Here is a 124,244-nt window from a genome sequence, read left to right on the forward strand (position 1 = left end):
TTGCAAGCCATGCCTTCACCTCAAGACCCCACTTCCAGCCGGCATTCTCTCCGTTGTACACTCCTCAAGTCAAAGTCGGAGACGTTTTCCGCCAGCCACAGCCCGCGGATACTATGTGCAGGCTAACAATACTTGCAGATACGACGACCCTGATTATATTTTCGAAGAGCTCTGGCAAGAACCTCGGGAAATGTACGGCAACAGCAGCACAATCCTTTACTTGACAAGTTCCGCCCTGCCAATCTCACGATGGACAACTGTGTCAACAGACGAAAAGCTCCTCAATCATCTGCTCTTGCTCTTCTGGACTTAGGACACGCTCGTTAATCGTGTCATCGATCGGACGTTTTTCGAAGATGCCCTCAAGTACATGGACCCATCAGATCAGGTGGGCCTGCGTTTCTGCTCACCCTTTCTAGTCAATGCGCTTCTTGCCCTTGCATGTGTAAGCACTTCCCACTAGAAGCAGTGTGATTTGATGCTGAGTTTTTAATCAGCTGTACACAACACAAAACGCAACCTTCTGCACTCCTAATAATCCCGTCACTAGAGATGCCGTCTTCGCGAGGGAAGCAGAACGACTTCTTGTCATTAAGCAAAAGATTCCTTCTTTGCCTATAGCACAAGGTCTCGCTGCACTATATGTCTACGAGGGAAATCTAGGCAAGCTTCCAATGTTTCTGCGTTACAGAGACTACTTCTATCACGCGCACAAGACGCTTCAGTAGGATATCTGGCTATACTATGGCAATGCGTCCATAGACCGTCACCAAGACATCAGGCTCAAGCAAGTTGCATCTCGCATACAGTAGGGCTTCTACGTATATGAATAGTACGGCTTGATGTGGCAAGCTCTAGTCGTTAGAATGCTAAAACGTTCTCTAGGAAGTCTATACACTCATATTGTCGCCACAAACAGATTAGAAAACCACGTATACCTAAGTTGTGGCAGGACAAACAAACGTCGCTCTATCCAAGTAGAAATACAGCAGATTATTGGTGGTTTGCGTATCCGCTGTCCCTCAACGCACAGGAATCGATGAAGGTTGAGATCTTTAACGCAGAATGCAGCCTCGCCGAGATTGTTGAAGAGATTCTTGACTTCCTAGACCCCTGCAAGGGAGAGGCCCTACCACATGAGAATACTACAAGAGCTCGAGACTTGTACCAAAGAGTCTTGGACTTGAAGTACTCCCTCCCAGAACGCCTCCGAGCAGAAGATGCAGTGCATCCTGCTGCTATACTGCTGCAGTAAGCTGGAATAATCCCCGCACAATGTTCTTGCAACGTCTCTCTGACTGAATCCGTGTAGAGCCAATTTTGACGTTGTCTTGATCAGCATTTTGAGTCCTTTCGATGCGATCAAAGAGAGCCTTTTCGGATCCCTCGATGCAAGATCAATCTCTTATTACCATGCGAATAGCATCATGTCCAAGCTTTGGACCTTTCGGGCTTTGTACACACTTCAACATGAGTTTTGGAATATCCAGCTCTGCTCGCTATGCGCTTTCCGCGTACTATTCGACCTTGACTTCGGTTCTTTGCAATTGGATACGTTCACCAAGGCTTGCCAAGGTCTGTATGAAATGACTGAGCGATTCCCGCTTGCTCGTAACGTCTTGGCTTCTCTCCAGTCAGCAATAGAACTACAAGGACTTCAACTACCGTCTTTTGCTACAAGGCATCTCTCAAACAAAACAGCAATAGTGGAGGAATCTATCATGAAATACACAGTCGTCCCTGTCAGTCTTTCCATAAGCACTGTTCATGAAGCAGGGTCAGCCAGGAAGCACGAACAATTAACGCTTTCGGCATTGCTTATGAAGCTCGACTTCAACGTTGGTCCAGACTAAGCGGGATTAGTGCCTCAGCTGGTGCAAGAAGATATAATTTAGAATTTTGGCCCGTGCTCAACTGCGTATAATACTAAACCGCAGTGTAAAGTACAGAGCGTAACATACTACAGGTATCGAATCTCGTAATTACTCTTTTGTCAACGCCTTCTCAAAGATGAGGGAATAGATCAGCAAGGTCGGTGGTTTTTGCGCGATATGCAAAATGGCACTGCAGGGACCGTTTGATGCCTTGATGCGCGCTTAAGCAAACGTGCGCGCGGGTGTCAATGTGTCAGGAACTATGATCTGCTTCTTTGACTTTGCCCTACAACAGCTCAGAAACTACGATCTCGCTCAGGTCAGGCAGAACTTGCCTCAATCCCTTTCTCCAAGGCCAGAAAAATTCATGAGCCCAAAGTTTCGATGGCCATCAGCTCATTCTGCCATCAACAATGGACCTATCCCAGTGAATTAAAGCCTGACCAAAAAAGAGCGAACCAGTTGCTCTATGTTGTAAGTAAGAGGAAATGTGATCCTGCTTATTATAGAGGGTGGTAAACGCGTTGTTAAAAGAGGTACCAGGTATTTCTAGCCCTAGAGGCAGGTTAATAGCAGAGCCTGCAGCTTCTGCTACCTGTAAACCTCCTTAATCTGTGTGTGGTAGGAATGCAAACATTGCCTAATAACCTATTCTAGTGTTATAGTTAAATATGCTAGTAAAGGACTGTTAAAAGTGGTTGTAGACACTAGTTGCAGAAGCGCTCTATAAGTTTAATCTTGCTAGAGGTAGTGCATCCTCTTGCAGGAAGTCTGAGATGTCTATGTCTATATCGGTTTGAGATGCTAGGTCCTATAGGATTCTAAACCCTAGGCTGTAAGCACGCTCTGCTACTCTATTATTTTTCTTTAAAACTCTTAGCTACTAGATTAACTTCCTAACTTTTAGTAGTATCTCTTTACTCTAGGGATTATATACCGCACTGCAGGAAAGCTCTAGTAGCAGCACTATAAGTGCCTGCATAAGGTAATAAGTTATAGACTACTAAGGACTAATTTAGTACAAGTAAGCTATACTTGCTTAGACAGGTAGGATATCTGCAAGGGTCTTTGCAGCACTGACGCAGCTACGGCCTATCTTGTTGTTAAAGTTTAAAGAGCCTTTAGTCTGCTCTAGAATCTGTTTGTTAAGTCTGCATAGATAGGGTTAAGTAATTAGGATGTTTGCTCTAATATAAACTATCTATAAAATAAGGTGTTTATATATAAAGCCTCTATTAATAGTTAGTTATATAAAGTTTAAACCTAGAGGAAGATTTATAGCCTATGTCTTAAGCTTATTATATAAACTAGCAATCCTTCCTTGCATATCCTTCTATAACTTACTTATTACTCTAGCAGAGTATAAGCTAATTATAGCACTCTGTCTAATTTTATTAATATTTACTAGGCACCTTAGGAGTAAACCTGCACTATAAAGCTTAGGAGATAGTAAATTAAACCTAGCAGCATTATTATTATAAATGTTACCTCCTCCTCTGTTATAATCGTTCTAGTAGGATGCTATGTTTTTATCTAATAACTATTCTATTAAAGCTAGTAGCAGTAAGGGCACTAAGTAATAATCCTTAGTAATAAGACACTATCTCCTAAGCATTATACCAAGGCTCCTTTTAAAGGTCTATAGGGCCTACTAGGTCTGCACTAGTCTTTCTTTTCTAATAATCCTAACTATTAGGTCTTTATTCTAAAGATGCAAACCTAGTGCAAGAGCATAACAGAGGGCAATACCTATAGCTACCTAGGCTCTAAAGGCATATAATTAGTAGGGAGCAATAGTAGATAGAGTAATTGTTACCTATTTATATTTCTAACAGTAGAGGTATAGAATATAAAAAGAGCAGTAATCTAGACTTGCATAAGATCTAGGAGGTAGACTAATAAAGGCTTGTCTAGATTTAGCAGATATGCACGAGATTAGTAGATAATATAATTGCGGCTATCTACCTGCTAGTGTGCTTTAGTAAGGTAGGAGAACCTTGCTCTAATAGCGAATATAAGATTTAGTATTACTAGCTACTTCTCTAGCATTTAATAAGGTATTATAGCTGTAAAGTAATTGCGAACCTAGTCTATAAAGACATCTTTTGCTAATATTAGGAATACGTCTTAAACAGTACTTATATAGCGGTCTAGTAGTCTCTGCATAACCTTAATGTTTAGCAGAGCGTATAGGTTAATACTATAGTTTACTTCTATGCCCTTGCTATCTAAGTAAAACGTAGAAGCGCTAATTAGTATAATAGGTCTATATTGCTGTTGTTCCCTAAAAGCCTCTATGCATTGTCTAGAGTTTTTAGGGCTATTTCTAGGCAGTCTATATAGACTGCTAGGGATTAGTAATGTTCTTTAATAGCGTTCTAACTCCTGCTGTAGATGCTAAAGCTACTGCACCTTAGAGCTCTAGCTAATATATCTAGTTGCTTGCAAGTCCTTGTTCCTTAATAAGTCCTTGTCTAAGATATTAGTCTTGTTATTTAAACTAACTTCGGCAAACGTTGTGGTTTCTCTGTATGTTTCGTCAGGATCCAGTAATTTATCTAGCTGTAACGTAGCTGCAGCTTCTGCAACATCCTCTATAACCTAATAGTTGTTAGCTTCTATAAGATTGTGTAGGCTAGATCAATTAGGAATAAATATACTTCTGCTAATAGGTTGTTAATCTGCTGCCTGTTTCTATCTGCAACAGAGTCTTGGAGTTGCCTGAGCAGCTGGGTTATGGCCTGATTCTGCATTATAGCACTGCTGGTGGTTAAAACCGGATGTTTGGCTCTGAAGCGGTATTAACAAACATCTTGAAACGGTCTTTGCGACCTGCCAGGTAGACGCAAGGTAGCTTAAGATTGTTATAGTTTCTATAAGTTGGCTGTTGTCCGTCGCAACGCACTTTGCGCAGTCGGCATCTTGTGCATGCTACTAACACCCTGTCTTGATTGACTTGGCGATTTCGGCGCGGCGGCTGGTGGTGACGGCGTGATCGATCCCGTGGAATTGGCACTTTGGTTGCAGCGTCCGGTCCGGATAAGTGCGACATCGGGAATGACATGATACTGTTGATGATGAACGTAGGTACTGTGACTGGCAATGGGAGGAGATCCTTAAAGACAAGTGAGAGCGTCCTAGTCGAGGACCCCCGCGCCTCTGTGGCGAGCGCGTGGTGCTGCTGAGGAAAGATAGCGCTAAGCCTGCTGCAGAGGTGCTTTACAGTCTGTTGTGCGATTGTTAAGAACTTTTGCTAGACTTCCTGTGGATTTTGGAGCTTGCAATTGGAGCATAGCCGTAGCTAGCAGATTTGCTATGCTGCCAGCTCCTGCACTCTTAAGCAACAGTATAGCCTTTATTTACTGCGCACTGTGCTATAAGGTTGCTTGGAGTTTAATTATTGCGTACGCTAGGCAATGAGGCTGGTTGTCTTTGCCCCGCTTGTTTGTGGGCTCTTTTAGCGTCAAAGGTCATTTACATGCAGACTTGTTAGTTAGGTATTATAGCAGATTCTGTTCTTAGATATGGAGCATCTCGACTTTGCGGATGCAGATATAACTGTCTAGACATACTCCGCGCGTCATCCTAGAAAATAGGGGAGCTAGGGAGCATTAATAGTGGTATTCCCTTTCGTTTATTCTAAGGTTCATTCAGTGATGAACTTGGAAGGATTGCGTCAGCTGTTGATCGTCCTCGGATCTGATTAGACACGGTCGGAGATCTCCTGACGAATCATGTATCACCTGTCACAACTTAGCGAGTGAATCAATTCTGCATTGTTAGCCTAGAGGAAATGGGGTATGCCTGTGTTCTATACTGCAATCTATCGACTGAAGATATAAGCACCGCTTTTTGCGAAGAAGCAAGCGACTGTCTTAATCAGGACCCTGTATGTATGCCCACACCGCATGCGATACCATAGCCACATAGGAACCTAGTGGGAAGCAACGAAATACAAGGGAACAAGAACATAAACATTAGAACCTAAATTAAGCCTTAAGGGTGCCAAGGCTGGCAACTATGAACAGAAGAAGCTAAACACTAGACGAAGACTGTAGGTACAGCGGACGCGACACACAAGGCAACGCGCTTCCACAAACGTGAAAGCATTGTTGTACATACAGGACATTAAGTATAGCATAAACGCAGGAACACTAGTCTTAGGAACAACAACGCGGACGCCTTCCTAGAGAACTCTACTTACTTTTTCCAGCGCCAGCCCTCTTAGAGCAGGACGCTTTCTTATTAGTTGCGGTGGGCTTAGCCGGAATGTGGCAGCACTGCGGGTGCATTGGCTGGAGTCGAATTTCCATACCCTTGCGCACAGGCTGCTGCAACACGGCCAATTTTCCGCAGCAGGCATTTGTTGGGAACTATTAATGCTGTTGTGTCATAACTACCTAAATATGGTCCACTTTTACACTTTCCCATGCTACCTTACTTTTTTAACCGTGGTCCTGCGCTCGCTTCCAGGCTAAAACTTCCACGCGCCGGGAGACACCCAAACTTCGAAGAGCCCTACCATCTACCCCACAACTCTTCTACCTGCTAGTCACTCTACCTCTCAAGTGCATGTCGGCCGCAGCGCTTAGAGTATCGGCCTTGGGCTTCTAACATCGACAATTCGACCAGACCTTAACATAGCCTCCAAGACTGCGTCCATACATTGTGTGTCAGATCATTGGGTTCCCTTTTCACAGGGGGCCCATGCATCTATGGCCGGAGTAAACACAAGCTCTCCTACGGACAACGTACTGCCCTTTGATAGTTAATTCGCACTTCAAACATACCTTGAGCAGTTCTGCCTAGTAGAACATGTTCTTCACAGCAAAGCTACCCTTAATCGCCCGTTCACAGACTTCAATACGCAGTATAGCCTCAGTATATCCCATGGGGGGTCAAATTTCGCTATGTATCCATCCCTGGCAGTATTCAGCACAAGCAATGCGTACACCACTGCGTACGACCCCACAACGATCTTACCGCTGGACACATGCTTCGATGCAGACCAATCGTCTCTCAGCTCGAACAGCAATTATTCGATTGACGGACAAGCGCACTATGTCAGTATATCGAATCCTGCGACGTTTATCGGAAAATCCAATTCCTCATCGCCCAACCGCCGCTACGACAGCCTACAGTCCAATTTTGCAGCACACTCACCGACGATGCCGCAAGCGCAAGTGGGCCGAAGACGATGCTCAGAATCTGCAGAACTGGGCTCTGCACGAGCTGTTTACCTTGAAAAGAATCGCAAAGCAGCAAGCAAATGCAGGAGCAAACAAAAAAGGCAGCAGGAAGAACTTGTGGAAACAGCAAGGGATATGGGACGTCGGAACAAGATACTCAAAGTCGAGGTTGAAAAACTGAATAGTGAAATGCAAGATCTGATGCAGCTTCTAGGTCAGCATGCACAGTGCTCTGATGCTCGGTTGAAACGGTATTTGCAGCGCAAAGCCGATCGAATAGCAACTGGGCGTCAGAAAGAGGGCTTGCCTTCGCCGTTCTCAAGCAGTCCACACTCTAGCACCAGCTCTATTAGCAGGGTTCATTGCCAGAAAGAAGAGTGAAAGCGATGGTAGTTAGAAGTGTGTACTATGAGCGAAGTCTACTTTATATCATTATAGTAGCGGCCTCAGTCATGATCTCTTACGTTAACACATGCAGTGGTGGTTACACGCTCTAACTACAACATCCTTTCTGCTTTAATCTGTAGATAGGATCAGCGTCCGTGCGGGCGAGACACTAGCGTCTTAGTACTACCGTGCCAAAGCGCGCCAGGACCTGAAGATCCTGGAAAATAGTGTCGTGTTGGTATTAGTATTGAATCTGACGTGCCTTGCCCCTACTGCTGTCTGATACTTTATAGTGTTATCTAGACTGCCCTTATAACCTCTCCTATTTCTTAATTATTCTTTCTAAAGTCCCTGTTGTGTAAGCGTAATAATGTTATTTTATAGAGGCAATGACTAGCACGATAAGGTTAGGCTGTGCTATAATTTAGTGCGGCGCCTTAACATGCGGCGCAGCAGTTAGCGGAGGTGCTATTAGGACACTTGCTAGAGCATAAGCTGCCGTACCTGCTTGCTGCTGTTGAGTGAGTGCATTAAGCTATCGCTGCGCACCAGACAGAACGAGGCTAGCCTGACCCTAGGAGCTGCGTGTTATAACAAGACGATCGATATAATTAGCTGTTGATGTCGGCAATCTGCTCTAGGAACTGCGTCGCCTGCCGCTGTATTCGCTTGCCGCCCGCCACGTTTTTGAGGCGTCCTAACGCGGCAACTGTTTGTCGACCTTAAAACGCAGCCGCATCTGCGTTTGCGGTTTAGAAGAGCGTTGTGCTCTGTTACAGATTGCATGAGATGCTTATCTATAGACTGTAGTTGTGGAAATATGTTCCTTACTACTAATTAGCAAAAAAAGCTATACTACTGATCTCCTCTATATTATGTAGAGTTAGTTAGCTAGGCATCCTATATTTTAAGACTGCTTATGTAACAGGAGTACACAGCAATTGCTTGCTTACTTTGTAATATTAACTATAAAGCTGCACCTTTTCTGCGTCTTAGCGCACTTATTAAATCGCGGCCCTCTGCTCCCTAACCTACTACCTCTATAGAGTACTCTATAGAGTAGAGATATATAACGCTATAGTTTATCCCCTAAATAATATTGTGCCTATAAGAGTGTCTTCTTGCAGTAGGAGAGAAGTAGTGTGATAGCAAGGCTAGACTAGTACTTAGGTGGGATTAGAGTGGCGGCTACCTATTCTACTAATTGTTATTAGCTAGGTTAGATAAAGAAACCTTTGCGGGGATATAGGTTCCTTAGCACTTGCGAACTGCTTATATCTTATATAATAGGAGTTTATATTAGGGTGGAGTCAATAACAAACTATAGGGTTCCTGGACAATATCTCTATAACTAATAAGCGAGCTTAAAAGATCTAGTAATAAGAAAACCCTACTATAGCTTTAAGCGTTAACTGCATTAATTAATTAGGGAAGAGAAAAATATTCTGCAGAACAGAGTATAAGGATATATCTTATATAAGCTGTACCTTGTCGTACTTAACAGCCTTTGCAATCTAGATCTATAGCGGGTTCTTAGCATTGCTATGATAGTACATCTTATAACCTACTTAGAAATCTAACGCTCTTTTGTTGTATCTAAAGGATCAGTGATATAATATAGATTGATAGGATTTAGATGCTGTTTTGTTAATAGTGAAAGCTAGAGTACTGCAATGACCATGTGAAGATATTTTGCTGCCGCATTATCCAGACCCTACAATGATTAACGCAATATGCTTAGCCTTTTTAATGCAGAAATTAAGGAGAGCCTAAGAGTCTTTAGCTTTTAAGAATAATAGTCATTTACTGCTGGCTAGATGACACTAGGCATGGGCAGGAACAGTGTGCATAGCTATTCCTTTGTTCGTTTGTAAAACTGTTATTTGACAGAGTAGTGCCATTCAGGGGTATTAACGGGACTGGGTGCAGCAGCAAGCGTCTCCATGCCATCGATGATCAAGAAAATGAAAGGCCGCTTTGAAAGCCAGATGGGATTCCAAGAAGCCGATCGCCGATCGCCAACTGACGCGTTGCATGCGAAAGCTGAGGAATTCGATCCCTGGCGCTGTCCCTATTGTTGAATTCCCATGTGTGCCCGCTTAAGCTCCTGCCGCCTGACCACTTCCTTCTTCTTCACGGTCCCCTCCTCGCGCTCTGTTTAATCCTTTAATTTTCCCTTTTGCGCAATTTTAGTCGATTCCTCAGATTGTAGCTTGATCTCACCTGGTCTTATCTACCACACGTTGCCTCTGGATAGCTATCGCACAAAGGTGGAGTTGTCTTTCAATATGGCCATTGTACATCGTCGTTGTTGCCCTTTACTGAGGGTTCAGGCCATTACAAACAGATCACTTCGCTCCATAGTATTAGACCTTTCACTACAATGGGATCTCAGCTCCTGCAGTCCTTCGATTGTGCCAACGCCGTCTACGCAGCCTTCAGCGACGCATCGAAATACCAGAACAGATGGGCTGCTTGCAGCAGCAACTCAGCTCCAATGGATATCACGACTGCCTTCACCATCTCTCCGTCTCTTCTGACCCATTCGACGACACATTTCGGCCAGGCCACCCCACCTGAAGAGCGCTCACCTGCAGACTCGCCCCGTGAGGCCAGGGAGGGCTCCATCCCTGCAGAAGACATCGTGAATGAGTCGCTATGGCCCTTAGCTGAGCAAGCCTACCTAATATCGCCTCCACAAAACACCCAGCAAATGCGATCGCTACCTGAGAACGAAAAACCGCGCCTGAAGCGCCGGAGCATCAGCAGGCAAGCTCCTCCCACAGAAACACAGGCCAGCGTACCAACACGAGAGCGTGAGGATGCAACTGCCATCCCCCAGCCTCTTAATCGTAAGCGTGGGCGACCAAAATCGCGGCCTAAGATGATGGAAGCCTATACTGCGGAAGATCTCCTCTTCCAGGTCTCGTCTAGCCGCCAGTCAAATCTCGAGAAGAATCGGGTTGCCGCGCACAAGTGCAGACGGCGCAAGAAGGATTATATGGATAGCCTGGAAGGTCGGGCGCGGGAGTTCTCCGGCAAGAACAAAGTATTGAAGGAGAACGTTGCTCTGCTTCGAGAAGAGGTCCTCCGTTTGAAACATGGAGTTTTACAGCATGCCGGCTGCGGCTTCTGGGCAGTTGACGAGTATCTTGCTCAATGCGCTGGACATCTACTTGGTATGAAAGACCCCCATGGGTCACGCGCAAACTTGATGCATCACCAGCCAATCCGTCCACGGAAAAATAGCAACGAGTTTGCTCTTAGCCCAGGCAGCGTGAGTTTAGCTCATGATGCAGACGATTTTGGTGGCCTCGAAGTACTACTCAAGGACTACGGCGGTGAACTGGACATTCAACAATGATTCGCTCGCTTGCTCCACTTGGACTCTGCTTGCGCCAATATCTCGCCTTATCCAAGAGTCCATGCTGCAGCCGAAGGCCTATATAGTCCTGCTTTGCGTACATTACAGCACCAGATACAACTATTAAAGTGCGATATCAGGAGATCTTGCTACCACTGCAATCAGCCAGGATCTTACCTTTTATGGCAATTACAGCTCAAATGGACACTCGCTGATGTACCCCTCTCAATATCAATAGCATTGGTGAGCTGCTGGATGGGAGGAACAGGGGAAAATTACGGCCCATCCATCTCTTTCATTTCTAGCATGGAACACACTATTTATGCCTGCACCGCTCAGGTGTTCTGTAGTTACCATGCCTTCCATTAGGGTCAGTTGTTGAATGCTCACGTACCGCGATGGACCTTTTCTCCTATCTTGCGGATATTTATACATGGATATGTATCCCATGCGGCACAGGGGTCAAATTAAAACACTTCCTAGGCCACGGCCCCTCCTGTAGGCTAGCTCGAAAAGGACGAGGATCTTAGAGTAGCTGAAGAAAGTGGCAGATTAGAGTCGTTCCGTGACGCGTGGAATCAATGGAAAGCAGACAACATGTAGGAATATCTTCAGCAGAGTTTTCCTCAGCTCTACGAAAGCGCATAGGCCGACGTTTATGCATGTATCTATTCCCTGACATCTTAATGCTTAAAAATCGACCTATCTATCTTTATAACGCCCTTGCTTAATGTTAAGGACCTTTGCATAGGCGGGATGTTATGGCACTAGTTCGCAGATGCTTTTGCGGACTAGAGCAAAAAGAGTAAATAGTCTGTTCTAAGCATTATAATAAACATTTAATATTACGCTAGACTTTATAGAGTAGCTATATTAATATATCCAAGTTATAATAAGCTATTGTGTTCTTGATCCCTAGTAATATGCACGTGACTTTAGCGTTCCTAGATCTAGGGAAGGGAAATTGCCTTGCTATTTACTAGTATAACTTACATCCTAATTCAAGGCATACTTATATACTGCCTACCTTCTAAAAGCCTAGGTTAAGGGGCGCGTAGCTACTCTCTAACTAGAACTATTTAATAAATTATTCCTCTAATATCTATTATCTTAACATAACGCGTAGTATAATTAGGAGAAGATTTTAGCTTAAGGAGATACTACTACTTAACTTATAAAGAATTTGTTTATAACTAACTCTTATAGCTGCTAAAATTAGATTATAGCAAGATACTTAGAAATAATCTTAACTACTTTCTTATAGTTCTTAAGACTATTCTTAGTAAGTTTAATCTTAGTAGGGAAGGAAGCTAAGTTTAGGTAAAGTCTTTTAATATCTGCATGCAGATTATTTCCCTAGTCTATTACTTTAATAATAGTAAGAAAACTGCCTAGGAATCTGCTATTAAAGATTACTATATATATAGGATTCTATTCTATAGCCTATTTATATCTAAGTAGGTACTTAAAAGCACTACTTACTAGCTATATTGCACATTAATATAGATTGCTATAATTTATTAACTTGCTAGTTTGCTAGCAGAAAACTATAAAGATATAAGGTGTCTATAGGTATAGAAATTATACGTGTTAACAAGAGTATAGTAGATCTAGTCTTCTAAAATTATAACGCTTAAGCTTACTAGCTAACCTATTATGCTCTTGCTAGGTTACTAAAAGCAACGCAGTTAGTTAGTACATCCTATATATAGTTAGTATTATATTATTTTCTAGCTTGCTTATATAATAGCTAATGCCCTGTTATTATAGGTCTAAAGTAGGGTAAGAATGCTATATACTTGCTAGGATAATAATAGAGCTAGCCTATACAATCTCGTTATTGCTAATATAGACACTAGCTTAGGTAATGCATCTATTACTAATATAGATGTTTTTACCTATAAAAACTTTATAAGTAGTAACTATATGCTCGCCTCCTTCTAGTAACCTTATATTAGTAGGTTCCTTAAGCATTAAGATAATTATATAAGCATTAATTATTATATTTCTTCTAATTATAATCCTGCTAGAGTCTAGCAGTTAATAACTAGGTCTAATAATAATATTATCTCTAATAGAAAGGTTATAGCTATAGTTATAGTAAAATAGCGTAGACACATTAATACTATAACCTAAGTAACCTATAACCTAGCATTTGCTAGCATAAGAATAAACCTACTTAGCTGCAAGAATTTATTTAAAGAGCTATTAATGCTTATTAGGATTCTTCTACGCAGCTGTATTAAAGTATAAAGATACCTATAAGGAAAACTTATGCTTATAAGTAAGCTGTGCAGTGCTTAGCAAGAATAGTTCCCCTAATAGCATCTTATCCTTCTTGCCTTTCTAAGGCAAGGATAGTTATATATAGTAAGATAATAATAATACTTATAGTGCAGCTAGAACAGAAGCTATTAATAGCAGGAAATAAGATATATAATAATTATTAATAGTATAGGCTTTATAAGGTAGAGCTAGGGGTTCTAGCTATATATACTTAATAAGCTATATTATTACTAGTAGAAAATTAAATACTTTCTAGCTCTCTCTCTACTATGTTTAAGGTTTTATATTAGAACTATATAGTTGCAATAGATCTAGTGCTTAATATGCATGCTATTATAGTCTAATATAGGTTTTATACTAAAGGCTTAGTCTTCTAATAGTAAAAGTTAACACGCGTTCTAAAATATTAATAATTTAAACCTTATAATAGCTTGCAGCCCTGCTTATTAGTGCAGATAGGCTAGTCTTAAGCTATTATAATCCTACTTAATGCCTTAGGTTCTGCATAGATCTTCTAACTTAGTTTATACTATAGGTTATATATAATATTATAGACTAGACACTAAGTAATATAGGTAGTAACTTTTATAGAGGATATTTGCTAGTGCAGCAGTAGTACTAGCAGAGCATATACAGTATTATTTTTCTTTAACTATATAATCTCCTTAGTATAACCTATATATACTAAATTGCCTTATTAGTAGTTATTATACCCTAGTTTAGCCTTATTATATTTCTTCTTCTACTTTTAGTAAGTTCTACTATCTGTCCTAGTTTATATAATAAATTATTATCTTTTTATAGCCTATATCTAGTTAGAACGCTAATTAGTCCTAGCCTTACTAGAGGCGCTTCTATTATATTTAGGAGCAGTGCCCTTATGCCCTAAGGACACGTTTATAGATAGAAATTCTAGCGTACTAGGCTTATATCTATAGTTTTTATTATAGTCCTAAAGATTAGCACTTAAATAATGCTTAGTTATTTCCTGCTTAATAAAGGATGCTGTTAGGGATCTTTTAGCTAGTATAGCCTCTTTCCCTAAGAATCTGCATAAGTATCTAGTCTATGCTAAGTATAATCCTTTTCTCTTAGATAGAATCTTAAGAGGCCTGTCTCTAGCTAATATAGCAGGATTAGTAGAGTTACTAAATAGGCAGGAACTAGGCTCTTATAGAATATGCTTCTAAGCTTCTACGCACTAAAGCCTAGTTAAGTTATATAGCTAGAGTAAAGACAATCCTCTATTAATAGTAGTAAAGGTAGACACAGAGTGCTTCTTTAATACGTCTCTTACTAGCTATAGACTATAGTTATTTGCTAGCATGCGCAGCACAGCAGATATAGTAGGCAGGGATAGGATAAGAAGGAGCCTTATAGAAATAACTAGGACCTTTTTATAAAGCTCTTACCTAATAATATTTAACTAAGGTAGCGGTGTTCTAATAAATAGTAATGCAAAAAAAGGGTATTCTGCAACCCCTGCACCTAACTATGCAACATTTCTATTATAGAAAATAAGTAAGAAGTCTTAACTATAACTATTTTAACTAGGGATTTTAAAGTAGGTCTAGAGGGGCAAATAATGTTAAATAAATCTAAATAGGGCGCGTTAGTTATAGAAGCATAGTAGTTTAGGTAGGCCTCTGCATAGGCTATTAAGATGCAGAGTTATTAGGCTATAGCCTGTTATTATCTCCCTTTTACCTCTATGTTTTATTATTATATTACTCTACTCCTTATATCTTAAGAGTAGTAATAAACTATTAATATCTATAATAGGGCTACATTAGGACTTAGGATAGTAGATATGTTAGATAAGCTATTATTATATAATATATACTAGTTGCGTTATTAGCTATTAAGACTTCCTGCAGAGCTAAGAGACAGTATCTATACCTAGGTCCTAGCTTCTACCTGCATTACATATAGAGAGATGCCTAGGATAAGTTAGAAGATTAAGCTAATAACTAATAAAAGCTATTTATACCCCCTTAGACTTTTGCATATATGCTAATAGATAAATAAAGAGATAGGTCTATATTAGATAAGGTAGGCTCTTTTAGACTTTAAGTTGCCTAAAGCACTGCTAGATACTCTAACAAGATTGCTAATAGCTTGCGTTGCAGCTCTTTACTATTTCTAGGTTAGTAGCTAACCTATTATGCTATTATTACTATATAATAATATCTATTATAGACTTGCTTAGGTTATAAAGCTAGTACTATATCTTTAACTTAATATACTTACTATACTTAGAGGTTATATAAATAGCATTATAGGAGGACTAGTATAAGTTAATTACCTTATAATTAAAAAGATAATTATATATAGCACTAGCTAGAAGGAGCTTTATTATATTACCCCTAACTTATTAGTGCTAAGCTTCCTAAAAAAGGAGAGCTTTAGATAAATATACCTGCATAGACCTTAACTAGCTACTTAGAACTTAGTACTTTCTTAATATAATAGGCTAAACTTAGGAGGTTTAGTAATAATATATTAATTAGGAGCAAATATAGAGCATTTGCAGCTTCTATATTATAAGTAAAATATTTTCTACTAAGTTATATCCTTATAATATCTTAAAGACTATAGGCTCTTAGAGGATATATTTCTTGCTATAATAACTAAAAGAGAAAAAGCAATAACTATTATTATTAAGCAAGGTTAGACTGCAGATATTATAAGAGAGGTAGTTAACCCGCCCTATAAGTATAAATATAATATATAGGCTTTATTATTAAATATAATATAGTTCTAAATTTATAAAAATAATATAGAGGGTAGAGCTAGCAATTATAAAGCAGATTTTAAAGATTTATATAAAGAGAACGCCTATAAGATAGACTTAGATACTTTAAGCAATCTGTTATCTATAGAGGGGAGGGTCTAGTTATAGAATAGGGATATATATCTAACCTAGATACTATATACCTAAACTATACTAATAGGGTATAATTAGGTTGCCTCTAGGGGCAAAAATAGTAGTTATATTAGTATATAGTTATATAGATAACGCATATATAGCTGTTTTTTAGAAGTTTAAATAAGGTTCTATTAGTATGTTAGCATAGATACTTTATAGAAGTTTAATTAATATTTTAGTAAGCATTAGCTAGTAGATAATTATCTACTATTAACTGCATTATACTATAAACTGCTACTCTTAATATTGCTGCGTGCATATCTTATTTCCTAACACTACCTATAACACTATATTATATATTTGCTTTTTTCTTTTTACCTTAGAAGGTTCTTCTCTATTTAGTATAGTAGATAATAGCTGCCTTTAAGAGGATATATAAGTATAAAATCCTAAGAAGTTATACTATTCCTAACTAACGCATTAATATTCTGCTCTGCGCGCCTTAATAGCGCCTAGGGCCTTCTCTAATCCTCTTGTATAGATAAGCCCTATAATCTATAACGTGTGTATAGTCTATTAATTTATAGTCTTTTTATCTACTCTATAATCCTATTTAAACCTACTGCATTTTAAATAAACTTAGGAAATAGCAATTATAATATATTAGTAGAAGGTAATATTTAGGTATATCTTAAGGTGCTTCTTAGCTTTATTTTTTAAGACCTAAGTTAAACGCATACTATCCTAGCTCCTATTGCCTTTTAGCTATAGAAACGCAGATATAGAATCTCTTTAACACTATACTAGCAGATTAAGCTTCCTCTAGAAGGGCAAGATAAACTATAGGTAGTAGATAATAAGCTTGCTAACTTCTTTTAGTAGGTATTAATAGATAATCTTTGTTAAACTAACGATGTTATATCCTTTATAGTACGCTGTTACTGTGCTAATTAGGCTGTTTTTAATAAAAATGCTGCAATAGTGCCTATTTACTATGTTGCAGTAGTATAAGCTTAGGAGTTTAGTCCTATAAGCTAGCTGTCCTGTAGTAAGATATATTAAAAGGAGTAGTTACTCTAAGAAGGAGTTAATCTTTGCAACGTACTCCTTTGCTAAAGAAGGTTTCTAAACAACTTTAGCATCTTTCTTCTATACCTCTATAAACTTAGTGCGCAGCTTATTAGCGTTTAAGACATAATTAAGCATCTACTGCTTGCTATTTAGTAAAATAGTCTGATTATAGGGATCTCTAATAAAGCTCTAACCTTTGCTGTTACGCGTTAGATCGTCCTTAAGATTACATAGTTCAAAAGCAGGAATGATATCTTCTTGTTGTTTGTTGCCATGCAACAGGAAAAGCTGGTCTAACTCTGCTTGCGCCAAGTGGACTGCATAATCGTGTTGGACGACCGCCTGTAAAGCACGCCTCAACAGTGACAGCTACCCTACAGCAGTGGCCGTGTATCTTAGCTAGTTTGAAGTAGCTTCTACTAGAACTACACAATACAGTCGCGGCTATGAGCTTCCTTGAAGATCTTACAAAGCTAATCGCATAGATGTACAGAGCGCTCTTCTGAACATTCTTGTGACGGATGCTTTTGTTTACGACTCTACAGTCTCATTTCCTCTTGTGCGTGTTGAGATGGTTCGGCGCAATCAACAATGGCGCGCTCGGACTGCTGACACTTGTTACCGCCGGTAGCGTCGGGCGGATTTAACTTGTCAGCTGGTTGCAGATTGTCACAACGTCACTAAGTCAGCCCGAGACTAATCTCATTGATTGCAACAACAAGCTTAACCCCAGCATGCAAGAGACGACATTACAATTGGAAAGAGATTGCCCAAGCCATTACTGTTTAATCTTTAGTTATTTGATGGACATGGGGTCGCCAGCATTACACGGGCGCTCGCATAACCTGGCGAACGCAGTACTGAGACATCGTCATTTTGAAAAGTAATTTTGCCCAGGGCTTGGCTTAGGACTATGCGAGAGGACGTTCCACTTTTAACAGCGATAGTGTGGAGTTTCTTGAAATGCAACTGCGTAAACCATGGCTGTGCAAAGTACTGTTGCAGCGCTGCATACGTATAACTTGAGCAACATGTCTTTCCTTACAAGATCACCAACACCAGCAGTCGTTCATAACCAAATCCGTGCAGAGACGTACTGCAAGCAATTTTCAGCGATATAACGACCATGATCGGACGCAATATCGCCGCGATCGGCGGTACTGTCATCGCCACTGCAATGACAGTAGCAGCTCAAAACATGTCCTTCGGAGCCAACAACTTTTATGTCAGCAGCAACGTCACGGTGGAACCTATCACTTTCCCAAATCAATTCCAGATGAACCTCGCTGGCAACCTTTTCCTCCCCAGCAACCTCGATCGCAGCGTGAATGCATCTGCTATCGTCGTTGGTCCTCCCTTTGGCGCGGTGAAGGAGCAAAGCGCAAACCTCTACGCCGCAAAGCTGGCTGAGCAAGGCTTTGTTACGATTTCTATCGATCCTGCGTACTGGGGCGCAAGTGACGGCGAGCCACGGAATGCGGTGCTACCGGACATGTATGCAGAGTCGTTTAGCGCAGCGGTCGACTATCTCACCCTACAGGACTACGTCGACCGTGAACACATCGGTGTTCTTGGTATCTGCGGGAGCGGTTCCTGGTCAATCACTGCCGCGAAGATTGACACTCGCATAAAGGCTCTCGCGACAGTGAGCATGTACGACATGGGCGCTGCTTACCGCGACGGTATGCAGAACGCGGTCAGCTTCCAGCAACGCCAGGCCGCAATTGTTGCTGCATCGCAGCAGCGACAGACCGATGTCGACGGTGGCGAGACTGGTTACACTGGCGGAACCCCGCAAAGGATTACAGCGAACTCAACCGAAATTGACAGAGAATTCTTCGACTTCTACCGCACTTCCCGTGGCGAGTTCACTCCTGAAGGCTCCGCACCCACTCTTACAACGTACCCAACCCTCTCATCCGCGATGAGGCTCATAAACTACTACCCGTTGGAGGGTCTGGATATCCTCCACCCGCGTCCCGTCTTGTTCATTGCAGGCACTGAGGCACACTCGCGCGAGTTTGCTGAGGATGCCTATCACCTGGCAGCTCATCCCAAGGAATTGTTTTGGATCGAGGGAGCCGGCCACGTTGACCTCTACGACCGCACAGAGCTGATTCCGTTCGGAAAGCTCACCGACTTTTTCCAATCAAGCCTCGCCGCGGCCAACGCCACTATCAACTCCCTCCGCTGAACCGGTGGTCCCTCAGCTTCAGTTCAGCGTCCAATCATTGCACGGCTTGATTCTGGGTGAATTCACGGTGGGAAAGCAATCATGGTCTCAGGAAGCGGGGCCTGCCTTATCTTCCTGGTCTGCCGCACTACTCCAGTGACAGTCGCACCTGGAAACAATCCATCTCCTGCAGTTTTTAAAGCTATAATGAATCATGGCGTTCAACCACTGTATCAAAAACGTTCCGATGAGGTATGATTGAGGTTGCTGTGAAGTTACTGAATATCCTATCACACGGATCTCGAATGGATTGCTCTGCCGAATTCCACTTCCTGAATTGCAGTTCAGCCATCCGTATCCGGAAATTTACCTTGTCTCCTGCATGAAACCACGTTTGTAGACCCTGTAAGCTCATCCAAGCCTCTAAAACGCTACCCGATCTAGTATTTCGCAAGCTAGATGTGCCAACACCGCCATCGAAACTATCAGCTAGGACACTCCGAATCGCGGTGCCATACACTCAACGAGCTCAGGCGTCCTGGAACGCACGAAAGGCACCATGACCTTGGCATAGCTAGTAGTCATCGTACTTGCGGGATCAGGGGGTTGCACATGGCCGCGTGAACCTGATCTCGCCGCATTAAGTGCAAACCCAATCCTGCCCCAGTATCTGTTTAGAATGTTGACGTGTTTCAAGGAGATGATAGCGCACCACCCCCCGCGCTGGTTTGACACCTACACAGTCGCTGTTGCGGCTGGCACACATGGACGCACTTTGCGAGCGAGCTACTTCACATGACACGTCCACCATAGGCACCGGTAGCCATCTAGCGACGGCGCGACAATGCAAGTCACGGTGTCAGAGCCTAGATACCCCTTCAGCACAACAGTCACTATAAACACACAGCAGTCACTGATGAGCTTCCTGTTTGGGCCGTCAACATGCGACAATTTCTGCAACATCTCACATTTACAAGCCTACAGAACCGGATCACTTCTCGTGCGAATTGCATCGCAATCATGTGGAATGCTACCATCAGCGCCACAGAACACCTCTAGATCATTAGATAGCCTCGTCGATTGTCGCCTCTCCTGTGTCGAAGGCGTGATGTTCCTTCGACACGCCTGACAAGGTATGAGTAGATTCGCGCGAGAGCTCTTATCTTTAGTGAGCTTGGTGGCACGCACGAGCGGTGCACCGGCTTTGTGGAACGGCATCGCTACTAAACATTGCTGTTGCTGAGCGCGATGGCAGATCACGCCACACAACACAGCCGCATATTAACCTACTAGACAGCATACAACACTAAAGAACCTTGGCGGTCGGGAATACATCCCAGAATCTGAAGGCACGAGGCAAGCTGACGACAGCTAAAAGCTAGAGAGTGGTTCAAGGTATTGCGATCGCAAAGCACGATGCGAATGCACTTTTACGATATGTTGTACATGTGCTCAAGCTCATGGTCATACTCATTAAGCTCACCCATTGAGGTGAGCCAGTTGCGCTGACAGCGGGAGGAAGCGCGTAACCCACCTATCAGAGCAAGGAGCTCAGGAAACGGCAGACGCAAAACTTCGAACCGTAGCTCTTATAGGCGGCAAGTGACGCGCCGTCAGCCTCTCAACATATCCGATAAGGTCAGTCTCCTGCCAGTCGATGAGTTTGCGACTGTTTGGTGTCCTAATCTCTCGGGGCACCTGCACGCGCCGGTGCGTGCGAGCGACACAACGTAGAATGCGCAACACATTGTTTCTTGAGCAATGGGGGTACACAAAAGTTCTTTGTCTGGCTCCAATTTGAGAATTCCTTCAAGCGCATCTTTACTTCCTGGCATGGTTAGTTGAGTTGTTACGCGTTGAAAACATTGTTGATGCGATGCGCAGGGCGTTCTGATGTCCGTGCACAATGTCTCCGCCTTTTCCTGCAACCTGCTGACAGTACTAGGTCATTGTTCATAAATGGACGCGTCCAGCCATCGGTTGCGAACAGTGCGCTCAACTTGAGAGATTTTGTGCACCTTGTCTTGCTATACCTTTGCGCAGCCGAATTGTGACGTATTGAGTCTGGCCGTAGTTATTGAATAATTGCGAATAACCAACCCGTCTATCGGGGCCTATGGACTGGCGACCTTGATGTCATGCCATCCCTGCCTAGGTCACTCTAGGTTGAGCGCTAGTTTCTGGATCATCGTTTGGGTGCTATGAGTCGATGCCCTCCATCGGTCTTTGTCTTCATGTCGAGGTAGACCTAGTCTTAGTGCATTGTATAGAATTTTTTTCCTTCAGATCAGAGAATGGCAACATCTCGACTCCATCGCAATAAATAATAGCGGCTTTGTCTCCAAGTTTGCCTCCTCGGAAACAAGCAAGCAGGCGACCTCGCGGCGGACCCACAATCAGAATACCACATTCCCAAAACGAAACCTATCTTTGATAGTCTCACTCAATGGACTCTGAGTTACCTTCCGGCATAGGCGTAAGGACGTGGATGCAAGTCTTCCGCGCCTAGCTTGCCATTCTCAACACCTGGGGCTTTGTGAACGCTTTTGGAGCATTTCAGACGTACTACACGAGCGTGTTACCGGAGTCACCGTCGACGATATCATGAGTTGGTAGTACACAATCGTGCCTGATGTTGGCTTCTTTCGGTCAACCACTATGGTGGGCATCTCTCTCCAACTTCTTGGTATCTTTACGATGAGTGTCACCAAGAATTACTGGCAACTCCTCCTTACGCAGGGTATGTGTACAGGCTTAGGGGGCGATATTTTCTTCCTGCCGGTCACGGGGCTCGTAAGCACATACTTCACAAAAACGAGAGGCTTAGCATTGGCAATTGTTACAACAGGAACGTCCGCAGATGGTCTCATCTACCCGGTCATAATGCAGCAACTGATAGAAAAGGTCGGTTTTGGTTGGACGGTCAGGGTGCTTGGCTTCATGAACACAGTCAGTCTAGCTGTTGTGATTGCTTTCATAAGGCCCAAGTCTAACCCAGTGTCGCGAGGGCCGCTTCTCGCAGAGCTGCATTCAGGGATTCACTGTATATGCTGCATGCACTCGGTCTGTGCTTGCTGATGCCTTCAGTTTACTTTGTGTTCTACTATGTAAATTCTTCTCCGCTCTTTGTCATGCATTCTTGATTGATTTGTGCTCAGGTAGCATCCTTCGCGAGGGATGACATCGGTGGGCGACGCCACACCGGCAAACTACTTTGGCAAAACCCGCTCGTAAATGTCATCGAGATGTGGAATCCGCGCCACACCACTTGGGGAGATAGTCTGTTTTGTTTGTTTCTTTGACCCCTACTCGATTTCAGCTGTGATGCCCCTATATCTATGCCCGATTGACAGGCTTGTCGAAAAGCCGACGCGGTGCGGACATTGATCCACTCCGCACCATTTTATTTCAAGGAACCAGCTACTTCTAACGGCCTGCCGCTTCCCTCCAACCACTATCTAATACCCCCAGGCCCGCCTAGATAACGGTTCTACTGTTTTACGCGGTTGCAATGGTATAGGACCTAATCACATCAAATCAATCAAATCAGCTGAAACCGTGTAGGAATCACCAGTAAGCCAGCCGATCCATGATCCTTCTCAATCCGCATTATGCACTATCCACACGGGCCATGTCTGCATGCCGCGCAACATCCAATAGATCAAGCTGTCAGCAGTGTGCATAACCCCGACATTCAACCGCTAGGCTCTGTGTGTAATGTGTTGTTGTCATTTCCCTCAAATTGCGCAGTCCAAATGAAGCTCTTTGGGCAGCCTCAAAGCCTCGTCTAGCTGTCACTGGCCGTGCATCGGTGCGGAACTCGACCCTGTTGCGGGAGATCAGCCGCTGAAGGTGACGTGGATGCGTGCGAGTGCGTGGTGCAAATACTTAATGGTAGGTGCCAAGTAGTGAAGAAGATATCGCATTTTTAAGGGTCGATTGGAGCTACCCAGCTGCCCTGAACGGCTCTACCAGCTGCTGGATATATAATGCAAGGCGGTAGTACTTATCCATTGGCGCATATTGTCGCTAGGAGGGTCACCTACTTGCGGTTATCATCGTGGAGACTCTGCCTGAACTGCTTTGATTGATATAGGGCCTTGTCAAAGATTTGTTGATTCCTCCCAGCGACTTCAATCGCGAAGCCCTTCTAATCCATATTGTAGGTATTCTCAGGCAGTACGTTGAACTCAGCCATTTTGGTGTGCAGTAGTTTAAAGTATACCTTGTATTTCTTATGTGAATCGGCGTAGTGACGGCTAGCTTCCATAGGCGTTGCCCACGCGGAGTGTAGTAGGTTTGGGTAGCGACGGAGAAGGCGTGTAATTCTGCTCTCAGATGCACGGTAGCAGACGAGTCTCTGAGAGAAGGTTCAACGCGGATATTACCCTGAAGTAAAAGCGGCGCAATTCCGCAAGAAATAAGTAACCGCCCCAGAATCACACAAGCACCGGCAATCTCTCCGCACGAACCACGAACATTACACTGAACACACAGGAAATCGGTGTATAGCCCTGACGATCGTTAAAGATCAATTAATAGCAAGCCTCAAATCTCCCAAGATGGTTTGTCTGGAACATGCTGAGGGCATAGCTTACGAGGACAGCTTGAGGAAGACAGATTGCACGATTTCAGCATGCCCTCCAAGCATGAGCACGACCAAGACGATTCAGCTGAACGGGTTCGCTTGATGCCTCGGCAGCGCCTACGTTTCAACTATCATGAACATCACCATCATTTGAAGGATGCCAGCATCCAGGCACCTCGCGAGAGCGACATTCGCGAGAGCGAGATTCGCGAATGCAACCCCGTGTTGCGTAGTCTCTTCGGTCACACCATGGCATAATAGTAAAGCCTGTCAGGCCGAGCCGGTAATGAGATGATCAACCAATATATGCAGCTTCACAGCTATGGAGATATAAAAGATGCATTCGAGCCCACAACACAGCTCATTAATTAAATAGTTTTCCGTACTTCTCATTATCCACTGGGAATCATGCGCTCTACCTTTTTCAACCTCGCTCTCCTAGCTGGAGTGTCTCTAGCCCACCCTCACAGATATGCGGCTAATGGTACTTATGAGCAAGAGACTCGCAGCATGGACGAGATCTACCAAGCAGCGTTGGCTGAGGGCGGCGTTGTTACCCTCTGGCACGGTGGTGACGAGCCTGGGCAGCAGGACTTCTTAAAGCAAATGTTCGAAACTCGCTTTCCCAATATGACTCTCAACGTTACCGTCGACGTGTCCAAGTACCACGACGGCAACCTTGACCTCCAGCTCGCAGCTGGCAACGTCTACATTGACAGCATCATCCTCCAGACCCTGCATGACTATCCACGCTGGAAGAAGGAGGGCGCTTTATTGAACTACGCTCCAGTCAACTTTGACAGTATCTATCCTGTCTTCAAGGATGAAGATGCCGCCTACGCTGGTCTCTTTCTCATCTCCTGGTCTATCCAAGCCAACACCAACAAGATCGACACGGTGCCGACTTCGTACCAGGACTTCACCAAGCCTGAGTTCAAGGACAAGATTGTGCTCACCTACCCCAACGATGACGATGCTGTGCTGTGGCAGTTTGACCTCCTGTAAGTCTTACCCTCCGTCCTTGTACATTGCTTGACTGACTCATCCACAGACTCAAGGACCCCAACTTCGGCTATGAATGGTTCGAAGCCCTCCTCGCCAACAATCCTCGCTGGGTCAGGGGCACCGCCACTCCCCCAGCGCTCATGAATTCGGCCAACAGCAGTAGCGCAGCTACTTTCACAACATTCCATCCCTTCGGTCAAAACCGCACAGACTACAGCGCCGTCCACCCTACTGTAGGCAACTTCACCTCCTGGGCACAGACCGGCGCTATCTTGAAAGACGCACCGCACCCTGAGGGCGCCAAACTGCTACACAACTACCTCCTAAGCGACGAGTATCAGCAGAACCAGTGGAGCACAAGGAGTGATATTGCGCCGCCGCCCGGTGCAGAGAGGCCGCTTGAGGAGACTAACTCGTATGCGCCCGACTTCATTACGTGGATGGCTGATCGCGAGAACGTGGAGAGGCTGAGGTTCTACTTTGAGGATAAGATCGGTACTCCGCAGGGTCTGAGCCCGCTTGAGGATGACTTGTAAGCGAATATAAACGGTAGTTCTAGATAGACGCTAGCGCGATGTACATAAGGGTGGCGTGCATTCATACAACGAGTGTTTTTGAATTCTTGGGTGCTTGAAACTCTTGGCGCACTACCGGTACCGTGTCCGTGCGCGCAATGCGCGGATTCGCGCAATGCGCCGAACCCACCTAATAGGTACCTGTAATAATGAGGCTGCACAACCACGTACAATAGCTATTACTATATAATAATGTAGTAGAGTGTTCTGTAGATATATATAAAGAGATTTTGCTATATAACTTAATTATATAGAGTTGCAGTGCGGCCGCTACGGGTCTTATGGGTACGAGGAGGTGGAGGAGGCGTTGCAGGCTTAGGTGCCCTACGAGCACCTACACCACGACGCGCAGGCTTCTTCTTAGCTGCTGCAGCTTTTGAGGGCCTGCCTCTGCCTCTTTGGGATAATTGTATGGCTTTTTGAGAGTTCTGAAGCTTTTTATCACGCTCCTTTATAGCTTTCTGTTCGGCTTCTTCTGCAGCCTTCTGAGCCTTGGCCTGCTCACGCTCTTCCTTCTCTCTTGCTCGCCGCACACGCTTCTCCTCTGCAATCTTCTCCTTGTATAGCTTATTAGCCTTCCTAAGCTCAGCCATCTCAGCTTTTCTAAGCTCCTCTGCGCGCTGCTCTTGTTGTTTAGTCTTCTCACGCTGACGAGCTTCCTCTACCTTCCGAGGCGACCAGAAAACTGCTCCACCTTGTGCCCACTTCTTCTGTTGCAGATTAAGAGTCCTGCTCTTGTTCTTGTGCTTCTTCTGGGTCTTTAGGACCTCCTTTAGGCCTGCTATCTCGTGGTGGAGTAGTGAGTTCTGAATTGAAATGTGGTGGAGTGAACGGCTGATCTTCCTCAGCTCCTTACTACCTTCATCCTTAGCTACCTTACGCAGTAAGGTCTCAATTTTGAGCCAATCCTTGCCAGAATAGACTGAATTAGAGCTTGAATTGCTATCAGAAGCTTCTGGGGAGTCCTTGGCAAAGCGTTGGAGTATAACGTTAGGTTGGAGGGGTACTATACCCGTTGCCTCAAAAGACTTAAGTATTAGCCCCTGAGTGAATGTACTCATCCAGGCCTTCCAGAATAGGTGGAAGAAGTCACTCTTCTTGATCACCGATAGTCCCTGGCCATTGTGAAGGTGTGTTGTGAGCTCCTTTGAGTACGCAGTTGAGAGAGGCTTAAACATTACTACATCTAACGGCTGCAGTGTGTGCGTTGAGTGAGGAGGAAGGATAGCTAGGAGTATCCTATTCTGATCACAATAGTCAATAAAATCCATTGTTACATGGGATCCATGGCCGTCAAGGATTAGGAGGCGCCAGTTCCTCCGTGCCTTGGTCTTGGTGAAGCGATCAAACACCTGCTGAAGCCAGGCAAGGCCTATATCGTTGTTGGTCCAGCCAGTAGGGGATGAGGAAACAAATACTGAGTGTACCCCTGGCTCTATCTCCTCCACCCAGCTCGATTGCAGGGTACTGTTGGCGGAGTCGTAGAGGAGACCTGGCGGCAGTGCCGTCCCATCACCGCACACACAAGCCAGTAGCGTCACCCATGCCCTATTACCATCTTGGAGTGATGCCTTGACCTCCCCCTTCTCCCACATCCGTCTACTGAAGACGTGTTTCGTCCTGGTGGTGACCCCTATCATAAAGCCCTTCTCATCCATATTGTATGTGTGGCAGCTGTCAACCTTATATTCGGCGATCTTGCGTTGTAGTAGGTTGAAGTAGAGCTCATACTTTTGATATGAATCGGCGTTGTGGCGATTGGCGTCCATACCCGTTGAGTATTTGGAGATGAGATGGATAGCGTAGGTGTTGATGAACCGGGTAACCCAGCTCTCGCTCACGCGATCCTTGGCCACAGAAGACGCAAAATTTTGTATCATCTCCCTTGTAGGAGGTATAGAACGAGCAGTGAGCTCTCTTATATAAGTTACAAGCTCCTCCTCTTGTTGGGGGGTGAGCTTCTGTTGTGCAATAATCTTCTCCTGATGCGGGCGCGTCTCACCCCTCCATGTGCGCGTCAACGTTGACCGCACAACACCATGCTTTTGTGCTATTTTGGTCCACGGAATCTCATCTTTAGATGCAAAAGTATCACACTCTAAGAGGGCTTCTTGTAATCCCATCGCGTTGTGTTGTTGTGGACGTGTGAGTATAGAGGTGTTTTGGTGGTTCGGCGCATCACGCGAATCCGCGCATCACGCGCACGGACACGGTACACCTACGTTATAGAAAGGAATATAAATTAAAATATAGATAATAAACCTTTTATATAGCAAAAAAAAAGTAGGTAGTAAGTAATAAAGGTATAGAAAATAGAATTAGAGCATATAAGATTAAAGGGTGGGTGGTGGGCCCTGACAGTCAATGCTTTTCGAATTAGACCCTAATTTATTTGTTTGCGGCCCGTGCGGCCCCTTCGGTTTGTAGGGCGGGGCGACCCTAATTCATTTACTGCTTCAACAATAGAATTAGACCCCAGCGCCACGCTGCCGGCTGGATGCGACCCGGCGAAGAGGTGCAACCGAACCCTGCGCGCATTTTGCACTTTTCAGGATCGCTGCACGACCACTGCGTGGATGGAAAAGTAGATGACGTTGCGGGTTGGAGGTGAGGTTGGTGGTTCGCGGGGCCGGCCCCTTCCCACTTGTAAGCGAGCGGCGCCCCCGCGCGCGTAGAGACTAACTATATACCATAACATACAACAAGCGCTAGCAACCACAACTCAATACAATACACCAACGCTCATGCTATATAGCTTTAAACAGCTCAGGCAGTGTTGTCTGGCGCAGAGACGCCGCTGGCGCGCTCTTGAAGCGAACCTGCGACTGCGCAATCTCAACGCGCCTGTCTGCTTCCTCTTCTTCCTCTTCTTCCTCGCTGTCGTCTTCGCTGTCCTTAATCTCCTCCACCTCGCAAGTCGTCTCTGGAGCCTTGACCTCGATGCTCAGCGTTTTCTTCCCCTTGATCTCGCCTCCCGCAATGCCCTCTGGGCCCAACCATTCATCGAATTGCTTAGCTGCGAGACAGACATCCGGACGCTCCTTCCTGACCAGCTCGATGAAGACGTCGACGCCCCAGGAGCGGATCTCGTGCTCGATCCAAGTCTTCGGTATGGCGTCGTCTGGCATGACCAAGAGCACGCCCCAGCCCAGGCCTTCAGCCACCCTGTACCACTTGAATGCTCTAGCGAGCCGCGCCCGAAAGAGATCCTGCTCTTTCTTAGAAGGGTTGGGGTTGGAGTTGACCAAGTGCAGGAGAGAGTCTATAGCCTCTGTTCGGCGGAGGCCCTTGCCGAATCGATTTGTCTTGTCGCTGCTGACGAGCTTGTCGCTGTGTTCGATCTGCGCTAGCTTGTCGGCCAACGCCTTGCCCAAGAGCGCCTGCGCCCACCTGTACTCGATGTGCACTGACTTCATCACCTCGTTGTAGACGTTGCACCGCTCCCACGCGGAGCAGAACGCTCGATCTGCGCTGCTCTGCTGTGAGGGATTGACCAACATTGCACGCAAACGCTGCAGCTGCGAAGAAGGGGCGTTGTACCGCGCAGCCACTCCGCCACTGAAGAGCGTTCCGCGCTTTCGCCAGACCTGGAGGAAGTGGGCAGCGTGCTCTTGAGACGACGAGCTCCCAAGAGCGCGCGCCTTGGCCACGAACTCGCGTGCCTTTAGGTAAGGCGTCTTGACGGCGTTGTAGAAGTTCAACTTCTTCTTGTTGCCGCTTACGGCTTCCTGCTTGAAAAGCCACGATATGACCTCCTTGTCCTTGGAGGATATGGACGCGTAGGCGCCACGTTCATCGTCGCCTGCTTGCTGGTCTGGCGCGACGAGGCCAAGATCCAGGCTGCGCTCTATCAGGGCAGCTTCGTGTTTCTTGATGCGTTCCCGCTCAGCGCGGCGGTTGTTGTTCGTGACTGTGGTGGTGGTGCGCGGCTCCTCTACTGGCCGCTCTCCGGGCTGCTCTCCTGGCTGCTCTTCCAGTTCGCTGAGTTGCTTGGATGGCTGAGGGCTGGCTGCCGGCGTCTCGACCGCTTCTGCGCGAGCGCGCTTGGGCGACAGCGCTGGTGCAGAGGGTGCTGGTCGTTTCTTGCGTTGGGTTAGAGGGGAGGCAGACGGCTTCTGCGCAGACGGCGGCTCCACTGTGCCATCTTCTGCGAGCGACTGGGCCGCGCAGACCAGACGGTCCCAGATACCGTTAGGCAGGACGTCGTTGGCGAGCGTCTCGCGCAGAAGCCAGATCGCCGACAAGACGGAGTGGGCAATGAAGACGGGCTTGCAGACGCTGGCATCGTCATGGGTGGGGATCAGCCATCCTGCGCTGTGCGGACGAGCATCTGGATCACGCTGCGAGCGTGAGATGGTTGCTTGGCAGAAGAAGAGCTTCTTGTAGTCCTCATTCGGCGGTTCATACCTATACTTGCTGCTGAAATTCGCTTCGCTGGCGAGAGGGAAGCTGCGAGCACCGCCGTCGAATCGCTCAGCAGCATTGTACAGCACCGTAGACCAGTGCATGCTAAAGAGGTGTGTGTTGCTTCAGCAGGCTGTAGGACAAAAGCAAGATAAAAGGTAGTGCTGGGGGCGGGGGCTGGTTTTTGACCGGGTCCCCTGAGGCGCGCGTTGGCCTAATGCACGAAATCGGGCCGCGCACAGATGTACAAACCACACCACACCAACTAGCGTTGGCGGAACTTGAAGAGCAATCAACCTAAAACAACGTCTTGATAAGAGCGCGTCGATCTGCAGCAGCAGTCAAAATAGAGAGGGTTGTCTCTCATAAACTATGAACCCTAATAGCGTTTCCTGTCTATATAAACACCAACACAATTACATGGAGTTGTTTGACAGCGTCTTTGCATACCTTCCTACTCACTATGTAGCCGTCTGCAAGACTCACTGTCAAGGTGTATTGTCGTCGCAGGTGTCCTCCCACCTACACAGCAGCCACCAGGAGCTGACTGTAGCAGCACGGAAGGCGATTGCGTCTGCAGCCAGAACGCTCATGGGATGGGCAGCGTCTGCAGACGAGGTTGTATATCCATTGTCTGAGGCATAGCTACTACCTCACTTGGCCCTGTATAAAGATGGATTCAAGTGTAAAGTAGAGCTATGTAAATACATCGTGCGCGCGCCGCAGGGCATAAAGGACCACTGCAGGAAGGAGCACGGGTGGGACAACCCACGCAGGAGAGGGCGGCCGCATCAGGGCGCACAACCACCACCAGGCAGCCAGATGTGGACGGAGGAAGTGTGGTGCCAGAAGTTCCAGCCCACCGGCCAGCTTGGACGGCTGTTCGAGGTCAGCCAGCCTGCAGATGAGGCCACGCAGGGCGTCGCCGTTGAAGAGGAAAACCTGCAACGCGCCCTCGAGACGTCGTTCACCTAGAGCAGCATAGCGGTAGAGAAGGCTCAGCACGACGCGCACGGCTAGATTGAGCCAGACAGCAACCGCTACGTTTGGCGCAAGTGGCTGAGAAGAAGCCGCTGGGCTCGCCATCTCGGTCATTTCGATCGCAGCTGGCTGCTGACGCAGCTCCAGAGGCCCAGCAAGACAGAGAAAGCGCTCGCGAGGGTGTGCTGGGCGGTCGAGATGGTCATCTACAAGGCCCAGCGAGCATCGTTGCCCGAGGTGGTTGGGTTCCCCGCTGTGCAGTACATCGAGCGCCGCGAGGTGGGAGCGCCAGACAGCGAGCATCCGTTCAACGCGCTCCAGACAGGGAAGACGATGATCAAGTACAGTCGCTGCTGGCTGTCTATCGTCTGCTATATCTGGCGGACGCACAAGCTGGCTGAGCCAGAGCCAGAGCCACAGGCTGCCAGCGCCGCAGACGACGACAACGACGACGACGACGACGACGATGTGCTCAGCCAGCGACTAGACGATGGTAGAGCAGGTACGCAGGAGACTTCAACAGCAAGAATAATCAGCGGGAGAAAGCCGCGGTATCTACTGACTGGCAAACAATTGCAGGCGCTGTGGCGGATCCAGCAGGTTGTGTGTGCGGAGCAGCCCAGCAGCAAGAATACAGACAACAACGATGACAATGAAAGCGAGCTGGACGATGCCACAGAGAAGAACCTAGAGCGCCTTGTTCTCGCCTTTCTACTTTCGCTGCTTGACCACCACGTCAAGGACGATTACTACAGGAGCGCCCTGGTTAGCGCAACCGCCGTGCTAGGCGTTGACCGCGACCGCGGGTGGAAGAGCCCCCTCGTGTACACAACGTCGCTGTCTGCTATTGTGACAGTGGCCAAGATGCTAGTGCTGTACAGCGCAGTGCAGGCGCGGAAGAAAGCGGTAGCAGATCTTATAGAGGCAGAGTCGTGGGCGCAGGAGGACGCAGAGGACATAGCGCGGAGCCACGTAGAGCTGGTGCAGGAGATGGTTAACCGCTTCATGACGCTAAGCACGCACGGAGGCCTGCCCACGCCCATGGACTGGGTGCTACGGCTGCGGGCGTATGGCAAGAAGATCAGGGGCGAGGTGACCGCGGAGGGCACTGTTCAGTGGGTGGGAGACACGATCCTGCACGGCTACACGCAGTACAGCATGCCCGCGCTGCGCTCGATGATCCACGGCCTGGTGGAGACGACGCGTAGGGAACTGGAGAGGGACTTGCTGCTTCTGGACGTCGACGAGCTCGGCGAGCTCGCTGAGGGAGCGACCCCGTTGCTGACGATCGAATGGGACAAGATCGTGGACAATCCCGCCGAGCTGCGGTCCGGGTTTAACTTCTTCCAGGACAAGCGCAACACGTTTGGCGGCGTAGACGGAAGCTGCTGGCTAGACCAACGGATTGTCAAGGAGAAGAAGCTGCGAGAGGCGTTTGTCGACGTGAAAGCCTTCGTGCCTGGTGGGAGCGGTGTGACGTGGGTGGAGAAGCGGGTGCAGAGATACGAAAAGGCGCTGCGGCTGTTCCGCGAGCACTTGCTGGTGCTCGTGCACATGACAGGTGGTGCGCCTGCCCGCGGTACAGAGCTGGTGACGGTCACGCACACCAACCTGCCCAACGCAGAGAGCCGCGGGCTGTTCGTCGAGGACGGGCTGATGGTGTACGTGACCATGTACCACAAAGGCATCGGGCAGACTGGCAATGCCAAGGTCATTCACCGCTACCTGCCGCGCGAAGTGGGCGAGCTGCTGTTCTACTACCTTTGGATGGTCCTCCCGTTCTGGCAGAAGCTGGAGCGCGCATCGAGCAGGCGCCACGTGCCAGCGCCCAGCGCCTTCCTATGGGAGCCGGTTAGAGAGGAGGCGTGGGCTGGCCCGCAGCGAAGGAAGAAGCAGCGGCTCGTCGACGAAGATGAGGAGGAGGACAGGGAGGGAGTTGGAGAAGAAGAGGAAGAAGAAGAGGGAGATGGGAGCAACAAAGACGAGCGCAGCACCCAGACAGGATCAGGCAGGAAGCGCAAGCGAGCAGCTGTGACGAAGCCGCAGCGGTGGGGTACAGACCAAGTGCGGCGAGCCATCGAGCGCGTTACGCTGCACTGGCTCCAGACCAAGCTCAACATTCAGATCTGGAGGCACAATACCAAGGCCACCTTCCGCCAGTACCTTCAAGACAAGGACATCCTGAAGGCGCTCAACTGGGCCGACAACGAGGGAGAAGAAGACGTGGAAGACGACCCGATTGATCTGGGATCCGGGCACGGGTCGAAGTTTGCTGGTCAGATCTACGGCAGGCCCATAGATGAGTCGCCTTTTAGCATCATGGCGCAGCGACAGGCACTCCGGCGGGTCAGCATCGCCTGGCATCGCTTTCTACAGTTCAGCTCGACGTTAAAGACGCCGCCCGCGAAGGGGACCCGGGCCGCTGAAGCTAGAAAGGCGGCGGTGGAGGAACAGTTCCGGCGCTGGAAGCAGATGCGGAGGGTGGACGTTCAGACGGCGCTCGAGCGGCTGCAGGGGAAGGGCAGCACGTTCAGAAGCGTGCAGCAGCCCGCCATAGAGGCCATCATGAAGCAGAAGAGCCCCGTGGTGGTGATCATGGGCACAGGCGGAGGCAAAAGCGCAACATTCATGCTGCCAGCGTCGTGCTCCACCGGCGTCACGATCGTGGTCGTCCCCGTGGTTGCGCTCAAGCAGAACATGATGGATCGCTGCAAAGCCGCTGGGATCGACTGCGTCCTGTGGGATAGCCAGCGGCCGCACGAGTGGGCTTCGATCGTGCTGGTGGTGCCCGAGTCCGTGGCCACGCTAGCATTCGAGCAGTTCATCAACCGGCAGCGATCCATGGGCCGGCTGGACCGCGTCGTCATCGACGAGTGCCACACCATACTGGACTCGGTCAAGGGCTGGCGGACCAAGGTGCTGAAGCTGCGCGAGCTGGTCAAGGCGGAAACGCAGCTCGTGTGCTTGACGGCGACGCTGAAACCCACGGAGGAGAGCGAGTTCATCCGGCTGATGGCGCTGCCGCCAAAGGAGCAGTGCGAGTGGTTTCGTGCACCAACGAGCCGGCCCAACCTTGCGTACAAGGTGCACTGGTACAACCATCGAGAAGAGAGCGAAGCCGACGTGCTGGCGGAGCTGGTGGAGGAGAAGAAGCAACAGTACCCGCTGCCCGGCCAGATCGTGGTGTACACCGACTCCAGAAAGAAGGCGCAGGGGTACGCTGCGATGTTGGGAGCTGTCTGCTACCACCGCGAGGTGGGCACGCCGGAGGAGAAGCTGGAGATCTTGCGCCAGCTCACAGAAGGGACAGAGCACGTGTTTGTGGCGACGAACGCGCTGGGGCTAGGGATCGACAGAGAGACCGTCAGGGCAGTCTTGTTCGCTGGGTCGAGGAACACGCAGAAAATGCGCGACGTGGTGCAGATGGGAGGACGTGCAGGCCGCGGCGGGCTTCCCAGCGAGGTCATTTTCATCAGAGGCGCCACGTACAGCCCGCAAGGCAAGCGATACGCTGGCGGCTGGGCCAAAGACACAGAGGAGGGTGTGCGCGAGCTCATCGAGGGTGACGGCTGCATGAGAGTCATCATAGACCGCGAGATGGACGGAAACCACACCAGAGAGGGCTGCGAGCCAGGAGAAGAGCCGTGCGGCCGGTGCCAGCTGCGGGTGCACAGCGCTGGAGCAGAGGTAGAAGCAGTCGTGGGCGACGAGGACGAGACAGAGAGGGCCGAGTTCAACGCCCAGCTGCAGGCGCGCAGGAACTTGAGCCAGCAGGAGAGGGAGCTGGCGTCGCGCGAGCAGCAGGAGGTGCAGAGGCTGGAGGAGATGCTCGAGTCTTGGAAGGCGTGCTGCCAGTGGTGCCGGGCGAAGGAACATGCGGATGCAGGCCAGCACCAGCTTGCCCACTGCAATCGACTGCAGGCGGATGAGGTGCGCGATGGAGTGAAGGAGGTTGCGAAGATGATCCGGGAGCAAGCGATCTGGGAGAATTTCAGCTGCTGCTTCCAGTGCGGTGTTCCCCAGTCGATTTGCGACAGCTTCGAGCCCCATCCAGATGGTGGCTGGCAGAAAAACTTGGCGATCGGCTGCCAGTTCGAGGCTGTGCTGCTCACGTCGATGATGTGCGTGTGGACGGCGTGGGGAAGCACGTTTGACGACTGGGTGCGGGTACAGATGCAGAGAGAGGGGATTAGGCGGAAAGAGGAGGTGGAATTCGACAAGGTACTTGTGTGGATGGGTAGCACGGTATGGTGGGGCGGCAACCATTTGTAAAACATGCACTACAACACGAACACTTAACGTTAAATTAGAGAACTTTAACTCTAAGTCTATATACTTTCAACACTCTGTTTCCAGATGCTGTAAGTAGATTATCCCAATTGCGTTCCGTTGTCGCGTTGTAGTGCTCAGAAGTTGGGGCAGTTTGAGCTGCACAGAAGGCGCTACGCCGTTTTGAATTTCGACGACAGCACTAAGCCCTATCTAGATTTCGAGGACACCGCTAAGCCTAATCCGCGATTTCGCCTGTCCAGAAGGTGTACGGGCCGATTGACCCCTTAAGCAACAGTATATGTTAATCTGCTGCACCGATCGTGCAGCTTGGAGAGCTAGATCTCTGCACCCCCTCCTTCCTGTCGCTGCTCTTTTCTGCCGTCACCAATACCTCAATCCTGCTTACAGTAGAGAGCACTTCTATTTGCGCGTGCTGCTGCTGAGCTCCTGATAGATACATCATTTTGCAGTCAGTTTGAGATGCCGGCAGCAGCTACCGACAACCCAAAAAAGCGAGGTCGGCCGCCCAAATATGCTTCAGCAGAAGAAAAGAAAGCTGCAAACACACAAAGAAGGCGCGCTCAGAGAAGAGGTAAAGCTGCAGGAACACAGGCGGTGCTGTCTCAGCAGCATCAAGTCAGAGGCCTAGAGCAATCTACGTTCTTTGTGCCACCTTCAGCACCGCTGGCTCCAGGCGGGCCATCTGCACTTGGTGGACTGCCAAATATTGCTCCAACTCGCCTTGAAGGTTTGGTACCGGATGACAGCAACGACATTGGAGAGTACCTTCCACCACTTAGCCGCTTTGGTAGCCCCTCGCTAGGTCCTACACCTACCGAGCCCGATGACGTTCTAGATCTCCTTATAGCTAACGGTGACACGCCTATAAGTGCTGGACAGTCAGTCGAAGCAGGGTTCGATGGCATTGCGACAATCGACGACGAGACTGAAGCTCTATATGCAGATGAGAGTATCATCACAGATAATATGGCTATCGAGAGTGAAGTTGATGAAGTTGAGGAAGTCGGCGAACTTGCAAATCGGTTGACGGACCAGCTGATTCGACATCAGGGATGCTGCCAGCATTGCCACCAGCGATCACAAGAGGAGCAAACCGAACACCATCCAACCTCTTATGGTCTTCAGCAATACCTAGATGAGATCGCAGAGGCTGTGGATTGTCCGGATATACTAGCATCGAAGACAATGTCGACTCATGGCTCCGACCTTGCTAGCCATATGGACGCAGCAACTAGGCGCCAACTTTACTGTGGGTTTGACAAGGATAACATCGTGCCAACCCCTATCTGTTTGGAAGCAGACGACTATGCAAATGCAGCCGCTGAGGTTACCTTCGATATTGATAGCGTCCTGGGCTTTCCCAATAGTCTAGCAGTTGCGAAGCAAGGAGTCCGTTGGAACTCGACGCAGATGACGGTCACAGACCTTCAATCCGGCCTACATCTGAAGACCCAACTCGCGCATTATATTGATGATCACGGCCATGCTCATTCAGTACGGAAGCCTTTGCATCAGCTACCACACTATACCTTCGGACGGCTGGTCGGTCTTGAGGACGTTTCTCTGTACATCTTTTTCCCATACCTTTACCGAGAAGAACAAAAGGTAAGCCGTCTGACGGACGGAGACTTCCGCACCTGGATGGATCAAATCCTGCTCCCGGTCATATACCGACACCACGATAGTTCGCTCGTACAGCACTATCCGTCTAGCTTTGATCACGCACGCTATAATTCCACGGCTCGAGGGGTGGAGGGTCGATCGCAGCGGTCGGATGCTACGCCAAGACAGCAGCTTCTCTTCCATTTCCTACCGCCAGACTCTCTCCAAGAAATTTGGGAGGATGTTCTTCAGGCCACTGAACGTCCCGGGCTGCAGCAGTTTCGTGGAGCGTTTCTGTTCCTTCAAGGTAAAAACCTCAAGTGTCTCACTAAAGACTTGACCTGGGAAACGATGACTGCACGCTTTGACAAGTATTGGGGAGAAGCCGTTGCAGAGAGTTATATGACTCCAGACGCCTACTTCGACGTGGGAAAAGAGGTGTGCCCAGCACTGAGGTCCTGCGTCGCAAGTGAGGCCGAGGAAGAAGACGGAGAGCGCGAGATCCTTGCTAAAACACTGTTGTGGAAGCGATGCTGCCTTGAGACATATGGCGAGTGGATGAAAAGCTGGCATGGTCAAGAAGAAGATGGCCACCACAATGTGTTTTATCCCTTCAGCATGCTACGCGACAGTGGGAGCTTAACGATCGAGACTCATCAGAGTTCGAAAAGTCGCGCAGGCGGGCTTCTCTATAGCCAGTTCTACTCCAGCATCAAGGAAGTTTTCGCTGCTGGTAACGTTTATCCGTTCACCAATGTGGCGATAGAGACATTAGCGCTCGATCCTAAACTACGAAAGACGTGGCAGCATGTTGGGGCAGGTCTCAGCCACAGCCCCGTCGCATTGATCCGGGCATACCTCTACACCAAACTTCGCTGTCACTACGCTACCACCGGATCAATGCAGAAGTCTTTTGGTACCAGAGAAGAACATCGCGTCTCCAGGAAGTTGTTCAGCAAGATCGACGCTCAATTCAAAAACCGAAATATACACACACAACACTTCCAGTTGATGCAAGAGCGCAATCGGTCACACTATACTATCTCAACCGCCACCATGTTACATTGGCTGCGATGGAATATCAACAAGTTCTGCGTTGGGTTCGAAATGGTCCACAGTCTCAACGATCATCATTTCGTCACGTGGGAACACACCAGGATCATGCTTATGTTTCTGCGGTGCCTCCAGTTCTCCTACGCCAGCGGGCTTATACAGCGGGCTGGCGGTCTTTGGCAGGATGTGCGCTTGGAAAGAAATGCCAACCGACCAGATGGGCTTCGACGATACGAAGGCTTAGGGTTTCGCGACAGCATCAAGCGACATGGTTATGCTTGGTTCATGGACAAAGTGGACTGGGAAACAATGACCTTTCGGCAACCGTTCGCTCAGTATATGATGTTCAACAACCCATCTATGCAAGCAGTCTATCATGCACGCTATAGCCAGATCCGGGACGTGCGCATTGATTTCATTCGGACGGACAAGACGCGCCAATGGATGGCGGAGTTTAGCGCTGTGCCGGTCTGCTTGGGCCTCCTGGAAGAACACCTCGAACAACTCTGTCTCTGCGCCTTCCGCAAAGATGTGTTTTCCTCCATCCGACATTTGCTACATAGGGACCAGGTCGAGGCGGCCTTGGCTGGCAAGATCCCCTTGTGTTGGCCGAGTATCAATCGAGTCCTGAAGAACCAACATCAGCCTCCTAAATTAGCTGCGGGTAACCGACTGGCAGTCAAGAGTGTTGAAGTTCTTTTTTCGTGGCTATGGGAGTGGAGAGACGATCAGTTCGAGCGTAAGGGCTGGAACGATAAGCCTTACAGGATGCTGTACCAACAGAGCTTTGGCATCATTGAACGGATACGAGGAAAACAGCAAGCTCGTGCTTGGAAGAAGAGCTTGAAGCGTACGTTCCTTCAAAGTCACTGGATGCTCCCGTATCCTCAGAGCCAGGGCTTCATGCGCAAATGCAGAGAGTCCGGCGAGGTGGTCTGGTGGCCTAGCTTTCACCTTGGTCTCAAAAGATACTACGATCAGTTAAGAAAGCATGGAGAGGTACTAGAGTCGTTTCCTGCATCCTACATAAAACACCATCCCGTCAATGGCTGGGGTCTAGCCCATGGATGGCCAGGATACATGCCATACGAAGTTAGACCCAAACAACACCTTCTGGAGCTATCGGAGACAGATCTCTATCTTCGATTGCTCGAACTGCAGCAGGACTACAATACTACGTCTAGACAAACGTCGAGTGCCACAATGAGGGACTCAGTCCAAGTCTACGTGATCAAAGACATCATTGAAGACCCAGCTTGGAAACGTAAACCTATGAAGAGCTGGGATGTAGGTCATTGCAGCGTTCAGCTTAACAAGGAGCTGGAGAAATATGAGATCCTACAACATTCCCGTCGAATTTTGCGCAAACGCAAGCGGGGTGTTAGTATAGACTCTGGGACAGAAAGCGGTAGCATCGCTGAAGTCGAACTAACTTCTGACGATGACTCCCTTGAGCAGCAGAAAAAGAAACAATACGAGGTTGTGAAACAGGTGGAAAAGCAAATGCGAGCTGGCATAGAAAAGGACCGCGAAAGGTGGGGTAAGCCCGACGTACACGAAGGTATACTTAAGATGCATGAGCCCAGATTGAGAAGGATAGGATAAGCTAGCCTTTTACAGAATACGAAAATGATAGGGTGACGGAGAGCATAGGGTGACGGAGAGTATAGGGATTGCAAAACCCCGGTTTCCACCCCCAATACCGCTCCGACCTCCCATTGTCGCAGCAATCTGCAGTCAGCCCTTCGTTTACCGCCAGCAAGACAGAGAGCAGCATTGCAAGCGAGCATTTTGAGCATGTGGTCGAGTACGCGTTGGCCGTGTGCAAAGCGTGCAGGCACGGCGTTTTGCCCAGCCAGATCAAGAGCCATGTGCAGCGCACGCACCCCGCCCAGCGCAAGCAAGCCAAAGCCATAGCAGAGGAAGTAGGCAACTGGGCCGGTTTGATCCAGTACGCCAGCGAGCTAGAGGTACCCAGCCAGGTCATCGAGCCCATCCATCCGTTGCCCGTGTACACAGACGGGATGTTGTGTCGATTGGACCCGGACCGTTGCCGCCAGATATTCCGAAGCGAACGCGTAATGAAGAACCATTGGCGGGATGCCCACGAGTGGTCGCCAGCAGAGAAAGGCGGACGCCCAACCCAGGTGCAGCAGAAGAAGATACGGGAGCGCGTCGACAGGTATTCCGAGAGAGTGCATTGCCAGCGGTTGTTGGTGCAGGGCCAGGGGTCGCAGTATTTCCAGGTCCAGCAGCCCACCGACGACGGACCAGAGGCGGTGCCCATCGGCGGCGACGCAGCGTGGGCGCAGGTGGGCGAGCAGATGGCCAAGGCGTGGGCCAGCATCGAGACGCGGCGGCAAAACACCATCCAGGAGGGCGAGCGAGACGAGGTGAACCCGTGGCTGGAGCGGACGCAGTGGTTGCCGTATCTGGTGGGCATGGAGCGGCCCGAGTTGTTGGCGTGCATCGACGAACCCGCGGCAGAGCCCGATCCCAGGCAGGAGCAGCAGGCCGAGCCCGTGGAGGCAGCCATGTGGGCGGCGATGGAGGGATTGGCGCGGTTCAGTCAAGCGTCCGTCATCCACCGCATCGGCGTGTTTGTGCGGCTGGAGGCCATCCGGACGGAGAAGCACCAGACGCGGTACCAGCCGTTGCAGCCGTACATGGACGAGCAGTCGATCGTCAAGCACGTGCGGCCGTGGCAGCAGATGGTCATGTTTTTCGCACGCACCCAGCGCGAGCACACGTGGAAGAGCCCCGCGTACCGGTTCACACGCCGGCAGCGAGACGCGTGGGAGGCGTTGGTGGAAGAGGCAGAGAGGATTGCAGAAGGGGGGGCAGACGACGAAGAGGAAGGGGAAGGGGAAGAGATGGACGTAGACGACGGCGAGGAGGGCATGGCAGACGACGTCGACGAGGGCATCGACGAGATGGAGACAGATAGAAACACAACCGCCGACGCCATCGTCGAGCCGACCAAGTTGTCGAGCATCCAGCGGGCGTGTTTGGAGTTTTGCATCGCGTTGATGAGCCAGAAGATCACCCGCAGGGAGTACGACAGCGCGTTGGTGTGCGCGTTGGCCGTGTTGGGCGTCAACGAGGACGGTTGGAAGGGCGCCGAGCAGTATCCGCCCGTTTTGTCGGCCGTCATCAAGGTGGCGCGGTTCATGGTCGTGCAGCAGGCGTTGGAGTTGTCAGGCGCGGCCAACGACGAGGAGGGAGACGAGCTGGACGATTTTGACAGCGACAGCGCGTACGAAAGCGACAGCAGCCCGCCCCGACGCCGGCGCAAAGGATGTTTGCAGTTCGTGCAGGAGATGATGGACCAGTTCATGGTGCGCGGCAGCCACAGCCCGATGCAGTGGATGCTGGATCTGCGGACGTACGGTTTGAAGATCCATTACAACACCACGTCGCGCGGGCACGTCGAGTGGGTTGGCCGGGACGAGTTGTTGTACAAGAGCTTGCAGTTCAGCATGGCGCAGTTCCGCGGCATGGTGCACGGATTGGCGACAGAGAGCCGGCGGTTGTTGATGGACGAGTTGTTGTTTGGCAACAGTAGGGCCGCCGAGCCCATCCCCAGCGTGCCGTGGGACCGTTTGCGCGACAACCCGACCGACGAGCGGCCCGGGTGGGATTTTTTGAAGGACCAGCGCACCCGCATGCCCGTCGATGGAGAGGGGTGGTTGTTCCAGCGGGTAGGGCAGGACGCCGCCATCCGGGACCGGTTCATGAAGCAGGGGGCCCGTTCGGGCATCAACACGCAGGAGGTGGAGCGGTACATGGATCGAGTGGTGGCGTTCCGGGAGAAGTTGATCGTGTTGATGCACATGGCGGGCGGACAGCCAGCGAGAGGCCCAGAGATCATGAGCATCCGGCACAGCAACACAGTCAAGGGCGGGCACCGCAACATATTCATTGAGGACAGCATAGTCGTGTTCGTGACGCGGTACCACAAGGGATACAGCGTGAGCGGCGACGTCAAGATCATCCACCGGTATTTGCCGCGCGAGGTGGGCGAGCTGTTGGTGTATTACATGTGGTTGGTGTTACCGCTCCAGCAGCGGTTGGAGGCGATGGTGTGGGAGAAGGAGGTGATATCGTCGCACATGTGGCCGGCAGACCCGAGCGGCCGCAAGTGGACGAGCGACCGGTTCCGCGAGACGTTGAAGCGCGAGAGCAGGATCGGATTAGGGTTGGAGCTGACGATTCCAGCGTATCGCGAGATCGCCATTGGCATCAGCCGGCGGTTTTTGCGCGGGTCCACCGCGTTTCGAGCAGACGAGGGAGACGAGAACGAGGAGTGGAACGAGGAGAACACGTGGTCAGCCATTGCGGACATGCAGGCAGGGCACACGGTGCACATCGCGGGGATGATATACGCACGAGGCATCATGGAACAGGCAGGGGCAGTAGCAGACAAGAGGCAGCAGTTCCGTATGTCGAGCACGGATTGGCACCGGTTTTTGGGGTTCCAAGCAGGCGTTGACGACGACGACGACGGGTGCAAGAAGCGCAAGCGGGCCCCGTTCGAGAGCGAGGCAGACGAGGCGAGGATCGATCGGTGGGGCCGGTTGAGGAAGATGGACACAGCCGCGCAGATGCAGCGGATGATGGGCAAGGCGGCCGAGTTTCGCGGCGTGCAGAAAGAGGCCATCGACGCCATCGTTGCCGGCAAGAGTCACGTCGTGGCAGTGATGCCGACCGGGGCAGGCAAAAGCATGTTGTTCATGTTACCAGCATGGGCCGAGCAGGGTGGTACGACGGTGGTCGTGGTGCCGTTGATCGCGTTGCGAGGAGACATGATGCGGCGATGCAGGAAGTTGGGCATATCGTGCGCCGAGTGGGACAGCCGCCGCCCGCCAGACGCAGCCGCAGTCGTGTTGGTGACGCCCGAGTCAGCGGTTGGGGAAGAGTTCGCGACGTTTTTGAACCGGTTGCGGGCAACGCGACAGCTGGACCGGATCGTGATCGACGAGTGTCACATTGTGTTAAACCGCCGGTACGATTTCCGCAAAGAGATGCAGAAGTTAGGCAAGTTGGCATCCACCAAGACACAGATGGTGATGTTGACAGCAACATTGCCGCCAAGCAAGGAAGACGAGTTGTTCCGGCGGATGTACGTCGAGCAAGATCAGGTCAATTTGTTCCGAGCCGAAACCGCAAGGACGAACGTGGCGTACCGCGTGATCAGGGTGGGCAAGGCGGCGAAGAAGAAGGAAGTGGAAGAGATAGTGTTGGGCATGGTGCAGCAGAAGTTGCGCAGGCACAAGACGGGCAAGGTCGTGGTGTACGGCAATTCGGTGCCGAAGGTCAAGGAGTTGGCAAAGAACTTAGGTTGTCACGCATACCATCACAAGGCCATAGGCAAAGCAAGCATGTTAGAAGAATTTGCCGCGGGCAAAAAGCGTACAATCGTAGCAACAAGCGCGTTGGGGATAGGCGTCAACATACCCGACATCCGGTGCATCATACACATCGATTAGCCGTTCACCATGTCGGATTACGCACAGGAAAGCGGGCGTGCAGGACGCAACGGGTTGCGCAGCAAGGCGATCATGATCGTGCAGGAAGGCGAGCAGCGGGCAGCCAAGGACAAGCAGGCGGAGGTGGAACAGCAGTTGGTGCGAGCGTACGTGGAAGGCATAGACGAGACAGCAACGTGCAGGCGGGTGGTGTTAGACGGGTATTTGGACAGGCAAGAGAAAGAGCGGGTAGTGTGCGAAGAGGGAGAGGAGAAGTGCGACGTGTGCAGAGGAGCAGACGGCGAGGAAGAAGACGCGGAAGAGATGGTGGACGAAGAGAGCGAGGGGGACGAGGGAGGCAGCAGCAACGCAGAGGGTACGGACACGGTTGAGGCAGAGCGAGAGGAGGCACAGCGGTTGTTTAAGCAGCAGCAGCAAGCACAACGCGGCCCGCGACAGACGTTGATACAGCAGCGGCAGCAAGAGTTTGCCGACGTGGAGTGGTTGCGCAGGCAGTTGGCGTGGTGGACGAAGCGGTGTGGCATATGCGAGGTAGCGGGCGATGGACAGAGCAAGCACGACGTGCGGCGGTGTTAGAGGCCGGAGAGCCGGCAGGCAAAGGAGATGATCAAGGCGGTGGAGGAGAAGATGCGGTTCGAGGAGTATTCGGGTTGTTTTTGGTGTGGGGTACCGCAGGAGGTATGCAATCGATGGGAAGACAACGGACGCGGACGGTATCAGAGGGCAGACGGAAGGGATTGTCAATACCGAGGGGTGTTAGTAGGAGGGTTGTTAGGGTTGGTGTACGGGGGCGAGGAGGGAATAGTAGAGCGATGGGCTGCGCGGCTATCAGCAAGAGGGTGAACAGTAATGGTCTTGCGGATTTCCCACGGGCCCGAGCGTTTTGAACGACCAGGGTACTTACGGTATGTGCTTAGGACTAGCGCGCCTTTGAAGCCGCATTAGATATGGCCATCACGACTGCAAAATTCTGCTTCAAAAACAGCCAACGTCAGTCCAACGTCAGTCCAACGTCAGTCAGTTCAGTCAGTCTGAAGGCCTTTGAACTGACTGGACTGACGTCCAGCGGCCTCAAGTACTGACTGACTGAGTTACCTGACTGATAGCAAGTCTGCTGCGGACAGTGCAATCAGACTGGGCATAACGCGCGTACATGTAAGCATGCAGTAGTAGCAGACTCTGAATGATATCTCGCGTTGCATTATGCTATACAAGGCTAAGGTAGGCTATTTTGCGACAGAATCGGGTGGTTTTGGTGGGGGCATGGCAAAAGTGGGTGGCCAACCCGGGTGGGCGGCCAAGCCGTGAGGTACGTTACTATGGCAAACGATATTACAAAGGCAGTAAGAGAAATTATCTAGTAATAGGCGACATGCCTGAATGCTGTCCCCGATTACTTCCATACCCAGCCTCACTGGGTATGCGACTTATGCCCGTGCTGCTCTGGCCGTCCATTTCGTAATACTGTCCTACTGGCATCGATGCCACATTTACCACCTGCCCAGTGGGCGAAACCGGCGCGCAAGACTCAGCATGCAATTCCTCCGGCCCACGAGAATCAGCATGCAATTCCAGCGGCTCGTTATTGTTCAGGATAGCAACCATCTTGTGCTCCTGCAGATATCCACGGCTATCATGATAGGGAGTAGCAGGAGACGCGAGTTCAGTTGGTTGCACGCCACTAATTTCCTGCACAACAGAAGATTTTTGGAGCGTGGCGTGCGCTTTGTGATTGACAACGTGGTTGATGGAGCCAGAGTCTGAGACGGGGTTGTTGTTGGCGAGTTCGTAGGATTGGCGGCGGGCGCGGCGTTTGCGAAGCCAGAAGAATATGAAAATGGCGACGAGGAAGAGAATGGCGGCTGCGCTGACAGCGATGCCGATGATGACGCCGTTACTGAGATGAGATGAGGTGGACTCGGTTGGGGAGTCAGGTGGTGTGATTGTGACTACTTTCTCAGCGGGCAGGGGATCTGGGAACACTGCTTGTGCTAACGTGAAGTTTGCCCGTTCGTAGTCGACAATCAAGTATGCTTCTTGAAGCAGCGTTCGACCAAGAATAAATTGAGTTTCGTTGGCAGCGCGCCGTATAGGAAAGTAGTTCGTGGCGTTCTTGAAATATGGATATGAGGCTTTGAGATCAAAAGCGGCGTATGGCAATTTGATGTTTGTATAGTTCGTTGATGAGCCAACCAGTGAATTTATCAGCTTCAGTGTGATGATTGGGTTATTGGACAATAATTGGGCGTGAATTGTGTCGTTAACGAGATATAAATCGGTTTGTGCATCGTATGTGAGTCCAAACGCGGCCTCGAATTGCTCGCAGACATCTCTCGGTAGCCATAAATGTGGGACAGTTGAGTCGACAACGGAGAAATGTGCGCCAGAAGTGAGTGAAAATGTACCGCGAAGTGTGTTTGTCGCCAGGATGGAATCGACACCAACAGTCAATAATTTGGACGGGTCGTTAGAGAACGTGAAGGAGGATCCAGTGGTACTTGGCGTGAAACGCGTCGAGTCATAGCCGCCCAGTATCAGATTCCCGAAAACGGATTTCGATCGATACTTTGCGCCGGCCGTATAGCCATACGAAAGACTGGGGATCTTGTAGGCAGTGCGCAATTGAACCAGTAATGAGTCAGTCGATTGGCTTAGACTTGAGAAACTGGAATCTGCCATGCCCAGCGGCAACACACCCATGTAGTAATCCAGTGAACCAATCCCAGCTACAATCTGACGATCCATTTGCAGCGAGGTGCTTACCGCGGCTGGTCCCAAATGTACTCTGTCTAGACCAAAGAGACCTGTTCCTGTGTAGTTGAGCGCATTCTCTAGGTTCAGCTCGTATTGACCCATATTTGACCATGACGTTGAGACATTGGTCTGAAAGCCGACGTTTTGCGCGCTGTTGAAGACATTCGCTCCTCGCGACTTGTCACAATCGTCAGGATCGACTCCTGCTATGCATCCTTCTGGCGCGATCAAGTACGTAACACTGCCTTTGGTGCTGGGCAACACGCGAAAGTCCTGACCGGGTGTTCCGACGCTGATCACAAAGGTGCTCCAGTATCCGTCATTACCATCAAACTGCTTCGATGATGGCACGGTGTATGGCTCCGGCATGCCCGTGGCTCGAGCGGCGATTTTCATCAGTAGCGAATGTGTGGAAAGTATGGAAAGTATGTGGACGAGGATGGAGCGATTGACGGATCACGGTGAGAGGACGCGGAATCGTACAGCGGAAAAGGCATGTAATCGTAATCAAGAAAACGCAGCATAACATGCTAAGTTGTCACGCCATAAGGCTAGCTCACACTTGTATCGAAGCTTGCAAACCCCTAGAGATAATTGGGACGAAATGACGACGAGGACGCAGAGATCCGAGGTATCAAAGTCTTGGTTTCAAGAGCTGAAGTTCTGGCGGAGATGGACAGAAGCAAATCCGGGCTAAGCGATTCCGTAACTGGTCGTCTTAGGGTAGTTGAGGTGAATGCAACCCTGCGCCTGTGTGCATGGCTTGGCGCCCAGCCGCCCCGCGCCTAGGGGACCTGTCGATCGCATCAGCCAGTCTCGCTTGCTTGGTACGCTTTGGGCGTTTCCACTACAACCTTCAGCCCTGAATGCGGAGAATCTGCTGCGGCATGACCTCGGAGCCATCTCGCACAAAGCACAGCCGCTGGTCTAGGCTTGCGGTCTAAGCCGCAGATGTCTAGCTTAGAGTCGCGACTTCTTCACTATGCTGCACCCGGTTCATCGGTCTCCTGGGGTACTGGGTCGCTAGAACGGTAATCCTTTGTCCACTCAGTCACATGGGATGTGTCAAAGGGGAAACAGGTTCATCCCAATTTTGAAGCAAGAATCTATGTGCCTCTGCCTATGGTAGCTGGCAATCACCGAACAGTGACATTTAGTGTCGATAACTCTGTGGGTGCCGTGTCCTGACACGTTAGAGCGCAATGGGCTCGCCTAAAGTCTGGGTAATTGATGCATTTGTGCAAGCTCTTTCTCAGCTTCCTCAGCTCATCAGCACGGCCATCAGTCTAGAGATCCGTCTCGCCTCTCAGCGGCGTCTATTGGCTGGCACCTTGCTTTCAAGTTAGCAAACCTGGGAGGCAGTATGATGGGCCGCATGTATGACTATCTATGGCGGGCTTGTTCAACATGGCGTCGACTCCCAAGCAGCCTTCATTGAACCTCGAGCTCTTTATAAGGTTACACTTCCTTCTGTCCTGATATCGCTACATTACCTCTTGACATTCTGCATGATCTCACACTGTTGTTAGTTTGTCTTAAAGTAACAGTTTTAATGATGCGGCCTTTCTTCGTTTTGGGGCTGGCGACATTTGCCATAGGCGCTGCCGCTGCCACAGTTTCCACTGAAGGTAGTCGCTTGTCCACCGCAGTGGCGCATCAATCACTAACATGAGAACAGACTTTGGCAACATCACCTCCACAACAAGACCATTAAACCAAACCGAAGTGAGCTCTTTGAACACACCAACTACTTCTTCGCCGATTGTAACAACCGTATCGGCTTCTAAAGTACAATCGTCTACATTGCCTTCGCCAAGCTCGTTCACCTCGTCTGGCTCACCACAGGATGTTGCACGTCCAGGTCCTTCGCCAGGTATGTCGCACTGTGAAAACATCGTTGTTATGGATTCATTGTTACCTCGACACCTCTAAGACCTCGCATTCTGATAAGAGTTCGATCGGAATATGAGATAACAATGAATTTGTATGCGATGTCGATTGACATGTTGGATCCATTCACAGCTCTGACGTGCTAAATTTTACAATCTAGATACCCCACAGCTCTCAAGTTCGTCGCAGCGAGTCTCTGGTCTCTCATCTCCAGCTTCGGGTGCCATCGGGCCGGTTTCGAGTTCTACCATAAATTCGACTGCATCAGCAACACCGACGGAGCCGACTGGTTCATGTAAAGGCTGTGTCCTTCAGGCTTACCCTCCAATTACTGCATTCTTCAATGAAACAGATCCCCAATATCAAGTGTCGACTTCGACTACGACTATGAATGCTACTGTACGGATAATCGAATACTCTGATGTCAACGCCACAGAGTTGGAGATTGGTGGTCAGACAAGGACGGTGATCGAGGGAACGACATTTGGAACTATTACCAGCTCGACACCTCAATTCGTAATTACACCTACAGATGGGGTACTCTTGACCGTCAATGCAGGACCCACATACGTCATCTATCCTGGTTTCGAAGGTGGATTGAACGCCAAAGTCGAACCAACATTAATCGAATCGAATTCCACCCTACAAACATGCTCTCCAAACGTCAAGGCTCTCAATAGCTGGCAACCAACTGCAACAGAGGACTGGAATTACTTCATTGAAACATACATGACAAAACCACCAGAACCGCCCACGGAGACGGTCGTTTCAGTACCGTCCAGATTGGTTAGCTTCCTGAACCAAGATGCGGACTTTAGAGAGCAGTTTAACGGCTCTGATATTGTAACATGTACCGTGGGCCCAGGCACTGGGGTTTCTACAGCGTCTACATCAATGTTGAATCTAGCATCGTCAGATGCAGCAACGTCAGCTCCAGGATCCCAAACGTTTATAAGCACATCGTACCAAACGACATCACAGTACACAACAAAACAGACTTGCTTGAGATGCGTGGCTACGTCGCCAGTCAATCCTATAGTAACGGCACCAAGTTTGGATGTTCCCACGCCTAGGGTACCAAACAGGCAAGGAAACCCAGTGACGCCGGTCAATCCGCAACCACCGAACATACCTGGAGCACCAAACAGGCCAGAAGACCCATCGAAACCTGTTGATCAGCAGCAACAAAACCAGCCCGAGCCGAGCATTATTATTGGAGGTGCAGTCCTTCCTATTACCACTGCGCAACCGGCACAAAATACCGACAGGCCGAGTGGGCAGAACCAGAATATACCTCTTGTCGTCATTGGGTCTGAGACGGTCACACCTGGAGAGACAAAGACCATCAATGGCGTTACAGTCTTTGTGCCGACAGAGGGATCCGCATCAGGAATAGTCGTAGGTGGTAGCACCGTCGTGTTGAACACCAATACCAATCCGACGGGTCCAGCGATCCCTACTATTGGCAGCTCCACCATCACAGCAAACTCACAAGGAGAATTTGTCGTGGACACAGCGACTTTGAAACCAGAAGGTTTGGTGATTGATGGGCAGACGAGCAGTATATTAAGGGTGCCGGCGAGTAATCCTATAAACACAACGAGGTCGAGTGTGAGTATCTTGCCTGCGTCGACATCTTCTTCTCCGTCTTCTTCGTCAACGACGAGTACGCGTGGAGCTGGAGACTTTGTCGCGAGCGGAATTGGAGAGACGGGGCGAGCTAGAGGTGGAGCCGGTGTTAGAGGCGTAGACAGGTGGATCGAGGGTCTGATGGTAGGTGTTGCAGGGTGGTTTATAGTTCTGTTGTAGTAAGAAACACAGATAACGTACTACATGGGTGAGTTGCCTGCCCGGGCGAGTCGGTTCCAATGCTAAGACCCTACTAAGATCAGTACTATATACGGCCTGGGGTACAAGCTACAAAGCCCTGATCATTGCAGTCGGTGGCGGTCTTACGATGTGCAGATTCGTAGGTTTGACTACAATTCAACCTGTTGACACATACTTGCAGGTGAGTACAGTCAATCAACTGATTCATCTCTGATTCAGACAGGCAAACGTCATCTTCCTCAGCGGCCCTTGCTTAGCGATTGTATGTGTGCAACGCATCAAGCATTGTTTGTCCCGTGAAGGTACGGGCAAGAAGCAAAACAGAAGTTTTGCTCAACCAGACGATTGTTCTTCGACCTTGATCTCACTGAAGAGCAAAACACGAAGACCGTCGAGAGAATGGGTGTCTCTCAGGTCTGATCCGATACAAGATCCACACTCATCTGATGCTTTTCCTCCGCCTTCAGCGCTACTCCCGCCCGCCCCGACCCGTTATCTGCCTTCTCGACCGAACAAGAAACTGGGTACGGTGCACAACGCTTTTGAGGATACATCGCTTGTGTATGCGCCTGGCAATCCCCCCGACAACCAGATTCTTGTCACCACTGAGGTCGAAACGTTTGACAGTGCTAGACAGGATAATGAGCAGCTGAAATCGACTTGGATTTTTACCGACGGATGTGGGCGCTAGACATGCAGTGTCTGCTCAAGATATCGAAAAGCGAGAGACCTCTTTCTATCACCTCTTCTTACCGTCTGTCGCAACGCTCTGTCGAGTGTTAACGCGCATGGTATAGTCTTGGTAGCTCTAAAGAGGAGCGAGCTGCTCTTCCTAGTGGTTATGGTCACACTTTGTGGCCCTTAATGCAACCTGAATTCGTTCCACGTCCCTGAAGCTTAGAAGCAGAGAAACATTGTGAAGTTGCAAAATCCATTGTATTTCCAACTCTTGCTATGATCAGAGATAGCCGTGGTTAGACGAACAGCGCTGTCTCCAAAATGTTGACATACAGTTCCCACTCTTCGTGACCAATCTGAGATCGTTTACACGAGCTTATGCAGAAGGGACATCTTAAGTTATGCAATGCGCAAGAAGTCTCGCTCGATCACGACTGATTTCAGCATAGCTGCAGGTCCTCAAGATTTCCATATGTGAGCTTTACCTAACGCGGAGGCTCAACGCTTCATCATTCTCAGAGTCAGTTTCAAAGTAAATGCAAGAGTTTTGCAGCGCTCAGAATCCCGTTATATCGCGGCCTCACCACTCGACCACCATTCGAGTCTCAAATCTTATAACATCTCTTGTACTGGTATGAAAGCCACTGCGACAAACGATTATCACCGACAGCTATGCTCGATGGCGGTATAAATCCTACTCCACGCACGGCCTAAGCCTTTGTCGTCCTACCTACCTACATGGCAGGGAACCGACAGGTTGGAGTACCAGCACGGACCCTTTTTGCCTTGTTTTGTACTAGTCGCGGATGGACTCCGCGACTATCCCCTGCACTTACCCCTTTGAGCCATCTTGACTCGGTAACCTCCACTGCCGTGTTGAACCTCCCATCTCTTGCAACTGCTGCAACCACAGGGCGTAGCACTGATTCTAGTCCATGTCTCGTACGTGGAAAATCCATACAGGGAATCCTGTCGATTCTAGCTGCTTCACATTGCAGTCTGGCCTTCCAAACCCCCTTTCTCTTCTCGCTGAGGCAGGTAGGCGGGCAACTATGCCATTATCCTCAGGTTGATTGACTGCTTGCTTCTAGGTAGAAGCGAGGGAAACGCCAGACATCATTTCCTACCTGCTATTATATGGCTATCTGTTTTGCACACTCTGCAGAAGCGCTATTCTCCGAAAGGTGCTCTCTAATCGTCTCTAACGACATTACAACATCAGTAGTAGGCTATCTACAGCTATACTTTGTGATGATAGATGTGGGTTGAACTGTTATATTGGTGCCTGTGAAGGTCGCGGCTATCTATGTGCGCACGCGGGTGCTGACTAACTATGAACTGGCCAATCAGAGATCGCCAGAGTCGGCGAACACTTTGCTGATACGAACATCTTCCTATAGCGCAGGAAGACTCGAACATCGTCCCACTTCCAAACGACAGCCGGGTGCTGCCGTTCCTGGCGGCTCCTGTAAGGGGTTTCAGCTGCCCACATTATCTGACTTACGGTCAATTGGGGCGAATTTCGGAAGCACCTCAATAGAACTCACAGTCTAAGGAATACAATAGTTCATAGGAAGGATGTTTCATGCTTCCTTTAACGATGGATCGCGCACAAGAAGACAGGGCAATACTAGCGCATAGACCACACTTAGACGAACAGCGTCGAGTCTGTAGAAGCGGAACACGAGGAAGAGCAAAGGAATGATGAACAGTCGATGCGGCTGGAAGAAGAAGAAGAAGAAGAAGAAGAAGAAGGTTGCTACAACCCAGATCTAGCAGAGCTTCTCCGTATGGAGGAAGAAGAGGAGCATCGACTTGCTAATGAAGCCCATGCAAACGTGTGTTTCCCAGACAAGCTATTGCATGACGAGAATACGCGCTGGCTTCGTGAGTGCGGGTGGCCGCGTTGGTTCGTACGCAGACCATTGAATGTGATTGCTGCTACATCTCAGCTTCCTTCGCAGAAGTACCAAGTCCTCTACCTAGGATCGTGGAACAACTCCGAGTGGACTAGCTGTTCAGCTACAGAGGCAAAGCTCTTGAAGTTCGTTGAGCTTACTAGTCGCGCGTTGGACAGATGTGAAGAGACCCTGTCGTCTACCTCGCGGGTTCTCCGCTGTTGGCTACGTAGCTGGGGTCCGCATTATTGCCCTATTCCGTTCGAGCTGCCAAAGCGACAGGCTACTCGGAAAAAATACCGCTCGTACTGCTATCGCTTCCTTTGCTATGTCTTCCGAGCAAGGCAGGTTTGCCTCGAACAGGGTCAAAACGCGCACGACATCTACGGTCTGACACTTACTGCATCCCAGGCAGGAATGATAGATACTATCTGGGCAGAGCTAGACAATTTCTCGTTGAACGAGGCGAAGAGAGTCCCATCGAATACTGTGTCGCCGCTGCCTCCTCTACCTTCTTGCATTCTCGAAACCATCTTCCGACTGCTCGTTCTCTTCTGGACAGACACTTCAATAGACGGCGATCCAGGCGATAAGGCAGTTGTTCACTTCTCTGGCGTGCTTGGAATCCACCCGTATAAGCTCACTCTCCGTACCGCGTACGACTACACGCCGTATCTCTCGGCCTTGATCTGGATAGGGAGGCTCGTCACACTGGAGTATGCGCTCCCATCGCGAGCCTACAAGTCGTGGAACCCTCCGCTCCAGGCACGCTCGACATATCCAGATCAGGGGTCAAGACTCCTGAGAGAGATCCGGCCCAGTTATCTTCAACGCGGTACCTTCGCGCCTCTTGGGTACTTCATTGATCGCCTCCAACATGGCAGAGCTATAGCAAAGCGGGAAGGTGGGAGAACCAACATCTCCTGGTCGCCTGACGGCCAGATGCTCGAGATCAACGGTTCTCAAATCACCCTAGTGCAATTGCGCTCTACGGTGCACTCTCTTCTGGATAGGATCAATCGGGAAGCCCGCGAGCTGATGTTTGACTGGTGGCCTGATGTCGATTTGCATGGGATCAAAGATCAACCCACAAGCTATCGATCAGGCTATTCATTTTTAGCGGAGCCTGACAACAATCTACAAATGAGCTTCAAGCATCTTCACCGTCGAGCGTTCTCTCCTTGAGAAGGGAGGCTAGCACTGCAGGGCGATGGACGCAAGCAAGCGCTGGCGTATCTGCAGAGACGTGACGACTTTAGTCGACTCCTTTTTGCGGGGATCCACATGACCAGCGGCATGCCCGCCAGGGGCGAGGAGCTCTGCATCATACGCTGGGCGAACACTGTTGCTGTATGACGCAACATCGTAATACACAAAGGACGCATTATGCTACTTTTTGCTTACAACAAAGTGTCCACGACAGCGAATCACTCGTTCTACATTGTTCGGGTGCCTTGTCCCACAGTTGAGCGAGCTCTGTTCCTGTATCTTGCCTATATAAGGCCCTTCACCGACTTTCTCCTTCGGCAATTGAAGCTCGTTGATGCGGAAACGAAGACGAATCTGCATCTTTTTAACTTGAGCTGTCATCCGACAGGTTGCTTTAGTGCGACTGACTGCTCGAAGAGCTTAGAACAGGCTACGCCAGATTGCCCTGTTCGAATTCAGCTGAGCATCTACCGTCACATCGCTGTTTCCATTAGCAAAAAACACATTCCGAAATTGCTGGAGCCATTCGACCCAAACATACCAAAGGAAAGAAACGGTTTCCTTCACCTATTGGCCTTTCAGACGGGCCACACCCCTTCGGTCCATGCAAGCGCTTACGCTCTCGAATGAGGTTATCCAGCTAGACTGTAGCCAGAGCTCATCGACCGCTACTTCGACAACTGCTTCATCTGGCATCGATTCCTAGGGATCACTGAGGAGATACCTATAGACAGAGAACTCGATACGGGCACGTCAGATGAACAGATGCAAGAGACAGTGACGCTGACAACGAAGCCGGCGGATCAAGCAGCAGATTTCGGTGTGTCGGATAAGGAACCCGTCGTGTTAGGTAGCGGAGACCAAGAAACAATAGAGGCAAGAGGGTTTGAAGAGGGACCACTGCGACAAAGCAAGCGCAGGCTGAGCAGCGACCCATGTGACGTGCATCAGGACCAGAATGTATTGTATCCAGCTAGACTAACAAGAGGGGGGGTCAGCAGCTGTTTTGAGGCAAGTGCTAGAAGATATACAAAGAGGAAGAAAAGATAAGGATAGCGAGACAGAAGAAAAGGGACACCCGATAAGCGAGCAAAAGCATTCCACAGCCTCATTGACTAGAGAGTATTAATTGGGATACGATGCGGTAGCATACAAAGAAACACCACAACATTAGCGCACCTGACTGCCTTCAAGATCGATCGCGATACAAGTGTTTCCTACAGAGCTGGACGAAGTACTCGCCTAAATACTGGGTAGTGACTCAAGACGACCGCTCCCACCAGCATCAGAGCGACGAAGGATTGGTTGGGACAAGCCATGGCGATTGCTCGACACGTGTAGAGGACGAAGAGAAAGAAGAAGAAGAACGGTTAGATGATGAGCTTAACAGCATTGCTCTTGACGGAGAGCTAGAACACGACGAGAACACTGAGTGGTTGCGAGGCTGTGAGTGGCCAGCGTGGTTTACTTACAAGCCTATCCATATCATTGTTGCAGCTGCAGCGCTGCCTCCCATGGCAACATCAGATGATCTCAAACTAGGTCTTTGGAACGAATTCGAATGTAGAAGCCCAGCACAGACAGAGAGGACGATTTGGAAGATTATAGAAGCTAGCAGAATCGTTTTCCAACAATGTGAAGCAACGCTGAAGCAGACGCCGCGGGTCTTGCGTTGCTGGCTGCGGAGCTGGACGCCTTCTTTTCTTCCATACCCTTTCGAGGTGCCACAACGCGAACATACTCGGCGAAGATACTACAGAATCCACAAGAGATTCTTATGCTACATTTTTCGTGTCTTAGCATTGTCGCGCAACATAAAGGAACCTACAAACGACATCTCTGGGCTGCAGCTAACTACGGCTCAGCTGGCCATGATGAACCATATCTGGGACCACGTCACTGCTGTCAGCCAGCAGGCAGACCTTGGGATTCTGCTCCCGTCATCACTGGCTGCTCTGAACGAAAATCTCTTTCAACTTCTTGTCATGTTCTGGACAGACTTGTCGCACGACGGAAACATGAGCCGTAGCGCTATTATGAACTTCTCTGGTGTCTTGGGGATACATCCCACAGAGCTATGTTTCCGCAAGCCCTACGACTATACTCCGTTTATATCAGCACTGCTGTGGGTAGGTCGCCTGATTATACTTGAGTATGCCCTACCGCTTGCACCATACAAGTATCTCAAAAATCCTTGGCCTGAGCGTACAGCCTACCCCGACCAAGCACAGCGATTGCGTGAGCATATTCGACCCAAGTATCTTCAGCGAGGTAGTCTTGCACCAGCTGGTTACCTTATCGAGCGACTACAGCACGGAAGAGCAATCGCAAGGCGCGAGGGTCCTAGAACAAACATCTCCTGGTCTTCAGATGGCTTGACACTCCATATTGCGGAAACACGGATTCATATGCGACAGTTTCGTGAAACAATTCACACTGTTGTAGTAGGGTTACAAAGCCGTGCACAAGAGCTCCTCTTCGGATGGTGGCCAGACGTTCAACTTAACATTCTACAAGATAATCTTGCGACCCATCGCCCTGGATTCTCGTTTCTGGCGCACCCAGCCAACAAACTCCAGGGAGCTTTCCGCGCTGTGAGCAAACTAGCCTTCTCGGAGCAAGGCGGCTTCTCGTCAGAGACAAGTACAGGGAGAGCAAAGCAGAGGCAGTACTTTGAACGAAAGCGACAGCTTTGTTCGTCTGCTTTATGCAGCAATGCATCTAACAAGCGGCATGCCAGCACGAGGTGAGGAGCTTAGAGTTCTACGGTGGGCTGACACGATCTTTGTGCGACGAAACATCTTTATCTACAAAGGAAAGGTGATACTTGTTTTCGCATACAACAAGGCAAACACCAACACCAACAACTCGTTTTATATTGTACGCTCCCCCTGTCCTCTGGTACAAAGAGTTCTTTACCTTTACCTTGTGTACATCCGCCCATTCCGCAGTCTTATTAGTCGAAAGTCAGGGGCGCAACCTACGGTTTCAACGAACCCTCACTTATTCAGTACTCATGAGAGTGCAACAGCATGCTTTTCTTCGAGTAAAGCGCATGCGAGTTTGAAAAGGTCAACAGCCAAATGCCCTGCTCCAACAACCACCAGTCTGTATAGACAAACTGCAACTAGCATTGCAAAGAAGCATCTCCCTGCACTTGTTACTCTATTCGACCCTAACACGCCTAAGGATTACAACGGGTTCCTTTAACTCCTGGCTTTCTAAATAGGTCATAGACCAGTCACACATGCTAGTGCATACGCGCTAGAGCATGGATTTCCTACTAAATTGCAGCCTGATCTGATTGACCACTACCTGGTAAACAGCCATATGTGGCATGAATTCACGTTGACCCGAGAGGAAGACGCTCTAGACTATAGCTTAGCAACCGTGCACAAAACCTCAAGCAGTACAACACAAGTTGGTTACTACCCGGACGCTATTTCTGAGGGAACACCAGAGTGTGCTACACCCGGAATAAGCGATGCAGAGCCCCCAGACGAGGCTCTGCATGCACAGACACCTGAGCAGATGCAACAAAGAGGGAAAAAGCGACGCAGAGAGACTGAGAGTTGCAGCCCTCTTACGAGAAAAATTCTCGCTATGCAAAAGCAACTGAATGATCTTGTTCAAGAGCGCGCAGTGTCAAAAAAGAGGCGAGCAACAGGTCGAAATCCTGTTCAGAGTAATGTAGAATCAGATCCTGCGTGAGAGCTGGATACAAGCGAGTGGGAGGAGGAAAGGACGCTTAGGGCAAGGACTAGGATTCCGAAGGATGGAAGCCAGAAAGACTCTGGTTCCAAAGTACAAAGTAGTCGAACCTCAAGTACTATAAAGCGGAGGAGGGGACGGGTATCTGGCTAGAGGTTACTGTCGTAAATTCAACTCTTACGTACCTTGCGCAGCGACCCTGAGAGTTTCGTCGGTATTTAGGCGAAACGTGGTGCTGTTGAGGTAGTAGGGTTAGGGTTTCTGCACAATGGAGCTTGTGTGGGACAGCCGAGCAACAGCACCCCAACAGGCAGCCACTATAAGCAGCAACACTGCAAACTCCTACAAGTGGCCGCAACAGCTTGCGCTCAGCAACTGCGACAGCGTATTCTGCTTTCTTGAAGACTTTGGTGTCATTGTTTGCAAGCAGCACTGCACGGCAGTAGTGAGTCTGGATGCGCATCTCCGTAAACACCATGCTGCATCTGCTGCGCTACGGCGACAAATACTTAAGCGCTTCAGTCGATTTGAGACTGTTGCTCCGCGCGCAATTGAGCTACCAGAGGAGCCCGCACAGCCGGTTGACGAGCTTGGAGAGCCGCTTGATGGTGCGCGCGAGACGTGCCGCTGGATCACCATTAACAAAGATGAGATGCGCAGGCACTGTAAGAAAAGTCACCAGCAAGCTTGGATAGGAGAAAAAAGCTTGCTCTATTGTCTGGTAAAAGTAGAGAGCTTTTTTCACACTGGGGGGCTGCAAAAATATTTTGTTGTTGATTTGGCGGATGTTAGAGAAGTTGAAAATGCCGGGGTCGAAAGCCGCGTTCTTGCACAGCTCGCCGAGTACAGATTGACACAACAAGAAATCGAGGAAGAGCTGCAGACGCTCGATGCGGCTGCGAAGACTGACAAGACCGGGTGGTTCAAGCGTACGGGCTGGCTGGAGTTCTTCAAGGATCGAAATCTCACCCATCTGGCGCATCAAGCCCGCGCACCCAATCGTGGCGAGCACAAGATGAAGCTGGCTGCCGAGCTGACAGAGCGGCTGGTGGAGAGGAGCGTAAAGGGACTGGCTACGCTTCTGAAAGAGATACGGCGCTGGCTGCGGAGTGCGAAACAGAGCGAGGTCGACCCCCGGCCGCTGGCGCGACTGCAGAACCCCGAGAGTCAGGCGACGTACGCTGGCTACATGGTCTGATTTGTCTGCTTCTATTTTCGCATCATCGCAGACGAAGAGAGCCAAATTGACAAGTATTTATTGCAGAAAGATCGGGTTGTTCAGAGCAGCGAGGAGTTAAGTGGCGAGGATGCTGGCACAGAGAGCGAGTACGACGACAGCGACAGAGACAACGATGCTGATAGCGACGGCAATAACAGTGTTATTCCGCAACGCTGACTGCGTAAGAAAGTGCTAACAGACACAATAAAGGACGCGCGTGAATTATTTAGCTAGAGGGAGGATCAGAAGGCGCTGGCGATTCGGCTGTGGATCGCTCTCGACAACGGTGACTGAGCTGCTCAGATTACTGTTCTGCTAGACTCGCTAAGTTCGTTTATACTTACAAACTATGGCAACAAGGCGTTAACAGCTGGATTAGTGCAGTTTCTCGCCGTGCTAGGCATAGACACAGAGACGAAACGCTTGCGCACTGCAAAGAACTACTCTTACATGCTAGCGGGGATGGTGTATTGCGTCCGGGTGCTTGGAGTCGAGAAGCTTCTTCCCGCAGCAGGACGTGATGAGCAGACAGAAGACGACCGCGACAGGTTCTTGGACATGCGCAAGAAGTATCTGGCCGACGGCTCGTACAGTCCGATGAGCGAGATGATTAGTCTGCTGGCATACAGCAAACACGCTGCGCTGAATGAAGGCAATGCTGGCAACGCATACTGGTCACTGGACAAGAAGATCTTCTATCTCAACGGGCGGCCCATTGTCATTGAGCGCTTCCGCCAGATGGCTCAGAGCATGGAAGCCGAGGTAGTAGAGCAGTTTTGGCAGCTGTGTTGGGTTGATGCTGTTGCTGACCGCTTTACTATTGATCTCGCGCAGATTTCAGACGACGTTACGTTCACAACGCGGGGCAGATCTTTTGTTAACAATCCCGCGAACCGTCTGTCTGGTGGACTGGCTTGGATGCTCACAAGAGCCCGAAGTAAGGCGGGCGGCATGCAGCTGCAGACAGCGGATGGCCGGTGGAGAGTCAAAAAGGTGCGGCAGTATCTGCTGCAGGTGGACCGCTTCTTGGAGCTATTGATGGGCTGCGTGCACGTCGAGTATGGACAGCCGGGTCGAGGGTCAGAGATCACGACAATGCGGTACCGCAACGGGCTGCTGCAGGACCGCAACATCTTCATCGTGGACGGTGCCGTCATGACAGTCGTCCGCTATCACAAGTCGCAGTCTCAGTGGGACAAGCCGAAGGTTGTGCCGCGATTTCTGCCGCCGCAGCTGGGGCAGATCATGGCTCTGTACTTGAGCTACTTGCAGCCGTTTCGAGAGTATCTTGTAGTTCAAGTACTAGGTGGCGGCTTAAGCGACTACGTCTGGAGCAACGAGGGAGGGGCGTGGGGCACGGATAAACTTACAAAGGTGATCAAGCGCGAGACAGGCAAGCGACTAGGCGTTCAGCTACACACGCAAGGCTACCGTCACGCAGCCGTAGGCATTGGAAGGGTCAAAGTAGGGGAGTCGTTTGGTAGGGGTTATCAAGACGAGGTTGGAGAAGTAGACGAAGCCGAGGTGGACGAAGATCAAGAGGATATCATCGAGCTGCAGAACTCGCGGACTACAGCAATGGGCGTTGGCAACTACAGTGTGCCGATCGATATTGTCAAACATCTTAGCGTGCGGTCGATAGATGCGTTCCGAGCGCTCAGCATGGCGTGGCACCGCTTCTTAGGCGTAGATGGGCAGACAGATGAGGCGGTGGAGCCGAGCAGTAGGAACAAGAGACGGATGCGGGAGAGCATGTCAGAGCTTGTCGTGTTGCCGAAAGAAAAGGCTGTTCAGGCAGAGGACCCGCGGGCTGAGGCAGTACACAAGGCGCTGCAGCAAGTGTTGGGCAAGCAGGACGTCGGCTTCCGATCTGTTGAGCAGGAACAGGCGCTGTACGCGGTACTGGACAATCAGACGCCGCTTGTTGTAGTGCTTCCGACAGGAGGGGGCAAGAGCTTGCTGTTTACACTGCCGGCTTGCATCGAAGAGGGTGTAACCGTGGTTGTTGTGCCGTACCGGGCGTTGATTGAGGACTTGGTCAAGCGGATCTGCGACTGCGGCGTTGACTGCATAGAGTGGAAGCACGGCGATAGCAACCCGGCATCGGTGGTGGTTGTCAGCGCAGACGTAGCGGGCGACATCACAAGCAACGGCAACTTCTTAGGGTACGCTAGACTGCTGAAGAACAAGGGACTTCTGCGGCGGGTGGTCATTGACGAGTGTCATCTGCTGTTCACATCACGGCACTGGCGAGAGAATTTGCTCAAGGTCAAGAACTTGCGACTGCTTGGAGGCTCACTAGTAATGTTGACGGCAACGCTGCCGCCGGTGCAGGAGACGCAGCTAGAGGCGAGCATGCTGGTGCGGAACGCAACATACATCCGGGCGAGCACAGTGCGGCCGAACGCGCGGTACTTTGTGTCGTGGTGTCTGCACAACAAGCTAGAGGACACGGCGCTGGCGATGTGCAAGCGTTGGGCAGATACACTGCAGCAGACGAAACAGAAGGGGGTAGTGTACTGTTTGAGCAAGGCGCAGTGCGAGCGGATTGCTGAGCAGCTACCGTGTCCGTGCACCGGTCGCCCGGGTACACCGGTCGCCCGCTCTGAGCCTATATAGCAATCACAAAACTGAGGCTACAGAGCCACGTAGAATAGTTATTATTGTGAGATCTTCTGGTGGAGTATTATATAAACCTATGCGACAAAGTTTCTCATACAAAGTTAACGATATTTAGTAGCAGTGCGGCCACTACGTGTGGTGACAGTTAGGCGTGGTAGAGGAGGCTCTGCAGCAACACTACGACTACGGGCACCTCCACCACCACGCTTCTTGACTGTTTTTGGCTGCAATTGGACTGAGGCCTTGCGCTTGCCTTGATTAGGCAATTGGGTACTTTTTCTAGCCTCAAGATCGCGTTTTTGGGCTTCTTTGGCTGCCTTGCGTTCAGCCACTTCTTCTGCCTTCTTGGCGTTGACCTGGTCACGCTCTTCCTTCTCCCTTGCCTGCTGCTCACGCTTCTCTTGTGCAATCTTCTCCTTGTAGAGCTTATTAGCAGCAGCGAGCTTCTTCATCTCTGCTGTTTTAAGCTCCTTTGCCTGCCTCTCACGGTCTGCAACAGCCATACGGGCGCGGGCCTCTCGGAAGGCCCGAGGGGACCACATCATCGCACCTCCGTAATGCTCACGGTGTTGTTGTAAGTCTAGCTGCCTCTTAGGTTGTTTCTGACGCTTCTTCTTCTTACTGAGCTCCTGACGTAAGCCACTTATCTTGTTGTGGGCGAGCTCTAGTTGAGTTGAGAGATGGTGGATAGTTTGACCCAGCTTCCGCGCACCCACACTGCGTGGATCCTTCACCTCCGCCCGCAGGGTACTACATGCTTTGAGCCAGTCCTCTGCAGAATACGCTGAAGAACCAGAGGCAGCTGATACGGCGGTCTCAGGACTATCATGGCGGAATCTATTGAGGATGACGTTGGGATTCACTGGAGAGATTCCAGTCGCATTAAAGGCCTGTTCTACTAAGTCCTTGGTGAACGTAGATACCCAGGCAGGCCAGAAGAGGTTGAAGAAGTCGGCTTTTTCTAGTGGCGATAGACCTTGGGTCTGCTGGAGGTAGTCGTCAAGTTCGTTACTGTAGTGAGATGAGAGACTCTTGAAGCAGACTACATCTAACGGCTGCAGCGTCTGGGTACTGTGGGGAGGCAATATCGCGAGTATTATCCGATTCTGATAACAGTATTCGATAAAGTCCTGTGTCAGGTGGCTCCCATGGCCATCTACAATCAACAGCCGATACCTCAACTGCGCTTTTGCCTTGGTGTATCGATCAAACACCTGTTCAAGCCAAGCTAATCCTATATCGTTGTTGGTCCATCCAGAGGGTGATGAGGCGACGTGGATAGAGTGCTTTCCCACCTCTATATCAGCTACCCAGCGGCTCTGTATAGTAGAGTTCTTTGACGCAAAGATGATGCCAGGCGGAAGAGCTGTACCATCCGCACAGATTGTAGCCAGCAGGCTCACCCACTCACGAGAGCCATCTTGACGAGCCTGCCGAACCTCTCCTCTCTCATACTGACGCCTAGAGAAGATCCGCTTCGATCTACCCAGCACCCCAATAGCAAAGCCCTTCTCATCCATATTGTATGTGTGCTCAGGCCTGAGACGATATTGAGTGATCTTCTGCTGCAGAGCCTTAAAGTACAACTCATACTTGTACCCTGAATCAGCGTTGTGGCGATCTGAGTCCATACCCGTCGTCCATACGGATTTGAGACGATCGTGGTGACGGTGGAGGAAGCGAGTAACCCATATCTTTGAACAATGATCCGAGGCAACTGATGAGGCGAAATTCTGTATCATGGTTCTCGTAGGTGCCAAATGACGCTTTTCCAGCTTCTCTATATACTTGACTAGGTCCTCCTCTTGTTGGTGGTTGAGTTTTTGGTTGTTGCGTATATCGACGTGTCGAGGGACCTGCACGCGTCGGTACGCGCGCGACAACGTGGTGCGGCTCACACCATGTTTTTCTGCAATCTTGGTATACGAAAAGTCTTCTCCTGGCATTAAACTATCTATCTCTGCAAGGGCATCGCTTAATCCAGGCATGGTGTTGAGTTGTTACGCGTTGAAGTATGGTGTAGATGTTACGCGCCGGGCGACCGGTGTTCCCGGGCGACCGGTGCACGGACACGGTACCGTGTCCGTGCACCCAACGATCGGTAACAACCAACGATCAGGGAACAACATCTACACCAGTTTTCAACGCGTAACAACTCAACCACCATGACAGGAATATTAGATGCGCTTGCAGAGATTGATAATTTAGAGCCTGGCGAAAAACTTGTATATACAAAGCTTGCAAAAAAACATGGTGTTGATCGCAATACGCTGTCTCGCGCGCACCGAGGCGTGCAGGTCCCCCGACGCGTCGCCGATGAGGACCAACGGAAACTCAGCAACTAACAGGAATCAGATCTTGTTAAGTACATACAGCAGTTGTCAGAGCGCCACTTAGCACCTACCAGGCGTATGATACAGAACTTCGCGTCCTCAGTTGCCTCACAGCCCTGCTCTGATATGTGGGTTCAGCGCTTCCTCTACCGTCACCACGAGCAATTGAAGTACGCGTGGGTTACTGGCATGGACTCAAATCGTCACAACGCTGAGTCCCAATACAAATACGAGTTGTACTTTGAGTTGCTACAGCAGAAAGTTACTCAATACAACATCCTGCCAGAGAACACCTACAATATGGATGAGAAGGGCTTCGCAATTGGAGTACTAGGCAGGACCAAACGAGTGTTCAGCCGGCGTCAATATGAGAAGAAGGAGGTCAGGCAGGCTCTCCAAGATGGCTCACGTGAGTGGGTAAGCCTGTTGGCAACAATCTGTGCCGATGGTACTGCTCTTCCGCCAGGCATCATCTTTGCGTCAAAGAACTCCACCATACAGAGCCGCTGGGTGGCTGATATCAACCCAGCAAAGCACTCTATCCACGTCGCCTCATCGCCCACTGGATGGACCAACAACAACATAGGACTGGCTTGGCTTGAACAGGTGTTTGATCGATACTCCAAGCCAAAGGCACGGCTGAGGTATCGGCTGCTGATTGTGGATGGCCATGGGAGTCACCTAACCCAGGATTTTCTCGAATACTGTCACCAGAAGCGTATCATATTGGCAGTATTGCCACCTCACAGTACCCAGACTCTTCAGCCATTGGATGTAGTCTGCTTCAAGCCTCTATCTTCTGCCTACTCCAGCGAACTTGATAACCACCTCCAGCAGTCCCAAGGCCTTGCTCCACTGTCAAAGGGAGACTTCTTTGCCCTGTTCTGGCCTGCTTGGGTATCTACGTTCACCAAAGACCTTATACTAAAGGCCTTCTCAGCCACTGGCATACACCCCATAGAGCCCAACGTTATCCTCAACAGGTTCCGCCACACCACACCCAACGACTCAGAAACAAGCTCCTCTGGTTCTTCAGCGTATTCTGCACAGGACTGGCTCAAAGCATGCAGTACCCTACGGGCGGAGGTGAAGGATCCACGCAGTGTGGGTGCGCGGAAGCTGGGTCAAACTATCCACCACCTCTCAACCCAACTAGAGCTCGCCCACGATGAGATACATGGCTTACGTCATAAGCTGCGTCAGAAGAAGAAGCGTCAGAAGCAGCCCAAGAGTCAGATGGACTTGCAGCAACACCAGGAGTATCACGGTGGTGCAATGATGTGGTCTCCTCGGGCCTTCCGTGAGGCGCGCGCTCGCATGGCTATCCAAGATCAAGAGGCACAAGAAAAGGAGCTAAAAAAGGCAGAGATGAAGGAGTTAGCTGCTGCTAATAAGCTCTACAACGAGAAGATTGCAGAAGAAAAGCGTGTAGCGGCAGCAAAGGCAAAAGAAGAGCGTGACCAAGCCAAGGCAGAGGAGCGAGCAGCCATTGATGCGCGCAAGGAGCAGAGACGTAAGGATAAGGAAGCTCGCGACGCTGCAAAAGCTCTCAAATTGTCCCAAAGAGGCAACTGTACAACCTCACAATCTTCTACAGTTAAACAGAAGCCTGCGCGTCGTGGTGTAGGTGCTCGTAGTCAACCCAAGGCCGTGACGCCTCCTCTACCACGCCCAACTGTCACTACCCGTAGCGGCCGCACCGCCACCAAATATCAGTAACTTTGTATAAGAAACTTTGTCGCATAGGTCTATATAGTACTCCACCAAAAAATCTCACAATAATTACTTTTGTACGTAGCTCTGTAGCCTCAACTTTGCAATCGCTGTACAGGCTCGGAGCGATCGTTGGTTGTTACCGATCGTTGGGTGCACAGACACGGTAGGCTACCGTGGTACACGCCGTGACGCACGACCCCGCGTGCCGCACGCAATCATCAAAACAACGAATTATCCTCAACACCATAACTCAACAACGCAATGACTTTAGAAGACGCGCTTGGAGATGCACGCGCAGCTAATGCGCGTGGTGAACTTTGCTACCAAAAGATTGCAGATACGCATGGTGTTGATCGTTCAACTTTGTCGCGGCGTCACCGAGGCGTTCAGGGTTCTATGCAACAGAAGGTAGAACAACAAAACCTCACTAACCACGAAGAGCTGGAGCTCGTTGATTACATAGATCAACTCTGTAGAGAGCACCTTCCTCCTACGCGCGATATGATTCAAAACTTTGCCTCTGTTATCTGCGGATTCGACGTTGGAAAGATGTGGGTTACCCGATTCGTCACCAAGCATCACGACGCGCTCACTCCACGATGGACCTCCGCCATGGCCTCTGAACGTCACGCCGCTGATTCTCATAGCAAGTACAGCTTGTACTTTGACATGCTAGAGCTCAAAATAGCCGAGAAGAACATACAGCCAGAGCAAACATACAATATGGATGAGAAGGGCTTCATGATTGGCAGGATAGGCAGGCAGAAACGAGTGTTCAGCAGGACAAGCTGGGGCAACAAGCGCTTCCGCCAGGCTCTGGAGGACGGCAACAGAGAATGGGTGACGCTTATAGCGTGCGTGAGCGCTTCTAGAGTCGCTCTTCCTCCAGGCCTAATCATGGCGAGTGATAGCGGCAACGTCCAGGACGCATGGGTGCGAGATATCAAGCAATCCAAGCATCGAGTCTTTGTCACGGTCACGCAGAGCGGCTGGAGCAACGACGACGCTGGCCTTGGATGGCTGCAACAGGTCTTTGACGAAGAAACAAAGGCCTCCGCACGTCGAAGGTGGAGGTTACTTATCATTGACGGCCACGGCAGCCATATAAGCCGCTCGTTTCTAACCTACTGTTATCAAAACAAGATACTTGTAGCTATCTTTCCTCCCCACAGTACTCACACGCTCCAGCCAGCCGACGTCGTCCTCTTCAAGCCGCTATCGACAGCATACTCACAGCAATTGACAGAGCGGACTCAGCGCTCTAAGGGCTTGTTGCCAGTGAAGAAAGGTAGCTTCTTCTCATTGTTTTGGCCCGCTTGGCTACAATCATTCACCAAAGACAATATACTCAAAGCCTTTGACACGACAGGCCTTCACCCGCTCAATCGCGACAAAGTACTCAAGCGCTTTCCTGAAGGAGCTGCTGATCAGTCGACTCCTCCGCCGCCTCCATCAGGTATAACAGCACGTAGTTTGATGAGCGAATTAGACTGTTGTGGCGGATAAAAGCTCAGAGGAGGCGCGCGCCCTCCGTCAGAAAGTCCACACACTTGCAGTCAATAATGAGCTACTTCGCAACGAGAACGACGGGCTCAGTGAGTCTCTCGCGATTAAGAAGAAGCAGAATAAGAAGAGCAAAGCACTTAATTTAGTCAAGCCAACGTTAGATGACTGGGGAGGAGCTCGCTGGTGGTCGCCTTGATCGTTCAAGGAAGCCCGCCACAGAGAGCGGATTCTGAAGGAGACTGCGCATGCAGAGGAGCTTGAAAAGGCCTCAGTGAAGGAGCTCAAGGCTGCCAATAAGCTATACAAGGATAAGATCAAAGAACAGAAGCGCGAGGCAGCTGCTGCAGCAAAAGTTGTTCGTGACAGAGAGCGCGCAGAAGAGCGCGCAGCAATCAACGTTCGCAAACTGCAAAGGCAGAAAGATAAAGAAGCTCGCGACGCTCAAAAAGCCTCCCAATTGCCTAACAAAGGCAAGCGCAAGGCTTCAGTTACTCCTAAGACGCCTGCAGCCAAGAAGCGTCGTGTTGTGGCGCCTCGTCGCGGTGCTGTTGCTCCAAGTCCTCCTCCGCCAGCCCGCACCCACACCACCCGCAGCGGCCGCACCGCTACTCAGAACTATTAATACTTTGCTGTACACTGTTTTGCATATCAACACTTTACTCTACCAAAGAATCTCGCAATAATAGCTATTGTACGTGGCTCAATGACCTCATTTCTGAAAAGTGACTGAGGGTGGTTGGGCGGGCGGCATGCGGGGCCGTGCGTCACGGCGTGTACCACGGTACCGTGTCCGTGCGCGTAGTGCGCCCGTTCGCGTGGTGCGCGGGAACGCGGTTTTGACACGCGATTTCTTAACGCTATAACTCAACACCACGTTTACTATGGAAGCTGCTATTGCAGAGGTAGATTCTTTAATGCCTTGTAAAAAGATCCCGTGGGGCGTAATTGCTGAAAAACATGGTGTTGTGCACTCAACGCTGACGCGCCGGTATCGACGCGAAACCCAGGCCCTTAAAACCAAGTACTCCAACCAACAACGACTCACTCCACAGGAGGAGTTAGACCTTGTCGAATATATAGAAGAGCTTACCAGGCAACACTTACCACCTACACGTGAAATGGTAAGGAATTTCGCCTCCGCGTTCGTCACAAATCCCGTCTCAGAAAGTTGGGTTACTCGTTTCCTCCACCGTCACCGCGACAAGCTTACGTCACAGTGGTCAACGTCTATGGCTGCTGAGCGTCACGAAGCCGATTCAAAGGAGAAGTACAAGCAGTACTTCGACCTCCTGCAAACCAAGATCACCGAATACTCTATCGAACCAACGCACACGTACAATATGGACGAGAAGGGATTCATGATTGGAGTGACTGGAAAGGTCAAGAGGATCTTCAATAAAAGCTTGTTGAGCGATCGGAGGTTCAAGCAGGCACTCCAAGATGGCAACAGGGAATAGATTACACTCATTGCCTGCGTGGGAGCTTCTGGTTTGGCACTGCCGCCGGCTCTCAAATACCCAGCCGACTCAACAAACGTTCAATCGGGTTGGGTGAGCGATATTGACGCCAGGGAACACCACCTGTATGTTGCAGTAACTTCCTCAGGTTGGAGCAACGACGAGGTGGCGATTGCCTGGCTTCAACAGGTGTTTGATGTCGCTACAAAAGCCAGTGCTCGACGGAAGTGGCGATTACTAGTAATCGACGGTCACGGCAGCCATGTAACGAAGCGGTTTCTTACTTACTGTCATACTCAGAAGATTCTGGTTACTGTTTTGCCACCCCACAGTACTCATACGCTGCAGCCGCTCGATGTGGTAATGTTCAAGCCTCTGGCAACCAACTACACCAAAAACCTCACCCAACGCGCGCAGGATAGCAAGGGATTACTGCCAGTGAAGAAAGGTGACTTCTTCTCACTATTTTGGAGCGCTTGGACATCGTCGTTCACCGAAGCCAACGTACTACAATCCTTCTCCGCCACAGGCATCTCCCCACTCAATCCCGACGTTATACTCCGCCGCTTCTCTGATAAGTCGTCTCACGACGCGAGCCTGTTGGCAGACGCTCCACTTCATCCGGAGGGTCAAGATTGGCGTACAATTGTGAGGCAAATGGACTCATTGGTGAAGGATAAGACGTCAGAGGAAGCTGCTACAATGAGACGAGTAATCCACCACATTGCAACGGAAAACGAGCTACTCAACCACGAGATTACTGGACTTACTGAGGCTCTTAAGATTAAGAAGAAGCGAGGCAAGAAGTCGCATGCGCTGGACTTGCAAAAACACGAGCAAAACCTATGGGGTGGTGCAAAGTTCTGGTCACCTCGTGCCTTTCGAGAGGCACGCCGCCGTGAGCAGATTTACGAGCAAAACAGGGTTGCAGAAGAGCTTCAAAAAGCACAGATGAAGGATTTAAAAGCTGCTAATAAACTCTACAATGAGAAGATCGCACAAGAACAACGCATGCAGCGTGAGGAGGAGAAAGCAGTGCAGGCAGAGGCTAAGGCAGAGGAGCGTCAAGCAATTGAGGCGCGGAAAGCTGCAAGAATACAGGAAAAGGTTGCCCGCGACGCTCAAAAAGCTCTACAATTGTCCCAAAGAGGCAATCGAACAGCCTCACAGGCTCCAGCACGTGTAACTAAGCCTGCGCGTCGTGGTGGTGTTGCTCGTAGTCGCAGGAAGCCTGCGACACCTGATCCGCCAGCTCGCACCCACACAACGCGCAGCGGCCGCACCGCAACTCTATACAATTAGTTTGTATGGAGCAAAAGCATCACACAAGCCTGTAGACTTACTCTACCAAGTTTTTATTAAATTCTACAAGTTGTATGTGGCTCTACAGCCTCATTTTTGCTGGCTCCATATTTGGTTGTTGCGCGCACTACGCGCACGGACACGGTACCTAAGGGATGGACCTTACCGGTACGTTTAGCGGTCCGTACTTGCCCTATCCATGTTTGTGCATGATCAAATTTTGTCTTGACTACCTATGAGCTGGATTATAAACCACTTGATGTTAATAATTACTAAAATAATCAACCGCAACTCGAAAATCACCAGCCCTTACATCCTCGTAGAACAAAGGGTCAACAGCAGTGCTCGGCTGGCGCATGACCACAATTGGTCCGTTCCAATCGTATGTCATCCGCCCTTTCGTGGTATGTTGAACACAAACATTGGACGAGGAGCCATCAATTAGAGCAGTCTCTCGACCGATAACCTTAACTGTATGGCTGAGATTGAATTCGCGAAGCTTGCTCCGCGTTATTCTTAAGAACTGTCTTGGATGTCCGTATTCGGGGTTAAGGTTCTCAATTTGCAGTAGGTTTTGAGTATCTGGCGAGTCCCATACAATTCCGTCTTCATCATCGACATGTCGTTTGCATTCGATCCAAACAAGCTGTGGATCTTTCGAATTGACTGGAAAGAGGATTGCAAGTTTGTGCGAAGGCGATGGGCGTGATGGCAAGGTAGTGAAGGTCTTGCAAATCTTCTTGTGGAGGGGCCAGTCGTCTTTCTGGCATTTTTGGGAGCAATACGAAATTGAATGGCATGAGGAGCAAAATTTGGTGTTGGAGCCATTACAGATTATGCAGGTTTGATTTGCCATCTGGTACTTTGGGTGTTGACGGAAAGGAGATCTGATAGAATCGCGCGTGGTTGGTTGTTGTCGCGGCGTAGCCAGCCGCTGTAGGGAGCAATAGAAAACTGCGCTGAATTGCTATCTGGCTACCGCAGTACAATATATGCTTGCCCTGAGACAGACTAGACCAGGGTAGTCTGTTGTGGGTATGGTCTTGTCTTGTACGGTCCGATTGATACCGTAACAGTTATGTTGAAGGTGAGCGGTCATTCTGCATCACGTACCAACTCACGTGGACGATGCGACTGTGACGCAACGTCAACGTCAGTCCATGCGCGTGTTGTGCAACCCATGGGCCTCCAACAGATAATTTCGCGAGTCAACAGCGTCTCTTGCCCCCTGGTTTGCGTGAGCGAGCGAGTGATGAAGGTTTGCTCAGGGTGTTTTCCCTTACAATTCCCATGCACAGAAGAGCATAGGGATTCGTAGCTATGATGGTTTCGTACACGAGGTCGTACAGACGTTGTACTGCGTGACGGGGGAAGGGATGGTGCCGCTGGAGTTTGCAGCGCGACTGACGAGGAATGGAAACCGAGCGATGGCTTGGAAAGAGGCACGGAGAGGAGATATGGGGGCAGATATTCAGCAACACGGACCAATAAACTTACTAAAGTGCGTCCCTACATACCGAGACGCACTGTGTAACGAGACAGGCTCGTACTTTGGGGCCTCAGATCCTCTTGTACACTCGTTTACAGACCTTAGGTTGATATGCAGCATTGTTTAGTTAACTCTTCGCCACTCTCTTTGCTTCCGAGAACATGTGCTGCCTCGCTGACCGTGCTGTTGATCGCTTCGTCAACGCCGTCAATCAGCCCATCGTCCACACCCCCCTGTCTACTCACGGCCTAAGGGGCCTTTGCGAAGGTCGGAGGGTCTGGTAGAAAGCGAAATCACGGATGATTGTATCCTGGGCATCAGAAGCTATAACGTAGATTATCACCGAGCCGGCCATATCACCGAACCGGCCATTTTCTCTTGGCACGATTAACACAAGTTACTGCAACTACAACTACTCGCTATCAAACAGTGACCCAGCATACTGCGTGCTTGCATCAGATTCAGAAGATATTTCTACACCCTCCTGGCACGTTCGTGCGTTGTGTCCAGTCTTGCCGCAGTTCCCACAGCGCCGAACAGTTGATTGAGCTCCTAGTTGACCACCTCCACCCCGAGTCTTCTTAGATGGCTGAGCTGCTACAGACGTCTCAGCAGCTACCCACGATGCTGCTGGGCCATACTCAAGTGTGCCACCATGCTGAATTTGCTTTCTCTTACGCGATTTCCTCTTGGTTATTACTGCTAATTGCTCTTCAAGCTCTCGTACGCGGGCCTTGATAAGGACGTTTTCGTGCAGCATCTCTTCAGCCCCTTTTACAAGCTTTGAGAACCCTTCTTGCGCTGCACTTGGTGATCGTCGAAAGGAATCGCTTACAAGCTTAGATTGAGACCCAAACTCGTGTGTATTGCTTGGTGTCTTAGATTGCCACGGCGTTTCGGGTAGAGGTACTGCTGGTGGGGTATGCAGCCGCACTTCAAGGCGATCTAACACCACCTGCGCGTTAGTAGGAACAAGCCCTGATGCCTCAAAGGCCTTTTGGCAGTTAACCTCTGTAAACACATCAAGGAACGCGTCCCTAAAGGCTGGTAGGAAGCCTTCCTTGTTGATGTGGAAGACGCGTCGGCGTGCCAAGTCTCGAACGCATTAGGAGTACTTGCGCTTCAACGGCGAGAAACAGACCACGTCAAGTGGCTGGAGGATGTGCGACGAGTGAGGTGGCATGCAGAGAGTAAGGATTTTGTTCTCTAGGCAATAGTCCTTGAACTCCTGGTTGAGATGGCTCTCGTGGCCGTCCAAGATGAGCAACCTGTACACCCCTACCTGACGCGTCTTTGTATGCGCGTCAAAGTGCTTCAACCACTTAAGGCCAAGCGAATTGTTTGTCCAGCCGTTCTTAGAGACTGAGAGCTTCCAATTGTGGGGTATATCCGTCTCCTCGTACCAAGCAGAGATGTGGACGCGTCCTTTGTAGATGATGAAAGGCGGGGTTGCATACCCAGCGGCGCAGATGCTCTGGATAACAGTAACCCACTCGCGATCGCCTGGCTGAACAAGCTCTGGTCGAGCACGTCTCTCTGAGCCTGTGACAACCTTTGAAGACGAAGCGACGCCCATCTGGAACCCAGTTTCATCGAAGTTGTGGACGTCGTCGTTGTAGACGCCGTACTTGACTTTAGTATCCTCACTAGCTTGAACCACGCGCTGATTATCTCAGGATCTTCCTGTAGTATCCTCTGTCTATCCTTGGCTCGATTGAAGGCCATTTTGAGCTCGTCTGAACGCGTTACAAGCCTGCTAGCCCATAGTTTGCCAACAGGCTCTCCACCACGCACACCAAGTATCTTATCAGCCATATCTGCCACCTCACACAGCCGAGGCGCAAATCCTCGCGAATCAAGGTCAAGTATATACCGGACAATAGTCTGCTCCTCTAGTATAGTAAGTTTCTGGCAATTAGCGCGTACGTTAGGTCGAAAGGTGATATTGCGAAGGCGATCAGAGACCCGCTGATGAGGTACGTTCAACGCTCTTGCAGCGCTGCGTACACTGCGAAATTGACCAGCGTGGAAGGACTGGATAGCAAGGATAACTCTGCCTTCTCTAGTAGTATTGTGAAGTTGTTGTTGTTGAGGCATGTTGTGTTAGAGTGAAAAGTAGTTGTGCCAAGAGAAAGTGGCCGGTTCGGTGATATGGCCGGCTCGGTGATAATCTACGTTATTAACAAAAGAAAAGTGCAGTCCGGCAGTTTCGCCGATCAGGACACAAGATTGCAAATTGCAACCCGGCAGCCTGGTACATGCTAGCTTCGCTTACAGTGCAGGGGGCTGCGTTAGCGTGCGAAGTGGCTGCTGTAAGTTACGGTACTGAATAACACGCTATACTCACCGCAGACTGGCCGCTGAGACGAGCTGTGGCGCACCCTGGCGGCTTTCCCGAAGCAAGTGCCTAATTTGTAGTATCTCAAGCGCGCCCACGAGTGGACTTCCCTACATCTCCTGGAGGCCAGACAGCAAGTTCATAGAGCGCAAGATCTATTTGTGAGTGCAAATTATACTTTGTTATGCAACTTCTATGCTCTGTACATCCTTATAGCTACTTAAGAGCAGACTTTAGAAGCTCAGTCTTAAGCAGAAAGCAACTGCTTTATGTCTTCACTTTGCTTAACATACACGTGAGGGTGTCTGGGTCAACACTGCAGGTCCACACTCTGCCGGTCCCAACACCTATACTGACTCTGTTCCCGCACACCGCAGAGCATGACGGTCGATAGTCTGACGGTATCCACAACACGTTCCTGCCGTTGTACTTGATCCATATGCCATCAGAACCAAGGCTTGTGCCTGAATATTGAGGGCGTGCAGGTTCCATCACAGCTATCTCGCTAGGAATTCCTAGGCCGTGTATGGCAATGGGGCCTATCTCGGTACAGAGAAAGGAGTTGGTGGGATCGAAGGATAGGCTGTGGAGAGGCTTGCCGATGTTGAGCGTCTGCAGACACGCCCCGCTGCTCGCATCCCACACCTTGACGGTCTTGTCGCCTGACGCCGACGCCAGCTTGCTCGAGTCGTGCGAGAAGGCTACAGACGTGACATAGCTGCTATGGCCCTCGAGCGTCTGCAGACAAGCACTCCAGCTGTCGCTCATCGCAGGCTTAACAGTGATTCCTTTTGGCTCCTCGTGCTGGAACAACCTTCTAGTCACGCTCCCTGTCGGACTGAACAGCAGCGCAGATGCATACGTTTGGAGTGGGTAGCTCTCAATTACCCCTTTGTGGTACATGACGAATCGGCTGGCATCTTGCGCAAGCTTAGTAAGCTCACTCGCATTTTGCATCTCCTAGAAGAGTCAGAATGTGTAACGAGAGGACTGTAGGATTGCATCATCTCTGTTTGCCATACCTGAGCAAGAGAGCATAGCTTTGCCATCGAGACTACCCCTTTTCCTATGCTTCTGCAAAGACTGAGCCCTTCTAGCCAGTAGAGATACTTCTTCTTTATAAACTCATTGATGGCGCCTCCGACTTTCAGCTCATCAACACCGTCTGCCCAAGACCTGGGCTTCGAGTCGCACAGATGGTCGATCCAGTAGACGCACGAGTAGCGTGACGCGGCAAGCGGGTCTGACTCTGGCGGCTGAACGTCTTTAATAGCAGTTCCTAACACCCCTAGGCTGTACATATCCCTGCGCAACGCTTCAGATAGAATCGCGAGCGACCTGGAGAAGATCACGTGATGAGTGGCTTCAGCGCCCTGTGGAAAAATCTCTTTATATGCACTTGCAAAGAGGAAGTCTTTTGCAGACTGGTGCACAAAGTAGATTGTGTCTTCTCGCAAAGTGAGAAACGATCCGCAAAGACCGATAATTTTCCGCACAGATCCAAGGTCATTAACAAGTCCCGCAAGCTGCTTAGTAAGCACCACTAACTCAGCGACTGTGACAGGCCGATACAGGACAGCAGTCACTGCCAGCGCCCGCAGGCATATGTTAGCGCTATCAGACTCAGTCATCTGCTGCAGCATCCGCTCGTACAGAGAGTCGAGCCCAGGGGGGAATTGGGTCAGCCTTTCAAGCACGTTCCACTTGTCTGTCTCTTCGAGCTTTTGGCACACCAACGCTACCCAGAGGAAGGTACCGTTCGCGTTCAACTTCAAATGTTGGAGCACGGCGTGTCGAAGTTCCTCTTCGTACTGCTCCTCTTGCGCTAACTGGTCGACCTTTTGCTGGATAAAGACGTCAACTGCCGCAGCAACCGACTCTACGTTTAGCTCAAGGCTCAGCCGCGTTTCGTGCTCTGCTCGTTGTAGTCGTTCCTCGATGGCCGGCCAGTTGCGACTAGACACGATCCACTTGACGCGAGAGGACGCAGACGACTGCTCTGCAATGAAGCGGAGTAGCTTTGGCCGATCAGTCATGCATTCATCAAGCGCATCAATGATTAGGTACGTCGTGCCCAAGCCCATGTCACGCAGCACAGCTGCAAAGATCTCTGCTAAGGCGACCCAGGCATTAGCGTCTTCGAACAAACTTTTGCCCGTGTGATCGTACTTCTTACGGACGTGCGATATAAGCGACGGTTGCTGGTGTATAAGCATATATAGCAAGCCTCGTAGCACGGCTGTAGCACTGTTGATGCGCGAGTCGGTCGCCTGGCAAAAGAAGTACGACAACAGGGCGGGTCTTGGCATCGAGTTGTGCAGCTCGTCAATGATGCCACACAGAAGCATCGTCTTTCCCTTGCCAGGGTCGCCTTTCACCCACAGCAGTCGGCTATCCAAGCGCTGTTGCCATTGCTGAAAAGTAGGATTGGCAAGCACCCAGCGGTAGGAGTCTGCGAGAAGACCGCCTTTGGTATCCTCAATGCGCTTCTTGTCGTTCCGAGGATCTGTCTGGTGCATGTCTCAAAGGCACTTATCTTGCTTTTCGGCCTCATCTGTAACTCGTTTCATCGCCTCAGCTGGACTCTCACCGTCGAACGGCGACAGACTAACTCCTAAGATTCCCATCAAAGAGTATGCACGGTCTGTCAGAATCTTCGTTACCCGGTGTTCATTCCATGAGATTCGCTCATTCACACTGAAGTCGGACAACGGTTCGCCCTGCAACGCTGAGCAAGGAATGCCAGTGACCTCGCGCACTTCTTTTGCCAGGGACAACTTGTCGCCAAGCTTGACACCTTCCTTGGAAAAGAACTCTACCGTGGATGGGGCGAGAAGCTCCTGCAGTGTCCATCCACGGGTAAACCATCTGCTTTCTTTAATCGTGAACTCAGGCGTCTGCTTGCTGCGCACAACACCGCTACCAACTGGAGTGCGTGCTACATGGCGCGAATAGAAGTAGCGATGCATCACGCTGCTGTACCATCTCGACAGTGTATAGAGAACAGAGAGTGTCCAGATCCAAAGAAACCATCGTGAATCGTGGTGGCCTGGCGTTACCAGTAGAGGTTGGTTAGAGACATCAGACAAATATACATAACACCGAGCTGCATTGCGGTACCAGTGAAACATCGACCTGATGGACAAGGCGAGCTCAGCCTTTTTGGTCTTGTCGATGCAGCACGTGTCGATCCAGAAGTACTGTAGGCCGTCTTGCCGTGCTTGCTGTCCGCAGAAGCGAATCTTCTTGTAGCCACGCTTGGCCTTGCCGTCGCCTGTCGCAAGGTCTGCGAAAGTCACCTCCTCCGCATCCTCTCCCCATGTGTGTGACAGTATCGCATAAGGCGGTGTTGCGCGATCGTCGAAGCTGACGATGCCAAGCTCACCGTGTTCGTCGTAGCGCAAAAGACGCATCGGTTCGAGGTATGCGTCGCAGGCGCATGCGGTGAGAGGATGCGAGAGGCTCGACGCGGCAGCCTGGTAGGACGAGAGTGCGGCGGTTGGCTCCCTAAGACGAGCTTACGGAGAAGGGTACGAATGGCTACAAAGCCCCAGGTAGCTACACGGTTGAAGGAGTGGTCTTACTTTTGTAGGCTGAAGCTTGTGTTTCGCAGCATGTTCTGAGCTCTGAGGATGTTCAAACGGTCTGAAGGCGGGAGGAGACGCGGCTGAGCGCGCTCATGCAGGCCCAGCACAGCCCCAACAAGTCGCATCTACGCGATGACCACGCCCCCCATAGCGATGCACTTCTCATCATCCAGCATCTACTAGCTCAAATCATCTCGTTTGTTACGATCACGAGGTGCCCGGCCACAGACGGCGGTGAGTGCGTTGAGACGTCTATGGGCAGCGCGGCTCAGCGCTGATATTGAGGCCACGGTGCAGCAACAAGACTGATGAATCATTCGCAGACAAGCAAAAAGCCGCCAACGTGCGCCACAGATCGTCTCAGCGGCCGGCTCGCAGTGGGTATAGCGTCTTATTCAGTACCGTATCTTACAGCAGCTGTTATCCACGCTAATGCAGCCCTCCGCACAGCAAGCGAAGCTAGCGTGTTCCAAGCTGCCGGGTTGCAATCAGCAATCCTGTCTCCTGATCGGCGAAACTGCCGGACTGCACAATTTTTCAGTCAAAAGGGCTTCTGATGCCCAGGAATACAATCTTTCTCGACTTCGCTTTCTTCTGACCCCTCCGATCCTCACAGACATCCCCTCGGCCATGAATGGACAGGGGGGCACTGACGAAGGGTCGATTCACGGTGTTGACGAAGCCATCAACAGCAGGGCCAGCACGACAGCACTCATTCTCGGAGACAAAGAGACTGGTGAAGAGGTAAATGGACAACGCTGCATATAAATGCAAGGTCTGTCAATGAGTGAATAAGAGGCTCCGAAGGCCCGGAGTACGAACCTGTCTCATTACACCGTGCGTCTCGGCACCTAGGGACGGACCTTAATTCCTGGCTCTGTACAACATTCCAAATGAAAGTGAGACGGTCGTGCAGTTTGCATGATTGTGTACTGCCATTGAGCATCCGTCCGCTCGATCACGGCCTTGCGACTAGGCTCCGCTCGCCCATCCCGCGCTAACTTATTCTACAATAGAACCAGTCCACCATTTGCGCAATGGTTGGGTGACTCCAGATCAAGGTTGGCGAAACTTTCACGCCCGTCACCTTCTCGAGTTTCTGTCTTAGTGCAACAGTGATAATTGAATCCACGCCTAATTCCGTAACTGCCGCATGGTCCTCAATTTCCTCGACATCCAAACCTAGAACATGGGACAGACACGCCTTGATCTCTACATTGAGGTGTGCTTTGAGCTCAGGACCGAGCTTGGGTCTCGCTACCGCTGCAGCCGTTGGAAGGGGAAGATATTTTGATCCAGCTGGCGCGGCGCGGCGCTGCACCACGTCTTGGATAAGCTCACACGGCAATGACTCGTCGTGTTCAAGGCATCGGATCTTTGTGACGACTGCATGATCTGTATCGACACCAGAAAGGTAGGTCCATGCTTGGTAAGCTTCCTCGACGGTGATATCTGTGACACCCTTGCTATGCAGTTCGAGGTCCACGAGCGCGGTGTCTTTCGCTAATCCTAGCGCCCTCCAGGCGGTCCATTGGATCGCGATAGTATTGCAGCCTAGAGAGCGGCGATGCGTTGCCAAACCATCGAGAAATGCATTGGACGTTGCGTATGCTGACTGCCCAGGTGTGCCGATGATTTGTCCAATCGAGGAGAACAGGACAAAGAAGTCAAGCGACCTTGGAGGGAACGCTCTATGTAGATTCAGCGCGCCCTGGATTTTTGGACTCATCACGGACGCATACGAGGCGGATGTGGCGGTCTTGATGTAACCATACCCAGAGACACCAGCGGCATGGACTATCCCTAGCACAGGCGGGAGGGACAAAGCGTTGAGCGCCGCGACGAGATGATCCGACGCAGACGTAGAGCCAATGTCAAGCTGCAGGGCATAGATGGAAGCGCCTAGACCCTCGAGTTTCACCAGTCTATTGACAACTGATGCCATGGGTCCAGTAGCAGCTGGCCACTCTCTGCGCGGGAGTAAGGTACGTCGGGAAACCACCACGACCCTGCGAGCGCCATGTTGTACGAGAAAATCAAGAATCTCCAAACCAAGATCGCCAAAGCCACCAGTAACTAGGTAGGTTCCGTGTGGTTGAGGAAGTAAGCTTTGTTTTCGGTCATTCTGCTGTTCTCTGTGAGCAAATGGTCGCAGACGTGGTACCCGTGGCAGACCATCCTGCATGCGTAATACACTTTGCTCTTTGACATATTTCACCGCCAGAAGAGGAAATGCTGACCCTTCATTATCAATCAGCCCACCCCACAGATCCGGGTACTCCGACGCGGCGATTCGAGCAAAGCCATACAGCGGGTACTGCGCAAGACAGGTAGGTGATTGGCCCTTGTATGCGCCATCAAGGACGACAAACAGCTTCGATACGCTTCGGCTATCTGTGAGGATGGCCAGGATGGCGGCAACTTCGCACGTGAAAGCGTGCGCCTTGCTTGCTACGTCGTCGATGTGCTCAACGGTGCCAGGCACATAGACGACCACTGTATTCCTTCCTTGCAGGGTGCTCCAGATAGCAGGGCTCTTCATACACGCAGCAGAAGGGATTGTGGCTACGCTTTTAGTACAGACCTCCAAGGTGCTGACATAGTTGTCTGTAACTTGACGAACTGTCGACACAATAACGACTTTGTCCATCAACAGCGACTTTTCAGAGAACTTCGGTGGCACCCACGCCAAACGGTGCACAAGAGAGTCTCTGCCATTCTCTTTTTCTCTTACTGCCTCGACATTAGAAAACCGCATACCTTTGATTTTGATCAGAATTTCTCCCGCCGTGCTGACAACACTGATATCAGCTTTCGAGTGGTCGCCTACGGAAGTGTTTTCGATGAGTAAGTAGCCGGCCTTAGGTGGTGCAGCCTTGGATAGGAAAAGAACCTGGTCGATCCTGCTGACGATGCGCATGTGTAAACTCTTGAAGAATATAGATGAGCCCACGGATGTAGCGGCATCAAGGAAAGGTGCCCAGCTTCCTGGATCCCAGGTCAATGTCTGAACTTCCGGATTCATGTCCATCTCGACAAGCATTTGCTTCTCGTCCCCAAAGTGCTCAAGTATAGCCCATGGAAATGCGATACCAGATACTCCAATTTTCTGAAGGTAGTCCCATGCGAAGCTTTTGGGCAACTGTTTGCCGATCTTCGCCCGTAACTCGGCAATTGACAGGGTCTGCTGATGAACTTCCACGTCAGCTGTGGTAAAGGCGGCCCGACTGTGCTCGATCCACGCGTGCTGTTTGTTACCACCATTATTGTTCTTTTTCCTGAGTCGAGAAGCCGTACGCACTTCATTCTCTTCGACAATCACCTGCAGCTCACGTGTGTCGTCTGTTATTGGGATTGGCACGCGGAGCTCTACGTCATCGAGCCTGGTTGCACCTGTGGCTCGTTGGAAGGTATTGCAGTACACGGCAGCAGGGATGATCTCAGTCCCATCAAGTGGGTGACTGAGAGGGTATGGCTTGGTCGTGTCGTCCAGTACCGTAGTCCACACCTTTACTATGCTGCCTGCGATGTCCATAAGACCACCAAGTACCGTGTGCGTCTCTACGTCGTGCTGGACGGCATTGCCAGATCCCATGTCTATAGTCTTCCAGTAAGGCTTGTGCACCCAGAGCGTAGTCGGTACTGCATTTGACCAAGGGCTCGCTCCCATGAATGCTTTAAAGTCGATCTCTACACCAAGAGTGTACAGTTGGGAGATGGCTCTAGATATGCAGAGCTCGGCTGATTTGCCCTTCTTCATTGTGCCGAAAGCCGCAGAATCTCCGACCGATCGAACAGAGAGCGTCTCGGAGATGGAGTGCGAGACTATAGGGTGAGTGGAGACTTCCATGAAGACACGAAAACCGTCTTCCACTGCAGCTTCTACTGCATCAACAAACCAAACGGGACCGACCATATTTCTAATCCAATAATCGACATCACGAAGTGATGTAGTGCGTGGGTGTAGAGCGGAGCTTGAGTAGATCTGCATCTTTGCTAGCTGTGGGTCGGTTTCCTGACTTAACTGTTCTCGCAGCGCGGGAACAAACTGCCCAAGTATAGGAGAATGGAAGCTAATATCTGTTCCGATCTTCCAAACCTTTACTTTTTCTTTCTTGAGTTGTTCGAGGTACCACTCAACAGCTCCGATCGTACCACTCACGACGCATGTTGATGGCGAAGACCGGATTGCAGCAACAATATCGCTTCTCTCAGCAAGCTGCTGTGCAGCTATCTCAAAGGGAAGAGCAACGAGAACCATCGCACCTTGGCCTTGTACTTGAGCGCAAAGCTTCGCTCGCCTGGAAACGATGATTGCACCTTCTCTCTCCGATAGACAGCCACCAGCAACAGCAGCTGCGATCTCGCCAACAGAGTGGCCAATAATAGCTTGTGGTGCGACCCCCTTCGACCTCAGCAGTGCCACAAGACCAATTTGCATGGCATATGTAAGGATTTGTATTCTCCACGAGTCGTGTAAGTCGCTCTCTTGCAGAACCTCAATGATGGAGAACCCTGCTTCTTTACGAACGATAGAGTCCAAAGAACAGAGTTTGTCATAGAACACAGGGTTGTGCAAGAGTTCTATCCCCATGTCCGACCACTGTGCTCCATGGCCCGAGAAGACCCAGACTACGCCTCTCGCGATAGCATTATCGAGGACCCGACTCGTTGCAGCCCATTCGTTCATCTTGCCTTTTGAAAAGGCAGTCAAGCTGCGAATAGCGTCGTCAAAGTTGAAAACTACGAACGACGTGCGGTGCCTGTGTGCAGCACGGCGCTGAGCAAGCGTTCGCGCCACAGCGTTGAGATCTGTAGAGGCCCTATTGGCCGACAGCCAGTGGGCTAAAGAAGCAGCAATGGCGGGCAGGCGCTTCTCCTGCACAGCAGAAATGATGAGCGTGATAGCCGACTGCTGACCCGTCGGAAGGCTACAGCCCGATCGGGTAGGCGCTTGCTCAAGGATAGCATGACAAACCGAGCCGCCGTATCCATAACAGCATACAGCTGCCCTCCGAATGTCGCGTTCAGGCCATTTTCTTGCCTCTTTACTGACGTCGATTCCGCTACTCTCCCAGTCGATCCTCGTGTTGGGCTTTTCCAGCAGTGCTTGTGGAGCAATAACGCCCTTCTGTACGCTGAGAACAGCCTTCACAAAGCCAATTGCACCAGCTGCTGCCTCAAGATGTCCGATGTTAGGTTTGATGGAGCCAACGTAGCAAGGAGAGTCAGAGGATCGCCCTGCGCCGTAAACTCGAGAGATGGCATCGATTTCTGTCAGATCCCCAAGCGATGTTGATGTAGCGTGTGCTTCCACAAAGTCAACTGTGTGAGGGTCGATGCCGCCTGCCCGCAGAAGGGCTTGCCTTGCAACGAGCTCTTGTGCGGCTGCACTGGGTGCCATGATTCCGTTAGTCTTGCCATCCTGTGCAGATGCGGAGCTCTTCATGACGGCCAGGATGTGATCGTCGTCTTCTATTGCGGCGCTCAGACGCTTCAGCACTACAACGGCACCGCCTTCGCCACGAGCATAGCCACATGCAGCGTCGTCGAAAGAGCGACAAACACCATCCTGGCTTAGTGCGCCTGCTTTCTGGAGCATGTGTGTGAGACCAGGTGCGCAGATGACATTCACACCACCGCATATAGCGATATTGCTCTCGCCATATTCAACGGCCTGGCTAGCAAGATGTATGGCAATAAGTGAGCTTGCACATGCTGCATCGACTGCCGTGCTTGGGCCCTGTAGGCCAAGATGATAAGAGATCCGGTTAGGGACGCCGTGGTGTGCAGTGCCAATGCCAGTCCATGCCTCGATAGATGGCAAATCCTCCATCAGCATGCGAGAGTAGTCGTCTGAGTCAATACCCATGTAAACGGCCGTGTCGCTTCCACTAAGACTTTTCGGATTGATGCCAGCATTTTCCAGAGCCTCCCATGCAAGCTCCAGACCGAGGCGCTGATGTGGATCCATGAGCTCAGCCTCTTTGGGCGAGATGCCGAAGAAAGCTGCGTCGAATCCCTCTAGATCATCTAGAAAGTACCCTTTGCGGACGATGTTATCTAGGATCTTTGCGTTACGAGGATCTCGATCCCGCCAAGGTTTCCACCGTTTCGCTGGAATCTCGCCCGAAGCATTTCCTTTGCGCAAGAGGAATTCCCAGAGCTTCTCAGGGGTATCGTTGCCACCGGCTGTCCGACATGATAAGCCCACGACGGCCACTTCATCTACTTGTGGCTTGGATACGTTACTTGACTCCCTTTGATGTGAACATCTGGGTGTGAATACCTTATTGGGAATCGTAGCAGCGGGGGCTAACCCTCCGTTCGGGATGTTCATTGTTTGGTAGATAGATCTGGAGCGGCTCGGCTGCTGTATATTACTTTATCGCTCTGAATGTGTGAATATGAGGCAGTCAGGAGTAAACCAAAGATCGTTGCTGGAAATTAGATTTCAAAATTCGTTTTAAATCCTAACACAACGTAGCATAACCAGTATGAAGCGGCTAGTAGCTCCCGCCACATTATGCACAGTTCTATCGACAACTCTTGCTCTTGTGTAGTGACGGTCATAATTGGTTTCCGGTTCTTGCATCAGCATTTGGTCTCAGCGCACGGTTATCCGAGATGGGTCTTACCAAACAGTACTTAGCGTCCTACTGTACAGGGTCTTCTGCCGGCCCATCTTGGAGAGACCGTTGAGACTCAATCACAAGCCCACGCTCCGGAATAGACACCATTTAACCAATCAAGTGCATGTTCCACTTTTGATTCCTCAGTCTTAGCTTACGATATCTCTGTTTCGTCGTGCTATGCACATCCAGATTCCAGAGCAGCATAACCCATGTCAAATACTAATACTAGTCGGGCAAGGCTTTTGTTGGGCGGACCGTGCGCTGAGAATAATGCTGATGCAAGAACCGGAAACCAATTGTGACCGTCATTGTACTTTGTCGAAACGACTCGGATTGCACTCTCATGGAAACAATCATAACGTACATCCATGCATGGCGCAAATCACCGTGTGCCGCAACCGACCAATCAACTCTCGAGATCTTCAATTTTCACCATCATTTGCGGAAGTTGATTGGTCAATTGCGGCACACGGTGATTTGCGCCATGTATGGATCGACGTTACTAACGTTAAGCCTTTCAATGTAAGAGCAAGACCCACTGCTCCTATTGATTTGCGAAGCGCTGCTCTTTGAACGTCCATAGTGTAAGATTTAGGTCGATTTGTGCGCTCTCAGCGGTTGGAGACAAACCTGCACAAGCCCATCGCGGTCAGTGCATCACTGCACACTGGCGAAATAACATTATTGTCATATAAGCAGAAAACGGAGGCTCCTTTTGCTAGCGTGAAAAAGTAGAGTGTCGAGTTTGACAATCGTGTGAGGCTCAGCAAGCATGCAGCTGCGAGACCTCCGGTCTTAGCATCCCTGCACATGCTAGCTCGATGGTAGCTCATGAGCGATCTTGATGACGGTGACAAAGAAAGAAATCTTTCCCAGAACCACTGCGATCCCACTACAGGGTGCGATCACCTTATAGCGTGTAGATAAGCGTTTTTGCGGGCCTACTCTTCAATCCACTGATACTTTTCTTTTCCCTGTCAAAAAGCCGGTGCATGCGCGAATTTGAACACTTGCTCACTCCCAAGAGCTCTCGAAGCAGTTTCCTAGCTCTGTATCGAGTAGTCTTACGAACTGTAAGTATGAAAAAGCCGACTGCTCTTGCCGCGTACGTGCACACGACTTTCAACTGTGCGCCCAGTCTGACCGTCGCAGCTTCCCCTCTTCCCATAAAGACTCACCTCTTCTCAGTCTGCCTCTAGAGCTCCGCGAGATGATCTTTCATCGGGTACTTGGCGGTAAGACATGGTTAATCAATGCAAGTTCAGCCAGGCCATGTGCAGACAACAGGGCTAAGTATGCCCTGGCTCTGCTTAGAGTCAATCGTCAAATTCACAACGAAGCTTCACTCGTTCCGTATCATTGCGGTACATTCTAGGGTCGCCACAGCGGCCATTTGAAGGAGCTCCTCTTCAAGCTCTTGCATATCCAGCGTGAAGCAGTAACCTCTGTCAAGCGCCACCAACGCAGCTATATTCTTCAAGGCGCGGAAGGCTTAGAGGTTAGTCCCATCTTCTGGATGGAGGTACCAAACATGGGCGGCTGGGGTTTGGATGGCCTAAGGCGGATCGAGATCACCATCATGTTGAGAAGTTGGAGCTTAGATCTGAACGAGCAGAAAGTCCTTGAGGCCCAGGATCGCGCTGTTACCAGATTACGTACTTTGGTAGAGGATCAACATCCAGGTATTGAGATAGTCATTACGTGGAAAAATCTCGATTTGACAGCATACGAGAGCGTACTCTACGGCGATTAGTTCCGTCACGGGGTGAAGCTGTATCCTTGCTCATCAAATGAGCACGAGCAAACCATGTCGTTCCTTTCTTGCAAGGCACGTTGTCGTTCAGGAACCGCAACGCTGAGGGGGTGCTCGTGCGCAGTAGATCTATATCATGGGCCATGTTAATGCAACAAAATGACGCTGGCCCGGAGATGTCGACGCCGTAGTGGGGTGCACAAATGATACCGACACGGAGCCGGCGCCCCATCGCCTCTGGACTCAGGGTCGGATACAGCCACATCTGAATAGGAGCTTGTGACAAAGTCATCTGCTGTACAAGTCGCTGAGCAATGCTGTACAAGTCGCTGAGCAAGGCTGGATAGGATTCCGAAGTCTCGAAATATAGCGTTGTCGGCGGTGCGAAGAGAACCAAGAGGCTCTCGCTCGGAGAAGTCGGCAGCCGCGGTATGCGAATGTACGACGTCGCGACAGAGCTTCTCGTGACGGAAGACGTAGTCAGCAGTGCTTCTTATAGACATTCTACTTCTCTGAATACTCGTTGTACTGCTTGTCGGTTCTGACTGGCCCCAATCTCCAGCTTTTGTTCCAGGGTAGAGAGATAAGCGGCCAATGACGACCTCGAAGCTGACCCTAAGGGATTCTGTGCCGCGTTCTCTGCTTCCGAAAATCTAGTCCAAAGCTGGGTTTCAAGCTCCACGCAAGGGCCTGACACGACCAGACGTATCTCGAACATAGTTATCACCCCAGAACGGAAGGTAGGGTAAGCACTACCATAGAACTGGTCTCGATTCCACGGCTTGTCTGGTCGCACACAGACAATCTCGCGATCATGCAAGATCATCTCGATCTCTACCACGGTGTCATCAAATGTGCCAAACGCAAAGGATGAGGATGCGCTGGACTGAGCCGCAAAAGCACTGGCAACCGTCGTGTCTCTGCAGTCAGCAACAACTGCTGGTAGAAAACCAAACTGCATTGTGGTCTCTACCAAATCAAGCATCGTTACGTTAGGCTCGACCTTAATATTCAATGTGCAAGGGTCGAATTCAACAACTTTGTTGAGCTCAGATATCCAGGCTGGCGATTTGTAGTGTTCAAAGAGACTCTTGGATCGTCTCAGATCCTGGACTATTGCAGCATGTTCGTTTTCTGATCTATATCTCTTCGGCATGATGGCAACTGGCCATGTTGCGTGAATCGGCAGTCCTCGTCTGCCTTTATAGAACTTGACGAGCAGTAATCACAGCTGTTAGATGCAAGTAAGCGACTGGCTTGATAAAACACCAGGCTGTATGCATCATAAGCATTGAAAAGCTCAAGCGATACGAAATAGATTGTCAGGAATTATCTCTAGTAATTAGTTACCGACGCGTGAGTATACAGCAGGACCATCCTTCTGACTTTCACCTTGTTTCAGTCGACCTCGATCCTACGGTGGTTGTGCTCAGCTTCAAAGTCTGTTTCGATGCTTGTAGCGTGCTCCACTCCCGGCTTGCTGATGTCATCCTTGCATGATTCAATCATCACACCCTTCCACCCCTTCCTGTCGATACAGTGGTTATTGTATTGGCTCGAAACTCCAGAGTCGTACTTATTTGGTGCTGCTGTGTTTCAATATGCACCTAGATGCGATGGTGATAGCTTTCTTTCCTGTGCGATCAGGATTCAGTCTGGCGTGCTGTACGTCGCGGTGTACATAGATCAGCAAGGAGCTACAATACCCATTGCATAACGGGCTGGTCTCTTCGATGTGCTCTTGTAGTCTAGTTCTTCGTCCATAGCCGCAGGGGTCTCGGTCATTGCATCGCTGACTGTCACTTTCCGCTGGCCTGTTTACTCACGAGCTGTGCCTGTGTGGGCGTGGTGTTATTAAGGATCGTGGTTGATGCCATTGGCGCCAAGTAAATAACGAAGCTTTAGATGGAAACAATACAGCGAGTGGATGACACGCGGACTCCGATTCCCTTACAAAGGCTGTAGTTAGCGCTCCTGGTTGACCAGAGTTTTGTCTTTTCTGGCTGTCGCCATCGTATCTCTCTAATTACCTTCAAGTATGAGTGTTATACACCACCCATCTAATAAATCATAGCAGTGTAGAGCTATAGTTAGTTATCTATAGTTGCTTCGAAGCAATCGCAAAATGGACAAAGTGAAAGTGCAGAGAAGGCGCGCGGTTTACTTCCACAATCTCATTGCCACTTGTTCAGTGAATCATGACATCGAAACAAGTGCTCCACCTCGGCTTTCCGCCGTACTCCCATACCCAAACGAACATGTGTCTTCCCTTCTCCATGTGGTCTGGCATCTGAATAGTCATCCAGTTCCCTTTGTCGAGCAGGCCTTCTTTTGGATCTTTGACCCGATCATCCTTGGGCCACACAAAAGCCTCGTCAGCAAACCCTATCTGTCGCAATCTGTGTTTGCTGGTCAACTCTGCTATGTCTTCTATCTCTTTCTCTTTCCCTCCTTTCCAGTACACAGACACCACACCTGCTCCTTTGCCGTCTACGTTGGCTCCGCGCGAGTGCCCATTACCGCCAAACATGAGTTGGATCTGCCCTCCGGGGACCGCGCTTGCCATATTGGCATTCTCAGAAGTGAAGTAGTTGGGAGTGCGCTATAAGGGATGGCAGGCGTGTGTGTCACCGCTGGCAGAATGTAAAGCGATATCCCAAACGTAACTGCTAGATTCTTCGATCCAATTACCCGGATTGTGCTTTGCTCGAGGCCAGCCTTTGCAGTATACTGCTAGCCCGGGGTCACTTCAGTACCGTTAGCAACAAGTCACAGCTTCATGATACTTTGTATTTACAAGGTATCAGTGTACAGGTCACCGGGCGCTCTGTAGTTGATAGCGTTACCCTTCATCCATTGCAGAATCTGGTGGCTGTCTTGATCTGTGCACCCGAGCCACGAGTGCGCGATCACGGTCGTGATAACTGCATAGAAGAATATGTGTGGCTGCAGTCGAGTCATGGTAACGGTCGGCACACCGAAGCTACAGCAACAGGGCTCTGAACTTATGAAACGACGAGCTGTCACGATCGACGCGAATCAATTTTAGGCGTATGGCTAGGTACTCTATGAAACATGTAGTGACTGAGCCAGTAGAGGTAAATACTGTAATCTTTCAGGAACGATTTGCAATGTGCCTGAGCATACTTCTGCGAGAGGTTGTTGCGAGCCGTACCATCTCCGATCGCACGGGATGCTGACACAGAGAAGCTCATTGTGTGTCAGCATTGTCTTCAAGGACCACACATGCGAAAAAGACACTGACTTATCCCGGATTTTGGCGGGTCCGAACTAATGGTTTGCTGACGGAATGTTAAGCATAAACAAGACATGGCGAGGTGGAATGAAAGAAGAGTGGCTTACGGAAAGTGGAAACCGCAACTGCAAGCGACCGTACAGGGCTGCCATACAGTGACGGTCACAATCGGTTTCCGGTCCGGCTGCTGAGATTTGTCCCCAAGCTTTTGAGATTTGTCCCCAAGATGAGATTTGTCCCCAACGCTAATATAGCGGAAATTAATCACTCAACATGGCTTAGCGTGTGATTCATCAACACGAAATTGTCGCGACATCAGCGCGTCTCTGCAACAGATCAATGACAAAGAAGATCGATGCGGGCCTGTCAATTCACTTTGCATTCTTAGCATGGAGGACATAACCTCCCCACTAGACCTGCTCTACAGCTCATATGAAGAAGCGTATGAAGCGCTCAAGACCCATGGCATGCAGCATAGCTACGGCTTCGTCCTCAAGCGAAGTTGGCCTCACAATTCAACTGTCAGGACACGCTACTACTATCACTGCGATCGCTTTCGACACAACTATCAGTCCAGTGCAAAGACTCTAAGCACAAGCACACGCTCTACTGGGTGTCCTTTCAAGCTTGTCATCTTCAGGACCAAGCACAGCGATCGATGGAAGCTAGAAGTACAGAACAAGGACCACAACCATCCCCGGTCAATCAACTCGAGCGCGCACAATGTCTACCGCAGGCGTACACCCGCACAGAAGGAAGTGATAGAATCAATGACTCATGCGGGTGTGCGGCCCATGCAGATACTAGCTGCCATCCAGAGAGAGGATCCGGACACACTAATAACTGCGACTGATGTCCGCAGCGAGAGGAAGGCTATTAGAGGAAAGCATCTTAATGGAAGAAGCCCAGTGGAGACACTGCTAGACGACTTGTCCTCGACAGACTGGGTCTTCACTGTTAAGAAGGACGACAACAATTGCATTCAGAACCTCTTCTTCGCCCACCAGAAGCAAGTCGAGCTTCTGCTGGCAAACCCTGACGTCCTACTGATGGACTGCACTTACCGAACCAACAAGTACAGACTCCCTCTACTGCACATACTCGGCTGTACCAATCTACAGACGTTCTTCTCTGCAGGCTTCTGCTTTCTTAGCAGCGAGACGCATGCAGACTACTATTGGGCGATCGCGAACTTCCTCCGTAAGACTGGCGTGCAACAGCCACGTGTGTTTATTAGCGACCAGGAAGAAGCATTGAAGATGTCAGCACGCGCACTGCTCCCAGGAGTTCCTCAACTCTTGTGTGTATGGCATATCAACAAGAACGTTCAGACGAAAGCGCAACAGACCTGGCGAGACGCCGATGGCACGACGAAAGAAGAGAAACGGAGAATTGCTGAGCAAAGGGCTTCATTCATGAAACGTTGGGCTCAGGTACGCTGACGCTCAACGCTAAGAGCACTTCAAAGCAGCTCTTGTACAGTTTAAACAACTTCAAGCTAACTATAGCAGCTTGTCTACGCAAAGAGGCCGTTAGAGTTCCGGTTCAAGTGGGACGATTTGCTTAATGACTACAGTCACCAGCCGGAGCTTTGCAGGTACCTGCAGGAGAATCAATACCAAACACGCAAGGAGTGGGCAGCGGCCTGGACTTCTTATTACCGACACTACAACACAATCACAAGCTCACCTGTCGAAGGAATGCACAAGGTCCTGAAAGACTATCTGATGACTTCAACAGGCGACTTGCTTCGTGTCGTCGGGAGGATCGAGCAGATGGTCAAGAGTCAATACAACAGGTACAGAAAGGAGATTGCTTCCTCTAGACACAGCACCAAGTTCAGGCACAAGCTCGAGTCCATGCCCTTCCTGCCTCCTGGGATCCATGATGTCCTTACTCCACCGGCTATTGAGCGCATCAGGCAACAAGACTTGCTTCGCCAGAAAGAGCAACAACAGCGTCGCGGCGGACATCCTTGTTCAGGCCTCTTCGAGAAAACGAACGGGCTTCCATGCCGCCATACGCTGCAAGAAGTGATGGCTGCTAGATCTACGTTACGATTGAACCATCTCTATGACGATCATTGGCGCTATCAACGCGAGCAAGGACCTTCGGTATTTATATCCCCTAGGCCGTACCAGTCTGTTCTGGAGCCCCTTACAGCTCAAACAAGAGGTGCGCCAAGGAGAAATGAAGCATCAACTCGCCGAGACCCCTCAGCTTTCGAACGGCATGTACCGCCTTCTGTACCTCACTTTCAGCCTTACTATCAACACGAGAGTCAAACACTTGCAGAAGCTCTGCAGCAAGTCAGCACCTCTGTCACAGTCTCGGTTCCAACCTCTGTACCAGGTGCGAGTCCTGTGACCACCTGCATATCTGTTTCGATACCTGCGCCCGCTCCGTTGCCTCCACCAACTTCTCTCCGTTCGTCCCCGCCTGTAGCCGTTGCTGTGTCAGTGACCGTGGCTCCGTCTCCTGGCTGGCGGCCTCCAACACTAGAGGAGTTCCTGACTGACATTGAGAATCGACAGCCTCAACCTGTCCTGTATCAGTGCAACGATATGATGGCAGCTACTAATTTCCTGACAGAGACAGGTCAGGAAGATGATCCTGCAGAGCTAGTAGAAGCGCGGAACATGGCTCTCGCCACATAAGGACTCTTCGCTCCCTGCACACTAACTATGGCGTGGAACTATTATTTTGGAGACATGGAGGCTTTCTATGCTGAGAGATTTGCACAGGTTGATGCTCAAGATGCACTTGCTGAGCCTGTAGATGTACCTACGCCGCGACCTAAGCGCGCCGCAGCAGTGGCGGCTCCAGAAGCCTGGAAAAGCCTTGGACCACGTAGGAAGCGACGGCGTGAGTAGATAATAAGTTTAGTGTCAGATATCAGGCCCTGGCCCGGCCAGGGTGAGGATTGTGAAAAGGATCAAGCCAAGGGGTTTGTACGACCTCGCGTATCCAGAGCCACAACCACCTCAAAATGAGACTGTAGAATTATCAGATCAGAACAACAAACAAAAAAATCAATCAATCTACTCTACACACAGTATACCTTGCCCTACTGTGACTTTTCCGTACTCTGCCTACAGTGCGAGTATTTGACAGCCTACAGTGCGAGTATTTGACATTTAGTAACATGCATGATTTAAGTGCAGCCTCCCTTCACACGTACCTATGTCCGGGTGAATAGAATACTGTAATCTATTTGGGCCTAGTAAGAATCTGGTTAGCGTTGGGGACAAATCTCATCTTGGGGACAAATCTCAAAAGCTTGGGGACAAATCTCAGCAGCCGTCAATCAGCGCTAGTCTTCGCGACCATCGTCTCGCTCGCTACATGCACAGAGGCATTCTGTTTATTGGCATAGTCTTGATCCAGCTCGTGCCTAGCAGACTGCGTGATCTCTGTAAGCGAGTCTGGATGCCACGTTTGAGGCGCAGTCTTCTCTTGAATTCGCCACAACGCCCGCATCTGGATCTCTCGAGCCATACTATTGAGAAAGCCACGCCGATGGTTCGTGTTGATGATAGAATTTGTGTCGCAGGCCAAGCGCTGTCGTGAACCTAAACTGTGTTACTAATCGTGCCGCGCAAGGACCTGAATATAAGCTCAGCTATGATGCTAAAACAATACAACATACACACTCTTCTCGAGATCCTATACCTGCAACCCCCGCACCCAACCGTGCGACAATTTGGCATGCTGATATCAGGCGGTCGCTGACTTAGATAGATCTTGTTGTGCGATGCGGGCTCGACAAAATGACCAGGATGGTTTCGGAAGTATAAGAGGCAACAGTAGCAAGCTGGCTTGCTACAAGCAATGAAAGGATTATCTTCTGCAAACTGCAGCTTGTGGGTATAGAAACGTTCCAAGACCGAATATGTGCCGTAAACCCCAATCATATCGAATTTCTGCATTGTACATTGGCCAAAATTTCTCGCCCTTCCGCTGCCGATGTCACCGACGCTAAATTATCCTCGGCGAATCAAGACATCCACTAAGAGTACAAGCCTAGTTACCAGGAAAGAACTTTTGTGGATATTTTTCACTCGTTTCTCAATATTATCACACATCCGGCCTTGATCGATTGTCTTCAGTAGATTCTTACGTCGGAAGCCTCTACAACTTTGTTTCTGGAACAAATGGGGCCGAGCAATTCCATTCTTTAAACACGCGTGCGACGTGTTGATGGCATTGCGGACAGAAACTCTGGGTAAGGCCCACGGGAAACGATGGCTGCCGATATTGGACGGCCACAGCTCACATGTCACGATGATTTTCATTGCCGTGTGCATCAAGTATTGAATACTACTCACGGTATGAGAGTTTGCTGGCCACCTCACCCATCACCACCCGCAGCGGCCGCAATATCACTCTCCTAAGTAATTACAAGCAGCACAAATTGGTAGCAAAGACTTAATTACTACAATACCAACTTGTTACGTGCATACAGCTTTTGTGCGTGGCTCGATATCCTGATATCTGATAGCTTGTGTTGGGGTGACTCGGCGCATCACGCACACAGATACAGTAATCGTTAAACCGGAAACTTGGCTTTGTGTTACGTCTATTGCCGAAGACTATCTTCCGGACGAATATCTACCCTGCCCGTTTCCAGAGTTGTGATACGTTGAACCCTGTACACATCAGCACGACCGTTACAGTATGGTGTAGGTGTCTAGCTCACGTCGGGATTGCTATAATAGTAGGATCCATCGCTATTGGAGTAGTGATAGGAGTTTGGGTTAGATGCACTAGAACCATAATCGCGAGAGCAATAATGGTTGCCCTACATCAACACATGTGTGAGATATTTTGAAAGGCTCTGTGAGTCATGCGCTTACTTGACTGTTCGTACCAGAGCTGGTGGTGGTGTAGCCGTTGCTGGCGGTGGAATTCGCCTGAGAACTAGACGAGGTCGACGATCCTTTAGTCATGGTAAGAGCTGACCGTGAAAGTAGAAGTATTGGAAGAAGGGCGTGTATTCTGATTTTGTAAATGAAGCCGTGCATGCTCAGCGTATATAGTCTTGTTCAGGATCAATCCGGTTAGCCTACCCCGCTACAAGAAAGCATCCATCGTCATAACAAGTGCGGCCCGCAGCGGCGGGAGCCAGTCAACAGACGGTCCGAGCGGCTACGTAACCATCAGAGATCTGCTCACCATGCATGTAAGCAGCCACAGTTGATGCTCCGGACGTCTGAAATCAGACTTCAACGTGGAACGATAGAAACTGTTCAGTAGAACGACCAACATTTGTATACATGATTCCATGGCAGCTGCATCGTTCTATGTACACAGCTTGCCAAAGACCTGCGCTTGCCGTCCTGCAACACACATTGTCTCTGCTCGGGCTGCACTTAGCTTACGTTCATTGGTCCTGTACGTGCAGTGAGACTCTGCATCTTCATCAATACTGTGCTACAAGCTGAGAGACTGTTATTGGCCAGAGATAAGATCCCGAAGGCTCCATGCAAGGCGAAGACGCATTCGTTGGCACGTCGATGTCAGATGTTACGTCTACGTTCCACATAGCTGGCAGTAAGTGCCTAGTCAAAGATAGTGTTTGCCGGCTTAGAGGATATGGAAACGGATCGGAATCTGGCCTGAACCGCCAATAGAACCGCCGGAACGCGTAGGCTTTGAGTCATTACCAAGATGAAGTGGCACAGTCATATCGACGGGATCAACTACAACCAGGATAAGAAACAAGACGCAGCGTAGCGACGGGAGAGTGCTGACAGCCAGCATCCCTGTCAGCACTCTGACTGATCTTCCGCGGAGAACGATGACCATCAGCATCCATGTCAGCTGTGCAGCTGGTGACAGTCAGCATCAAGGTCAGGAACAGCGCGAATTCACGTGATGTTTGGCGGGAACCGGCAGAATTTTGATGAGGCGAGCAAGGCGGTAAGGCAATGCGAGCTAGCCTGACAAAGCACAAGAACCATGTTGAGTTGATTTTCCGAACTGAGTTGAACTAATCATAGGTCTTAAGGGCTGATCCCAAGTAGGGCCCTGGGATAGGGCTGATCCCAAGTAGGGCCCTGGGATAGATTTTTAACTTATATGTCTATAAATCTAATATCTACTATATTAGCACGCGCACCTAAGCGCCTCCGCCAGCTCTTCGCACTGCAACTTGCTGCGGCAGTACACCACGCCCTTCTCTCCCCTGTTGAGCAGTAGCTGCTGCTGTCTTCGGCACATCGCCAGCGCCGTCTCCTGCGCCTTACCACGCTCGTACCACAACACGTAGTACTGCGTGTTCGGTTAGACGGTGCTCGCCCAGATGTATGTTGCGCACGGGAGCAGCATGCTCATTGCCAGCTCGCCCTCTCTTACCAGCGGGAGCGTTGCTGTCAGCAGCACGATTAGACACGGCAGCAGCCGTAGATTCTTCAGCAGCGCCAGCTTCGGCCGCCAGTCACTCGACGTGATGACGAGATGACACTCGTCCACCACCACCCACCGCAGCAAGCCCTTGCCGCTGAGCATGTTTACGTACCCTAAGAAGTTGCCGTTACTCGTAGTGTTGCCTGCGGCATCTGCGCTGACTATAACAACTGTGGCTGGGCTGCTCTCGCCGTGCTTCCACTCCCTATAGTCGATGCTGCACTTCTGCATCCGGTCTACTAGATCCTCAATGAGCGCTCGGTACGGCACTACAACTACCGTCACGCCAGCGTCATCTATGCAAGCCGGCACGCTGAACAGCAAGCTCTTGCCTCCACCAGTCGGCAGCACGACGATAAGCGGCGTCTATCCATTAATCACTGCGTGCAGCGCCAGCTCCTGCTCTGCGGATCGAAACCCAACGTCCTGCTGACCAAGCTCCTGCTGCATTGCCTTGCGGACTGCCTTCTCTTTCTTGTCTCTCTGCATCGACACGGCTTCCCTGCCCTGACTGTCGTCGGCGTTGTCATCATCGCCATTGCTGTTATCGCTACTGCGCCCCCGTTTCTTCGCGCTTCTGACCGGATTGATGTTGCCTGTCCGAGTCCCCTTCGACGCTGTCTGCTTCCCATCCAGCCCCAAGAAGCAGTGCCACATCACGCTGAGCGGCCGGAACGCTTCGATCGAGCGCACGCTAAGATACTTGACAATGTTGATCGGCACGCTGTAGTTGCCTACCCCCATCACCGTCGTCCTTGCGTTCTGCAGCTCCATCACGTCCTCCCCGTCCTCGTCTACCTCAGCCTCGTCCACCTCGCCAACCTCGTCTTGATAGCCCTTGCTGAACCGCTCGCCTACGACAACTCGACTAATGCCGACAGCCGCGTGCCGGTAGTCGAGCGTGTGCAGCGGCACTCCAAGCCTCTTGCCAGTCTCTCGCCTCAGCGCTCGCGTCAGTTGATTGGTCCCCTACGGACCCTGCTCGTCCGCCCATACGTAGTTACTGAAGCTACCGCCGAGCACCTACATAGTGAGATACTCACAGAACGGCTTCAAGTACGCCAAATACAGCACTATTACCTGCCCTAGCCGCGGCGGCAAGAAGCGCGGCACCACCTTCGGCTTGTCCCACTGCGACTGCGACTTGTAATAACGGACGACCGTCATTACCTGCCCGTCTATAATGAAGATGTTGCGGTCCTGCAGCAGCCTGTTGCGGTGTCGCATCGTCGTGATCTCTAACCCTCTGCCTGGCTGTCCGGACGTCATGTGCACGCAGACTATTAGCAGCATCAAGAAGCGGTCCACACAACGCAAGTATCACTTGACCTACTTTAGGTTCCACTACCCGTTGCTTGACTGCAGTCTGCGGCCCTGCTCTGTCTACTCAGCCTGCGTCAGCATCCACTCTAGCTTATCCTTGAGACTGTTGTCACGGTGCTACACAAAAGACACGCCCCGCCGCTCAAACGTGACGTCGTCGACGAGCGTGTCCAACTTGACGGCAAACCACTCTTCCGCCCTCGTCACCTAGAACAGCTCCTCCTACAGTATTTGCTCTGCCTTAGACACTATGTCCTGCGCCATCTTGCAGAAGCGGCTGATGTAGATCCGACGGCCGTGCAAGTAGAAGATCTTCTTGTCCTTTGACTAGTACGCGTTGCCTGAGTTACCAGCTGCTAGCGCAATGTACTTGCCGTAAGCCAGGAAGCTAAGTACCTCGCTCATCGGGCTGTACGAGCCGTCGGCCAGATACTTCTCTCTGTGCTCTAAGAAGCGCTCGCGGTCCTCATCAGTCTACTTGTCACAGCACGCAGACGGGAGCAGCTTCTCCACGCTAAGCACGCGCATATAGTAGACTACGCCTGCTAGCATGTATGAGTAGTTCTTCGCCGTGCGTAAGCGGTTCGTGTTGCTGTCAATGCCCAGTACAGCAAGAAAGTGAATAAGTCTGCTGCTGAACGGCTTGTCACCCGTTATCGTGAAGAAGAATGATGTAAGCAAGTTCAGCAGCACTTCAAGCTGAGCGTCGCGCTGGGCGCTGCGCTGCACTTCATCATCGGCGTCAGCATCGCGGTCCAACATCTCCCACAGTGTTACTACAAGCTCCTTTTGCTCAACTGTCCAGCGGAACAGCTCTCGCGCGTCTTTCATCAAGTCCTTCTCTCTTCGGCTGCTACTGGGGACGTTCGCTGGTCGGCTGCCGTCAGCATTAGAGAAGTTATCGTCGTCCCCTTCCTCTTCCTCTTCCTCTTCCTCTCCCTCTTCTTCCAAGCCATCCTCATCGCCCTCATCATCTTCGTCGCTGCCCTCGTTGCCGCCTTCCTGCGCCGCCATCCTCACCTCTGCGTCAGCCACGAAGCGCAGAGCGTAGCAGACGAATTTGACCATGTAGCCAGCGTAGCAGGCCTAACTCTCTGGGTTCTGCAATCGAGCTATGGGCCGCTGATCAATCTCCTATCGCTTCGCGCTCCTCAGCCACCGCCTCGTCTCTCGCGCAAGCGTTGACAGCCCCTTGACGCTTCTCTCCACCAGCAGCTCCGTTAGCTTCGCTGCCCGCCGCAGCTTCTCCTCGCCTTGATTGGGCAGCCGGGTCTGATGCGCAAGATGCATTAGATTGCGGTCAGCAAAGTGCTCTAGCCAGCCAGTCCCAACGTTGACAGCCACGATTCTGAGCACAGACACGGCGTTGATTTCAGCAGCAGGCTGAAGATACACCACGCGCAAGCGTAAGCATAAGCGTTGTAGGCGAAAATTCGATGTCTGGCGAAATCATGCAATCATAATTCTCTGTCAACGCCTCGCCATTCGTTCTTATGCTTACTTGTCTGCTTCGGACTGGCATTCCACACCCTTGGTTTTACACACTTTTGGTATTCCATAGCGGACTATTCTCTGAGGGAGTAGTGGAGACGCATATGCAGACGCGATGAATCGCCTGACATGCCACCGACGTGGGGTGCCTAAGAGACATGACACCTCTGTTGTAAGTACAATTGTTTTTTCAAGCTCTTCAGGCCTATCCTAGCGAATGTCTAGATCACATCTGCAAACCTGATACAGCGTGTTTCTATCTAGTACCAGTGTAGTGCGCTGAATCCAATGAACGTGGAGCCTAACAGCACTAGTCTTTACAGAATCTCAATAAAGTGCGCTTTCCGTCGACGGCTCCAGTTGCAGCAGCATTCGGATATCGGGCTTGCATTGTGTTACATGTGTTTTTGGTTTTGCAGCCAATCGTCTGTGTCATCGAATCAGATGGTTATCCAATTGAAAGAACAGTGCGCCTTTTTTTTTTAAAGACTGCTGTGTCGAGCTATTGTACTACTAGGGTTAATATTGGCCTTTGTGTGTCAAGATTGTAGGCAAGGATGTATACATACCTTGACAAGAAGCACGGCGTTTCCAAGGAACTTTGAAAAGGACTCACGGGGTATCTGCGTCAGAAAGGAACGTTCCGAGCTTACAGAGATCTGTGGAAACGCCTCTAATGCTTCGTATAGAAGGCCGTAAGCGTCAGGTACTTACATTTATGCTTACGTTATCAACATGAGTATCGGCATGAGTGTCAGCATGAGTATCGGCATGATAAGTCATACTGTTGACATACTAAAAGAGGGTGTCTGACACTGCGAGAGGCTCATAGCCGTTATTGTCCGTACAGTTTATAATCGGCAAGATGGCTTCTGCTAGTGTGGCTGGATCCAATGCCATGAGCTTCCGTCCGTGCGGTCTAGCGAACCAGAGGGGGGTTTGTTACTCGAACGCTGTCCTACAATGTCTGGCAAGGCTTATCTGTCTGCACAGCCTACAGTCTCAGCTTAGGGAAGCCGGACACGAAAGAGCTGATACATGGTATGCAGAGGTAGACATCACAGATCCAACTGCAGTAGAGAAACGACTAGGAAGAGCCTTAGGTCGAATCAACCCGGCTAAAGACTGCCTCCATGTGATACGAGAGATGCAGAACAATCAAACAGTCCTTGTTTATCCTTATTATTTCCAGGCTTCTCTGGCCGCCAAAGGAAGAAAGAGGGGAAGGCAATTTGTATCTGGTGGGGGTGCGTATCCGTTTTGTTGGTTTCGATTTGCTCTTGACGGCCTATGTAAAGGTGTTAGGTTCAAAGGACAGTCTGAAACAGCTTCGCACGATGTGGTTGATAGCATGTTCAAAGTCGACAGCTTGTTTGTCTGCACCTGCAGAGAGTGCTTCCGGACTGGAGTAAAACAGGACAAAAGTGCAACGGACTGGGGATTACGGCTTGACCCCAAAGGAAAAGGGTTACCAATACGCGCAGCACCACCCACAAGCATCCAAAAGCTAGTGGAAGCGCGTCAAAGAAGTATAGAAAGCACCAAAGAGCAGTGCAAATCCTGCAGGAAGGTTACGAAGCAGTCCCGTACCTGGAACGGCCTAAGGCTAGCACCTAGAATACTGTGTATCGAGATCAAGACTTATGAGCGACTTAAGAGGGATGGCAAAGAAGCGGAATACAAGTTTCTCTTCTCAAATATCATGCTTGACGGACATATTACGATTCCTATGGGGAAGGACGCATCTATGAATTATATGCTCGACTCTGTTGTGAAGCTTGAGGGAAGAGAGCACGAGCATGCGGTAGCCTATGTGCAATCTGAGGGCGATACGTGGTGGAAATGCAGCGATGAAGACATCACAGAGTCAACGCTCGCAGAAGCCCAACAGGGATGTGAAGATGAGCAGGTGTCCTTGCTCTACTACAGGAGGAAAGATGGTTGAGTAGATGTAGAGAGAATGGTAGATAGTGAGGAAGCCTGGCTCGAAAAGATGTAGAACAAAAGACAAGCAGTAAGAGGAGCAGGAGACCTACCTCCACGCGACCGCCACGATACGGGCCTCATTCGTGCTCAATTCGGAGTAAGGTCTGTCCCTAAGCGGCGGAAAAACTAAGCTCGGCCCCATAGAGTTCGGCCACCCCAGCACAAATCGAACCTCACTATTCGGAGTAGTATCTTTCAACAAAAAGAATTACAATTGCCACTCTGTACACATAGACTGAAGCGTGAGTGCTGCTGCTACTGCAGCTGCCTTTTTAGCTTCATCTTCTCCTTGTCGTGATGCCTGCTCAGCTTGTAATGCTGCTGCCCGATCTATAGCAGCCTTAATCGCCTCAACGTTGCTATAGCGCTCATTTGGGTTAACTTGAACACGCTTTCTGAAGCGAGTAGCAGTAGCACTATCTAGTTGATATAAAAGGGACAAGACTTGTCAACATCTGGATTGCCTCACGCAAGCTACCTATGCGCGCCTCCTTCTGGCCCCATGAGAACAAAATTGTGGAAGTATTGCTTTGTGCCACCGATGCTGACAAACTTTCGTCCTGTTAGAACAGTGTAGGCTATACCTTGCTATTGTTAGAGTTAAATTGCAGATAAAGCCAGGATGTTTACGAAGTCGCCGAGCTTACTGTTGATCTGAGTAGTGTACCTGAACAAAAGTTCAGGTCGTTTCGAAAAGGAGCAAATCAGATATATTGTGAGGTCCATTTCCAGGTTGAGGTATCTGCGACGTCAACCCTTGAGTACACTATATCTATTGCAGGGTCTTGATATGGATAAATTACTGCGAGCTACACGTAGGAACTTCAAAAGGATAGAGCCCTAGACATGAGCTGTAATCGGAAGGCTACGCAGTAGCCTAAACATTTCGATCGGCCATATATCACGTATCTTTGAAGGAAGAACGCATTTCCTGCAGTTTTTTAAACTGTGCAGTTTTTGGCTTCGTCTTTCTTACCGTCTTTAATGGTCGTCGTAGACCTGCTCTGCACGTCGGCCAACGCCTTAGCCATCTCCTCGCCCACACGCGCCTGCGCGGCCTCGCCTTTAGTCGGGACAAGCTGCGGACCGCTGTCTAACGTGACCCTGACCTCGAAGTACTGTGAGCCGTGCCGGCTGCTGAACAGTCTTCGGCGTTGTACACGCTTGCAGCCGTTTAGCAGCTGAGCCTGTAAAGCCTCTGCCCGGGTCCAGCTGCGGCGTCTGCGCTTCTTGCCGGCTGACCACTCGTGAACCCAATGCGGTTCCCTGCTCCGCGCGATGTACTGGCATCTCGCTCGTCCGAGTCGACACAGCAAACCGTCGTCGTACACTGGCAGCTGGGGTATTGGGTCAATGCCGTTCCTTGGAATCTTCAACTTACTGGGGTACTGCGGCAAGTTTTGCCACTGGCGGACGGCATTACCGACAGCTCGCGCGCTCTTCAATGACTTCTTGTGTTGTTCCTGCAAGTGGCCCTTGATCTGATCTGGTCATACTGCGTATCGGCACTCTCTACACACCGCAACCTGGTACTCGGCCAAGTGCTCAAACCATCGATTCTCAACACCTCCCGCTGAAGTTTTGGTGGCTTCGTTCTTGCTGGATTCAACGCTGCATTCGCTGTTCGTATTGCTGCATGATCAAGGTTCGCGTCTGTTTGATATTATCTGAATCTATCAACCTCATGGGTTTTTCATGGTACTTACGGCTCTGGAACCGCTCTCACGTTGCTCTTCCCTGTTAAGCCGTCGTATCCATCAGCAAGATTGTGAAATATTGTTAGTAGCTTGTTCATTCTTATTCCCCAGAATTCAACTTCCTGTTCGAGCCATGCACGGGTATCTACCCTCTCTCGGTGCGTCTCAGCTATTACCAGCTGTGGAGAGATTATTTCTCTTAACACCCCGTTATGTACTGTCAAAAGTACCGCTATGCCCTTCTTTATTGCCATGATGCAGCTACAATCCTCTTCAAGCTCAGATCCGTCATCATATGCTCCCCTGCATATCTGTTGTGGGTACCTACAGGAAGCGCATTGACCGCTTCCCCTCCACTTCGGCTGCTCTACAGTGCAAAGGAAGCGCAACATCTTTCGAGTCGACGCAGACTCTTCTCGAAGCCTACAATTTCTTAGTTCGTGATCGTATACTGACTCGCGCCACTCATACGTCAAGCATAGCGAGCAAGGGACCCCACTCCAAAACTCCAATTGACCCCGCAGTCGATGCAGTATTTGAGGGTGCTTGCCCCCAGCCCACAGTTGCTTATCCGCTTTGTCTCGCTGGGCGAGATGATCGCGTACAAGTTTTGTGTTGACGGAACGGTCAATTGGCTCAGGGGTGCTCGTACGGCGCGCCACCGTAGAGAGCTGCCCAAAGACCCTTGTAGCCGTAGCGGACTTATCGCCCCCGACTTCTTCTGTAGAGCACAGCCAGTTGTGTACATCCTTCACCTGATCGCCTGGAGCCCGCTTTTTCAATTCGGTGATATCGTTCAGCCGATTACGACTAGGATCTCCCATCATTGCGGATAGACCGTCCAGAACAGCGGATTCGCAGGCACACTCTGGCATGAGACTTGGATCGGACGCGGGAAGGGAAAGGTTTATGGACATTTCGCATTGTCCAGAGCAAAAGCTCCCTCCACTATCCCGAAAGCTCATCATGTTCCTCTGCAGGTCGTTTCTCGTCTGCCGAACCTGGTCGGCACCCGGTACTCGACACTGTGCGATCATGTGGTGCCCTGAGCACCAGTACCCGCGGATATGGCACAACGAACAACGCTCGCTCCAGATTCTGATCTGGCTTTTCAAGGTCTTCAAATCGATGGGGGCAGAAACGCGTTCTTCCCTCATACGTGCGCTTTCGGAGAGTAAATATAACAGGCCGCGTTCGCCATCTCTGCTGGCAGCCTGATGCGGAACGCTATGGCTAATTGCGTCTGATGGATGGCCACAGTTTCCTGTCCGAGGTTCTTTTGCTTGAGGAATGAGGCGTTATCGCCTATCGTCACAAGCTATTCTTTTTCTCTTCGCCTGTGCGTCTAGGAGACCTTGAACACCCTTCTGGCGCTCTGGAGGTAATGCAGCTGTGCTAGAGTGCCTTCGCTGTGGGGAACGTGTGGGACTTTGTACAACCGATGTTGCGGGTAGGTCGTCCTTGGCAGGACTGCTATCCTCGTCCGATGGTCGGATAGCTGGCGAATGTGGTGCCACTTTGAGAGAATGCGTTCTTCCGGTGCTACGATATTTCTGGCGTTTTCCATCGTTCGAGTATGTAGCCTCCAATGGCTTGGTCGCATTGTTCCCCGTATTGTTCCCCGTACATCGCTTGCGCTTTTTGGTCGAGGATGTTTCGGGATCTGTCGGCAGGAAAGTAGGTGTGATCCCATCTGCAAAGCTGGCTTGTGCAGGACTGTGTTGAAGTGTTGCTGGTGAGGACTGTTGCTGGAGCCCATGTTCGCCAGTTGAGACATCCGAGCTGAAGCCTTTGGTCGGCTGTTGCAAAAACTCATGTCATCGGATGGAGACCCACTCATATATACGCAACAGCGATGGCTGCAAGTGTGTTGGGAATGCGCCGTCCAGACCGTAAGTATTTGCCCGCTGCAAAGGCCGGTGGCCGCTTTGCCACGCATATGCAACGTTGATGTCTGCATTCGAGCTTTTGTCGTCGTACCTGTTGAACCGCTGATGCACTTACTTCACATGCTTTTCCGTGATCGCGATGGCCAGCTGCCTGCATAATTGAGCGTTGACGACCCATCCCCACACCTGCGAGCTGGCTCTTTGGAGGACTGCTGTAAGCTTGCGGGATTCCTAGGGTCGATCCGGGGCCTGATCAGAGCAGAACAGAAGCGTGCTGCTGTGCTTTGACAGGTCGTCCCGTCTCTCTCGTCGCAACATCCTGACAAAGGGCCAGATATAAACGAGATGATAATAAACAACTCGACTCGCCCGTGCCGGTAGGTAGCGGGCAACGTAGGACTCACGATTGGTCGATCTTTTCGCTTTGTGGTGTCGGGTGAGGTAGAAAACATGGCCGTTGTACATATAAAAGCCTCTAGCGCTCGTTGGTCCGTTCTCGCATTCTAGGCCGAAGAGTTCAGAGACTCGGGGGAACTGCCCCCCACTCGTGTAGCACATCCCCGCCACTGCCTCCTGAAAAGCCTCCATCTTTTTAAGATAGAGGAAGATCGCTTTCCAATTCCAGCGGCCTTCCCTTAACAGCCCGTTCCGGCGAGTGGTGCAAGTCCGGGTAGACAGCTCCAGATAGGCCTCCGACAGATGATTGTCAGGATGATGAACAAATGAGAACCCCTGGCTGGTGTTGCCAATCTCATCCTTCACCTGACTAAGATCTACGGGCGGAAGAACTCCGAACATCAGCTCTCGGCAGAGGTCCTCCGCTTCATCCACGAAGACCTCGCTGAAGCGGCGGAAACTGTCCATAGTGACCTGTTTGGTGCCATGTGAGATAGTCTGGCCATCATCGCTCCAACGGAAGAGAAACGATGGAGCATCTGTGCGCCCAATCACTCGACCAAAGTCTCGAAGACTCTGGAACTCTGCGAGAGGATGCATGGCACCTTCTACCATGTACTTGAGTCGCACGACGTTCAATTGCTCCAGCTGCCCGTATCTTGGCCGTTGTTCTAAGCCTATGTGTGGGTACGCCCTGTAGGGCAAAGCGTACTCCAAGAAGAGCAGTCGCTGGACGTAAATAAGCTGCGACAGGATAGGAGTAAATGATTTTGCTGTCCGAAATGTTTCGCCAGCGCCTTGCAGCGCGAGGATGCCACTGTAGAACACGAGCGTACTTGGGCTTGGTTGCCCGTCTTTGAACTCTTCCGTCATGAATGTAATGCACAATTCGAAAAGGAGCTCTAGCAGCTCGGCAGCTGCAGCATGTATCGCACTAGCTTTGTCGCTCAAGACAGGCTCCCGTAAGGACGAGGCGGTACTGCTGTCGCTTTGCAAAGCATCCTCATCCTCTCCTGATATATCTGCCACGTCCGATCCGACGTCCTGCTCCTCGTCTTGATCTGTCTCGTCCTGTTCGGTTGTAGCTTCTTCGTCAGCCTCTCCATCGTCAGTCTTTTCATTTGCTTCGCTTCCACGCTGGCTGTCGTCAGTCGCACTCCTGTCGCTGCTCCTTCTCTGTTGATCACCTGCAAGGTCCGACCAGAGGTCTAGCCCAATACAATGGTCCCATAGACGATGATCCCATATCGAGCGCAAGCGAGTCAATTGCTTCCGACTGAATTGGAGGCCAGGTAGCATCGAGCGCTTGCTCGACTCCATGCGCCATGCGCGGAATACGAATGCAAGAAAGCACTTCAGCCACCGGCGATAATACTTTCTAGTTTGCTCTCGAGCAAGAAACTTAAAGGGCTTCGGAAAGCAGGGCGATGGGCTCGTGGTGATCAGCCAGCACAAGAGCGGACGGCCGGTGCGGCGCATGGTCTCTTCACATCTATCAAGCACGATCTGGACAGCTTGTGTTAAATGCCATATCTTCTGCTCATCTCCAGCGGGGCTTATGATGTTCGAATCATGCTCTGATTGTCCGATGGTCCGGTCGACACCATCGTGCACTACGGGCAACTCAGCAAGGCCCAGCAACACATCGCGGCGAACGCCCTGGTACGTGATGGGCCAGCGAGTGCGCTCCATCCAGGGGCCCGTGTTCTGCAGCGTCTGAGTTCCCATATAAGTCAGCGCGGTGCGCTGTTGCTCCTCACGTCGAGCCTGCTCGCGCTCTCGCACCAGTTTGAGATGTTCGTCAGCACATGATAGGCTTAGCTGACGTAGCGTGCTTCCGTTCGTTGATACTGTCCAGTATTTGCGCGTCGGGCCGTCCCCCCATGTCTGGAGGAACACATCGTCGTACAAGCCGTCGGTCCTCGGTTTGGAAGCCCGTTCGCGCAGATGGAGCTTGCTGAGATGGCTAGTCAATTGTTTGAGACTGATGGTATAGAACTCGCACTGGCGGCAAGCGAAGCCTTCATGAACGTTGAGCTCAGGATGCGGTGTTGATGCGTGCGGGCGGAGAGAGATACTGCTTGGGTCTTTGAACGCACACGGGTGCTGACGAAGATACTGCGTGAGCCCCTTGCGCAGCTCCTTAGGAACGCCGTGCTTCCTGTCTAGGTGGGTGGTGACCTGCGAACTTGCTGTGGCAAGTGCGTATTTGCACTTGCGACATATCAGTGCTTGACTCTCGCCGTCCACGTATAGATCGCAGCGCGCCAGAATGGTTGGTGTGGAGTCACGGTTCATGATGACGGGGAATAGCAACACGGCAACACGGCAACACGGCGAGCGAGCAAAGGATACGGGACTCGCAACACAGGACAACAGGAGATGAGCTGTAGCAGGAGGAGCGATGTCATGCTATATAAAGGAGTTCTTGTCAGTGTAGGGGCAGTGTGACGAACGCGTGCACGGCCATTTTTCGGAAATTTGACAAAGGTTATCGGGAGCACGGACGGAGAATGGGAAGTTTGATCAAAGTTCCAACAAGCATTAGCCCAGTACCGTGGTACACGCCGTGACGCACGGCCCCGCGTGCCGCCCGCCCAACCACCCTCAGTCACTTTTCAGAAATGAGGTCATTGAGCCACGTACAATAGCTATTATTGCGAGATTCTTTGGTAGAGTAAAGTGTTGATATGCAAAACAGTGTACAGCAAAGTATTAATAGTTCTGAGTAGCGGTGCGGCCGCTGCGGGTGGTGTGGGTGCGGGCTGGCGGAGGAGGACTTGGAGCAACAGCACCGCGACGAGGCGCCACAACACAACGCTTCTTGGCTGCAGGCGTCTTAGGAGTAACTGAAGCCTTGCGCTTGCCTTTGTTAGGCAATTGGGAGGCTTTTTGAGCGTCGCGAGCTTCTTTATCTTTCTGCCTTTGCAGTTTGCGAACGTTGATTGCTGCGCGCTCTTCTGCGCGCTCTCTGTCACGAACAACTTTTGCTGCAGCAGCTGCCTCGCGCTTCTGTTCTTTGATCTTATCCTTGTATAGCTTATTGGCAGCCTTGAGCTCCTTCACTGAGGCCTTTTCAAGCTCCTCTGCATGCGCAGTCTCCTTCAGAATCCGCTCTCTGTGGCGGGCTTCCTTGAACGATCAAGGCGACCACCAGCGAGCTCCTCCCCAGTCATCTAACGTTGGCTTGACTAAATTAAGTGCTTTGCTCTTCTTATTCTGCTTCTTCTTAATCGCGAGAGACTCACTGAGCCCGTCGTTCTCGTTGCGAAGTAGCTCATTATTGACTGCAAGTGTGTGGACTTTCTGACGGAGGGCGCGCGCCTCCTCTGAGCTTTTATCCGCCACAACAGTCTAATTCGCTCATCAAACTACGTGCTGTTATACCTGATGGAGGCGGCGGAGGAGTCGACTGATCAGCAGCTCCTTCAGGAAAGCGCTTGAGTACTTTGTCGCGATTGAGCGGGTGAAGGCCTGTCGTGTCAAAGGCTTTGAGTATATTGTCTTTGGTGAATGATTGTAGCCAAGCGGGCCAAAACAATGAGAAGAAGCTACCTTTCTTCACTGGCAACAAGCCCTTAGAGCGCTGAGTCCGCTCTGTCAATTGCTGTGAGTATGCTGTCGATAGCGGCTTGAAGAGGACGACGTTGGCTGGCTGGAGCGTGTGAGTACTGTGGGGAGGAAAGATAGCTACAAGTATCTTGTTTTGATAACAGTAGGTTAGAAACGAGCGGCTTATATGGCTGCCGTGGCCGTCAATGATAAGTAACCTCCACCTTCGACGTGCGGAGGCCTTTGTTTCTTCGTCAAAGACCTGTTGCAGCCATCCAAGGCCAGCGTCGTCGTTGCTCCAGCCGCTCTGCGTGACCGTGACAAAGACTCGATGCTTGGATTGCTTGATATCTCGCACCCATGCGTCCTGGACGTTGCCGCTATCACTCGCCATGATTAGGCCTGGAGGAAGAGCGACTCTAGAAGCGCTCACGCACGCTATAAGCGTCACCCATTCTCTGTTGCCGTCCTCCAGAGCCTGGCGGAAGCGCTTGTTGCCCCAGCTTGTCCTGCTGAACACTCGTTTCTGCCTGCCTATCCTGCCAATCATGAAGCCCTTCTCATCCATATTGTACGTTTGCTCTGGCTGTATGTTCTTCTCGGCTATTTTGAGCTCTAGCATGTCAAAGTACAAGCTGTACTTGCTATGAGAATCAGCGGCGTGACGTTCAGAGGCCATGGCGGAGGTCCATCGTGGAGTGAGCGCGTCGTGATGCTTGGTGACGAATCGGGTAACCCACATCTTTCCAACGTCGAATCCGCAGATAACAGAGGCAAAGTTTTGAATCATATCGCGCGTAGGAGGAAGGTGCTCTCTACAGAGTTGATCTATGTAATCAACGAGCTCCAGCTCTTCGTGGTTAGTGAGGTTTTGTTGTTCTACCTTCTGTTGCATAGAACCCTGAACGCCTCGGTGACGCCGCGACAAAGTTGAACGATCAACACCATGCGTATCTGCAATCTTTTGGTAGCAAAGTTCACCACGCGCATTAGCTGCGCGTGCATCTCCAAGCGCGTCTTCTAAAGTCATTGCGTTGTTGAGTTATGGTGTTGAGGATAATTCGTTGTTTTGATGATCGCGTGCGGCACGCGGGGTCGTGCGTCACGGCGTGTACCACGGTACTACCGTGCACGTGCACCCAACGAGCCAAGTCAGCCAACGAGCCACTACAATATAGAGCTGCGATTTCAAAAATGAGGCTATAGAGCCACCCACAAAAGCTATTATCGCGAGATTTCTTGGTGTATTGATAAATAGATGTATGCGAAACTTTCTAGCTATTCAGCTAATCTTTTAGGTGCTTGTATTGATCGTGTGCGCGTCTTCTGGGGCGGCTTCTGGGGTGCCGTGGGTGCAGCGTCTGCCTGACTTGCTGCACCCACAACACGGCGACGCTTTGGTGGATTTTTTGTAGCACTGTGTGAGGCTTTTCGCTTACGCTTATTAAGTGTATCGTGAGCTTTTTGTGCGGTTGCAGCATCGCGTTGCTGCTTTTTGAGTGCTCGTTGAGCAGCGAGCTCTTGAGCCTGTGCTTTTTTGGCCTCACGACGCTCCTCAGCAGCACGTTGTCGAGCCACCTTTGCTTCAAGAGCAAGGTGCTTTTGAAGTAACTTTGAAGCCTCTCTTGCCTCTTTATCGAGAGCTTTTTGGAGTTGTAGCTGCTCAGCGTCATCCTGTTTTACACGCTCACGATAGCGAGCTTCGCGGAGCTTTCTTGGAGACCAGAGGACTGCACCACCATGGTACTCCTCGCGCTGTTGAAGGTCCATAGTCTTGCTGTTATTGGTGCGCTTTCCTCTTACGTTAAGCGCTTCTTGTAGGCCTTGGTTCTCGTGGTGGAGTAGCTCGTTTTGTACTTGTAGAGAGATCAACGAATCCTCCAGCTGTTTGGCTTCAACTTTCGACTTATCAGGCACCGCAGCATCGTAGATTTTTTGCAGCTCTCTCCAGCTATCGCCGTCACCATGGTGCTCAAGTTGTGAAGCCGTAGCTTGTCGTGAAGTGCGATTGTTGAAGCGTTTTAGTACAACGTCTCCGTCCATCGGCCACACGCCTGTAGCTTGAAAACTCTTCTCTATAAGCTCTGGCCGCATTGTAGAGCTCCACGCTGGCCAGAAGTTCTCAAAGAAGTCGCGTTTTGTAATCCTTGTGATGCCTTGCGATTGGTAGAGGTGGCGATCAAGGTTCTGAGTGTAGTACTTCGCGAGAGGTCCAAAGAGCACGACGTCAAGTGGCTGCAAACTGTGGGTTGAGTGAGGTGGAAAGATGGCCAAGAGTATACGATTGCTGTCGCAAAAGTCTATAAAGTCAGTTGTAACGTGACTGCCGTGGCCATCAAGGATGAGAAGCCTGTAACTCCGTCGCGCTTTCTGCTTCGTAAAGCGCTCAAATACCTGCTCAAGCCAGGCCAATCCTATATCGTTGTTGCTCCAACCTGACTCTGAGTGAGACAAGAAAACCTCGTGTTTGCCAACCTCTATAGCGTCGACCCAACCCGATTGAATCCCAGAGACGCCCTGGTAAATGAGAGCTGGCGGCAGTGACACTCCAGAAGCGCATACGCAAGCTATAAGCGTAATCCATTCACGGTTACCGTCTTTTATAGCCACCTTAGGCCCACAAGAGGCCTTTGAGAAGATTCTTTTGCCAGCTTTTGCAACACCAACGTGGAAGCCCTTCTCGTCCATATTGTACGTATTCTCAACGTCAACGCCGTGCTCTTGCATCTTCGAGTGTAGCAATTCAAAGTACAGCTTGTAATTGAATGGTGAGTCAGCTTTGTGCCTCTCGTGATCGATTCTGGAGCTCCATTTGATAGTAAGCTCGTCGGCGTGGCGATGGAGAAACCGAGTAACCCAGCTGTAGGAAACCTCCCATTTCGTAATTGTTGAAGCGAAGTTTTGTACCATCTCGCGCGTTGGTGGCAAGCCTCGCCTTGTGCATCTTTCTATGTATAATACAAGTTCGTGCTCCTGTTGTGGGTTGAGTAACTGTCGCTCGCGCGCCTCAACGCTGCGGGCGTGCTGTGATCCCTTGTGCCTCCGCGACAGCGTCGTGCGATCAACACCGAACTGTTTTGCAATTTGGCGATACGAGAATTTATCTCCAGCTTCACGCGATTCCAAACAATTAATCGCTTCTTGAATTGGATCCATGGTGGTGGAGTTATGACGCGTCAAAGTTGAGACGGATCTTGATGTTCTCCAAAACGCGTGGCTCGTTGGCCGACCTGGCTCGTTGGGTGCACGTGCACGGTAGTTTGCGACCCCAACGAGAGACGCAACCTGACACGGTCTCGTGCACCCGTCTCTCACCGAAGAGGTATGTCTAGGAGGGCTATATCCACGCTTAGATATTGAACAGTTGGAACTGATTAACCTTGATCATGCTACAGAAAGCCCTTCAGCGTACCCAACTGCTCAATGTAGTGGAAGAGGTGGGTGTACATGCAACGCCCGGCATACATCTGACATAGCGAGGCAAGCCGAACGCTGCATGGAGAGCAGGATTTGCTCCCAATCCAAACCCACTTCCTCATTGTCTGAGGGACGATGTCCATGGGAAGTAGAACAGAGAGGACATAAGTCGTAAGCCTCACGCTACACAGGCCACACATCAAGCTGTTCCTAATTTGAGTTGTGAGAAGAAGCCTCGAGGATTCTTTGCATCCTCTCCAAGGCAACCTTTCTTTGTACGAGCTGTAGATACAGGTGCCTGATTTGCCCAAGGACTATCAGATTGCTGGTGATCCATCCAAGCCGAGAAAGCACGTCGACATTATCCTATCACCTCAAAGTTGTTCCCCTGGACTCTACACCACCTTATGAAGCACTGTCTTATACATGGTGCAAACAAAGCGATGGCTACCTGCAGTGTGATGGAAAGAACTTCAGTATAAGGCGGAATCTCAGAGAGGCTCGTACACGCCTCTGTGGCACTGTTGTCCAGCGAATTATATGGACCGATGCCATCTGCATAAACCAGGATGACATGGAAGAAAAGGCAAGTCAGATAAAGCTCATGCGGGAATTCTACAACAAGGCGACGCGCATTCTCGTTTGGCTGGGGGAAGATGTGGGCGGTAAGGCTGAGAAGCATTCGACCGGATCGGCAGGATTGCTCAGCCCGAAAATAACGTCCCTTCTCCCAAAGTCTCCTGGTGGGATCCCGTAGCTGCATTCTACAGGTGGGCATGGTTTTCGCGTCTATGGGTCTTCCAGGAGATAACTATGGCAACCTCTGCTGACCTCTACTGGGGAACCTTGAGTATCTCTTGGAGAACGGTCGGTTATGCTTCCACCCGGATAAGAACACAATGTTATCAAGCGACGCTGTACCACTTTATGCCGAATGTGTATAACGCGTTTCTGTTCTGGAAGTTGTCAAAGATCGGTGGCTATTCCCATCAGCACGAGTCCTTGCTCTATATGCTACAAGTCACCCGGTGCCTCCAGTGTACTTTCCAGAAAGATCGCATTCACGCTCTCTCAGGTTTCGCAACCGCGGATACTGGTCCCAACAAATTGCCGGAACCCAAAGAACGCACGCAGTCGGTGTACCGAAAATGTGCTCAACAAGTACTCGAGAAGATGCACAGACTTGACCTACTCTCAGCCGTTCAGCACGAATCTGTTATCCGGACATTGAGCTGGGTTCCGAGATGGAACATCCGCACCACTCACACTCTGGCACCGCTTGGATCGAACCTTAACATCTATAACGCCTCCCGACTCCTCCCCCCTCTTTTGATTCAATGGACAGGGATTGGGGACAATTTTTGCATGTTGAAGGTATCGAGTTTGATCGTATTGCTAAGAGAGGACAAAAGGTCACTCAGCCTCAGAACTCAAACGAACTGCAAGCAACGTTGGTGAACGTGTTGTCTCAATTGTTTACTGGAGCTTCCTTACCCAACCGGCGAGTCCCTAGACAAAGTCGCCTGCTTCACTTTGACAGCAGGTAAAGATGGGTATAGGATGAGGGTCGAAAACGTGCGACAACATCTAGCCAATTTTGATGCATTCTGGGCCAACAGAGCCTGTGTCACAAACCGCTACTTGCCTCGATCGTCTTCTGGCATATCTGGCGACGCTGATTGCTTCCTTTTGGCGGCTCAGTTCGCTTGCGTTGACAGGAGGCTTTTTCATACCTCAAGAGGCTATGTAGGTATCGGACCTGCCCTGTTACAGGCTGGCGATATGGTATGTGTCCTCTCTGGTGGAACGACATTCTTCATATTACGGCAAGACTGGCGTTCGAGGCCCTCAAAAAGAAGGTTCCAGCTTATCGGAGAGGCGTATGTTCACGGAACCATGCATGGCGAGGCTGCCGGCCAATGTACAAACAGTAGATTTACGAACGTCGCATTCAATTTAGTTTGAATACCAGACAGATAGCAGCGCCTCTAAACACCACAGGCCAGTGAACCTGATGCCAAAGATGACCAAACCTTTTGGGCAATCAACATTCTTACGGAACGTCCGAGAACTTAGTGCGACTTGTCTGAGGGTTTCAGCTTACCATGGCTTAGAGCATTGCGGGTTGAGCCACTCGTTCATCCACAACTAGATGACGGACTTGCAGAGTCGGCGTTTCGACCAAGGTCAAATGACATCTCGACATTGGAGCTGACGGACGCGCAAATATTGAGTCGAAGTAATTATTATTCTGAAACTACATTTTTGTACTGCACTCGATGGTTTCACCTACAGTGAGTATGTAGAGTATCAAGAGTATAGTGGCAGCAGTGGGTGCAGCGGCGAACATGAATGGGAGGCTTCGAACGCTGATTCATTGACTAGAATCCCATCACCTTTCCACGACACCCTGAGAGCATTTTCGCTTGGAAATCACGATCGATACCCCGGTGAGAGCTTGCCGTTATATTCGTTCATACAGCTCGCAAATTTGGAGCGTTCGTCGGTTGGCGCATTCGCTATTATCGACGGAGAGCGCCTGACTCTATGATGTATACTCGACGCTGACCGCAGTTCATGATGGCAGAATATGCGATGTGAAAGCGGCGCTTGCAGGAAGATTGCGACGATCGTAAGCCTAATCGAGAGCTTGTCGAGGCTCTGCGGGGCGGTCGATGCGAGGACGAGGGATGGGGCTATCGCAAGGACGGCACAAGATTCTGCGCCAGCGTTGTCATTACTCTGATATAAGGTTGTACTATCAAGCACTCCGGCCGTGTTTGAGTTACGTAGAGGTATTGAGAGGAAACATTCTATCAACGGCTCTTGATGTAAAGGTGAACGTGTTCACCAGTCTGCCCTACCCAGCGTATCTATCATCGATATCTGTAAGGCCAGGATCCGCCTTGGTACATTAAGAATAGCAACAGGAAGATACATCTCATAATTGTAAAGTTCGGAACTGTTGTTCAAGAAAGACTGCGTTATGGCGCCGGTGACATCCTTCGCAGACGTCCGAAAAAGGGCTGTGTCGAACGAATACTTCTGCTTGGGTCCAAACATCGCGACGAATGCTCAGGCGGTGCTGAAGACCGATGAACAGGACTTGTGATCGTCTAAAGACGCTAATTAGTACTATTATGCTGCCCCGTATAGAAGTGCTAGGCTTACAGAGAGTAAGGCTGATCCTTCGATTTAGCACGTGAGCATATCGGCAGGAGCAAGCGCTAGAGACGCGCACGGATCACAAGGAGATTCATATCCCTTGAGGCCTGTGCACAGAAGACGCGTTAGGAGCGAAGCACTGTCCCTAGCGTCCGTCCCGCTTACCCCACACCGCCGAGGCCCACCAGCGCGACTCGTGATGTCGGCGCTGAGCGTCATTCGCGTGTCTGTTCGAGCAGCGTTGCACGGCTGACAAAGTCTAGGTCGCGACGTGGCGGTACGAAGCATGAAGGTAGTGGGGGTCAGTGGGCACTCTGCAGAAAAGAGCGTGGTGAGCGCAGCATCAGTCAGAGCGGCAGCGAGCACTTGCCAAGAACATGAATATGGGTGTCGGCAACTTACTTGATCATCATTGTGAAATTATTAGAGTCTCAGAGCGCCCGAACGAGGGAAGGCGATGAGAACGAGGTGCTAGCCAAGTGGGGGCCTACCGAGGTTCACACTGTAATTAGCGCGCTCGCACGTCCTGGCCCAACGCGCGGCCGAATACCAAAACTACAAAGCTGTGCAGCTCTAGCGTGCGGCGGCGCAGAGTGGTTAATTGGTTGGTTGATTCCTACACGGTTTCAGCCGCGGCAGCTAGTTGACAGGCGTGGCAGACAGCCGAGAGGCCTGTCGTATCTGGCTTCTATCTACGACTATGTACATTTCGTCTCTAGAAGTGACGTGTTTGCCTGTGTTTGTGTTCCTCAAATTGTCTTCCTGTGTGTATGCCGTACTCGAAGCCTCATGTGTGTAACGTTGTTTCAAGGCTCGTAGAGGCACGGTTGCCTCATGCTTTGCGACCGCAATACCTTCAGTCTCCCCCTAGCGTTCAGCTGTCGTGTGTGCTAGCTTGCCCTCGTTCGCCAGGGCCTGCAATGTGTTCTCCGAGCTCTGATATTCCTCAGTGTTGTGATGCCGTCCACTAGGTTCCTATGCGGCTGTGTTGTGTGGTGTGACCTGCCACCAGGCGCTGCGGCAGCAGCATTTCGCCGTAACGCGGCTCCACAAGAGCGATGCTCCGCTCGTGCGTGCCGTCGAGCCTACTGAGCAGGAGAGCTCCTATGCGAATCTCCTCAGACCTGGTCGGGTGTGTCGAAGGGGCACCACTCCTTCGGCACAGGGTGGAGGCGACAGTGGACGAGGCTGTCTGATGATCTGTAAGTGTGTTGTGGCACCGATGGTAACATGCCGGACGTCTGTGAGGGTAACTCGTGCGAGAGGTGATGCTGTTCAGCCCGAGGGCTCGTCGATGCGGCACGTTGCAGACATTGTCGGATGGTGATGGGCTGACCTGGAAGCCCATCAGTAACTGTTGTATGTGTGTTGTGACTGTTGTGCTCAAGGGGTTTCTGGACTCCGTCGTCGCGTCTTGCATTGCTGTGTCGTGGCTAGATGGCTGCCGCTGCATTTGGTGGATGTGTCATGTTAAGTAGCTTGCTCGCAGATTTTGTTCGTCTGTGTCTGCCATGGCCGCAACAGCGACTCTACCAACGCGGGGGGACGCGTGATGGCCTGTAGAGACTATTGCGGCCGCTGGCAGATGTTTTTGAGGCTGTTGTGATGGATAGTTCCAAAAATTGAATTCTCGCTGTTTGTCGTGTTTTTCCGGCGGCGCAGATTGATGTTTGCGTTGTGTCGGCTGTCCGCCAAGCCGGCCAAGCCGATTTAGCTACGGGAAAAACTGGGCTAGAAGGTGTGGCGCTTGCTTCTAGAACGCTTCCTTCCTCTCTTTATAACTAGACGATTACGTGCCTGTTATTTCTAGAGAGTATATAAGCGTGTGCAGCCATTACTGACCTCTCCCGCGTTCTCTGCCCATCACCATGTAACCCCTCGTTGATTCGACGATACCAGGCGATAGGGATGCACCACAATGGGGCTTCTGATTTAAGCTTGCGCCAAGCCCCACTTCCCTCGTTCCAGCCACGGGGCAAAAGCCACCTGTCAAGCCTCTTTTGGCAAGCCCTTTGCAGGCATACGTGTCTGTCGCAATCCAACACCTCCACTTTACCAGTCTTATCGCGCGTCTTATTTTCCTCGCGTCTTGCTGTCTTTACTTTACGCCACAGACCTACCGTCTCGATCGTCAGCTCTGTTTCTCGCGAAGTCGAACGCCCTTCTCGTACCGCGCAGCCTCCCTAGTGTCGAAGCGGACCTTTCTCCTTACCCCGTCATCTCTGGGATAGTCAACATCGAGCCTTTTATCCCGGACCTTTCGAGCCCACGACGAAACCACAATGTCGAACAAGAAGAATGAAGATCTAGAGATGAGCGGGTCGGGCAAGAAGGAGTTTGATGAGCGGGAGAACTTCCTGCTGAAGCCTGCACTCCATCACCGGGCGCGTGTCGACAGCGGCACGGGTAGCATTCTGTCCCGGCTCGAGAACAACCCTGGTGCTGCTGTTCTGGCCTACTGCTTCTCCTCGATCAGCATGACGGTCGTGAACAAGTACGTCGTTTCGGGCTCGTCCTGGAACTTGAACTTCCTGTATCTGGCCATTCAGGTATGCGCCGCGACACTCTGGCACCACATCAAGACCCCGCAGCTGATACCTGTTCGATAGACCGTTATTTGCACGGCTGCAATTCTGGTATTGAAGCAGATGGGGATGATCCCTTACCTCGCGGCTTTGAAAAGTGGCAAGGCCAAGAAATGTATGTCTGCGACGGCCAGCTGACGCTTGTGCTAACATTGAATCAGGGTTCCCCGTGTCTTTCTTCTTCGTCGGCATGGTCTACACCAGTACCATGTCTCTTCAATTTCTATCTGTTCCGGTATACACCATTTTCAAGAACTTGACCATCGTCGTTATCGCCTATGGTGAGGTCCTTTGGTTCGGCGGCAGCGTGACCCCGCTGCTTCTGTTGTCGTTTGGCTCCATGGTGCTCAGCTCAATCGTTGCTGCGTGGGCTGATATTCAGGTTGCCCTCAATAGCACCGAGCCCTCGGTGGACACTGCCGCCGCCATCTCAACCTTGAACGCTGGATATGCGTGGATGGGGCTGAACGTCATCTGCACGGCCTCATATGTCCTGGGCACACGCAAATTCATCACCTCCCTTAACTTCAAGGAATGGGACAGTAAGTTACTGATGAACTACCAGGCGCTGCTATTCAAACTGACCGCAATCAACCAGCCATGTACTATAACAACTTGCTCTCTTTCCCTATCTTGGTTATCTGCTCCCTGGTCACCGAGGACTGGTCTATGGCCAACCTGGCTAAGAACTTCCCTGCCGAGTCGCGCAACAACCTTATGATTAGCATGCTCTATTCTGGCGTGGGTGCCATCTTCATCTCATACTCTTCTGCCTGGTGCATTCGCAAGACTTCATCGACGACGTACTCTTTCGTCGGTTATCTTAATAAGCTCCCACTCGCCATCAGCGGCATCGTCTTTTTCGATGCTCCTGTCACGTTTGGTGGTGTCTCGGCTATCCTACTAGGATTCTTCAGCGGCCTTGTTTACGGTTATGGCAAGATGAAGCAGAGGGAGCAGTCCCAGCAGGTCCTCCCCATCTCCCAACCGCTTATGACGGCCAGCTCTCAAAGCCAGAAGGATGCAGCCAACTCATAAGCCAATGCCGGCCAGGCTACTCGAAGTAGTGGGGAAGCATGGAGTCCTCAGCAGGGTTTATAAGTAACGAAACAGACATCTGCTGGAGAACCACCATTTCATTTGTCGTCTTGTATATTACTTTGTTCGACCACATCCCCTTTAATCAAATCACTTCCTTTAACTATGGCATAGACCTTCATTGCGGTTGTTACTGTTGGGCAAATGAGGCGCCCAGGCTTTGGTACATTATCCTTGTTTTCTTGGTTCTGAGACGTATCTGCAAGGTTCTGCTTCAAACCTGCAAAAGAATGGTGTTTAGGGAGGGGTGGCTATCTGGAAGGCTGTCCAATGGCCTCAACACTCTTCTATATTGGTCCTTCAAGAAACGCGTTATGCAGTAGCGATGTAGAGTAAAGAGGAAATCATGGTTATTCGGCGTGTAGAGCAGGAGGACAAGCTTTTGTACTGTACCTTCTTATATCATTGGCTAGCTAGAAGCAATCTAAATGATTGGTGCTCGACCGGAGAATTCTGTTGATAGCTAATAATAGCTGTTTTATCTTGGATATCTACCACGCTGGTCTAGCACATGTTGAAAGCGGCCAGGCCAATTGGTGGTGTTAGCAGATTGTGCCCTCGTTATCAATCGCATAGAATTGTGTGGAAATGAATCCAGATCGTGAGAGTGTTCCGGAGCTTGCTGGTCGCTGTGCTCTCCAAACGAACCGCGCGGAGTCGTTCTCAAAGAGACTACAGGCTGTACGTAGAATGTGCAAACACGATCGCTCAAAGCTGCTCACTGAGAGCGCGAAGAGCGAAGAAGGGCAGTGCTCGCAAGGCCGCCAAGTACGACTTCCAGAGGTATCGCAGCGGTATCAAAAATTTCTCGCAGATAGAGACAGACGACGGCGCACCGCTCGACACAGGCGAATCGTCTGCGCGACGCAGACTCACTATAAACAATCCGTGCACAAGCAACAGGCGCTCAACTTGGGCACAAGGCGTGTTGGCAACGGTATCCGCAGTATTGGCGTATCTCACTGCCTGAGTGGCAGTCGCTGCACTGCACAGCTTTGACGAGCCAGCGGCGTTCTTGTCCTCAGGGATCGCTTTTGCAGCAAATTTGGCGTTCCTGCACGTACGCGGATATTTCATTTGTTCTCAAAACACCTGTGATGGTCTGACAGGCAAGCCGCACCCTGAACGCCTTGGGCGCAGCAACTACAGAGGCGCTGCATGCACTGAAAAGAAGTTAATGAAAGTGTTTATATGCGTGAATGCCCGCCCTTATCTTTGGTCTCTTATTTCAAGCTCTATAACGTTATAAAGGCACGGACAGGGTGTAGAAGCAGGTATGTTTATGACACAGCTAGGGAAGGGGTATGTCGGCGTGCACATATACAGTTTCTGGGAGCAATCCTGATTGGAGCGCTTTTTCCTATCCGAGGGCTGCATTATACCACAGGTGTTTTGCGAAAAGCCTATATCGATAAGCTGTCATCAAACAAACGCCATTCGAGAACGAGTTTGAACGTCGTCGTAAGGCCACCGTCGGCATACGACCAGCTGCGGTGACGGTGAGCAAACTCGAAAACTTCAAGGAGAGCGAAAGTATTCTGCTGCACTGTGCTGCTGCTGCAGCGGCAGCTCCGCGGCTCGTCTTGCACCGCTCGATTGCCGTCAATTGCGGCGCTGCTGGCCGTTGCTTCGAACGTCGCAATCTCCAACGCTAGCATGAGTCAAGCCGCATGCGCAAATTGAAGAGCACCGGCAGGCGCGGGCAGACACGGGCAGACACAGGCGTCTCTACTGGCGCAGCGCAGGACATTCGTTTAAGGGACTCTAACGCGTTTGTACTTCGCAATGCAGTATGGCGGCGGGTTCACAGCTGTGGGTGTAGCTTCGTCTCGGCCGCTCGTTACTCGTCTTCGACGGCTGGAGCGCTGTTTGTGGGTGCGACGCGAGTGGCCTAAGCAGCGACGACAGGAGCCTGTACCATGCCGCGTGGCAAGCAAATAAGAGGCACGAGCAGCGCGAGCGGAGTGAAGGGGAGCTGTGTCGGCCTCTTAGGGGCTGATTGTCGAACCACGCGTGTTGATGCGCAGCGCGCGGCGTTGTGCTGAGGAGACCCTCCTGTTCGCTCGAGAAGTGGAGCCAAGTGGTTCACGTTAGCCTGCGGCGTAGCGCTGCTGGGGTTGTCTTTGAAGAGGAGCGTACTGGCTGGACTCAGAAATACGTAGCTGCTCTAACGCTGGGTACATTACGGCGTGGCTGTGAGTGATGAGGTGGCTGATCCTGAATTGGGGTTAACTTAGAAGTTGATTGCTGAGCTTTGAGGGCACTGATGTCGTAAACGAACAAGCTCTTGACCCTATTACATACTCATCGCTGAACCTTGGACGTGAACGTCGACTTTCCTCCGTAGCGTATCAAGTTATTGCAAATAGCGCGTCGCACACGCGCCAGATACCGTGTCCGTGCACTTAATGCGCACAATCAGTCAATGCGCACACATTACCATAACAGTACTTTACCAAAATAAGGCTATTAAGCCACACACAAAAGCAATCATCACAAGAGTTCTTAGTGGAGTGTTCTATAGACTTACGCGACGAACTTCGCCACTACAGCTTCTTGCGCGGAGCAATTTTGCGGCCACGGGAGTTGTACTTTGGTGGAGGTGTTGGGGTGCGCGGCGTGTCAACAACACCACGACGCGTAGCTGCAACACCGCAATTCTGCCTCTTCTTAGGTGCTGTACTTTGTGAAGCTTTTCGCTTGCCTCTTTGGGATGATTGTAGCTCTTTTTCACGGTCTTTCTTCTCTTTGTCCTTGCGTCGTTGCTCTTTGCGCGCATCGATTGCCTTACGCTCCTCTGCCTTCTCCTTCCTCCGTGCCTCTTGGTCTCGTGCACGCTACGCCTTCTTTTCTTCTGTAATCTTGTCGTTGTATAGCTTATTAGCCTTCTTCAACTCTCTTATGTCGGCCTTGTTTTTCTCATCTGCTTCCTGCTCCTCTTTTGCCTGCTTCATGCGCACCTTGGCTTCGCGGAATGAGTGAGGAGTCCACAACATCTCCGGTCCCCAGTACTCATAATGTTGTAGCAAACTTAGAGACTTGCCCTTGCTGTTGCCCTTGCGCTTAGTGACTAACGCGTCGCGAAGCCCCTCATTTTCGCTCATCAGAAGAGTGTTTTGTATAGCTAAATGGCGTAGCGATTGCCTCATAGTTGAGGTGTCCTTCTCCAAGGCACCACACAACGCTCGTTTGGCCACAGTGTTTAGCTTTTGCCAGGCATCTCCGCCATATGTAGGAGCTTCAGAAGACGCGTCGCTTGCTGTTTCTGTGTCGCTATTCGGGAATCGATCGAGGATAACGTCGGGATCGAAGGGGTGTATGCCTGTTGCGTTGAACGAGCTAGAAATGTTCTTCTCTGTGAAGCTGGCTACCCAAGCGTCCCAGAAAAGTAAGAAGAAATCTGCTTTCTTTACAGGAACTAAGCCACGGTGCTTGTGAAGGCGTGTTGCCAGCTTCTTTGAGTACGCTGTGCTGAGAGGCTTGAACATCACTACATCCAGCGGCTGCAGCGTATAGGTGCTGTGAGGCGGATAAACAGCTAAGATTATCTTGTGCCGGTGACAGTACTCCAGAAAGCCCTCAGTTAGATGGCTCCCATGGCCATCCACGAGCAACAGGCGGTACTTCCTCCGAGCTTTGGCCGCTGTAAAGCGATGGAAAACCTGCTGGAGCCAAGCAAGTCCAAGACCATCGTTGCTCCAGCCGCTCTGTGATGTGCCAAAGAAGCACATATGCTCGCCTGCTTTTACATCCTCCACCTAGCTGTCTTGAATGTTTTTAGACTCTGCTGCATATATGAGGCCTAGTGGGAGAGCTGTACTGTCCGCGTAAACGCATGCTAACAAGCTTATCCACTCGCGATTGCCGTCTTGGAGTTGCTGCCGAAACTGCTTCCTCTTGAAGAGCCGCTTACTGAAGATCCTCTTTATCCTGCCAACAGCTCCAATCATGAAGCCCTTCTCGTCCATATTGTAAGTGTTCTCCGGCAGGATGAGTTGAAAGCCTCAAGTGATAGCAGTGTTATTGACTGTCTGTATCTGTAGGGCCGTATATATAGCCTACTGGTGTGTTACACCAGTGTTTGATCATCTTATCACATGACCTGGGATCCAACTGGATGTCGTAGAACTGTATCTTCTCGTGCAGAAGCTCAAAGTAACGTGTGTACTTTTCACTAGAATCAGCGTTGTGACGATCGCGGTCCATAGACGTCGACCATTGAGAGGTGAGCTGGTCGTCATGACGGTGGACAAAGCGGCCAACCCAGGCGTCGGAGACGGGTATCTGAGCAACATCTGATGCGTAAGTTTGCACCATCTCCCTTGTAGGTGGTAAGTGTTCTTCTGTGAGTTTATCTATGTACTTGACAAGCTCTGCCTCCTGTGGTGGTTGCAGTTTGCGGCGTGCTAAACCTGCCTCTTCGCGGGAACGCGTCTTGCCTCGCCATCGTCGCGTCAACGTTGACCGCACCACATCATGCTTTGTGGACAATTGCGCCCGCGGAATATCTTCTTGGCGTTCGAAAGCATCTGCCTCTGCAAGCGCTTCTTTTAGTCCCATTGTGGCGTTGTGCAGTAAGTACTCAAAAAAGGGTGTATGCGACGCGTACCGCGCATTGACTGATTGTGCGCATTGAGTGCACGGACACGGTAAAGTCTGTGCGCTCGGTGGAACTAGCTCGATCCTATCCCTGGCCGAATGTCAAAAGTCCGCCTCCAACAATTCCACTAAATGAAAAGTGGCCCTGTCGACCAGGGGACGATAACCGTTGACGAATTGCCAGAACCCAACCTCTGCCGCAATCATGTTCGTGCACTCAATTGTCTCCTGCAAGTAAAGCCGCTCTGCACGCACCAATGCCGCGAGATTGAGATTCGCGGTCGACCAAAAGCACATGACGCATGCGCTTCGTAGTTGATTTCTATCGTAGCAGACGGCGCGTCTCTTCTTTTCGTTGCGCACGCAAATCCACAAGCCAAGACGAGGGCAAAGACCGTTGATTGCTGATGAAGCCATTTAGTGGCACAGCACATCAGAGCAAAATTCCGGTCATCACTACATAACGGCTGCATACAGCAGTGGGAACAGATGAGCATGGCTACAGAAGTCGATGGAATCAGGCGGTTGCCCTCTGAGAGTGGGGTCTGCGCGTAGCATCGCTGAGGAAAGCCGCAGGGCCGTTTTGTGTATTGCCCACCGGGCGTGTGTGATCGCAAGTTTCCACAAACATGCTGTTTCAGCCCCGCAAGCACCGCGTCTGCAAGCTGATGGAGCGACTGCTGTAGTGTTCCATGGGCACATCTCTTGGTGAAATCGCGGTCGCTCGGGAAGCTGCCAGATCGAATAAGTGACTCGAGAGCTCAGGCATGGCAAGCCCTGGATCATTGGCTTGCCAGAAGTGGAATACCCGTAACAAGTGCGCGTAATGCTAAGGGCGCATAATCGTAGCAGAAACTACTGCCCCCGAAGACGCCTACGAGTAACCATGCACCAGCTGAGAATATTCTACTGGGAAGCTCATTACCACCAGTGACTCTCATGTTTCAAGCGCTGGAGCGTGCACTGAGTCCGGGCTTTCGCCAAATGACTTGATCTGGTTGACAGCTGTTGTAGGTCAGCAAGCAAATGCGCAACAGATGCAGTACTCTTTTCTCGCCACCGAGCTGGATTACTAATATGTCAGGCGCTTATCTTTACTGCGACGCCTCGTTTAACGTCGCAGTGTAGCATTGCTTGAGTGCTTACGATAAGTGACTGAGTATGTAGATCGGGAAGCGATAGAAAATCGTTGCACTCCTGTTCCTCATGGTCGAGAAATAAGACGCCTCGACCTGCACTCGCATGCGACGCGAAGACATCCTATTCAGTCTGTCCGAGTAGACTTGCACGAACGCACAGTACGCGGGCCTGCGCGTCTTGTATAACTAGAGGCACAATGCATATCACCAACCGCTCTTTAGATATCTACGAGGTCATTGGCAAATTGTAAGTAGCCACGCGGAGCACAACCAATATCAAAGAGTACAGCTGATAGCCCAACTGTGAAGACTTCCGAACCGACTGAACCGCTTGTAGACATTGCGAAGGTTTGGACGCGCACAGTTACAGTGATGTCAACTTCACCGGTGCTCAGCTGAAAGGGACTTTGCGCTGAAGAAGACTTCTCTCCCCGCGACTCGGGGCAAGTGGCTGGGCGGGTGGCGCATGAAAGAGCGAGTTGGTGCAGATCGCTTGGCTCCGCGTCTCTTGATTTGCCCCTAAGGACCCTTGTTTGACATATAACGGTAGACCGACTATTGCCAAGGATCCCTGCCAACTAAACAGTGCGGGGGTAACTAAACTAGGTAAAACAGGAACCCTTGATCGTCCGATTCCGTGGTCTCGGTACGAAGCTGCTGGCGGACAATTGTGAATGCCAAGCATTATTTTCTCGCTACTACTTAGGAGTATTAAAGTCTGATAAACTGGATCACGACTGTCCTCGACGCGATTGCAAATGACACAACACTGCTAGTAGTGGCAAGTGCTGCTCCAGAAGAATCCGACAATAAGAAATGACCGGCCACTATGCAAGTCCTAGCTGTCGACAGCGCAGGACGATATCCCTGGAAGTCGTACGAGGAATTGTATGCGGTCGCACAAACATTAGCCAACACATTTCCCTATGGAACGAGCAGCTATGCGCTCTCAAATGGGTCAGTCAATTGCTCCACAATTTCTCTAGAATCATGGCTGACATATGTCTACAGAATTAGCGCTAACGTGTTTTACAAGCGAGTGCGCATTACAAGCGAGTGCGCACCCCACCAACTTCGTGCACCTCTACAGGCAAACATCTCAACCATGTTAAG

At 50.6% G+C, this 124,244-nt stretch overlaps 26 protein-coding genes across 26 annotated transcripts in view; 16 read left to right on the plus strand and 10 right to left on the minus strand.

Annotated features, from left to right (window-relative positions):
• Positions 1 to 1,853, plus strand: part of C7974DRAFT_380888 (uncharacterized protein) — a gene marked incomplete at both ends in the record, with an annotated part of 2,853 nt that extends 1,000 nt beyond the window's left edge. The window contains 4 exons of the mRNA XM_046140558.1: positions 314 to 445; positions 498 to 724; positions 886 to 1,251; positions 1,313 to 1,853. Coding sequence (XP_045991851.1) covers positions 314 to 445; positions 498 to 724; positions 886 to 1,251; positions 1,313 to 1,853 — 1,266 coding nt within the window. The remainder of the gene's footprint in view (positions 1 to 313; positions 446 to 497; positions 725 to 885; positions 1,252 to 1,312) is intronic.
• A 4,931-nt stretch (positions 1,854 to 6,784) lies between these two features.
• C7974DRAFT_380889 (uncharacterized protein) lies at positions 6,785 to 7,444 on the plus strand (the record flags this gene model as incomplete). The annotated part of the gene is made up of 1 exon (XM_046140559.1): positions 6,785 to 7,444. One exon carries the CDS (start codon positions 6,785 to 6,787, stop codon positions 7,442 to 7,444), a length of 660 nt encoding a protein of 219 aa, XP_045991852.1.
• Positions 7,445 to 9,833: 2,389 nt separating this feature from the next.
• On the plus strand, positions 9,834 to 10,814 carry C7974DRAFT_322098 (uncharacterized protein; the record flags this gene model as incomplete). Its single annotated transcript, XM_046138835.1, has 1 exon — positions 9,834 to 10,814. The coding sequence occupies one exon, from the start codon at positions 9,834 to 9,836 to the stop codon at positions 10,812 to 10,814; it is 981 nt and encodes a 326-aa protein (XP_045991853.1).
• A 7,352-nt stretch (positions 10,815 to 18,166) lies between these two features.
• On the plus strand, positions 18,167 to 19,234 carry C7974DRAFT_444828 (hydrolase of the alpha/beta superfamily; the record flags this gene model as incomplete). Its single annotated transcript, XM_046145527.1, has 1 exon — positions 18,167 to 19,234. The coding sequence occupies one exon, from the start codon at positions 18,167 to 18,169 to the stop codon at positions 19,232 to 19,234; it is 1,068 nt and encodes a 355-aa protein (XP_045991854.1).
• Positions 19,235 to 21,459: 2,225 nt separating this feature from the next.
• C7974DRAFT_368959 (uncharacterized protein) lies at positions 21,460 to 22,444 on the plus strand. The gene is made up of 2 exons (XM_046139923.1): positions 21,460 to 22,320; positions 22,372 to 22,444. Exon 1 carries the CDS (start codon positions 21,872 to 21,874, stop codon positions 22,289 to 22,291), a length of 420 nt encoding a protein of 139 aa, XP_045991855.1. The 5' UTR covers positions 21,460 to 21,871; the 3' UTR covers positions 22,292 to 22,320; positions 22,372 to 22,444.
• Positions 22,445 to 24,182: 1,738 nt separating this feature from the next.
• Positions 24,183 to 25,393, plus strand: C7974DRAFT_368963 (ABC-type Fe3+ transport system). Its single transcript, XM_046139924.1, has 2 exons — positions 24,183 to 24,802; positions 24,853 to 25,393. Exons 1-2 carry the CDS (start codon positions 24,210 to 24,212, stop codon positions 25,340 to 25,342), a joined length of 1,083 nt encoding a protein of 360 aa, XP_045991856.1. The 5' UTR covers positions 24,183 to 24,209; the 3' UTR covers positions 25,343 to 25,393.
• Positions 25,394 to 27,670: 2,277 nt separating this feature from the next.
• On the minus strand, positions 27,671 to 29,927 carry C7974DRAFT_405302 (uncharacterized protein). Its single transcript, XM_046143032.1, has one exon. It carries the CDS (start codon positions 29,887 to 29,889, stop codon positions 28,129 to 28,131), a length of 1,761 nt encoding a protein of 586 aa, XP_045991857.1. The 5' UTR covers positions 29,890 to 29,927; the 3' UTR covers positions 27,671 to 28,128.
• Positions 29,928 to 33,238: 3,311 nt separating this feature from the next.
• C7974DRAFT_322306 (P-loop containing nucleoside triphosphate hydrolase protein) lies at positions 33,239 to 34,426 on the plus strand (the record flags this gene model as incomplete). Its single annotated transcript, XM_046138854.1, has 2 exons — positions 33,239 to 34,307; positions 34,347 to 34,426. Coding segments are annotated over 2 exons (1,149 nt in total), but the record flags the coding sequence as incomplete, so codon positions are not given.
• A 963-nt stretch (positions 34,427 to 35,389) lies between these two features.
• C7974DRAFT_76627 (uncharacterized protein) lies at positions 35,390 to 39,508 on the plus strand. Its single transcript, XM_046147234.1, has one exon. It carries the CDS (start codon positions 35,519 to 35,521, stop codon positions 39,317 to 39,319), a length of 3,801 nt encoding a protein of 1,266 aa, XP_045991859.1. The 5' UTR covers positions 35,390 to 35,518; the 3' UTR covers positions 39,320 to 39,508.
• C7974DRAFT_295757 (uncharacterized protein) lies at positions 39,487 to 41,166 on the plus strand (the record flags this gene model as incomplete). The annotated part of the gene is made up of 1 exon (XM_046137683.1): positions 39,487 to 41,166. A coding segment is annotated over one exon (1,680 nt), but the record flags the coding sequence as incomplete, so codon positions are not given.
• A 2,109-nt stretch (positions 41,167 to 43,275) lies between these two features.
• C7974DRAFT_322074 (uncharacterized protein) lies at positions 43,276 to 43,779 on the plus strand (the record flags this gene model as incomplete). The annotated part of the gene is made up of 1 exon (XM_046138833.1): positions 43,276 to 43,779. The coding sequence occupies one exon, from the start codon at positions 43,276 to 43,278 to the stop codon at positions 43,777 to 43,779; it is 504 nt and encodes a 167-aa protein (XP_045991861.1).
• Positions 43,780 to 44,393: 614 nt separating this feature from the next.
• On the minus strand, positions 44,394 to 46,657 carry C7974DRAFT_368978 (aspartic peptidase domain-containing protein). The gene has a single exon (XM_046139925.1). It carries the CDS (start codon positions 46,351 to 46,353, stop codon positions 44,557 to 44,559), a length of 1,797 nt encoding a protein of 598 aa, XP_045991862.1. The 5' UTR covers positions 46,354 to 46,657; the 3' UTR covers positions 44,394 to 44,556.
• Positions 46,658 to 47,406: 749 nt separating this feature from the next.
• Positions 47,407 to 49,934, plus strand: C7974DRAFT_76654 (uncharacterized protein). The gene is made up of 5 exons (XM_046147235.1): positions 47,407 to 47,585; positions 47,636 to 47,830; positions 48,008 to 49,684; positions 49,735 to 49,858; positions 49,897 to 49,934. Exons 1-3 carry the CDS (start codon positions 47,510 to 47,512, stop codon positions 49,654 to 49,656), a joined length of 1,920 nt encoding a protein of 639 aa, XP_045991863.1. The 5' UTR covers positions 47,407 to 47,509; the 3' UTR covers positions 49,657 to 49,684; positions 49,735 to 49,858; positions 49,897 to 49,934.
• Positions 49,935 to 51,093: 1,159 nt separating this feature from the next.
• C7974DRAFT_380897 (uncharacterized protein) lies at positions 51,094 to 53,438 on the plus strand (the record flags this gene model as incomplete). The annotated part of the gene is made up of 4 exons (XM_046140560.1): positions 51,094 to 51,297; positions 51,354 to 51,393; positions 51,756 to 51,823; positions 52,008 to 53,438. 4 exons carry the CDS (start codon positions 51,094 to 51,096, stop codon positions 53,436 to 53,438), a joined length of 1,743 nt encoding a protein of 580 aa, XP_045991864.1.
• Positions 53,439 to 54,779: 1,341 nt separating this feature from the next.
• C7974DRAFT_444842 (uncharacterized protein) lies at positions 54,780 to 57,326 on the plus strand (the record flags this gene model as incomplete). Its single annotated transcript, XM_046145528.1, has 5 exons — positions 54,780 to 54,799; positions 55,213 to 55,614; positions 56,579 to 56,662; positions 56,699 to 57,169; positions 57,206 to 57,326. The coding sequence occupies 5 exons, from the start codon at positions 54,780 to 54,782 to the stop codon at positions 57,324 to 57,326; spliced, it is 1,098 nt and encodes a 365-aa protein (XP_045991865.1).
• Positions 57,327 to 69,508: 12,182 nt separating this feature from the next.
• Positions 69,509 to 70,340, minus strand: C7974DRAFT_405322 (uncharacterized protein). The gene has a single exon (XM_046143033.1). It carries the CDS (start codon positions 70,182 to 70,184, stop codon positions 69,591 to 69,593), a length of 594 nt encoding a protein of 197 aa, XP_045991866.1. The 5' UTR covers positions 70,185 to 70,340; the 3' UTR covers positions 69,509 to 69,590.
• Positions 70,341 to 71,922: 1,582 nt separating this feature from the next.
• C7974DRAFT_428856 (DDE superfamily endonuclease-domain-containing protein) lies at positions 71,923 to 76,568 on the minus strand (the record flags this gene model as incomplete). The annotated part of the gene is made up of 4 exons (XM_046144614.1): positions 71,923 to 72,480; positions 73,513 to 74,115; positions 74,178 to 75,665; positions 75,717 to 76,568. The coding sequence occupies 4 exons, from the start codon at positions 76,566 to 76,568 to the stop codon at positions 71,923 to 71,925; spliced, it is 3,501 nt and encodes a 1,166-aa protein (XP_045991867.1).
• A 1,057-nt stretch (positions 76,569 to 77,625) lies between these two features.
• C7974DRAFT_444861 (uncharacterized protein) lies at positions 77,626 to 83,082 on the minus strand (the record flags this gene model as incomplete). The annotated part of the gene is made up of 1 exon (XM_046145529.1): positions 77,626 to 83,082. The coding sequence occupies one exon, from the start codon at positions 83,080 to 83,082 to the stop codon at positions 77,740 to 77,742; it is 5,343 nt and encodes a 1,780-aa protein (XP_045991868.1). The 3' UTR covers positions 77,626 to 77,739.
• A 2,721-nt stretch (positions 83,083 to 85,803) lies between these two features.
• Positions 85,804 to 86,199, minus strand: C7974DRAFT_292035 (uncharacterized protein; the record flags this gene model as incomplete). Its single annotated transcript, XM_046137653.1, has 1 exon — positions 85,804 to 86,199. A coding segment is annotated over one exon (396 nt), but the record flags the coding sequence as incomplete, so codon positions are not given.
• Positions 86,200 to 87,318: 1,119 nt separating this feature from the next.
• C7974DRAFT_418274 (uncharacterized protein) lies at positions 87,319 to 87,696 on the minus strand (the record flags this gene model as incomplete). Its single annotated transcript, XM_046144148.1, has 1 exon — positions 87,319 to 87,696. The coding sequence occupies one exon, from the start codon at positions 87,694 to 87,696 to the stop codon at positions 87,319 to 87,321; it is 378 nt and encodes a 125-aa protein (XP_045991870.1).
• A 10,600-nt stretch (positions 87,697 to 98,296) lies between these two features.
• On the plus strand, positions 98,297 to 99,553 carry C7974DRAFT_444874 (uncharacterized protein; the record flags this gene model as incomplete). The annotated part of the gene is made up of 1 exon (XM_046145530.1): positions 98,297 to 99,553. The coding sequence occupies exon 1, from the start codon at positions 98,474 to 98,476 to the stop codon at positions 99,551 to 99,553; it is 1,080 nt and encodes a 359-aa protein (XP_045991871.1). The 5' UTR covers positions 98,297 to 98,473.
• A 982-nt stretch (positions 99,554 to 100,535) lies between these two features.
• On the minus strand, positions 100,536 to 100,766 carry C7974DRAFT_322232 (uncharacterized protein; the record flags this gene model as incomplete). The annotated part of the gene is made up of 1 exon (XM_046138846.1): positions 100,536 to 100,766. A coding segment is annotated over one exon (231 nt), but the record flags the coding sequence as incomplete, so codon positions are not given.
• Positions 100,767 to 102,542: 1,776 nt separating this feature from the next.
• Positions 102,543 to 103,331, minus strand: C7974DRAFT_76850 (uncharacterized protein). The gene has a single exon (XM_046147238.1). It carries the CDS (start codon positions 103,249 to 103,251, stop codon positions 102,637 to 102,639), a length of 615 nt encoding a protein of 204 aa, XP_045991873.1. The 5' UTR covers positions 103,252 to 103,331; the 3' UTR covers positions 102,543 to 102,636.
• On the minus strand, positions 103,332 to 106,131 carry C7974DRAFT_76849 (uncharacterized protein). Its single transcript, XM_046147237.1, has one exon. It carries the CDS (start codon positions 105,872 to 105,874, stop codon positions 103,412 to 103,414), a length of 2,463 nt encoding a protein of 820 aa, XP_045991874.1. The 5' UTR covers positions 105,875 to 106,131; the 3' UTR covers positions 103,332 to 103,411.
• Positions 106,132 to 110,855: 4,724 nt separating this feature from the next.
• C7974DRAFT_322170 (heterokaryon incompatibility protein-domain-containing protein) lies at positions 110,856 to 111,302 on the plus strand (the record flags this gene model as incomplete). Its single annotated transcript, XM_046138844.1, has 1 exon — positions 110,856 to 111,302. A coding segment is annotated over one exon (447 nt), but the record flags the coding sequence as incomplete, so codon positions are not given.
• A 4,193-nt stretch (positions 111,303 to 115,495) lies between these two features.
• C7974DRAFT_76879 (GDP-mannose transporter) lies at positions 115,496 to 117,634 on the plus strand. The gene is made up of 4 exons (XM_046147239.1): positions 115,496 to 116,259; positions 116,320 to 116,410; positions 116,457 to 116,837; positions 116,894 to 117,634. Exons 1-4 carry the CDS (start codon positions 115,993 to 115,995, stop codon positions 117,331 to 117,333), a joined length of 1,179 nt encoding a protein of 392 aa, XP_045991876.1. The 5' UTR covers positions 115,496 to 115,992; the 3' UTR covers positions 117,334 to 117,634.
• The last annotated feature ends 6,610 nt before the right edge of the window (positions 117,635 to 124,244 follow it).

Source organism: Boeremia exigua (genome assembly GCF_020726555.1).
Source record: "Boeremia exigua strain MPI-SDFR-AT-0100 chromosome Unknown C7974scaffold_14, whole genome shotgun sequence".
In the NCBI taxonomy this organism is placed as follows: domain Eukaryota; kingdom Fungi; phylum Ascomycota; class Dothideomycetes; order Pleosporales; family Didymellaceae; genus Boeremia; species Boeremia exigua.

Coding starts and splice junctions, on each gene's coding strand:
- C7974DRAFT_368959 (XM_046139923.1), top strand. CDS start 21,872: ATGGTGGGCATCTCTCTCCAACTTCTTGGTATCTTTACGATGAGTGTC.
- C7974DRAFT_368963 (XM_046139924.1), top strand. CDS start 24,210: ATGCGCTCTACCTTTTTCAACCTCGCTCTCCTAGCTGGAGTGTCTCTA. Junction 24,803..24,852: donor CTGTGGCAGTTTGACCTCCT/GTAAGTCTTACC, acceptor ACTCATCCACAG/ACTCAAGGACCCCAACTTCG.
- C7974DRAFT_405302 (XM_046143032.1), bottom strand. CDS start 29,889: ATGCACTGGTCTACGGTGCTGTACAATGCTGCTGAGCGATTCGACGGC.
- C7974DRAFT_76627 (XM_046147234.1), top strand. CDS start 35,519: ATGCCGGCAGCAGCTACCGACAACCCAAAAAAGCGAGGTCGGCCGCCC.
- C7974DRAFT_368978 (XM_046139925.1), bottom strand. CDS start 46,353: ATGAAAATCGCCGCTCGAGCCACGGGCATGCCGGAGCCATACACCGTG.
- C7974DRAFT_76654 (XM_046147235.1), top strand. CDS start 47,510: ATGATGCGGCCTTTCTTCGTTTTGGGGCTGGCGACATTTGCCATAGGC. Junction 47,586..47,635: donor TGCCACAGTTTCCACTGAAG/GTAGTCGCTTGT, acceptor ACATGAGAACAG/ACTTTGGCAACATCACCTCC. Junction 47,831..48,007: donor ACGTCCAGGTCCTTCGCCAG/GTATGTCGCACT, acceptor TTTACAATCTAG/ATACCCCACAGCTCTCAAGT.
- C7974DRAFT_405322 (XM_046143033.1), bottom strand. CDS start 70,184: ATGGCAAATCAAACCTGCATAATCTGTAATGGCTCCAACACCAAATTT.
- C7974DRAFT_76850 (XM_046147238.1), bottom strand. CDS start 103,251: ATGCAGACATCAACGTTGCATATGCGTGGCAAAGCGGCCACCGGCCTT.
- C7974DRAFT_76849 (XM_046147237.1), bottom strand. CDS start 105,874: ATGAACCGTGACTCCACACCAACCATTCTGGCGCGCTGCGATCTATAC.
- C7974DRAFT_76879 (XM_046147239.1), top strand. CDS start 115,993: ATGTCGAACAAGAAGAATGAAGATCTAGAGATGAGCGGGTCGGGCAAG. Junction 116,260..116,319: donor TCCTGTATCTGGCCATTCAG/GTATGCGCCGCG, acceptor CCTGTTCGATAG/ACCGTTATTTGCACGGCTGC. Junction 116,838..116,893: donor TAACTTCAAGGAATGGGACA/GTAAGTTACTGA, acceptor GCAATCAACCAG/CCATGTACTATAACAACTTG.